Source organism: Indicator indicator, chromosome 1, assembly GCF_027791375.1.
Source record: "Indicator indicator isolate 239-I01 chromosome 1, UM_Iind_1.1, whole genome shotgun sequence".
NCBI classification, from domain to species: domain Eukaryota; kingdom Metazoa; phylum Chordata; class Aves; order Piciformes; family Indicatoridae; genus Indicator; species Indicator indicator.
Window position 1 is genome coordinate 32,416,135 of NC_072010.1, and position 144,179 is coordinate 32,560,313.

General features: G+C 40.9%; 1 protein-coding gene across 2 annotated transcripts; it reads left to right on the forward strand.

Moving 5' to 3' along the window:
• Positions 1–24,295: 24,295 nt before the first annotated feature.
• Positions 24,296–116,297, forward strand: TSC22D1 (TSC22 domain family member 1). 2 transcript variants are annotated; one of them, XM_054400499.1, is made up of 3 exons: positions 24,296–27,156; positions 113,569–113,620; positions 114,872–116,297. In XM_054400499.1, exons 1-3 carry the CDS (start codon positions 24,296–24,298, stop codon positions 115,127–115,129), a joined length of 3,171 nt encoding a protein of 1,056 aa, XP_054256474.1. In that variant the 3' UTR covers positions 115,130–116,297. The 2 variants fall into 2 exon arrangements, with proteins under 2 accessions (XP_054256474.1, XP_054256482.1); XM_054400507.1 differs by lacking the exon at positions 24,296–27,156 and adding an exon at positions 112,943–113,145.
• The last annotated feature ends 27,882 nt before the right edge of the window (positions 116,298–144,179 follow it).

Genomic DNA, 144,179 nt, shown 5'->3' on the forward strand with positions numbered 1-144,179 from the left:
TGTTGTTTTTTTGGCTTCCTCCTGAGAAGGAGCCTAGGGTAACTAGATACGGAGACAAAGGTGAAAAGGTCATTCCTGCTTTTGGCATCCCCAGGTCATAGCTCTTTCCACTGGTGCTAGGTCACGCTGTGCTTCACTGGGGAGCTGTGTGAAGCTGCCACACTTGCCCAGTGTCAATCAGGGATGGGGCAGGGAAAGGCCATGCACTCGCTCATGCTGTCCCCAAGGACAGGCTATCCTGCACATTGCCTTCAGTAGCACTTGGTCACTGCCTGAAGATTCAGGAAGAGTTTGAGGCAGCTGATATTTTGGAAATAGGGAGGTCTATTTAAAAAATGACAGCGTAGCTGGAACCTGGATGTGTAAAACCTGTGGAAATCACCAATTTGCAGTCTCTACTGCTTTCCAAATCCTGCAGCTAAAGACAGATGCAGTGCTAGTGGTGTAGATTACCTGACATTGGGTTGAGATAAATAAATAATTGGGAACTCATCACATAATTAATGAGCAAGACCATTTTATCAAAGTTTCTGGGAACCTAGATGCCTTCAGTGAATGTATCATCCCAAAATATGCCTGTATTGTTTCCTGTATAGATGAAGAACTTAAAAGAAAGGGGCACTGGAAAATGAAGTGACTTGCTGAAAGTCATACAGAAGACCCACTGCCTTACTTTTGGCATTCAAACCAAGCATGCACTTTGGGAGCAACCTGACCCCACATGCCTTTTGTTTTTCAAGATGAACAACCTTAAAGGCTGAGGGTACTTCTCTGGAGATGCTTATTTCTCCCCTTATATGGCAAAGGGAGCCTTATCTGGGTACATGGGAGGAACTGAAGACAACAGAACCTCTACTGAGACACTATCCAATACCCTTACAATAGGTACCCAAGCCAACCTCATGAGGTTCAACAACACCAAGTGCAGGGTCCTGCATCTGGATTGGGGCAATTCCAGGCACTGGTATAGGTTGGGCAGTGACTGGCTTGAGAGCAGCCCTGAAGAAAAGGACTTGGGGGGTGCTGGTGGATGAGAAGCTCAACATGAGGCACCAGTGCACTTGCAGCTCAGAAAGCCAATCACATGCTGGGCTGCATCTGATGAGACCCAACGTGAAGTACTGCATCCAGTTCTGGAGCCCCTATTACAAGAAGGATCTGGACCTGCTGGAACATGTCCAGAGAAGGGCCATGAGGATGATCAGAGGGCTGGAGCACCTCTCCTGTGAGCACAGACTGAGAGAGTTGGGATTGTTCAGTTTCGAGCAGAGAAGGCCCCGAGGAGACCTTCTTGTGGCCTTCCAGTATCTGAAGGGGGCCTACAAGAAAGCTGGGGAGGGACTTTTAAGGGTGTTAGGTAGTGATAGGACTAGGGGGAATGGATCCAAGCTAGAAGAGAGGAGATTTAGATTAGATGTTAGGAAGAAGTTCTTTACCACAAGAGTGGTGAGACACTGAAACACATTGCCCAATGAGGTGGTGGAAGCCTCATCTCTGGAAGTTTTAAAGGGCAGGCTGGATGTGGTTCTGGGCAACCTGATGTAGTGGAAAGTGTCCTGCCCATGGCAGAGGGGTTGGAACTAGATACTTGAGGTCCCTTCCAACCCTGACAATTCTGTGATTTTGTGATATTAATTTCCATTCCCAGCTGTACTACTCTGTTTAGGATCAGGATGTAACCTGTGATGGAGCATGTTTGTGTTTCACAATCTGTCTCTGAATTCTGACAATAATCCACCATAGCCACTGTAATAGACTCTTCAAATTAACACGCTGTTTAACAAGAAAATGAAGTTCGAGAAATGTATTGCAAAATTAGAATTACCCACAAAATAAAATGATTTTGACATGGCATATCTGGCTGTAAATTTGCCTTGCAACAGAAATATTCATAATTATAGTAATTTGCAGCTCAGCCTCTTACTGTAGTTATATGATCCCGTAATTGCTGAGTTGTCTGCAAAGCGCTGGTTGTGCTAGCTAAACCAGTTTGCTGCTTCAAAAGAACAGACTGTGAAAGCCAGCTCCAGTGCATCCTGAAGCCACAGAAAACCTCCCAGAGACTGCAGCAAGCACTGGGCTGGACCTTGAGTTGGAAGGGAGGATATTTAGCCTCCTGCAAAGCAGTGTTTCAGTAACATTTGTTCAGATGCTTAGAATGTTGAGATGGAGATAAATATTTGTTAAAACTGTGTAAGTCAGCCACTACTATAAATCACTGCATCTTAACTGAGTAGTTCTGGATTTATACCAACACAAATGGAAAATATTCTGGTCAACGTAATGGATAAATCTCTGGCCTGTAGTTTGGATACAGAGTTGTTGATTTCCTCAAAATTAGAATTGAATGTTCACTTATTAGGAGACAGAATTAGGAGAGATATAATTTTAAAAAATATTATTTCTGGCTTAAATGAACATATCCGAAAAAAGACACTGAATATTTGGGCAATACCATAATTAGTGACCTTGAGAAGACAGTCTGTTTCTGTTAATCATATATGAAATGGCATAACCCACAGAGGTATGCTCTTAATGACAACAGTGAGCAAAGAGCTTGCATAGAAAAGGACAGCCTGAGGTTCCCCAGGGCAGCATCTGCATTTAATGTTGGATAAAACACAAAATGAGTCTTAAGATCCTCTGTTTCTAGTCTCTGAGCCTTCAAAGTCATCCTCAGCCTGCCTTTCCATATTGCTTCCAGGAACTTGTTTTTGCAGTGATTTTTATTCAGCAAGAACAGAGACTGCACCACCTGTAGAGTTACGGTTGTCTCCTACGATGTGAACAGCATGGGTTTGAAATCCTTTAGATTGAGGTGCAAAGAGATTTTCCATCTTCTAAGAAAGTCCTCTTAAAACCACACTGTCAGAGACAGGTTGTGCTGCATGGTCAGATAATACCTAATGCTGGTGTGACCATAAATAAGAGGCTGTTTTGTTTTGTTTTGTTTTGTTTTGTTTTATATGAATGAGAATCAGTGGGTTTTAGAACAATGCATACTACTATTTAAGCTTTTTTATTATTATTATTTTCTAGTATGTAACATAACTGTACACTCCATCTCGTATTTTATGACATTATAGAGAAAAAAGAAACACTGGGAACAGACAGGTTTTTATATTTATTAAAATATTATGGCCATGCTTGTTCAGTTATCTTTACTGAGTACTTTTTTTTAACAAGAACTCTATTTTATAATGCATGTAGGTAATGATCACCCACTTATGAAGCACTTACTGCAGCCAACAGAATGAGATTCCATCAATAAAATTCTGTGACCAAGGCTGGCCAAGTACCAACCTAAGTGAGCTAAGAGACATATGCAGAAAGGAGTTTCTGCTGCGCCTGGAGAAGAAGCAGTAAGAAGTTACTTTATCAAACAGCTTAGGAGAGCAAAAAAGCCCAGTGTCATAATGCTTGTTAGCAGCCTGAATCCTGCTGCTCATGCAATGTCTGCTTGAAAATGCCCCCATCCATCCAGGCCCATAAGTTATAGCATTTCATTATGTTCACTGTAACTTAATACCTCCTGCAGTTAGCAGGCTCCTAGCACATAAAAACATAACCAGCTTGCCCAGACTCATTGCTATGAGTTCTTAGTAGTATGCCACAGTGTTTTATGCTACAGATTTTATGGCAGTTGGTTGCAATTAGAGAAATAAAATATGGCTATTGAGCTGTATTTTTTGTAAATCCTGTCAAAAGTACATGGCCTATGAAAGGAGAGTTCAGATGCACACACTGCACAGTCTCCCTTGGAGTGGGCCAAGAAGAGAAGCTGCTTCTCAGCCTTTGCTCAGTATGTTTTAGAAATTTGTTCTTCCTCCTGACCTTGTCCCACCAGGATTTTCTCATTACTTGTGTTTAACTCGGTTCTCTGTCACTGTAGTTTGAACAACACTCTACGTCGCTGACCTTCCTGCTAAGTAAGGAGGCCAACTTCAGAAGACAACACAGCTGGACTGGAGATTTGGGGTTGTTTATCCTCACTCTGCAATATACCATCTTCCTCTCTGATTCGCATTCAGAGCTTCCTGCTGTTCACCTACCTCATCCTTAGCAGACCTTCACCTCCATCTCACGAGTCCCAGGGGTCAGGTCTGGGATGCTGCAGGTGGGGAGGAGAAAGATCAAGTGAGATTGTGGTTGCTGCCGTGCAAGCAGAAACAGGAGCAGCAAGGACAGCTGCTCCTTCCGGGAGGGCCAGCTCCATCCGGGCTAGTCTGTCCTCTGCAACCTAGTAGCAGCTGCATCAGTTCAGCACGTTGTTAATCTCTGCCAGGCACTGTGCCAATTTCCTTTTAAGAAACAGGCTAGGGGGAAGGGACCTGCTAGCTTTCTTCAACCTGCAAGGCATCTTCAGTCTGCAAGATCATGGGTAAACGACTTTGAATAAGCACAAAGTATCTTCTGGAAGTAATGGATTCAGTACAGGAACGTGGAGACCCAGGGTGTTCCTGCAAGCTGCAGTAACACTGCCCCTTCCTCTTCCCTGCTTGCACACCATCCTTAACGAAATGGTTGATTAGAGCAGTGTGCAAGCCAAAGGACCAGCAGTAAGAGATGCATCACTATCACTTCAACAGAGAAACCTTTTGGAGTAGGACTTGATTCAGTTCTGTCTCTATTCCTCTATTCTCTCTTTTTTGTGTGTGTGTTTGCTTGCTTCTGTTGTTTGTTTGTTTTATTGTGTTTTTTTTTGTTTTTTTTCACTTTTTTGTGGTTTTGTTGGTTTTTGTTCATTGTGTTTCAGGTTGGTCTTTGGGGTGGCAGGAATTCAAATGCTTCTTCAGGATGTTTTGTCCATCCTCTGCCTCATCCCTTTTATTTTGTAACAACCATCATACCAGCAGTTTTTAATTGCAAGTACCTTCTCCCACCTGAAGGGCTGTCAGTACTGATTCCTGGGGTCTAACACAGTGGTTCCTCTTCATGAGACACTGGTTGCCTACAGAGATGGAGCCAGAGTCCACAGATAGGTTCTGCAATGGGTCCCACAGTAACCTGCAGCATATGATAACAGCTTCTCAGCAGCTTTCTTGGCTGTGTTCCAAATTCTGGGTCAAGTTTCTGCTTCTTCCGGGACAACCAGAATTCACTGAATCAAGTTATCATTTTGTATCACCTATTTTTTAACTCACCTTAAAAAAAAAAAAAAAGGTTAATAAATTACATGACAAGATAATCAATAAGAAAAGTAATAAAACCATGGAATTTATGGAGTCTCCTACCCTGGGCTGTATGTTTTGTAAAGCACTTTTTTAGCCAGTGCCAGGCTGGGATTACTAAATGTGACAACCAGATGCAGACAATCTGCATGTACAACAGGCTGAATAGCTGGGCCAGTGGAAATAGTTTGCTTTTTGTTATACTTAATCAAAATTATTATTCCAACCTTAGAGCTTCCTTAGCTTTCAGAGCAGTGGTGGTGTTCTAGCATGATGGCCTCCTGGCCCCGTATTGCTCCTGTTCAAGTCAACAGAGTTCCATCACTGATTTCAGAGGGAACAAGCTCAGACCCACAGCATCAATAGAGATTGCACCTTAAGTCTATTCTCTTGAGCTACCTTGTTGGGTTACATCTACCAGGAAGTATAACAGTATGTTTGGCAGCACCAAATATTTGCCATGGGATATCATGGCACATTTCCTGCTCTGCACATTTCCTCAGCATTTTCACAGCTAGCATGGTATAGATGCACAGCTGGCCTAGTTTTCAGGTGTCTGTTTCCTCTAGATTGAAGCCAAAGTCCAGATCTGTTGGCAGTGACTCTGCAAAACGTCAGTAGCACTTGTGCTTCTGTGGTCAAAGGTAAATTGAGTCATTCCTTTTAATGAAATGTTCCTTAATTGCCTTTATTCTTTTGAATAACACAGTAAACAGAATATGTATTGCATAAAGACATTATAGAAAAGGAGAGTTGCCAATGTAATTATATAATCTTGCAAACTCTCAGCCAGAAATTGCCTTACGTTTACTGTTTTACAGTGCATCTTTTCTTCCTGCCCTCTATAGTTGACAGAATAGTGTTTGCTGAAAAAAAAAATACGTGACAGAAAACACCATGGGAAAAAAATGTATTGTTAAATCTCAGCCAACCCGGGGGAAGGCTCAAGCCAGGACTGTCAACACATACAATCCCAATTCAATGTCTGCTCTTTGCAGCAAGAGAAGGCAGTGCAGAACTAAGCAGAAATTAATTAGAGGGCTGAAAGAAAAGAGCAGAGCAAATTTTATTTCTTTCTAATCCCACCCCAACCTCAGCTGGCAAATATCTGTCTACTGTACAGGGATATAGTTTCACTTTGTAGTCCCTACTAGTGAAAGCTATGCACTAGTTTACAGTGACAATTTTTTTTTTTAATATCCCAAACAAAACTCCTACTGATTTCAGGAGAGGTAGGCTTTCATTTGATAAACTCATTTTGTGCTATTTCAATACTCCAAGAAACCACTGGTAGCAATTTTTTTTTCAAAGTCAAGAAATTTGTGTTAGGTTTGTTTTGGGTTTTTTGTTGTTGTTTTTTTTTTTTCAAAATCATGCCCTTCCTGGTCTGTGCATTTCAAGTAGCTCATGATAACACTGTGAAAACACATGTGACGATATATATTTCTCAGAGCTGCAGGATGGAATACTACTGTGTGCCCCTCACCAGAGACACACTAGATAAACCAAGCAATAGACTTTTGCACCTCTCCTGGCATAAAGCAAGACCAGCTCGTAAGCTGACCTTTCTGATACGAGATGTGTCTTGGGATTGCCACACTGCTCAGATTTTCAAGGTATCCACAGGCTCTGCCTGCCAATGTCTCTTTGTTTGGCTCACTTCTATCAGAGAAAACCAAAATTGTACCATACTCCATCACAGTAATGAAAAGCAGCTAGTTTTGCTGTTGCTAAACAAAGGTTTCCACCTTTGACTTGGAACTGGAAACATTGCTATGGAAGTAAAGCATTAAAACACAAACCACCCAGGAATTTAAATGTTTGACAGCTTCCTATGCCTAAATAGTCATTTAAACTTTTGAGGCACGATAAACACAGAGGTCTAAGCCAGAACTGGTGAACAGCTGGTTCCTGTGGTGCTGTTCTGTTCAGTACCACAGTCTTCCTAGATTGCCATTGCAACCAGCAGTATCAGGGTTTCCATGTGTGCCAATGAACAGTGCACAGGATTCTTTCTTCTGTCAAGTTACTAAGGAATCCTGCAATATTTTTGCAAGCCTTTAACTATGCTTTAAAAGTGGTCTGGATGGGGGATATGCAGACAGAAATTACCTTCCTGCTCCAGAAATTACCTTCCTGCCCTTCCCAGATGGCATGACTTGCACAGAGAACTTCTGATAGCGTCATAGCAATGTACACATTGCTTATCACACAGAGAATTACATACAGAGTGCTTTGACAGCCTCTGTGTTTGTAGGAAGCTTGTGCTGGCTTTCCATAGAGACATTATGGAAGTACAGTAGGTATGGGGCTTGGTGTGTCATCTCCCCACCCACCTTACATCAGTATTATAAAGTCACCATCACATATGCCATTGTATTAGTAATGGCTATACAACCACCCTCCACAGCTGCTGGTTGCAAGCTGGGCTGTAGCAGGATTACAAGATCTTGGTTCCCTGTGACTCTGTGTCTGAGAAATTCAGGAGAGCTATGACTGTTGGGTTTTTTATGCAGTATTTTTACCTTCTCTTTTTCCTACACTCTCCTTTCCATCCTCATGCCATATCAAGAGTGAAAGTTGCACTATCACCTTTCTCCTTTACTTGCACCAAGCTTGTACTAACTAAAGGTGTTTGGGACATCTAGTTTTTTGTCAGCTATGCTAAAAAATGTATATTGTTCAGAAATTAGGGAGGAGTCTGGAGCACAAGCCCTATGAGGAACAGCTGGGGTTGTTTAGCCTGGAGAAGAGGAGGCTCAGGGGAGACCTTATTGCCGTCTACAACTACCTGAAGGGAGGTTGTAGCCAGGTGGGGGTTGGTCTCTTCTCCCAGGTACCCAGTGACAGAATGAGAGGACACAGTCTCAAGCTGTGCGAGGGAAGGTTGAGGATGAATATTAGGAAGAAATTCTTCACAGAAAGAGTGATTTGCCATTGGAATGGGCTGCCCAGGGAGATGGTGGAGTCACCATCCCTGGAAGTGTTTAAAAAAAGACTGGATGAGGCACTTAGTGCCATGGTTTAGTTGATTAGATGGTGTTGGGTTATAGGTTGGACTCGATGATCTCAAAGGTCTCTTCCAACCTGGTTAATTCTGTGATTCTGTGAAACTTATATAATTGCTGGGGTTTGGGGGGGAAAATGGGGGAAATGTGCACTCACAGAAGTTTCAAATCCTTTGGAAACTAGGTTAAAAAAGTAGTATGTTAGATGTGGGGCTTTGACTTTCTACCATGCTTCTGAACAAAAGGAGTAAAATGGTCACAGTATTTATAGACACAGTGCTAGGACAGTGCTGCTGGGCAACTCACTGGCAGGGGTACTTCTGCTCTGTAGAAAAAAAGACTTTCATCAGTAGGAAACTGATCTTCATCGTTTCCCTACAGTAAGGTTTCTAGCTACAGGCCACACTGAAAACAAGTGGCACAGGATTAAATGCTGTCTGTGGCATGTTGCCACTAAAATTTGGGTATTAACTCCCTGAAAGTATTCAAGTGCCTTTCTGAAAGATGGGTTTGTTTCACAAGACTGAATTGAGTACTGCTGGAACGTGATTTCTTTATACATGCTGAGGCAGAGGAGCTAAGATGTCTGGTATTCCCACAAAACTGAATATTCTGGGATTTGTTGCCCACACACTTTGTTTATGCTGTCTTTTCTACTAACTTCACAGGTAAGCAAGTAGTCTGCATAAAGTCTGCTGCCTTAGAACAAGCAGAATATCTCTCAGAGCACAAAATAGGGACCATTTGTTCGTTTGGTTGTTTTTTTATTTTTTAATAAATATGCACCTTTTTAAATTTTTGTCCACCAGCAATTTAACAACTGGTTATGTGGCTTTATAACAAATAACTGGCTTAGAGAACATGGAAAGAAGTAACAACAGAGCAGACAGACTGTAAGTCATGTAAGACTGTGGAGATCTCTGCCAAAGTAGGTCAATGTGTTTGCATATCAGTTTTAGCAGAACTGCTGGAAGATTCCTGAGAGTGGTAAAAATCTGAAATTGCTTTATTTGTTGCTGGCTTTGCAATCCATTTGGACTTACATAAAGAATTGGTTAAAAATATACTGAACCGATTATTATGGCAACTGATACAATAGCAGTCATGGTGAGATGAAAAGCAACGTGCTCATGTCACAGAATCACAGAATTACTGAGACTGGAATAGACCTCTGAGTTCATCAAGTCCAGCCTAAAACCTAACACCACCCCATCGGCAAGACCATGTCACTAAGCGCCACATCCGATCTTTCCTTAAACACCTCCAAGTACAGCGACTCCACCACCTCCCTGGGCAGCCCATTCCAGTGTCTAATTATCCTTTCCATGAGGAAACGCTTCCTAACATCCAACCTAAACCTCCCCTGGTGCAGCTTCAGACCATGCCCTCTAGTATTGTCACAAGCTGCCTGGGAAAAGCAAAATTCTAAATGATTCCTTCAGTAGGCTACAAATGTTTCTGATTTAATCCCAGAAGTTTCTCATACTTATTATCATTTTTAGCCTTAAGAATTAACAAATTATGAGAACTTTCAGAAGCCCACAGCATTCATCCTTTGGAAAAAAAAAACTAGCTTACATGGGATTCCCTCAAACAGTAGGAGAACAAACGAAAGATTTCTGGGAAGTTTAGTGAAAGATGTGCCAATCCAAATCCTAGTCTGTATCTATGAGCCACAGCATTTTCTGCATTCTAAATATGCATATGACTGAATGCACAGCTTTTGATAAAATATTATTGTACTTATATTAACATATTGTGAAAATTCTTTGGTACTCTAACATCTTTCTCTCAAACAAGTATGTTTTTCTACAAAGGCTCCAAAACGTACTTTTTTTATTTCCCAGTTTTCTGTAGCTAAATTTAATTCCTGGGGGTTTGTGGGGTTTTTTGTTTGGTTGGTTGGTTTGGTTTTTTTTTGTTTTTCAGCTTTACTAAACAGCAACAACTGATAGCCAATTATCATTTTTGAGCTGTGTTTTGAGCCAAAGAGCTGGATTTAGGGCTCTGGAATGTAAAAACTTAACCAGGGCATTTGTATCACATGCAGTTGCAAGCCTTTCCTATAAATAGCTGGGGCAGGAGAGCACCTGCACTTTTTCTTCCCAGTATTTTGATGGATAGCTTTGTTGGCATCTCTGCCACAGACACTATACCAAATTCAAAAAGGAGGCTGAGTCAGTCCTAAGTAATGGAAGGTATCCAAATTCTCCTTGGCTTTGATTCTAACAGAGAAAGACATAATTTTCTTGTCTCCTTCCAGATTAAACTCCATTCCATTTTCTGCTGCCCTCAATGCGCCCTCCTGAAAATCCCACAGATGCATTAACATTCAGTCAATGAGATATTTCTAGCAGCTAGATTACTACAATGTTTAGATTCTTCTGTAGTTGCAAGGCCTTGATTTTAGCCTGCCCTTAAAAGGCATAAATTGTCTTTAATTTTGACAGCCCTGAACAATACCATATTGACAGCTTGTAATGTCTTGTGCTCTTGCTAGCTCATCATGCTGTCTTTAAGGCTGCCACTTTGATCTTCTGTTGTTTCTTGGCAAAGAGGAAAAAAAAAAAAACATAGTGCCAATCAAATCATGAAGAACCTGGATTTTCATGAGTCCTCATGGAAATTCATCAAGAATCTTTTCCTTTTCAGTGCAGATTGTTTGGAAATTGCTCAGAATGAGGGCGAAAAACCAATGTTCACATGTTCTTTCTTCCTACTGTGCAGGATAAATAAACCACCTCCAGCTGGTAGCATATCAACAATTCCATGTTCAGGCATTAGGGGAGCAGGGAGAAGAGAGAGAGAGTATATCAAGGGAAGCATGAGAAGCAGGTTCAGGCTGTGAACACAAACTATGTCTACTGAAGAGACCATATGTGAACCAGCTAATGCTGTTGACCTCTTAAGCCCTCCACCTGAAGAGTTCATGATACAGAAAGTACAAATTCTTTTCTTGCCACTTGCAACCTTTGGTTGAGTTGCTTGCAGACTCAAGGAGATTTGCTGCCCAGGTTTACAAGCAGATTGTATTTTTAAGGTTTTCTTTGCAAATTCAAAGGGCAGGAGGGTACTTCAGTCTAGAAATGGGCAGCAACAACAGCACAAGCTGTGCAGAGTGCCGATGCTATTTGTGTGCAGCCATTCTGGCACATTGCAATATCCTTGTGCAGACCTTGTATAAGCCACCTTGCATATGCTGACATATGCATGGGCTCAGGACAAGCTCACCAACCAAGTGAGTTCTACCATCTGTGTCAAGCTTCAGATTAAAACACAGGTGAGAGTCCCCAGTGTGGTTTAATGGCAGCTTATGTGCACCTGTGCACACACAGTCACATGTTGCTTGCTACACAATGGAGTCAACCATGTTTAAAAAGCATGCACTAGTGGCCTTTTTTTCTACTTAAAATTCAGTTCAATTGAAGTAATTTGAGGGGCCTGAGCAAATGCAGAGCTCCAAAGGGCCAGGCCCCTCCAAGAAATGACAGCTCACCTTACTTAAACCTCATCAAAACAGCCAAGATTGGTTACAGAGCATACTATGCCAGATATGAACAGTTTGCACTTGTCCATCACATTTTGAGTCTGATTTCCTTAGGAAATGGTTGAGAGTACACACCAGTGCTTGTCTTTAAGTTCTCCTTCCCAGCACTGTATATTACCTACTAATAACTTCAAAGCTTTATCTCACTTCCATCTAAATCTGACAGTAGAGATTTCTGACATGTCTGTTTTCTATGGATTCATATAAACAGCTGGTTCATTAATGGGTAACTGCCCTCTATTAGTGTATCAATAGCCCTGAGGAAAAGGTGTAACTCCTATTAGACATCAGAGCCTAGACATTAAATTTTCCATGAACATTTTCTGCTGTTTTCTGCTGTTTTCTGCAGGCAGTGAACAGCCCATGCCATATATTACTAAATACTCTTGCCCTCCTAAGTAGAGTGGCCAAATGCAAACTACCTGCTGGAAATTACTTTGGCCAAAGCTCAAACCCAAACTGTGTTTAGGAGCCATGCAAGAAACTGCTATGGGCACAGGCTGACCCCGTGCCAAGCATCCTTCTGACAATTCGACAGTACAGAGGATTGAATTCAAGTGTCCAGAAATGTTCACAGGGATTGTTTGATTTAGTACATCCACTGGCAGAGAAATTGCATGGGAAAGGGCTCAGGAGTACCTTATACACAAGAAAAGCTTGTATCAAACTTGCTACCACATTAGACTATGGAGAATTCAAGTATGAAGTGTTAACCCCCCAGAAAACAGGTCTCATTAAATCTGTTGCTGACAAAATTACTTGTTTAGCTGATGGCACCTTATTTAGAATTCATTCCCACCAGCAATCCATTTCAGATATGATACAGTAACTCTCAGCTCTTGTTGCCAGATGCATAAGTTGTTTTTTTTAGCATTAATTTAGCTGTTCATATTTTATTGTCTTGTTTGTTTTATTAGCTGCCACCATGACTCTTGCTTTGAGAGACTGTAACTATGTACACCTTTATCACTTAACACATGAATAAGATGATTTAACTTATTTGCTATTAGGGGTCATGACTGAGAATTTGGACTACAACCTCCAGAGCGAGAGCACAAATATGTTAAAATCTTAGAATATGAAGTCTGTTAGCCAGCAGCTCCGAAGTCTCATCTTCCATAGCACAAAGAGAGGTAGAGGACAAATACTGAGTATTTGGAGATATCTGGAGATCTGCAAGAATAAACAGCTGGATATTATAGCAAAGCTGAGAAGATTAGGACTCTGAAGAGCTGGTTTGCACGGCCAGGAGGACTCTGAACATTGCAAGCAGTAGGTTCCATCTCTTGGGCACCAAAGAATGAAGTCTAAGATTCCTGCTTCAATGTTATTAAAATCTTCTGTTTGTATTTCAGTGGCACCTAGTGACCCAAATCCAAGACTGAACCACTCAACTGAAAGAAATCATAGACATGTACTGTGTCTGTGGTATGCATACACTCTTTCCAAGAAAAAAAAAAAGACTCCTGTGAAGAAAACTCTTTTTTTGCATGTTTCCTTCTTTGTCATAAATACACTTGTGCCACAAGCAATAGCAATAATGAAACTTGGTTGCTTATAAACTTTTGTACCCCTTACAAAGTAGGTCTCCTTCCTTTTTACTTCATCTACACTTTTCTTCTCACCAGTTTGATCTCCCTCTTCAAGTTCTTTGGCTGCAGGGAGGGATCTGAGGTGTGTGGCTAGAGCCCACAGGGTGGACTGAAAAGCCATGGCCACTGCCACCCTGACATGGCCATGGGAATGCCTGTTGTCCCATGAGAGTGGTACATTAGGACTTGGTCCTCTCTCAAGCTATAGAAATGCATGAACTTTAGGGACAGCATAACTTTGGGATCTCTATCCCAGCTTGAAATCAAAGTTCAAAGTTACTAAAGAGAGGCTGACAGGCCAGCAGACAGACAGCTGGGCAGAATAGTTGTATAAGCTTTGTATCCTTAGGAAAGCAGGCTAAAAAAAGAAACAAAATGCAGTATTCACTCATCATTGTCTACAAAAACACTGAAATCAGCTATTTAACACTTTGTAATAAGCATAATGGCTCAGCAGAGTTATTTATTCTGCTTGAAAAACCTGTTTCTAGGCCTCAGAGGATTAACTGAGAAGCAGCATAACCTCCCTGTAACCCTAGTGGAGAAGAACCTGGTCTAACTGGAAGTCTGAAAGCAGTATTTTGAAAGTGGTGGCAGCTATGCATAGATGTGCACCCAATCTAAACATAAAAAATGAAAAAGAATTAAAGAAAAGGAGAAGTGAAAAGCAGCACAGAAGATAAACGAAGAAAACAACCCAGAATCGACACAGCAACAAATGCACTTCTGTGTGGCACGTGATTTAAATGACAGGTATGCCAGGATAGTCAGTAGAAGACAAACAATGAATGAACTTGTAGAATATAGACTTGGTCTTCTTAATAACTTTTTAAATAAACATGAACCATCACCAACTCTAAATGCAGCGGACACCAGAGCAAAGAAGAGCAATGTCTGCAACATGAAGCCAGGGCTGAAGCCGCAAACCTGTCTTCATCTAGAAGCCACAAACCTGTCTTCATCTATCTGACAAGATTTGGTCAGGGAGGTTGTATTTATATGGACAGTAGTGAACTGTCCAGTTTTGTGAGAATTAAGGCAACAAACATGGGAAGCATCTATCAGCTGCCCAGGCCAGGCAGAACCCAGCTCACAGCACCTTAAGCAAATGGTATCTGACAGCAGGGGGATGAAGAAATGCCAATTAGCAGACCCTGAAAGCACTACCAAGCTTCAGTCAGGAAAAATTGAATAAATTCCATATATAAGCAATACAGTGTTATTCATGTATATATTTATATATTCACATATATACATATTTACATGTGCATGTTTATATACATATATTTATCTATATATATAAAGAATGTGATTTTATTCCTCAGCATAATGTTAAGGAATAGAATCACATCATTTCCTGCCCTGGATAATCACCTGCCACTTTAATCCTGGTACCAGGTAAGACCCTTAAATTACAGATTATTGTCTGTTGCCAGATAGGCATATTGTATATATTAACGGTATGAATAATCTTACAGACTGTGTGAGCTCTCTCTTCATCAGCATAGGATTACTCTCTACAGGCAATTATTTAGTATTTTATCCTGTCTGAATCTGAATGTTCCTGTAATTGGTTTTCTACCACTTTCTCATGAGTTGTATCGCACTGTTAGTGTCCAATATACCTTTGAAACTGTTTGTTCAGTCTAAAAACGCATTTTTATGCCATTGCCTCACACACTTTCCAGTCTACTCTAGGTCCCTAACAAGAGGCACACACTAGACATCTAATTACTTTGGGCTCCCTAGCAGTCAACGGAGAGAAATTAGCAGCTCCAGAAGCTGCAGAGGCTGCAGATGAAGACTCTTGGCCTCTATGTGAACATCAGGTTCCTCACGGGGGGTGAGCTGAATCTGGGTTTGAAACATCACCTCCCTCTGTTAAATCGTCAGAGGGGGTTTTTTGGTGATTTAATACCTCAACCTTCAGACACTTGCAAAACACACACATATTATGACTTAAACTCTAGCTTTTCCAAGATCACTTTTGTTGCATTTCTCTGGACTGTTTCCAGTTCTCCAAAATACTTCTACTACCACAGCAACATTATCTTTTTAAATGTCACCAAATACGAAAAATGTTACTTTGCAACCATTTAATATTCCAAAAGCGTATCCGATTTTCTGTTTACTAAGTGTGTGAACTAAGCTAATGTACTTTTTTCTGGAAATATTACATCCACATGCTTTTCCCTGGACTTGTTTGGTTTCCACACCACTTCTCATCTTCATGTCTGTGATTTTCATATGCATCCTATTAAGTTCTTTTTCTACACACAAAGTCAGAAAGTACTAGCTCCTACAACCCTCTCCAACAGGAAGTTGTTAGAAGTTCTCTCACCAAGGATTCCCCTTTGACCATCCTTGCTAGCTGCTGAGAATACACCTGCCAAATTGAGAGCGAGTGCTCTGGATGTTTCTAGCTAGATTTAGCATGTGTGTTGATCATGATGTGTCTCTTGCTTCCTACAGATGGTTTAGAAGAGATGACTGAGTCACTGGGGAAACACTGGGCAGTGGGTGTTAGGTGTGGGAAGCAGTTCCAGCACTTACCACAGAATCACAGAACGGTAGGGAAGGGACCTCTGGAGATCATTGAGTCCAACCCCCGCTGTCAGTGTGGGTTCACCTAGAGCATGTTGCACAGGATCATGTCCAGGTAGGCTTTGAACACCTCCAGAGAAGGATACTCCAAAACCTTTCTGAGCAGCCTGTTCCTGTGCTCTGTCATCCTTAAAGAAGTTTCTCCTTATGTTCAGATGGAATTTCCTGTGCTTCAGTTTGTGCTTGTTGCCCCTTGTCCTGTTGCTGGGCACCACTGAAAAGAGCTTGGCCTCATTCTCTTGATGCTGGCCCTTTAGATATTTATTAGCATTGATAAGATTCCCTCTCAGACTTCTCTCATGGGACAGGCACACTGACATACTGCCTCCTATTCAAGTAGGACACACTATCTGCACAGTCTGAGGTGTTTTGACACTATTTCTGTTTTTCCTCTTTTGTTATCTAAGAATTCACTTGACAGTGAAATATGGTAATTAACCCCAGTGGGTTTTAAACTCTCATGAGTGCTTCCGTGACAAACTACTAATAAAAGTATTAAGACTGATCAGAAACAAAGCACTTTATAATCAATAGAAACACACTTTTTAGTTTGATAGTCTATTTAAAGTAGGCAGTTTTCCAGTCTCACTAACATGCCTTAAGGAGTGGTAAAACTTGGAAAAGGAGAAATGTGGCTTGATCATAAAGTAGTGAAATATCACATGGCTATCCTTTAAGCTAAGATACATAGCTCCTATCAGATAAAAAGTCAGCATCTTTCAAAAAATACTGGAGAATCCCTGGTCTGGCAGCATATGGAGTAACTTTCTTCTTGATAAGGACTCAACATTGTTACCAACTAAAGGTCGACATTATCCTAAGGCTACATAAGACCACACCTTAGCACATACCTCATCTTTTTGTCTTCTGAGCCTACAAATATTTACACATTTAATGTTAAGCTTTTATGAGTTAGTGACCAAAAGTTAATAGTCAAAGGGACTATTCACATGACCGAAGTTAAGCCTCTGCCTCTGACCATGTGTTTGAACTGTCATGACTTTGCACATCTTTTGTTCTACTGAAACTGATAAAAACATTTTTTCTGTTGCTTGACTTGAAAATCCTAAACCTGTTTTCCCACTGAATTTTGTCACAAGGGTATTTAATTTGACTTTTCAAGGCTTGTCAGTGTATGTGTGCAGAAGTAAAAGTGTTGCATACAGTAAAATGCAGAAATAAAGTTAAGCTTCCTGAAAAACTGTAAAGTAGGGAAACAAACTGAAGACATCACAGAAGTGGAAGAATGACATTTACTATTACTGTGAATAAGTTTTTTTATTGTTTAGTAGAGAAATAACATAGTATAGGGTTTTTTTTATTATTTGAGTTAGGGGAAAACATATCATGTGACAACTCATAAAAACTGTGTTTACTTCTGCTGTGCTCATGACCAGTCTGTGCTTGCTTTCAGTAAGCAGTTCAGCTACACTATGACTAGTGCATATGAAAACCAAAGTTTGCTCAAGTACAGTCCAATAGAAAATTCTGGATTTGTGCAAAAAAATATTTGCTTCCACAGAATATGTTTTAGATGGGAAGAAATACTGCTGACACAGCCGCAAGGGAGATGAAAATTAGATACACAAGATTCAGAGAAGTAAATGAGTTCAAGAAGGATTTCTCTGTACACTTCACAACTAGGACAGCCTATGTGCCTCCTATATGCCTATGTGATAATATAATGACAAAACCTGTTTGGCTGTACTGAATACTAACCAGCTTCTGCTTTTCCAAAGAATTTTATATTGAACGTGTCTGGTGGTTCAGGGAAAAAAAACCCAAACAAACAAACAAACAAACAAAATCCCTACAAAACCAAAACGAACAACCAAAAAGCCCCATAAACAGCCTCCCCTCTATATTGCTAGCCTGAGATTTTAAAGATTTGTGCCTCATCACAACATTTATCCCTGATCATTCAAGAAAATCACACATAAATTGCAGAACTTTAGACATCTCAGAATTCCCAGTGTAGTCAGCACATTCTTAAAGCATTTTCTTAACTGCTTTCCTATATCAGGGTTAGGATCAGACAAAAGAAAACAATTTCACACAATCTTTGCGACTGAGAACTACAAAGTAAGTTCATGTTTCCGACACTATTAAATAATCTTGTGCAAATGTTTAGGATTAATTCATAAAAATGAAAAGTAATCTAAAAACCAGGTTGATCTACTATTTTGCTCATAGATTTTTTCAAAGGTAAAAGAGGGAGGGTCTATTTAACAACTGGACTGCTTTTCAGTGATTTGGTCATCAATCTTATTTGATGTTCAGCTTAATTATATGTACCACTTGGCTGACTAATCAAAGATCAGATAGTTAACAATGTAAGACTCTACAAACACTTAATTAAACAAATGATCTCAGACACAATTACATCCATTACAGTTGTAGGCTGAGGTATCCAAGAAATACTTTCCAGAACTTGGTGCTTCTCTACAATACAATTGCATCAGTTGACTGCAAATGCAGGTGAAAGTGAAGAAGTAAAGCAGAGCAACATAGCAACAGTGACAAAATACTTACGGTCTTTTGGCTGGTAATATATCAGTCATGGGCTGGTAGAGGATATACTTCCAATCCCAGCTCTTGCAAAACAGTGCACATAGTCTATACATCTATGGTCTACACAGTATAAAGTGATGCTTAAGTTTCTAGAAGTCTTGATAAAATCTGAATTTGAATGGAATCTCCATTGAAAACCAGAATGAAAGACCCCCCTCAAAAACCAAACCAAACCAAACCAAACCAAAAAAAACCCCACAAACCAAAACCCAAATGAAACTAGATACTTGGCCACATTTCCCAAAGGCAGGTATAACCAATATTTTAAAACAACTTTTCCAGATGATCTAGAAGATATGATTTTGGGTATATCGGCATTGGAGAAGAGCTGACTAGTATAAAGCAAGATGATTAAAAAATATTTGTGTTTTTTTTTTTTTTTAAAGATTGCTAGATTCACTGATTTCTGCAACATTTATTTAATAAAAACTTGTGAGAAAACTTCCCTTTCCAAAATCTTCAACAATATTTCATGAGAATTAAAATAAGGACTGAATGTCTCAGTAGGCATTTTGGAATCAGTCAGTAAACCAAATCAACCAGCCAACTAAAAATAAAACAAGAAAGGAAGATCAAGACTTGACTTTAACTCTCTAAAAAAATGCAGAAGCAGAATTACAGCTCTTTCAAAGCTGAAAGGTAAGAATTTTCTTAAGTACTTCTCGAAGAAGGAAAAAAAACCTGCATACATCTTTGCAAATCAACTTGGAGAGTACAGTCAGCAATATTAATGAACATAGAAAAGCCTCCTGTCTAAACAACGGCAGCTTTATATCATAAAAAAATCTTTTCATTAAAGTTTAAAAAAAATTATTTATGAAGCAATCACACAGGATTTAAGCACACATCATACTGATTTGCCATGATTCTGACTGTCTTGAGTAAAAAACCCATACTATGCCTGTTTTTTTGCTTTATAATTGCTCCATACAAAGACATAAACTACTTTGTGTGCTAAGATGAATGTATAAAACTGTTTCAAGTAGAAAAGGAGCCAAAGAAAGAAAATAGTAAAATACTGCTTCTTCTGGTATCCTTGGAGAATTTGTGGTAGCAACAAGGATTGTTGTTTCTTGTCTGAAGAAATATTACATATACGGGAGACAGACTCTAAATATTTACACTGTGAAGATCTTGTTCTCTTGCACTAAGACAAATAATAAGATTTTAAGGTTGAAATAAAAATTATTCCAGACACTGTCCCTACCTGGTAGCAAGGGCTGCATCAAACCCATCTGTGCGCACTTGTTTGGGAAATATTTATGTAGGAGGTGCAATCCAAGGGGATTCCTCTATACTGGCAATCCTTCAGCAGTCTTCAGTCTCCCACTAAGATAATGATGGGATTGCAGAGTTTCTGCCCTGTAGTGACGAGCAATGATCATGATGAACAAGGTGCTGGATCCATTCAGTGATGGCATAAACACCTCTGGTTCAGCTAGTTGATTGATGCAGTGGACTTGTTTGGAACAACTATTGGGTAATTTCACTTACTGTCCGTACCTGAAAGTGGTCAGTTGTGTTGTGGTTGAATTTTGAAATATTTGGTTTTTTGTAAATGAGGCATTCTTTTCCCACTTTGAGCAATAACACAATTCGTAACAATAAACTAACAGTGTCAATTGTTTTTCAATTTCATAAACCTTAATGGATATGAAAATGAATTAAAATCTTTGCAAATCCCATTTTCATGCTTAGACTAAGGCATTAAAAATTAAAAACATGCTAAGCATATACCTGATGAAAACTGATAAGCAAGGACAAAAAGATGCATTATGAAAGTGTCCATATTTATAAACAGTATTAAAAAATAATTTCAAATATGCCATTTTGGATATGCTCTGTCTAGTCTAGACCATCGTTTGGATTGCTAACTGAACAGTAACCACATTATGCAGGTAACAGTGCTATCCAAATGTCATTTTTTCTTCAGTTTCTCTTGTACAAAAAGACAATTATATGGACTTAATTTAAAGAACTGTTTCACATGCTGTACTAAGAAGTTTGTAGCCCAGAAGACTACCAACTATTCAACATTAATATGTTAGTGTGAGCAAAAGCAAACATTTATCCAAAGATAATAATAGCCCTTTAATTATTTTTCAGGCTTGCTGAGGGCTGTTGGGTGCATACAAACTTTATAGGTCAATCCTTTTTGAGTTCACAAAGTTTTAATGTTAGGAAAAAAATTCATCTGTATCCATAGCATATCTGCTTTAAAAGTAGTTGGAATTTGTTAAAACATGTAAAAAAATCATCCCTGAGCTGCAACTAATCACCAAAGACATAATTCCTCAATGAAATTGTTCTGGGAAAGTGATAAGCAGACAGAACAGGAATTTGTAATGCAAGGTGACTTGCAACCTCCATGTCTCATCTCAAAAATGTTTACACATGAGTATCTTGTTAAAGATACATCTAAGGCCTCAGTGTTGCATCAAGATGCAGACAGACTTTGTGCTGCTTTGTGATGGGCACCTTTGTGATGCTTGTGATGCTTTCCCAAAATCTGTAAGTTACACAAAGGCTCCTTACCATAAGGAGCTCATGTTCAGCTAATATGGACTTTAAGCCATACTATCTATCAGTTTAAAAACAAAAAAAAAATATTGCCTTGCTCTCAGAAAAAGCAGAATCTTATTTAATTGTGAGCCAATTGCTTTGTAGTGTCTGTATATAGGCAGTGTCCTAGAACCATGGAAGAGGGAAGGGTTGGTAAGGAGACCGGAGCTGAATGTCTGCATTTCAGACATAAAGGGAATTAGGGTGCAAAAGGTGGAATTTTCTCAAAGCCAACTCTGTCCTCAACACTGAGGTAGAGCTAGATAAGCTACATTACCAGGGAGAGACAAGATGGAAGGGTGAAACGCAGGAACAAGCAACAAAAGCTCCCACTATATGTGTGACCTTGAATCTTCACCCTTTTCACAAAATGGAGCTTTTTTAGTACCTCCGTGGTTAAATGCCACACACTGAACATGGGAGACTCAAACCTCCTCTTTGCCTGAAGGAACTAACATTTACATCTCCCACAAGAACGCTCCAACGACCCAGCTATATGATATAAATCCTTGGACTCACAACTGTTGTCAGGTTAAAGCTCTTATGATGTGCTTACATATTCATTGCAGCAAACACCAAGCTCCTCATGCACTCTGGACTGTCCTAACCAGTGGGCTTCATAGTTACAGGTTACAGAATTAGCCCGAGACAGTCAAGTCCTGCAAATATTTTATTATTCCATACAAATTGGACCAATTTCAAAGCAGCAATTTGAGACACCTCCATCAGCTCATGCATGCCTGTTTTTGGTGACAAGGATGTGCTGGCAGAAGAACATGAGCAGCTCTGCAGGCACTGGTGCATACCCTACCACCAGACTGCTGGAAAAACAAGGGAGTGAGTGTCAACCTGTCGCCTTTTCCATACACCCAATTAAGGCACGCTGAAGTGCTCCTGGAGGGCATCCTGCTGATAGAGCAACGCTGATGGTGCCAATCTGTCGGGCTCGCATGGCCATGAGACACCTGCCAATTCGCTGGGCAGCTCTCTTCACTTTAGCAGCTGCAAGGACACGAGGGAAAAATCTCACGTGCATCGAACATCTTCAGAAATCTCCTCCACAACGAGGAGAAGCTCAGTTTGGAGTGGGGGAGAGCCACGCGGTCTTCCTTCCCCGGCGGGATGCCGGCACGGAAACGGCGAGGAGAAGGCTGGTGGATTTCCTCTCAGTTCCCGTTCAGTAGCTCACACATACCATTGAACCGCATCAGTTTGGGAGCAGCGCTTCAGTGCGTTTCCTCTAGAGCTGTCACCAGAAGCTTCTCCACACACATACACACGCATCGCTGGTGAAGGCTGATGAAGATTTCAACTGAGCCCACTGCCCGTGGGCATAGTTGTCCCCTTCAGCACTGGCGGTGTCCTCCGCCTCACCACCTCCGTGCGCGCGTAGGCATCGGGCTCGCAGCCCTCGCCCTGCCAACGGTTGGTGCTGCAGGAGCAGCACCCGGGGCCTCCAGTCACCGCCCAGTGACATCTTTCTTCTGCCCCGAGGGCCTTCCCGCCCGGCGGGCTGAGCGGGGAGAGTGCCTGGGGGCCAGGGGAAAGCACGGGGGACATCGGCCATTTCGGGGCGTGAACTACCCGCGGCGACCCCCGCCGAGAAGATGGGCGGGGGGAGCCACCAGGGACACAAAGGGGAAGGCGGCCCCCCGAGCAAAGTATCGCCGCTTTCCCCATTCGCGGGGGAAGGAATGGGCAGGAATATTCTGGACCGAGGGAGGGGAGGAAGGAGCAGGTGATGAATAACTTGAATAGATCTGCAACGGAGCTGAGAAGAGGGGGAGGGAGGCGGCGGCGGGTCATGTGAGGCACAGTCATGCTGCGGGCCCGAAGAAGAGGCAGACAGGGACACCTGGGGGGACGAGGCGGCCGAGTACAGGGGTAGCTGCCCACTACAGCCACAGCCTTGCCGCTGCCCAACGCCCCCTCCCCAACTAGGAGCGCCGCCACGCGGAGACACCCCCCCCCACCCTTCCCCCCGCTCCCTGGGTTCGGCGCCGCTCGGCAATTTCCGCCACGCGAACCGGGGCTATTTCCGTCGGCCTCGGCCAGACGGGCTTTATGTCTGCCAGTAGGGCGCGCATGCGCGGCGGCCGCCATCTTACGTTGTCTCTCGCCTGCCCTCCCCTTTGGCGAGCTTTCCCCTCCCCCTGCAGCCTCGCGCAGTGCCCTCCTCCAGCGCTCTGTGAGGAGACGGGGCCGGGCGGGGGAGAGACCCGCGGCAGCGGGTAAGCCGGGAGAGACCCGGACGGAAGAAAGGACGCAGTGGACGCGCACGCGGAAGGTGGACTGATCCCAGGCGCGGTTCTGCTGCGGAGGAAGAGCGGGTGCCGCCTGTTATAAAGGGGGGAGGAGGCGGAGGGGGAAGGAAGAGCGTGCGGAGCAGAGCCTCCTCCAGAGACAGCCAGACACAGAGGGAGGAGAGAGAGGCTGCCTGGCTGGCTCCCCGCTTCCTCCCTCCCTCCTTTTTAGGGACTCTCTTGTTGGGCTGCTGCTGCTTTTCTTCCCTCCTTATTCCATCTCTTTAATACCCAAAATGATTCAGCTCCATGGCTGCCACTGACGGGGATGTCCCTGCCCGGCTCAGCCTGCCGCTGCCGCCCTGCTGTGCGCCAGTCCGGTACGTATCTGCGCTCTCCTACTACTACTACTACAGCTGTGATGGCGAGGGGCGCCGTCCGCCTCGCCGGGCTGCCCTGAGGGCCTGCCGGCTGCCCTCTCCCCGCCGAGGAGGCGGTGGCGGCCCGGCGGCAGTGGGCGTTGTGGGGAGGGCGGTTTTGCCGGTTGCCGGCGAGACGCGGGAAGGAAGGGGCTCGTCCCTGGGGTGGCTGGCTACCGCGGGCATTACCTCTGTGCGCTGCCCACCCCCCGGGAGAGGAGCGGGCGGAGGAGGGGGGGCGGCTGAGGAGGGTGGTGGTGGAAATCAAAAGGGGGTGGGTGGGAGAAAGAAAGTGAATGGCGGAGAATTGAAAGTGTCACATTCAGAGGCGCTAATCTAGAGGCGGCAGAGGACCGGTCCTCGCCCCCTCCCTGTCTCGGGAGGGGAGGAGGAGGGGGTTGGTTAGCGGCGGTGCCGAGGTGCCTCAGCCCATGCGCTGCGGGAGCCGGGGAGGTGGGGGGTTGTGCGGGGTGTTTCTCTGCGCTGCCGTGAGTTCGAAGCTAACTGTGTGTGTGTGTGTGTGTCTGTCTGTCTCTCTCTATGCCGGGGTATCGCCCTCTTAAAATACACCCGATACAATGCACCAGCCTGACTCAGCCGCAGACATTAGTGCTAGGAAGATGGCGCACCCGGCAATGTTTCCTAGAAGGGGCAGCAGCAGTAGCAGCAGCAGCTGCGTTACTGCTCCCACTGCACCAGGTACCGGTGTTGGGAGCACTGCCCTCTCCGCCGAGGATTATCAGCCGCCGTTGTTGGTCCAGCCACCGCCTGCATCTCCCGCAGCATCTTCTTCAGCGGGTCCACAGTCAACACCCCCTCCTCCACAAAGCCTGAACCTCCTCTCGCAGTCTCAGCTCCAGCCACAGCCTCTTGTACAGACTGGAGCTCAAATGAAAAAGAAAAGTGGCTTCCAAATAACCAGTGTGACCCCTGCTCAAATATCAGCTAGTATGAGCTCTAATAACAGCATAGCTGAGGATACAGAAAGCTATGATGATCTGGATGAGTCCCACACTGAAGACCTGTCATCTTCAGAAATCTTGGATGTTTCTTTATCCAGAGCCACTGACTTGGGAGAACCCGAGAGGAGCTCCTCTGAAGAGACTTTAAATAACTTCCAAGAGGCAGAGACTCCTGGGGCTGTTTCTCCAAACCAGCCTCACCTTCCTCAGCAGCATGCTCCTTTGCCTCATCACCCACAGCAGAGTGTTGTGATCAATGGAAGTGTTCACCCCCATCATGTTCATCACCACCACCATCTTCATCACCACCATCATGGACACCATCATCCATCCCATCCTGGGATGGGCAGTGCCCCAGTTTCTGGAGGACCACCACCCAGCCCATCATTTAGAAAACTATCAACAACTGGAAGCTCTGACAATGTAATATCAACTGCACCAGTTTCTGCTGCATCATCCAGTGGTTCCTCGGCATCTGTTGTGTCTAATATCCGCACTACAAGTACTCCTGGCAATTTAGGTATAAGTCCTGCTACCGGAACTAGTACCTTAAATAATATGGGTGGTGGTAGTTCTAGTGTGGCAGGCAGTGTGCTTGGTACTATAAATTTAAGCAACATCACAAGTACTGGTAGTGTAAATGCTTTGTCTGGAACTAGCAGCAATGTTAATGTGAATATCTTGAGTGGTGTTGGCAATGGTACGAGTGCTTCCTCTAGTGTCATTAACAATGTTACTAATCCAACTGCAGGAATGGCAGTAGGATCAAGCCAGCAGCAGCCTGCCTCTGGCACATCAAGGTTTAGGGTTGTAAAATTAGATTCTAGTTCTGAACCCTTCAAAAAAGGTAGATGGACTTGCACTGAATTCTATGATAAAGAAAACACTGTTGCAGCTTCAGAAGGAGTAGCAGTAAACAAAGCAGTAGAGACGATAAAACAAAACCCGCTTGAATTGACTTCTGAAAGGGAGAGCACCAGTGGGAGTTCTGTTAGCAGCAATGTAAGCACACTGAGTCACTATACAGAAAGTGTGGGAAGTGGAGAAATGGGAGCACCTACTGTGGTACAGCAGCAGGCGTTTCAAGGTGTGGGTCCACAGCAGATGGATTTTAGCAGCGCTGCTCCTCCGGCAATTCCAGCATCTAGTATACCACAGAGTGTTTCTCAATCACAGCTTGCACAAGTCCAGCTGCATTCTCAAGATGTAAACTATCCACAGCAGAAGCCAGGGGTCCAACCTCCTGCACAGGCCAGTCTAACCACTGTTACTGGGGTTCAGCCAGCCCCAGTTAATATACTAGGTGTATCCTCATCTCTGGGCCACCAGCAACCTGCCATTCAAAGTATGGCTCAACAGCAGCTACCATATTCTCAGCCAGCTCAGCCTGTGCAGACATTGCCAGTTGTACAGCCCCAGCAGTTGCAGTATGGACAACAGCAGCAACAGACGGTTCCTACGCAGATGGCCGCAAGTCACGTTAAGCCGGTGAACCAAAACTCTGTTACGGGGGCTATACCAGACTACATTCAACATCAGCAGATCCTTCAGACTCCAGCTCCTGCCATGCAGCCTAGTTCTGCAGGAGTGGGAGCAGGGCAACCAGTTCCTGTTGCCCAGGCACAGAGCATACAGCCTTCAGTACAAGCACATCCAGCTGCTGCCCCAACTCAGCCTGTTGCACATGCTCCAGCAGCAATACCGGGTGTAGGTACCAGTGGTCAAATGCTGAGTGTTGGGCAGCAAGGAAGTGTAGCTGCTGTGGTGCAACCACCATGTGCTGCAAACCAGATTCCACCTCCAGTTATGCCGTCAACGGCTGCTCCTCCATCTTCACAAGTAGTGCAGCCTGTGCAGACAGGAATAATGCAGCAGGGATTACAGGCCAGCACTTCAGGCCTTCCTCAGCAAATGGTCATTGCTCAGCAAAACACCTTGTTACCTGTACAGCCGCAGGCACAAGGAGTGGAATCTGTAGTTCAAGGGATGACTGGCCAGCAGCTGCCTGCGGTTAGCCCTATACCTTCTGCTAATACTGTTCCTGCACCAAGTCAAACTGGTTCAGCTGTGCCTCTTGGCATACCTTCTGCTTCTATAGGTTTGGGACAGCCACAGAATATAGCACAAGCTTCATCTGCGCAGAATGGGAATTTGTCTCAAAGTGCTAGTCAGCCTCCCTTGATATCAGCAAGCATAGGTATGCCAGTGGCACAGAGTGTGCCACAGCAGATACCGCTAAGCTCTACTCAGTTCCCCGCACAATCACTAGCTCAGTCAATTGTAAGCCAAATTGAAGATGGCAGACGCCCTACAGAACCTTCTTTAGTGGGTTTACCTCAAACTGCCAGTGGCGACAGTGGTGTTGGAACATCAGCTGTTTCAGATGGTGGTAGCAGCAACATGCCATCCTCTGCTTCACTCTTTCCACTGAAGGTGCTGCCATTGACAACGCCTCTCGTAGATGGTGAGGATGAGAGGTAAGACTGCCCGCAACTTTATTAAAAGAGTGTTTGGCGGTTCAATTTGCAGTAACTTGCAGGTCTTGTTACAGCCATTCTGTGAAATGAAGCCGTGTGATGTTTTGTCTAATTAGAAATACTGTTTCTGAGGTCCCAGCACATGCAGTACTATATTAATATTCATGTTTTTCTCTTGGTGAGGGGGGTGGGTTATATTGATTATGCTCTGAAACTGCTGCGTGGGCAAATTGTGTTTAACAACCTGACAGTGTGTATATTTCCATTGTATAGAGGAAGACAAAAGAATGCTGTGGAATGTGGGTATGCTAGTGGTGATTGTAGTTTAGATTTATTATGCTGAAATAATTAATATTTATTCTTAGGTAGATTTTTTTTTCACAAGCCTAGACTTCATCCTGTCTCAGCTTCTGTTTTTCAAGTATTTGCTTTACTCAGGTTGGACCAGTTGTGAGTCTGTGGGGTATGTAGAAGCCTTCTCTTTGACAGCCAAGAGACGCTTTAGGCAAATGAGTATGGTGGGAAAAGGGAGGTTCAGCAACACCATTGTGGCTCTTTAAATTGAACTTAGGACACTTCTAGTCTTGGTGGTTTTGCTTCAAAGCATTAATCCATTGTGAGAGCCATACAGGCATGCAGAGGCGTGGTGAGCCTTTGAATCTGCTGTGCTAATTCTCTGCAGTCAGACCAAGAAACTGCATGTGTTCTTCCACCTTCACCTTTTCAAATAACGGACAATTGGCTGGTCTTAATAGTACATGCATGCGAATATCCTCATTTCCTTGACAGGTGTGTGCAGAGAAGCTGTCAGTTGTGAAAGGCCCTTGAACGTGCCGGTTGAAGTGATCCAAACAGCAGTTTTAAAGCACAATTGCTTGATATTAAGTATGCGTGGAAATTCCTCACTGTATTGAGGACCTTTTGAGATACATGTTTACAAATGGACAGGAAGGCTCTGATGGCTCTCCCAAAGAGCTTGTTGCCTAAGAAGAAGCTACATTAGTGTGAGAAGTAACTTTAAGATAAATAGCTTGCCTTGAGAATGTGGGAGAGGACAGAAAACACTAGAAAAGAAAACCTGAAACTTGGATGAGTGACAAAATAAAGCACTACGCAAGGTGGGAAAAATGCTGTAGTGATGGGAGGTTAAGTCCTTCACAAATACCTGCTTGGTACCATAACTCAAATCAGGAATAGTATCAGTGGCCAAATTTAATAAAAAAAAAAATAAAAAATTAATAAAATAGGTTGCTGGGAGAGGCTGTTTTTTTTTTTTTCTTAACATTGAAAATACTAACTCTGTCACCAGTCACTGATTATGTTGATCATAAGGTGTTGACTCCCTTAGTGGCTTTCATCATGTGTTTCTAAGATGCCAGTAAGCTATAATGAGTAGCAGCTTGTCTTCCAGGAGCTCTAGAAGACAAGTTGCAACACTGTTCCATTATGATTATGTTTTTTAGTCAATAAGTATGCGAAGGTGGTAGAAGACAGATTTGAGGTGTTAAAGCCCACAGCATCGCCATTACACTACTTAAGCCGTCAATTTTCTCAGAAGCATTTTTTGTTTTGTTTTCCTTCTATCTTTCTAAACCTTCTCTTCACAGAACTTGTTGGTGTTTGGTGGTGTATTGGTAATTTTTTTTATTTTGTTTTTTGACTTAGTTGTGGTGGGTGTTTTTTGTTTGTTGTGTTGTTTTTTTTTTAATAACTAACCAAAACTTTCAGGGGATCCTAAGTAAGAATTATTACTGTATTGATACTCAGTGTTTTGGAAAATGATACCTGGCCATGTAACTGCACCCTGATTTTAAGAGCATATGTTAGCTGTTTGTCATGATTGGTAATTTTTCCAGAATATTTAAATCCCTCTGGGTAACAATAGCCAGAAATACCTTCTTCCTCTGTTATTTGGCTAGACAAAGATCATATCCTTTCTTCTTCCATGCACGTTGCGCCTTTGTTCAATCTGTCATCTCCAGGTAGACTACACTTTTGTTTAGCTGCAGTTGGAAAATCATTTAGATTCTTTAAACAGAGCAGGATATGACTCTATTTAATGGAGACCAAAAATAATTGTGTTTTTTTGCATGGTCGTAGTGGTCAGGTCACTTTTTGTGTACAATTAGATAATTTACAGCAGTGCTTCTCCCTGTATATCTGCCTGTAACATTAAAAACTTGGGGAATTTCCTTCTGTTTCCACTTCCAGAGGGTCTCAGGGCAAGGTGTTACTTTTATTGTCATCTTGACTGGAATTTTTTGGTCTAGAGCTTAGATCTCATCACTCACTATAGGTAGTACAAGATATGCTGTTACTCTGCTTGGCTCCTCACTCCTCTGGCCATCCTGAAAGTTTTTTGTCTGTTAGATTATTCCCTCTTTTACAGAGGATACAGTGTATTATAAAGGTACACCAACATTTAAGAAGCAGATATACCATAAATATGTGTGTATAAAATCTTCATTTCTCTCTCTCATGTGCAGACATATATTAATGAAGGTTTATATCAATACATCCCAAGTGATTTTAGTCCTGGCAAGGGAAAAGGTAGGAGAAAGAAGTAGATGATGACATAATTGGGCCAGCGAAGAAGCTGTAAAATTCCATTTAGTGTGCCTTTGAAAAAACATCTGACCCATGTAATACCTGGTTTAGATTAACTCCCAGCTTTCGTTAAACCTGTGTATAATTGTTTAAAGACATGCCAGTATGTTTAAGTCTTTAGCCGTGTTCAATTTTTAGAACACCATTTGCAGCTCTTTCTATGCCTGTGATCAGGGCATGGCCTTTTAAATACAGACAGTGTTGGAGTGTATCTGCCTTGAAATCTAACCTCTACCCCATATGAATTATTTTTTAATCTTTACTATGACTTGAAATAAGGGATATTAAAAATGAAGAGAATTTATTTTATTTTTATGCTTTTGAAACTTAAGTATGAGAAAAAAATCATTATCTGTAGTGCAGTGGATTCTTTTTTGTGTGTTTATACTTTATGTTGCAAAATCAGTTTTACATCTTCCTAGACAGTGCTTTATTATGATATAGATGCTCGTGATAAGATTTTGTACAGACTTATATAATTCTTAAATTCCGTCAAGTGAACTGAAAAAAAAGCAATGTATTTCAGTGCTGTAAGTGAATTGAAAAGGAACTTAACCTGAAACTTTGTTTACTGTTATTCCAAAGCAGATTTTTTTGAATTAAGGATAAGAGAACTAGTGACTATCTCCCTGTCCTTGACAGGCTTTCCTGTAGAGTTGCTTTTATTCTTTAGTGTGATGCAAGTTTTATGTGTATTTCATCCACCAGTGAAGCAAAAAAGGAGGATAAACACACAAAAATGACAGATAGTTGAAGTATTCTTTATCTGGGACCCTCTTATACATGTATTTTCTAAGAGAAATTTTTATTTAAAGATCCCTTTACAGCTGGACGGAGGATTAAAAAAAAGAAGAGGAAATGTTTTCCCTCTAGGAGGTATGTTTTGGGTTGTTAAGTCTGTGGAGAGGCTGGAAGATTAAAGCTGAAAGAATTGAAAGACTTGGGAACAGCCTTTGAGAATCTCTAGTAGTAGTAACTAGTACTAGCTTGTAAATCAAGAAGACAGAAAATTGAACGAGTGGAAGGTTGATCATGTACAAATTGAATTTTTACAGATACAATTGTATACCTTGTGAAAATGCTAATAAGCAGGAACTGGAAGTTTCAATTAAGCTTTTTTTTGTGAATAACTTTTTCATACTTTATTTTGGAGTTGACACAGGCTTTTTTGTATTCTGTAAGTTTTACTTCTGCGAATTTGATGCAAAAGAGAAGATACTTTTAGAAGATATGTCACAACAAAGGGTTGATGATGGCTCAGTGTAGATTCGTGGTGGGGATTTTGTTTGTTTTCTAGTTGCATCCTAGGGGCAGTGTTGCTATTTTCTGTTTTTCAGATTTTAAACTTGCTTCAAAGTCTTACCACCAATTTGAAACTTGCATAACTGGAGTTCCAGGAGATTGACTTTTAAAAAAAGGTCTCTTCATATCTTCAGTTTGTCTATTTCTGGAACTTGAAATAATAATTACCGTTAGTAATGGCAAGTCACATGAGTAAAAAGAGTGCTTTGGTGAAGAAAATGTGGTTGCTGTTGTGTCATGCTGACAAGTTCACTGTTTCATCTGGTGAAATAAAATACCTACTGTTGGCGGAATTGACTTTGTTAGCTCTCTGCTCTAACTAAAGAACAATGAGGGATTTTTGAGTCTGCATCTTGTATGTCTGCTGGCCAGCTGTAGGTGGCAATACTCATTTGGATGGACTTTTTTCTGTTGTCTTTTATAGATGCATTTTCTGCCTGCCATGGAGTGCTTTGAACTGCAGTATTTGGTATTGCTTTGTCTTCCTGTCTTTAAAGACTCAACACTTAGCACTTAGGGCACGTTGTTGGAGACCCTGAGAAATGTATCTCCAACTGATTTCCAGAAAATGCTCCTTAGCCACTGTACTGTTGACGGCTCTTTGGAAATTGTCAGTGGATAAGGAGACTAAATCATCTGTATACATATGTTAAAGCAAACAAAGTTCTAAAAATATGTAATGTTGAGAAGCAATCTTTGCTGTCTCAGGATTTGCATTCTTTATGTTACAGGCTAATGTGGAATTTGGAATTTTCCTTTTGTCATCTATGTATTGCTCGTGTTGTGTTTCAGCCTTTACCTGTTACTGTTACCTGGATAATGCTGGAACAGAGTAACGAGTCTAACAGTCAGTGGTAAGCTAGCAAAGTTCTGAGGATGGGAGGGGAAAATGATTAAAAAATATTACCCCCCCAAAACATAAACCAACCAAAAAAGGAAAAAAAAAAATCAGAAAACAAACTCCCTCTCCAAAACCCAGCCTCCTCCCAAAATGTTAATGTATCTTGCTTAAGTGTAAGTCAAGACATACGGGTAGCACACCTACACTACAAAAAACCCTGCTATAATAATGATGTTCACTCTGCAGAGGGTAATTAAGTAAGCTTTTTCAGACATGTCTGTAGCAACTTAACTAGTAGATAAAATTGTAAACAGTAGTATTGCTAATGTAGTTTTTCAGAAGAAGAAACCATGCATGCCTGAACACCAGTGTAACAATAGCAAGTGTATTCTTGATATGACCTTTTTGGGACTAACTTGTGATCTGGGTTTGTGTTTTGGTGGAGGTATAATGTAAAAAAAGAATAGAAAATAATAATGTGTCTGAGTTTACACTGATTTAATGAACTAGTTATTTTCTTAATTCATGAGACTAAAGTGTGCAATATGCATTATACAACAAATAACTGAAAACTTCAAAGAAGTGAGCCTATACCTTTCATTTACTGCACTTAGGCCACCAAAGGCAATGGTATTAAACCAAAGCATGCTGTAACAGTATACTAAGCAGGGACTAAGGGTAAGATTATTCAGTAAATTATTTCATGGTAATGATCACCATAAATAAGGAACTAGTTTATTCTCAATGTGATTGTATAGGAAACCATAGCCTAAAGCTAAGATGGAAAGAGCTCTTGAGTGACTGGAGATACCGCTTTATTTTAGCTTGTTCTGAAGCATTCACAGAGTTAGGAGTTGTGTGATGGAAGTGCAGCATGATTATGGTATGGAGTTGGAGCACCTGATCATCCTTCTGGCTTTATTGTCTTGCAACACTTTAACTTCTGATCTGCCTTTGGAATTTGCTAATAAAGTTAATAATTGTGTTACGTTCAGTTGTGGTGTAGAAACCCTTATCAGCTCATTTTGTGCAAGCCTCCAAACACCCATTATGCATTATCAGTGTTTAAAGCAGGATTTGGTTTGTGGTTGCAGTTATATGCAAAAGTCTCCATCTTCCACTGAAGCTGGGTAGTCTGTGCTGGAGAGATTTAGAGGTTATAAATGTTTGGCAAGCAAATGATATGCAAATGCTAAAATAGTGCCTCTGATAGTTCAGATATTTTATCATTGTCATCAGTTACGTTGTAGCCTGACTGACTTGCCAGTGCCTACTAAATGAGGACTTCTGACTTTGGTACCACACAGAGATTAAGAAGGATACTTACAGCTCAGGTACAACATTAAGCTTGAATAACTGAACTCATTCAATTTTATTAAATTTTTTTTTACACTTGGAATATAAAATCTTTAAATACTTGTTTTGGTAGAGTAGAAGAGTCACAGTAAACTGGATAACTTTATGTTGAGAAAGCAATTAATTTGTTGCTGCACTTTTTTTTTTTTTTGGTCTCTTATCCTCAGCCTTAACTTAAGGGTATTAACTTTGTCTAAGTTGTTTCAACTGTTTTGCGTTTTTTTTTTTTTTAATTGTTAGTAATTTTCTAGAATTTCCCTAGTCTTTTTAAAATTAGTGGACATTGAGCCTGGAAATTAGTACTATTACTTTAAAATAATGAAATATGAATTATTTAAAAAAAAAGCTAATTTAAACTGGGCTGTACAAATGTAGGAATATGCTAGTCTATATGTAGCTCAACATGTACCTCAAAAGGAAGTCCAGCTTTCACCACTGTGCCATGTGGGCACAGTCTCTAATTGGTCACTTAGACCTGTGTGTTGTCATGTGAATTTAAAATATTTTTCCTCATGTTTAAGTGTTTATTATGCTGTTTTCAAGGTACTTAGTGTTGGTGAAGCTTCATATATTTAATACCTTCAACAATTAGGATGTATATTTAAGTATGTAAATGTTATTGATGGTTAAAACAGCTAGCAGATGATCTGCTGTAAGTTTAGGCTTAGCAGAATGATATGGATGGGCCAACAGTTTGTAGACAGTATTTCTAGTAAGGTACAGATTTGATAGCAACAGGTAGTTGTAGAGTGTTCTATAACGTACTGCTTAGGTGTGCTAAACCACTTGTCCAGGCAAGTTGTTTGAGCTTGTGTGACTTAAGTACTTGTCTAACCTTCTGTTTGTATATCTGCCTTTTTTTTTTTTTTTTTTTTAATTAGCATGGATACCCCACAGGAACATTTCAGGGCTCTAATTTCTCCGTGTGTAATCAAGATTTGGGCTTCTCCAGCAGTTGCTTAAGCAACAGTATCAAAGCGTTGTGCTAAATACTTGGGACTACTGAAAACTGCTGAAAATGTGGATACAGTTTCAGCAATAGTCTGAGTGTCTGAATGCATTTAATAACAGCTTTTATTACTAGTATACTGCAGTGTAGTTGTTAATATGGGTTATGCACATAAGATAATTGCAGCACACAGTGCTATTAGTGTATGCTTATTTCTGTATCCTCAGTGTTACTCTTGCCTAATTCCTGTAAGATCACAGAATCAGCAGGTGCAAATCAAATGTAAGATACACAGTGTTTTGTCAGATATTGTTGATCTTTTATTTGTAATCCATTGTTTCGTAGGTCAGTAAACAGTCCTACTTATTGGTAACTCAGTGTTAATCTTCTTTGGTGCTTACATATCTAGTCAGCAGTCCTTTTAATTGCATGAAGTGTTAAGTTTCTGAATTTAGTATCTGTTGTGAGTTGCTTCTGCTTAGTTTGGAAATGGTATTTTCCTTTCAAGAGTAATCAGACGAAGGGTACAGAAATAAATTACAATTTTTCCAGTAACTTTGAACTTTCTGTGCAATGTAGGTGGATAAAATCCTTTTCAAGAGCAGGGAAAACTTAAATGCCTTTTAAGCTTCCTCTGACCTTCACTTCACTCAGCTGTTACAACTGTGTGTAGATGAGAGACGCGATGATCGGCAGTTATAACTTACATGTGAAACTGTAGAAATCAAATAATTCGAAACATAAATATACAAATTTTGTCTCTATGTATTTAGTGCTGTTATAGTTAGCAAGGAAGTGTGCAATTAAAAATTAGCTTAGTAACTAACTCCTGTGTGAATACAGATTTCTACTGTCATTGGAATTTAAAAATATTTTTCTTTTTAAAGAAGAACAAGCTAAAACTTCTCAGGTAGAATCTGAATGAGTTACTCATTTGGCATATATTGGTACTGAGTTGGGATAAGCATATAGTAAAAAACTTAACTTCAGTAGATTTCCTGGAAGGTTATTTTCACTTGATAATTTTACTGGATGTACATGTCAGAGTATCATAATGTGATTTTTTGTGCCATGTGAAAAGATTCCATATTTCTCTGAAGAAGTCTCTGTGGACTATAAACATGATTTTAATTCTTACTTCCAGGTTGAGCCTGAGAGAAGTGGAATGTTACCATTTTCTCTAGGATTTCAAGAGAGATCATGCAGCAGTGCCCTATAGAAAGGCGCATAAGGGGAAGGAGAACAACTCAAGACACTTACTGATGTAAACTTATGCACAGTATTGTCATTTTCCCTTGATGTCACTTGCGGTACAGAATTGTCAAACTCTGAGCATCTCTGAAATCTGGCAAGGATGGAATTTTTATTAATAATTAGCTTATATTCAGCATTGTGGTTTATGCTAGAAGCTGTTTTGTGAAAACCTTGACCTGGCCTTAACTTGAAATGCCCTACTAAATATCTTGATTAAATTTTGTTGTTTTAATTTTTTGGTCTAAAATTTTGAATGCTGCCTATCTGTATACATGTATAAGATAACATATAAAGCTTAATTATTAAAAAAAAACAAACCAAAACAAAAAACCCAAGATCACCCTACACATGTGCTGGTGAGAAAAGTAATCACTGCTCTTCCTTGCATTCTTATTAAATCAAGTGAAAATATAAGGAACTGTGAATTAATGGCTGCATATTTTAAATACTTAAGTAATTTATTGTAGCACTCAAGTGAATTCAAGGTATAAATGTATCTCTAATCTGTTGGGTGAGGTTATTATGTTAAGAATGGATCAGCATATGGCACTGCCAAGTGTTTCTTTAGTAGGCCTAATATCCCAAATTGGGTGAAATGGCAAGTTACTCATAAATGCTCAGGGATTGGTGCAGAATGTGCATGTCTCTCCATGTTCCTTTCTTTCCTTCCAAGTCTCTGAGACTCCTTCCAATTCTGTAATTGCTTGTGAGAGAGGAGTTCCTGAGCATGTATCTGATTGGAGAAAGAGGAGGGAGGAAAGGAGGTGTGAAATGTTGGATGGTGGTTTTGGTTTTCTTTGTTCTTTTTCTGGTTGAGAAAGAAATTTTAATTTTTGAAATGGTGTCAGGTGTGTGTATGTTAGATCTGGGTATATGCAGTTGTTGGTAATACAGCCTTTTATTAATGAAATAATAGCTAAAAGGCCTAGTTATGAATTTGGGCTCCACTTTGCTGGCTACTTTGTGACAAAAGAGCAAAAAAGATGAACTTTCTATCTGATGTTGATACGATTTCTGAATTGCTTTTAAAATGATGCTTTACAGTGGGCAAATTATTAAATATTTTTAGTAGCTTATGAAAAAATAGCATAGCAGGATATTTGTGTCTTTGTTTAGAGGTGTACTTTGTTAATAATGAAATATGCCATCTCTGGAATACTACTGCATTGAGAATTGAGGCACTGTTTTGTCAGGAGAGCATGGCTTAGCCTCGTTTGTGAGGTTTCACTGACTATTCTTGGGATGTTCAGAATCTTAATGCTTGCTTATGTTGGAGCATGGCAAAATAATTGAGCCGTCTTTGTATTTCATTGGAAAACAATGTGTAAATGAAAGATGGTGATTTGCATGAAGATATTTTCAGATTCTAGACAGTACTGTGATAGTGGGAGGGGAAAAATATAAATACTAACATGTTACAACAGATAGTTGTGGCTAGCAGTAGTTACTGCATTTTCCTGACTGCCAGAATCTAATATCTGGGAATTATTTACTGTCCAAATACTCAAAATATTTAGGATATGTTTTTTTAGTGCCTGTGAAGTTATTAAATTGTTTTTTCTAAAAGTACCACAAACAGTCCTCCAAAAATTCTATGAAGGACATTGAAATAGTGTGAAGTATTCATAGATATTTTCAAATAAAGGATTGTCTTGATGATTACTGACCTATAAAGTGTTTAAGAAAGCTATGCAACCCTCCCTCTTAACAGTCTTTAATTGAAAAGAGATTTAAGGAAGCTCACTTTTTAAAAAAAGTTTTATTTTTAAGGAGTTCCTTCCTACAGTCTGACCTCTGAATATGATAGCCTAAAGCATTGCTAATATTTCAGGAACTGGTACATTCTATAAATATAAGAAATGCTTTAGTCATTTTTATGTTGCAATAACTACAACAAATTAAAAATCCCCCAAACACCAAGTATTGGGATACCTTTTTGTTAAATGATGGATTTGCATTTTGTTAGTTTGAAGATAAGTTAGATCAGTGTAACATCTATGCATTTATCCAAAATTGCAAACAGTCTTTCTTTGGCTTTTAAAAATCCTATAATTCAGTGAATTTATAGGTAGTCTTTAGAATTTCTCTGAGTTGTTCAGATAGCTCTGGAACAAAAGTGCTTTATAACAGGCTTGCTGTCTGTGACTAAAGAGGAAGTTGATATTTTTCTGGATTCAGTGTATAGCCTTTGTGAATGCAGACACGTTCCCATGTTTTTGTTACGGTGACCACTAGAACAGTCATGCAGATTGCATTCATTGACCAATATTGCGGTGTAGCTTTGCACAATTTGGAATAGGCAAGGTGACACTCTAAATTTAGTCTGTATTCAGTAATGTTCAAGCACAAGTGGTAGTTTTCTATAGCAAATTGTACTATGCACATGTACAGCGTCTGTAAATTATATGCTAGAACTTCTTAATGCTTGTTTTCATAAAACCAGCACCTGTCTTGGGCACTATTAAAAATGTGGCTATCATGAAAAATCTTATAAGAAATTAATCATCTTCTTTAGAACTTTATATACTAAATATATACTCTATTCCAAGCAGTGCATTCATAATGAAGTTATTAGAGTGACTTGTCCCTGTACAAAGTAACTTGAGTATGAAGGGTGAACACTAAATGGCTTAGTTTTGGCTTGTTGGTTACATATTTTCAACTACTGATTTATGTTGTCTGCTTCTAATGAAGATGCATGTTTTAGAAACAAAGCCATTTCAGAAATCATGAAGTTACTGGAAAGCTCTGCACTTTGCTTTAGAAATAAGTTAAAAGTAACTACCATTGGTAGTCTAATTGGTCTAAAGTGACCACAAAAAAACATGTCAAGCATAATTTCTAGGAAAAAGTAGGATTTTTTTTCTTTATTGAAGAAGATCCAGCCATGTCTGAATACAATTTAACTATACTGTCTGTTTCTGAGATTGTCTTTGTGAGCCAAACAAAGGTGGTTTGTAATCTCAGACTGGTAAAATATGGTTTGAAATGCAGTATCTGAGATGAGATTTGCATTTTTTTTTTCTGCTCAAGTAAGTATATTGAATTAAGATTGCATAGACACAAGTCATGAAAATTAAGACAATGGCTTTGCTTCTGACTTCTGAAAATGAAATAAAAAGAAAGCTTGAAACATGGCACTGAGCACCTACAATGCCTGCATGGCTGCTGTTGACTTAGCAGCTTGATCTTCTTGAGCATATTTGTGTTACATCGTCTAGTAATGTAACTGATAACAGTAACAGAAGAAAGAGCTATTAAAGAAGGAATAATAGAGCCCTGTGGAGAACTTGAAAATCCTGAAGTTTGTGTTTTGGAGCAGTTTGAATTGGAGATTCAGAACCTTTAGCTTTCTATGAGAAAGGTGTCTGTTACCTTCAGTATAATTTCTTGGGAAGGGAAGGAAAAGTTTCTCTATTCTATATTGATGGTTTATGGCCAGAGGCCCACTGCCAGAAGTGACTAGTGGAGAAGCTGTTGGCCTGCTAGAGTGGGTTTTGTAGTCTAGCTGGTGTGACCAAGCGTTGTGGGGATGCCATGTATCCTTGGAAGTGACTGTTTTAATTGATACTTTGTTCTTGAGGCCAGCACATTCTGGAATTATAAATAACAGAAGCAGCTGGTTGATGTTAATTGTAGATTTACCAGGTTAATATACTTTACGTGCATGTAAATTGCATTTTAAGATTTCTTAGTGTATTTGCTTTGTGTGATGTGAACTGTTTGCATTGTACCTTTGCTGCATTGCTCTGCTTGCATACCTAAGTACTGGCTTCAAACCTTTGTTCTGTTCTTTTCCTGGTAACTGGCAAAATGCAACATTTGCAGAGCTAGGTGTCCAAGCCTGGAATGGTGTGTTAAGAGTTCTGCTTCAGTGCTGTGCCTGTGCTTTTATCCATGTGTCCAGTTTGGTTCAGCATCTGTTCTTTGCTTGAGAGCTCTTGATGAATGGTAAATACTTCAGGAAAATTGAACTCTGATGAGTCTTTACAGCAGAAGCAATGAAAGGTGGTAAGAAAAAGGATGGTGTGGGTGGTTAAGTAAAGAACAACTTTGCCTATTGCTAATTCCTCTTGTCAGACTGTGGGAAGACCTCTGTTTGTATTATTTTCCCTTCTTTGTTTTCCTAGAGTCATTCTTACTTAACCAGAAGCCCTCTGTATTGTCCCTGTAGGCTAGGTTTACTTGCTTCAGACTTTTGGTGCCAGCAGGAAGCGGAGCCCGTGTTAGGGCTGGTGGCTTTCCTTTTCTCTTACTTCATGCACATGTTCTCCAAGTACAATGGAGTGTATTATCTGGTCACTCTTTGCCTTCATAGGGATTTTCCATTCTTACCCACCATGAGTGTGGTGAATTAATATCTTTAAGAGTTCCAAATGTGTTGTCAAATGTGCCAAAACGGTAATTTGGTTTTGGTGCAGGACAGATACAAAACTCAGAAGATCATTGTGGAAATTAAGCCTTTGAAAATGAAAAACTAACAAGTTAAGACCTCCTGTAGTACTGGAGCCTGCCCTACAACACCTCAAAATTAAATTCTAGCATTGCATTCTTTTTAAATGCAGATGATCTCCAGGGATTAGAAGGAATTGAAAAATGAAAGGATAAAGTGATACCTAAACCAAGAAACAAATCTTTAAAGCTGAATGGTAAACTTCAGACTTCTGATTGAGACAGCGACTCATAAGGAGCCTAAATCTGTGATAACGTATTGTGTTGGTGTGAGCTGAAATTCGCCCCCCGCCACCAAGTACCCAGGCTAGCCCAGTCTGGAAGCAAATGAAAGCTGTATTTACAAGCAGAGTCTAAAATCTACGATGAAACGCAATGAATGTGTACGAATACACAAAATTCACAACATTTTACAAATATGTACAATCAACAGAAAAGCACAACCGATCTCCCTTTGTTTCCCCCCAAGGGGACCCTCCCAAAGGGGCCTCTCTCTCTCCCAGGAGCTTCCCCCCAGACCCCACTGGACAGAGAAGCAGAGTTAGTTAAGCAGAAAGTTGTTAACTTAGCTGCCAAGGTCAGTGTGTTATCTTCAGCCAGAAGAGAAGAAGAAAACAGCAGCCAGACAGCCCAGCAACTGCCCCCACTGCAGAACGCAGAATGTGCAGAGTGCCCACTTTGTTTTGGGTAATAGTTCTTAAACATTTCTATCTATCCAATGGAAGTGTTTAGAACAATCAGTATTTTGATTTCTTACACCCAATAGTGACTTATTTACACTCTTTCACTTTCTCTGTTCTGAACTTTGCAAGGAAAAATTAAAAAGTTTAAAACCATCACACATATCTACTTTTTTTGTACTTTAAATTATAAATGAGAACTACTTTAGAACAAGACCCGATGTACCTTCCAGTAATTTGGGAACAAGAGGACATGGGTAAAATTGCCTTATCTAATTTTAAGAAAGGTTCTATATGTGGAGCTCATTGCCACAAGATCTTGTAGAGATCTAGAAATTAGCAGCACTTAAAGGAAAAAAGAAGTGCATATGTGTATGTATATGTAGGAAATGATACAGAATTATTATAATACATTAAAAATTAAATGACTTTTGGCTTCAGCTTCTAGGGCTACTTCAAGGCAATTCAGAGGAAACTACTACATCTTTGAGATAGTCCAGCTGTAGCTGCTGCTTTCACCTCTCAGTGACTTCTGGAGTATGTGATGCTAACAACTATTGAAGACATGATACTGCTCCATACCTTCTTATTTCAAACGAAATAAACTAAAATGAAAAATTCTTCTTATTTAAATTGTATTTAAAGTAGTATTGAAGTATGCCTCACCACCCTCAGGGTGAAGAATTTCTTCCTAATGTGTAATATAGATATAGCTTCTTCCAGTTTGAAGTTATTACTTCTCATCCTGTTACTATAAGCTTTTGTAAAAATTTCCTCTCCATCTATCCTGCAAGCCCTCTTCAAATACTGGAAGGCTGGTAAAAGCTATCTGGCATACAATGATGTGTTACTGACTACAGAGTAGCAAAAATTGGGTGGTTGTTGCACCTTTAAAGTAGGGAAAGATGTAACAGCTGCCCTACTCTATCAAGTGTGGGTGACAAATTCAGATGCCATGTAAGCAGAATTAAGGCATTACGGTTTGGTTAACAAGACCACTTATTCACAATCATTATTTTTCAGTAAGCTGTTCTTGTGCTTCAAAAATGTAATGGTCAGCACAGCAATGGCTTAAAATAGCGTTTCGGATGTTATAGCACTGGCATTAGAGCCCCGCTGGCACACATCCAGGAGGCCTGTAAAAATAAAAAATTCTTTAAAAATGCAGCTTCTGATTTTAAATTTCCTAAATTTTTAAAATTTTAAACCTCTTTAACAAAATAGAGAGCAAAATCCTGCAAAGACACAGCTAGATAGGAACAACTCATATTTGCAAAACAAAATACTTAAATTGAGTATAGAAGTGCATGTAGGGTAGGTAGTTGTGAAGAATTACTAAAGCTGTACTGAGAAAACTGATAGCTGCACTGCTGCGGTGTAAATAAATAAACTTCAGCAGTTGGATTTTCCTGTTTTGCCTGCTTGTGTATTTTTCAAATTCTTGGTTGTACTTCAAGGTACACTGTCGACCTTCATGGGCTAGTTCTTCTTTATAAACATATAAATATGGTTATTGGTTACGTTATGAAATGAAAATAATTTGTCTTTTCTTAGGAGGCTGTGCAGGTACCAGGATGGCCTTTAGGAGCCTCCTTTCCTGCTCTTCCCAGAGACAGCCTTGGTAGTTATATCCTGCCTCAGGGGAGGAAGGATGCCATCTGTTGTGATAACCCCTCTTAGAGTGTCTGTGGATAACTCCATTAGCTGTTGCTAATGAATAAATAGGCAAGTAGCAAGCATTTAAAATTGCCAGGTTCTCAAATTTACTGCTGCCTTCAAAGGAATGAATGAAAGATGTGATATGCTTCCTGTGCTTCCCTTTCCAATTCTGTCAGGAAGTGCTCTTGCTGGAGGTGCTCTGAACAGTCTTCAGAATGATGGTTGCTGTGTGTTTGAGTTTGCAGTCGGAGCACTAGCAGTCATTTTTAAAGCAGTTACTGGGACTCTCAGGTCTGACCTAACTTTTTTCAAAACACTCCCTCATTACAGTGCTGCTCTTTCAGATGCTTTAAGTAACACTGAGGAGGGATTTTTACTTCATGCTACTACTAAATTCTGGAGTATGTTTTTTCAGGACATACAGATTTCTAGAGATTGCTGGCCTATCAGATGCTCTACAGATCAAGAACGTCAGAGGTTATTAAACTCTAAAGAACACAAGTAATCTACTTAGGTTTTTTTTTCTTCTCCCCCCCTGACTTTATTTAGAACTTTCAGTTTGCAATATATTCAAAATAGCTTTCTTTTCATTGTATTGTATTTCTGTTTTAATTTATTCAACATCAGAATACTTACAGTGGCATGTATGTATCTTGCCCAGTCTGTGGAATTGAATGTTTTGCTTAATGTGTTTGTGCTTGGACAAGACCTGAATATGATCCCCAAATGAGTCCCATTATGGGAAAGACTGAAGTCAAAACCTCTGGGTTAAGACAAGCCCCAGGTTCTGTTTCTCCTTACGCAGTTACTGGCTAAATATTAGTATTTTGTTTGATCTATAGCAGCCATTCCAAGAATGCTACTGAAGAAGGTGGAGGAGTCTGCAGGCTTTTCTGGGGTTGTACTTGGTGTTTGGAGAGGATGTTTAGTTAGATTTTAAATGTAAATGTGATGTGGCTTATGCACAATGCAGTTGTGTTGCAGGTTACCAGTAAGATGAGTAATAAACTTAGAAATGCAGGAAGACTTTCGATCTTGTTTTAAATATGAAAAGCTTGGCAAAACTTACTTGAAAAATAAATTTATCACAGTTGCTAAAGCAAATAAGTTATCTGAATATTTTCTACATATCAAATGCAATCAATCTCAAATGTTCCCTGTTGGTTGTAACATCAGGTAGTATTGGAGGGATTTGCTGTTTGGCTTAAAAGGCAAACTCAAAAAAAACCCTAGGCAATATACTCCATATCATTGCATGGCATGTAACTAATGAATAGGACCATTGAGCAAATGTGGTTTTTCTTAATGTTAGTGTATTGGCATAAATTTCTATACTTAATCCATTTTTTTTCCTGTCTGCAATCTATTTAATAAATTCATCTAACTATCTTTGCCTTCAGCATTTTTAGTATGAGATTAGAAAGTGCTATCTAACACCAAGTAAAATAGGAATAGCCAAGTGTTGTAATTATATGTTGACTACTGTTCAGGAGGTTTGTTCTTTCCTTATGCTTACTTTGTCTAGGTAGTATTGTAAAATGGAACTATTTAAGGTGATAAATTAATTGCTCTGTTTAGAATATTTTGTTTCTCAGGACATGGGAACAGAGTTGTTCGAAGTAGAATAATACTCAAAGCAATAACAATCATAACTCTTATTATATCAGTGCTTATTGTGTGCCACATCTTGCTCGTGTCTACTGTAAGAGGGACAAACATGAGCATCTAACATTCTTGGAAGATAAACTGTGTACTAAATGTTGAAGGTGCACACAACCACATGTATAAACTACTGCGGTGTAGCTTTACTCTTTAAAAAAATGTATCTGACCCTCTTTAATATGACTTTGATACCTCTGTACAGCATCCTTGAAGATAAGAGTCTGAAGAAATTGGTGACTTCTTTAATCTGTTGGGTTTTTTGGCCTTGTTCTGTATCATGAAAAAGACAAAAAATTGTACATTGCTGAGCAATGCAGGACATTTGAAGATCAGGAGTAGAATCCTTGGCTGCAGGGGAAAATTATACTCTTGAAGGTGGTTAAGTAGCTAAAATACAGGACAGTTGATGCAAAATACAGTGCTGATAACAAAGACTGAAAGCAGTATGTTCTTGGGCAAGAAATCTGGTGGAGAATGTGAAGACTACTGGGTGAGGAGGGGCACGTAGGAAGCTAAAGCCAAGTCCGCTGACTGGGAATATGTCCGCTGTATGTAGTATATGTTATTTTAGCCCTTTATTTTAAGCTTCTGTTGTTACTCAGCATATTTCGGTGCATCTAATTAGACTGCTATCTCCTTTTCAAGAAGTATTTTCCACATAGCCAATGACTAGGGCTTTTTCTTTAATCTCAAGTGTTAATCTTTTTATCTTCCATATTTATGGTACAGTGGAAAGATATTTTCAGTTTTTATTATTTCTCTTAAGACATGCATGTAAGAATTTTATGTATATGTGCTGCTACTTGCATACAACACGATGTGCCTGCAATGAGTTGCTCAACATTGAGGGCCTAGCTAATTTGAACCAGCCAAGTAATTCTGTAGAACACTGGTTGCTGGCTTGAGTAAGTTTGTAAATCTAATTAGTGCTAGTAATTTTAATAGATGCCTTTTGCAAAAACTTCTATTATACAACCAGTCAGGATTTCAGCAGAAGTGTTTGAAGTATGTGCTATTGGTTAGCAGGCTGTAGGGATGGATGGAATGTTATTTCTGCTGGATGAGAATGTAAAGTAAGGTGCTCCTGATACACTTCTTACTTCTAATTAAAAAAGAGAATAACTATTGACTCTTTTGCCTTTAAAAATAATTGTCACTGGCGTTTGTGTTTTGGAAATGACTGTGCTTCTGTAATTGGAGGTTTGAGATTAGTGGAAGAAAATTCTGAAAGAGATTGATGAGGTTCTAGTATTGGCAGGTATTCAGATACTTTGGTCAATTGATGTGGCAGTTTTATATCTGCTCAATTTTCAAGCAAAATTATTTTAAAATTTAAAAAAAGGCAAAAAACTGCCTCCAACCAAATAATAAAAAAAAAAAGCTCATGTAAGTAGAGTGAGGATGAAGAGAAAGCTCAGAGGAAAAAGGAAGCCAGAACAGCTCAGCGCATAAATTTGTGCTGTGTAAACCGCTTTGAAATCAGTGACACCTGATGTCAGTGCCCTTAAAAATGCGAAAGGAAATTTAAATGCTTGTTATGTAGATCTCTACTGCCAAGCTTGTTACTCTTGTTAGTATGTGATTTGTTCTAAAATATCAACTTCTAAAATCCTGAAGCTTTAAGAGACAGCACTTGGTAAAGAATTATAGTGATTGCATTTATTAATAAATTTATTATTAATTAGAATGAGACTGAAATGCAAATATTTTTGCATAGTTTGAAATTCATACAGAACGCAGACACTGGGCCTAAGGACTGTGGAACCTGATTCAGATACTCGTGTAATGCTGTTTTTCTATTTTGGTTCGGATGACCTGATCCCCCATGTTATTTTAGCTTTTCAGTTGCCGCATGAGAACTTTACCTCACGTTTCAGCATCAAAACAAGCTGTTAAATTATTTTGTTTGTACTAATAATTTTAGTCATCTAAAGGTTAATGTAATCAGTTCAAATAATTAGTTGTGTAATAGAAAGCTTACCTGATTATTAAAAAAAAATCTCAACACCTTTTAATGCATAGAAGTCCCAGCAGTGAAGGGAGATGGACAAACAAATCTCTTCCTTAACTTTTTAATTGATACTTGCGCATGCTTACAATCCTGCACAGATGTAGGAAAAGGATTGTTAAGCATTTGTGGTGTGGTAGTTTATTTCTGTGCAGTATCTAGGCAGGATTAATTTCAAAGCCTTTGACAAATGCTTATTATTTCTAGATACTTGGAATTTATTTTTCCCTGGAGGAAAAAGAAGTGTGATGTAGCCAGGGAAGAATTTTCTATTGGAATTTACTCATAGCTGTCTAAAAATTCATTGAGATGTACTGCAACTGCTTATTTATGTTCATATATTTTTGTCTGAATTGCCCTCTAAAAGAATGTTAGCAAGGCTGGGAGAAGGAATGTGAATTGCCGTGGTTTGACACAGAGTTGATTTATATTAGTTCTTTGAACTTCTTATCTATCTCATGCACCAGCAACACCAAAAATCCAGGTACCTTCCCATAAGGATTTTGATTTTTTTTTTTTTCACAACTTTTGACTTCTGTTTGTATAGTTTCTAAAACTTTTTGTATCCTTAAGGTTTTTTAAATTTTGAGCTAAAGCTACATTATTAGAGTTTTTATTGAAGGCAGTGGGGTCATCCCTGAGTCGTGTTACCTCTCTTTTCTCTTTGTAGTATAGTGCGCTATCATTTAATGTGGCTGTTGTTTAGAACAGATGTCATAGCTTTAACAATCTCCACATATTTCTGGTTTAAAATCTTATTTTATGAAATGCCCACAGAAATTTCAAAGTCTTTGTCCTGACTTAAATAAATTGCTGTCTTTAAAGGGTCCCAAGTGGTGGTATTTACTTGACAACTAGTGGAAGGGCCAATACACTCTAATTAGTTCTGCTTATGGATTTGAATTAACATAACACAACACTTAAACCCAAACAAATCCCAACCAAAATACTAATAAAAAAATCCTCATCCTTATAGTTACGCTTCAGGAGGGGTTACATTATTTGCTATCTTGCTTTTTTGGTTTATTTAGTAGTCTTGGCTTGAACTCTCTTCAAAGGCATGTATCCCAAAGCATCCTGATGAGAATCTCTTGAAGTCAATAAGTGTCCATGAATATTGCGTACTATCTTTGCTCTTTCAGAAACTGGCTCTTTGAAGCTTCTGTTTCTGTTCAGACTTTCTTTTTTTCATGTCATTCGGTGTTTCCTGGTTAAGTCATGCAGATAAAAGAAAATTAATGCATATTCTGTAGCTGTCTCTTGGCTCTTCAGTGTCAAAACAAGTAGCTGTAAATTAAAAAATGCAATTATTGCACAGATTCAGAATTGTATTAGTTGCAGAAGAACTTGCCATTTTCACTGAACATTTTATGCTTTTGAAACTAGAACTTCAAGGGGGAAACTTTTCATGTGATGCCCTAGATTTGTTGTATATGGATTTTTCATTATGAATCAGTAATACACTGCTCATATGAGAGAAGGTATGGTAAATTGCCTGGAAGAGATTCTTAACAAATAGAGGAAGGCTTCCCCTAAATTGGGAAATACTGTATCATAACGTGTAAACAAGAAAATTTACCCATTTGACAATGAGATGTCAGAATGATATGTTAAATATAGTCACTTAACCTTGTGGCATATTGTGCTTCTTTGAATGCACTATAGTTCCTGTACAGAAAAAGGCTACTTTTCCAGAAATTATAGGTCTCTTGAATGCTGCTTCTGTTTTCTGTGCTGGAGTGCAAGTACCATTGCACCTTTTAAAAAACAGGGCAGGGGAGATGGGGGAAAGTTGGACTACAAGTTACTAACTATGCTTGCTTCTTTCTAAATGTCAGAAATTAGTACAATGGAACACTGTGCAGCTTACTATTTGTAGCTTGTTACTCCTTTCTCTTAGCTGACCCTGCTTTGAGCAGTAGCATTAAACTTGGTGGTTTCCAGAGATGCCTCCCAACCTCAATTAATTGGTGATGCTGTGGGAATTCAGTAAGTTTTGTAATTTCTTAAGCTATATTATGTAGGCAGCAAGGAAGTAACATTATTTGTTTGGTGATTCTATTTTATTCTATTTTTTAAAGAAATGAACATAGAACTTTGGACTTATGATGCTGAAACAGGAACAGAAGGCAGTGCTTCACTAAAACCAATAGCATTCTTCCTCCATCACCGAGCTGACAACCTTAAGTATCATAAGTTGATGTGTAAACTGTAAGCCTGACTTGTATTGGTCCTCTTAAGCTTGCAGTTAATTTCAGTTGTTCTAGAACACCTTTAACTTATTTCTGACATACATCTGCATTTTAATTTTTTTTTTCCCCTTCCTGGAAACATTTGTCAAGAAACGTGTTGTAGGTACTCCTGCCAATTCCAATGGCTGGCTTGTTTCAAACAGCTTACTTCCTAAGGTCTTTTTACCTTTCCTTGTTTGCTGTCTTGATCCTTGCATTCCTCTTTGACCTGTTACGTTGCTTTATTTGAAGGCTTTGGATGGGGTATTTTGGAAAGGGGAATGGAAAGAAGGTGTGCCTAACATGGTATTTTAACTCCATTAAGCCCACAAATCTGGTACTGTTTGTCCATATTTAGTTTAATATATTATGATTGTCAGTTTGACTTGAAAGTAGCAAGTTTTAGGAAGCTGTAGAATTTGTGTACAATTTTATATTTTAAGTGTTACTATGGTGAATATTTATTTTTAATGAAGGCAACTTGCTACAATGTAGTTTGGGAGAGAGAACATTTAGTTTTCTGTAAAGTAGATTTCCTAGAAGGATCATAAGGGAACATACTGCTTTTTCTGTGATCTAAGACTAGTAATTCCCTGTCTAATCCTTTTGTTGTCTTAAAGCCATATCATGTCCTCTGTCCTGGTTCCTTCAATTTTGGAATCTCAATCCACAGTGCAATCAAGCAAAGTCTCCTTGAGTTAAACCCTTTGTAACCGAGGAATTAATTTGCTTTGTGTAGTTTTGGGGAGACCCCCAAGGAAAGAAAAAGTACTGGTTTTGTATTCTGAAGTCCTTTTCACTGGTGCTTGTAGAGGAGAACAGAAGTTTGAAGTAAAGAACTATAAAATTTAATAGGGTATTGCAGGAGAACCTGCTGACCTGCTGTTATCTGTTTGCCAAGTCTTCCAGTTTTTGTAGTATGCTGTTACCCTGTTGCTTTGGGCAGCAGCCTGTAACCTTCTGGATAGCTGTCAACCCGTGCAGGGTCTGGAACTCCTTCCAGAGGAAGCAACAGCTAGGTAGGTGTAGATCATCACAGAAGTGGAAAGGCATATCCATTGGATTTGCTGTATGCATCTTGCTTTAGACTTACTGTTTCCAGATAGTTTCTGTTCGTCACTTTCCTCATTTTGTGTCTTCTGAGATAGTGTAGTATGTCCCACAAAAGCATGACATAGTGAAAATAAGATGCTCAGACTTTGGCTATCCTAGTAATTCAGCATTTGTTATGGGGTTTTGTGGTTTTACTTTGACCAGTGAGAAGGCCAGGGTGAGTGTGCTGGAGCCAAGAAAATGGAATATGCTTTTGAATCTTTGTTCAGATTTATTAAAAAAGATAAAGTAATTGTTTGTTGAATTGCTAACTGGTTTTGGGAGATAACTCAAGGCTAACCAGGGATAGAGGAATTTCCAACTGCATGTTCTTCTTCAGACACTGTCTTGAGCCTGATGATTACCCTTTCATAAACTTCAGTGAAAGTTTTTGAAAAAGCTAGGATGTTAAGTATTAGAGGAGGGAACAGATACGTGTAAGTCTGCCTTTCCCTTGCTGGCCCCCACGTTTTGGGATCTGATTACATCACCATGACAACAGAGGTTTCATAGATGATAAGCCTGGTTTTCCATGATACATTTTTAAGATATATCAGTGGTGTGGCTGAGAAATTGCCAATATTTCAAATATCATCCTGACTATACCTTGATGAAAATGAAAGTCTAAGGATTAAGTCAGCATGAGAAACAAGCCAGTGATTGTATCCTCTGTAGTGAGTTAAACTACCTGACAGTTCAGACTCTGCAATTTTTTTTTCCCTGAGGTTTTAAACTATTTCAAAACTGTAGGCTTCCTACAGTACTTCGTTAGGTACAGTTTAGGAACTGGGGAAAGCTCATAGAAACTGTTTAAAGAATTCTGTTGCATTTTTTGCTGCAGTCTTAGGTTGAGAACTCCCAAATTCTTCTTTTCGCCTCAGCTTTTTAGCTGAGCTTTTTTTCTTTCTTTCTTTCTTTTGGTCAAATTCAAATAGAATACTCACTACCTTGCATAAATGGCCATAAATGGTTTCTTTGTATGGAAATATTTTGAATATTGGTTTGCATTAGATAACCCAAAAATAAGGTAACATGTAGTGAAGGGCATTTGTTCTTTCCAAACCCCAGAAGATTGGGGAGAAGCTTCCTCCCCTTCCCCCCCCAAGTGTAGTTCTTTTGTACTTTAGACTGAACTGTTGCATTCCATTTTATTGCAGCTTCACACAGACCTTCAGTTTTAGTTGATTCTGTATTTCATGCTGTCTCTTGGATAGCATTCATTCTATCCCAGACTAAGTCTCACTTCATATTTTTTCTAAAACACACTTGTATTGGTGGTCTCAAAGGAAGGGTGCTGCTGAAATTGAGCCAAAGATACTTCAGACTGTGCACTGAAAACCATTTGCAGTTGGAGAGCACTTTCAAAACCATTTGTCCGTGCTTTGGTTCTTTAAAGAAAAGGGAATTTCTAAAATGTTGGGTACTTAAAAACTGAGAACTTAATGTTCTTCTCCCCCAGTACAGGCAATTAAAAGAAATGTGGGGAAGAACAATTAGTGATTGCAAAATATCCTTGACAGGGCCTAATTTCTTCTAAATACTTGATTGCCAGCACTGGTAAGTGCTAATATGTGCACTGGTCATCCAAAAAAAAAGTGCATGCACAAATTTCAAGGTAAAATTGCATTGAAATTTGGAGCTGTGCTTTCAGGTGATCACTCTCTTTAAAATGCATTACAAATGTGTATTGGTTTTGAAGACTGAAAGTTGCCTTTCTGAGAATGTCCCAACTTTGATTTTTTTTTTTTTTAAAATTGATAATACGATTTTTCAAAATTTACACTGAGTTGTGCTTTTTAGTGTTTAGTTTAGTGTGTACCTCTGTTAGAGGAGATTACCTGTGGTGCATTTTAACTCTTTTTTCCATAGTGATGCCAAACATTTTGAAACTGTCCTTCACACAGCCCAAAGTAGTAAAATGGAAATAATTTACAAAACAAAAAAAAAAAATCTTTTGTCCACTTTACTCATTATTTTAAAGGCTAAGTTTTAATATAGCAGTTCTCTTGTCAAGCACAGCAATCAAGCATTGTTACCAGTAGATGTTGTGTGATGTTAGAATGGCTCTTAAATATTTGGCCAATAAGGTTGTGTTGAACAAACTGCATTTGAACAGTGCTTAAAAACAAACCCAAACTGTATAGGTTTGCATCAGATCATGAAAGAAAAGCTGAATTGTACTTAAGAGGAGCACAGCTGATGCAATAGTCAGGCTAATGTTAAATCCTAAGTTTCATGCCCATATGTTGTTTCCAGTCCAGCCAGTGGCTTCATAAATGAAGTTAGTGCTGCAAGTGCATTCAAGTCAGTAGAGTTTGCTTCAGTCAGTGGCTCTTCTACAGGGGGAGTGTAGGATGTAGAAAGCAGACTTAAAGATATGATTTTTAGGTATGTCTCTGTATCTGGGTATTTTTGACTATTTGAGACACAAGGAAAAAGTTTCGTGAGTACTGCAGTTTAAAAGAAAATAAATGAGGGAGGAAGCTGTCTGTGGGGCTTCTAGGGATTTCTGTCAGAAGTTTCTTTGACTGTAGCGATGCCATTCTTCTCCTATTTTCATGCTTTTCCCAGTGTGCCCAGTAAGTTTTCTTCTGGTATCTCTTTCTTCTGCCTTTCCCACTGTAGTTTCCCTTTCAGTCAGCCTGAAAAAAAAACGAGGCTGGGCTGCTTACTGCCTCAGTTTAAGATGTGCTACTGGGATAGCTGGTCATTGTGCATCGCAATGAGTAATGTTTGAGGTGCTTCTTGCTGTCCCTTGCTCTGTGCTTATGAAGGCAGAAATAGAGTTGTGCTCATGTACACCATTGCTTTCATGACATTCCTCTATTCTTTACAGTGTCAAACTGGATTTAGGTCGAAACAGTGGATTCAAAAACTTCTTTGTAAGGAAAGCAACACAGACATTGGTTTGCCATGTTATTTTGGTTTCTTTGTTTTGAAAAGCCAATCAAAATTGAGACAGAGCCCAGGTGTAGCAAGCACTAATCTTGTGGAGAATCAGTGGCTTATCATTGCAAACCATTTAAATGTAATAACTGGAGATTTACAAGCTTACAGAGTTTTAAACTGTACATAAACTAAATGTCTAGTAACTTTTAGTCGCTAAAAAAGTAATTCTAATAAAATATGGAGATGAGTTTACTGTTAATAATATTTGTGAGCTCTCTTCCTACAGCTTTCCTTTAGCTTTTTGTGTTTAATGTTAGCTGTAATTCTGAAATGGATTGCTAAGCTTGGGTGAATTTGGCTTCCTCGTAGTAACTTTGTCACCTCTCATTGAATTGTGTTCTTATGTGGAGATGGATTACTGACAGCCTTGTCCATAGTGTCACGTTTTTACCTCATTAACTTTGTTTACAATATATAATCATGCTGCAACTGAACATGTAGTAGTAATTTAAATTTGCCTTGCCATAGATGGAAAAGAGGGTAGTCAGATGATACTGACTTCTCTGATTCCTAGCTGCTACGTACATGTTTTTTCCCTTTAATATTTAGGACACTGCTGAGAAGCTTTTGCTCTAATTCAAGTGATAAAGAAGGAAGTAATATGTGTTGTGTTAATGAATGCTGGGGAATGGGTTGGGGAAAAAGGCATAACGTAGTTGTCATTAAGAAGAAAGTTAAATCTTAAGTGTTTTTTCTTTTCACTTTCCTTTTAAAATACTTACACCTTCTTAGTAGTGTCTTTTACCACGGTCAGTGGTAATTCATCATGTGTGATTCATCGTATGTTGGTGTACTTTTTTAGCCTATTTTGCTACAGTTAGAGTTCTGTGAAGCTCAAATCTGCACAGTCCAGTTAATGACTTATTTCCTTAAAGACCAAGGTTCTTGTGGTTAAGTTATGGGCTGTCTGTGAATGGTCTGCCAGTGTATATGTTGCTAGCAGGTGTTCAAGTAATTCCATTGGAGCTGTGGGATATACCCTTCCTTTTGTCACGTCTTCCCTTGCCAGTGCTCTCTGCTCCTACTTAGGAGCTTACGTATAGCTTTGTTGAATGAAGAATATGTCTCAGCACACTTTTGTAATGGTCTGCAGCAGGAATGAGAACAAAACACTATTATTTTATTGGTGCTTTTAGTTTATCTACTCTATTTCTTTTTTCTTTCTACATATTTAAAGTGTATGAGAGGAAAAAATACAACAAATGAAAATACTGAGTCATTATATCAAGAACATTGTTGGAAAAGCAAACTTATAGCTTGAATATGCCACGTTTCTGAAAGCTGCATTTGATTCCTGTAAAAACTAAAAAAGTTTTATTGTTGTCTCGCAATGTGTCATTTAGTGCTCACTCAAATGCTTACCATAGCTTCTCTCCAAGAAAACAATGCCGTTGCCTATGCAAGTACCATTAGAATGCATTTTATTGGATACTGTATACGATTCTTCTGTCATGCAGGCTGTGTAGAACTTGACTGGTAAATGGCAATTCCTTGATAACTCGAAAAATGGATGTTAAAAGATTGCCTGGGCTAGGACGTAGCAGGCTGTTACAGCAGGTTGCATCTCAAGTATGAAGTTGGTTTTTTTTTTTTCTTTTTTTTTTTAAGAATTTTTCTGTTGGACTGAAGTCTACAATAAAAATAGTTAAATAAATGAATAGAAAATAACTTGATGTTCACATGTGAAATGATATGCAGTATATAATACTAGTCCAGCAAAAAGGGGGAGGAAAACAAGCAGTGACACAAGGTTAGACTCCTGTCAAGTTTGTGAAATGCTTATGGGGATTTCGATTATGTTGATACTAAACTATGAATTAATCATTTAAAATTTTGGGAAATAGCTATTTGGAGGAGTAACTACACTAAAAAAGCAGAGGTTCATTCTCAGTTGAATTCTGTATAATGTAATGCTTAACTCTACAGTCTCTATAGAGAGCCGATTTTGAATGTGTGCCAAGAAAGGACTTTATTAGGTCTGTGTTGCAGTTTTCTTTGTTGGCTATGTCAAATTGTCACATGCACTGTGCCTTCCTTTTGGTATGTTTCAGTAAACTAGAAAAGGAAGTTTGACTTAGGAGTTCTCTAATAACTTTCTTCCATGTGTAAATAACAGCGGTGTGGAATGCTTGTGAGTTTTCTATTTTTGTTTTTTACTTTTCCATAGAAAGCCATTAAATAGAAAGTGCTTATAATATACAGCTAAAACCTGAGAACTGTAATGCAGATCTCTCTTGGTCCTGTTGCAAACTAATTTTAGAAGCTTGCCTTAAAAAGAAAATGTGATGAAAGGAAAAGCCTTTATAGTCTTTTATAGGAGAACTGATCTTAAAGGCAGAAGCATTGTATTAAATACACCGAGTGTTTTGAGAAAGCATCAGCCATTGCATTTTGGCTCAGAAATTGGAGACTAGGCAACAAATTAAATGAGAATCATGTCAAGAATATCTCTGGTGTATGTTTTTGTCAAACTTGCTTCAAAATAAAATAGGCATGTTGTAGATACACAGAAATGTTCAGTAATAATTCAAATGGTGGTTTTTTTTCAAGAGGGTTTGTAGTGTCTTGCATGTTTGCCTGAGTGTGTGGGAAGTTCTTTTTTATCTGCCCTGGATTGTGTTTATTTTTGTCAATGAAGTTTTTACTTGAAGGAAAGAGAGTCCTGTGAGATTCAGTGTATGGTTAAACGCACTCCGACCCAGATCAGTCAGTGGGGTAAGTTTCTATTTTGGTATAGATGTTTGGTGTCTGTCTTTCCCTGTTCTGAATAATTTTGTGAAAACAGTAAGCCTAGGATAGAAATAGATCTTCATGTGTTTTTGTATGTATTGTTTTATGTATGACTTTATTTTTTTCTTCTTGCATGGAACCTAAACCAAGTGCTAATATTTCAACAGATACAGAGTGACAGTCTCACACTGCACACTGGTATGCCTGTGAAGAGGCACTGCCAAAGTTAATTGTCTAGTGCAAAAGCTGGGAGTTCTGGCTGATCAAAGCAGGTAGGTGTGTAGGTACCTGCATGGAGAGAAGATAGAGAGACAACTCAATGCAAACAGGTTTTACTTAAACAGAGCCAGATGATAGATTTCAAATGGCCTTTTACCTCAGCTGACTTATGAATGTTTTTATTTGAAAACTTGGTGGTCTTATTCCAAGTTGTATTTGAGAGAATGGCACAATTTTAACTTGATGCTAAAATATGGGTGAGTTTGCAACACTAATCCCATATAGAAAGTAATTAAATCTTCAGAAAACTTATAATTAGCTAATTTAAAGACAGCATCCTTTGTCAGGTGGTAGCAGCACAAGATAATCTAGAAAGTTTGTCATATACTGCTAACACCTACTAGGTAAAAATAAAAGATATAATTTTAATCTAAACATAACTGCATATGAGACTTTTTAAATGTGAGTCTTGAACCCAAGAGTCAAACTATATATTACAGATGTGTCATGGTGTACTTGCATGTCATTTGCAAGTCACAACTCTAAATTGGTTTCTGTCTCCACTGTCACCAGCTCATGTTTGACAAAAAAAAGTCTTAGTTACATCACACGCTTCTTAGTGCCGGAGAACTAATGCAGTTTACAATAGCATTTGACACCAGTTTGTGTCTCAGCAGTAACAGTTCGTAGAAAACTTGGTCAAGTTTTGCCTGTGGAGTTCTTATTGCTATTGAAAATGAGGAAAGGATCAATCCTGTTGGTCAGATTTCATATTAATTTCTACATCTTTTAAGTTAAAATAGCTTCCTGACTCTAGAGCGTACAAATTTAGTATGCAGAGTTCTCAGTTCTGAAATGCATGTTTCCAAAGTAAAACTTCATAAAACTGGTACTTTTAAAAAAGCAACTAATTTGCTCAGTTTTTCGAGTGCATCCAATGTTGTTCTTTAGGTGCACTAATCTATTAAATATACATGAGTAAATATTTCATGAAAGGGGTGTTTTTGAGTTCTCCAGAGATGTAGGGCACCAGAGGAAAGTCATGAGGGAGATGATCAAGGGTGAAAACATACAGAGAAAAGCCTTGAGATATTCTCACATGAACATTCAGTTTGGATCTCACCTCACCCTCAAAAACAAACTCATGGACATTCCTGTAGCTATTGAACAGTACTGGAATCACTCCTCTTAACATTGCTTATGTGTAGTATTTCAGCTGCCAGGTTCTGCAGCTGAAAGACCCTGAGTAGAGAAGTGTAGGAATTATATGAATATTGAGAACTCAGTAATAAAAACTATGCTTTAAACAACAGCAAGAACAACCAACCAACAACAACAAAAAAAAAAAAGACAAAAAGCACAACCTCCCCAAAAACCCCCAACCAACCAAATCCCCAACAAATCCAAACCAAAACTGTTAAGAAGTTTGTGAGCTAATTGAATGTAAAGAGAAGCAAAACAAAACAAGCTATGTATTAAGAGCTAAAAAGGAAAGTATTAAGGTACTGCTGATGTTAAGAAACTACAGCTTTTATGTAATTTATTCAAATAAATTCAAGGGAAATAATGTAACCTTTGTTGCTTTCATTGGCTTTCTCTTGCAGAGCAAAAGAGTGAACAATCTGGCAGCACACGTCTTACCACCGGTTTTTATTTTTGTTTTAATACTTTTTTTAATATCAGCTCATGCACTCTACCCAGAAGTATAGAATTTCCCTAAAGCTGAATGAAGGTCTGTCTTTGACAGAAATGTATATTACTGCCAGTAAAGTCTGTTAATCTGATATAAAAATGTAATTTAATTAGGCCAAAAAAAGATTTGTGCTCAACTGTACTTGCATACAAAGTTGACAGGAAGCAAAACTCATGGTAATAAAGACATTAGAAAATATTCTTACAATGTAAACATTATAAAAATGGAAAAATTACAGTATTGCTTAGTAAATACCTGTTTCCCTAATTTTACAACATCGATTCATCTGTTTATGGGAATTATTTTTTCACATTAGTGTTTTCCTGTAATCAACTCATTATATATCTCTAGTGTTTCCTTGCTGTTATGGATGTGCCAAGAAATACTGGCTGTTTTTTTTTCAAAGGTGTGTTACTGTGATAGCTATACAGAATTTTAAAGCTCTCGTGTCATGCTGGGTTCAGAGAAGCCATTGCTTTATATCACTCCAACACTGGCATTAGGAAGGGATTGGCACCTATGACAACCTCAAGTAGGTATTGTCTGACATCTTATCTGATAATATTGACAGAGCTGTGGCCCTCTCTAGTTTTTAGTAGATCATTAAAGAAGTTGAACACAAACCAGTTCTAGAGAGAGGCCAAATGCTTTAAAACATTCAAAATGCAGAAAGTCAAGATTACTACCTTTTACTATTTGTCTGCAAGCTTAGCTTTTAATGAAAGGTTGTGTGATACAATCTTTTAAAATCAATACATTGATGGTTTTGCTGCCTTTTCTCCCTCTTGGGACCTGATACCAGATAACATTAAAGCTTTTGCAATGCTCAAAGACTTCTTATCAAATCCCTTCTTCCTCACCACCCCCACCCCACCCAGAAAAACCCCCAAGGAAAACAGGAAACCCAAACATAGACCAAAAAACCCCGAAACCAAACAAAACCAGCCAACAAACAAATCCTAAACAAACTAATAAAACATCAGGAAGCTTGGGAAAACAGTTTTTTTCGTAATGTTAGTTGCTTGGAATTTAAACAGCCTTCCTTCATTCCTGTTGATCCTTCAATATGCATGTCATGTTGGTGCTAGTTTCCAGGAGAAAGATACTTTACTAAACTTTATTGTTCTTGTAATGTTTATTTTGAATAACAGTTCCACTGGATGCTGGTGCGTAGATCCTGCAGCGAGTTTGCAGCCTGTACATGGTTCTAGAGGTATGATTAATGGCAGCAGAGTAACAATTACTTAACCTAGAACAAGAGTCATTTTAGGACCTGCAAATACTTCGTATGTCTAGTTGCAGTTTAAATCTAAAATAATTGCATGATGTTTTAAAATTTCAGTTAGAGGGCTGAGAATTAGTTGATCTAGCAGCAGGTAACTTGATGTAAATGTGGCAGTTTGCATTTTGTTCCATGTTCTTTCACTTGGATCCTGCTGTTGTTGGAACTGCAGTATTAGAAATAAAAGTACTTATATTATAAGTGTTGCTTATATTCCATACCACTTACCAAGTACACAGAATGATTAATTTTTCTTATTTCACAGATGGTATTCTGTAGTCTTTACTCAGAGTTGTCTAACTTTTACTGGCTATTGAGCCTCTGATGCTCACTGATACAGAGAAGTAGGAATCTCTCTTTCCTGGCTCTTTGAATTAGCAAGTGGCAGTGAAAGGGGGAAGGAAGCACTAAAGGGAGTTCTCCTCCCAGAATAGCTATCAACAGTCAGATCGCTATGGCAAGATGTTGCAGGGATTCTTTTCTTTGCCTAAAGGAGATGAGGACATTGATTATAGGATCCTTGCCATCTTCTGTATGCTCACAAACAGAACTACCAGAGCCTTTCCTGACTTCATCTGTATCATATCAGCAGCATATGTTCTTGTGTCATCATTTCATTCTGCTCCAAACTAGAAGGATCCTACCACAGCCTATACGTGAGGTAAATCAACAAACTGGGATACAGTGACTGAAGAGGTGTTGCATATTCAGCTTCCTAAGCTGGCTTAACCTCCCATCTCAGTAGCATAAATCACTTCTGATGATTGAGCAGGTACAAGAAAAACCTCTCAATTTTCATGATAAGGATTCAAGTACTTTGGATGGTCTATTGTGGACCTCCTTCCATTCTTTTAAATCTTCAGAAGAGCAAAAAGGTGTTTATTAGCATTTTTCATCTCAAAATGCAGAAAGGTGTAGTTGTTTCAGCCTGAAATACATCTCTGTATCTAGGAATCAATGCGACTATTAGTTTCAGTAGGCAGAACACAAAAATTACCAACCGCATTTATTCTTTAGAGTTCAAGACAAATCTGTTCAGGGGAAGAAAGATGTATGAAAGGATAAAAATTGGAAGTAAAGGGTTCTCCCTTTCTTGGAAAAGGAGAGATGCTGTAACCTTCATCTAAGGAAAGGACTTTAAAAGCAAGGTATTCTTAACAGACTGTTTCAGAGTGATCTTCCAGAAACTTTTTTGTTGCTCAGTTGTTTCCATGAGGAAAACACGGTTGAACAAAGTCCTCATAAATGCTTTTATTTTTCTTAAGGTTTTCATCCAATCTTTGTCTCTTTTGCTGAACTGCTACATGAATAGAGTAAGACCAAGTGATCCTGTCTTCTACACCCTTGAAACTTCAATAGTTGATTTTGTACTGTGCAGTGTACTGAAGGTCATCTGGAGTCTTTTTCCAGTGAATATGATCTTTCCCTGGTGAAAGACTTTCTCAAAGGCAGTCTTATCTTGATGTTACAGAGGCTTCAGGCAAAGATTCCTTTTTGAAAGGAACTTATATCAGGCTGGATCATGCTGTTTCATCTGGATAATTTTGCTGTGATACCTTCTGTTGCTTTCAGCTGGAAAAGAATATTGGCTTCACCAGTGTTAGCAGTGTTCGCAGGCTTCAACACATCACCTGAAACGAAGCCTACAGTGTTGTATATGGCACTGTAGTTAATGAATTGTAAGGAACAAGTATTGCCAACATGAAAAGTTCCTGAGATTCAATATTGCAAGTTACCTGGTTAAAAAGAGCCTCTGAGTTTCAAGAGAATCTTAAGAAGAAGTAAGCTTTTAATTTTCCTGGCCTTTTATGATAGTTTCTTAGCCAGAAAGTACCGAGCAGTGGAAGTTTTCATGGATCATGTTCTGCTTGTAATTTTCTCTTTTATCTTGTATTCTCTGCCTTACTGGAAGAGTAAAAATGTCATCTTGAAGACATCTGTTGACCAGGCATATTCATGTGCATTGGCCAGTTTTTCTTTCCAGTCAGAAAGACCTTTCACAAAAACATTCATGCGGGATGAGAAGACTGAACTGGACTCTCTAGCATTTGAAAACTGATCTGAAATAATAAAGATAATGTTTTGTCAAATGGAAAGATACAAGAACACATCTCAGTCTCACGTCATTGAAACATCATGAAATTCTACTGGAAGCCAACTAATCCTGTTGTATATGTGAAATAGTCTTGCTATTTAGAGCAAAACCTCCTACCTTAGACTGAGATACCATCAACATATTCAGTGTTCTCAGAGGAACAAAGCAGCAGAGTATCTTTCTGCATGTCCAAGCAGTTTCTGTGGAAGAAACTTGCTGATCATTGTAATTACTGTAAGATATCAGGTTCTGTCCATGATGGCTTTATCTGTCACTTGTTAGGAGGAAAAAAAAAAAGGAGGAAATTTGTCCTAACTACAAAAATTAAAGATGCTTCATGAAGTATACTACTGCTGTGGTTTTTATGACAAAACCTAGGTTTTCCCCTCAATTTCTCTTTGTATTATTTGGACCACAATGAAGGAAAGTTTCTTTGAGGAGAGGAAAGCTTATAATTGTAGAACACATGAGATACCTAACCATATAAAGCTATTTTTGTGTGCTCTAAAGGAGACAGTGAAGAAATACCACTGAAATTGCCCTGAAATTAAGTGAAATGACATCAGACATGAGTAGCATACCTTCTTGGTTAAATTTTGGGTTATACTCTACCTGGTGTCTTGAGAGCAAAGAGGAGCACTGCAGGTGAAACGGTAGTGCCTCACCTGAGGCATGCTGCTCAACAGCTGTCCTACATGCAAATACACGACATTGTTGCTGTTGTGCAAAAGGTATGGAAGTGCATAAGAACTGTAAATGCATACATGAGCAGTTGCACATGTAATTGTGTTTTGAGTCCAGTGACTTCTAGTTCTTTTTTCTTGCATGTTGACTCCATGCTACTGAAAATTTCACAGCTTTCAGGATTTGTGAGGAAACTTCAGCTGTCATATACATTATATTTTTGTTGTTCAAGTAATGACAATTAAATCCTAGCACATCTAGGTTTTCAGGAGAAAACAGGAATATTCTAGAAATCCAGAAACCTGAACCAGAACTTGGGTAGGTTCTTCGCTACCACAGCAATTGTAATTTACTTAGGTTAAACCAGAGGTGGTCACAAGAGCATCGAAGTGCTGTCAGTGTTTGATAGATTTGATTTTGTGAATAGAGTAGAAGATTTGAGATTGGAGTATGTCCTTTACAGAGGAGTTGGCAGTGGGGTTAGGAAGTCATTGGTGAGGGAAACATTCAGGTAAGTATGGTTGTTTCCTCTGAAAGAGCTTGTGGGGAGATGTTCACTGCATTGCAACAGATGCCATTTTTAATTCACTTCAGAGAAAGCGAACAGAAGAGATTTGGAATTTTTTTCCAAGAAATGAGTACTTAATTTGCCCCCTCCACCCTCACCCTACATCCACAATCTGAGAGAACTTTCTGGACAAAACATCTTATGATTGATCTCATCTATTGGTAGATGTCTTAAAAGTCTTGAAAGTTCACAGTTCAACTCTTGGGTTGTTGGTTTTTTTTTTGGCATCGGAGCATGAAAAAACTGCATGTCTAGTATTCATCTCTTGTCATCCTCCCCTATTGCAGTGACTATGTGTATGTCTCTGTGTGGCAGGAAATGAGGGAATGCAGATCATTATTCAAGAAGTTACCAACTAGCACTTTTCCTTCCCCTCCAGTCTTTCTGCCTCCCTATCCTGGAAGTATGGAGTCCCTGCCTCAGCCTACGGCTTCATTCTTTTTCCAGCTGCCCACAAAAGTAAAGAACCATTGTGAGAATTTGAAGAAAGAATCCGCTCAGAGGACTGAGTCTCAAGCAAAAGCTCCAGGTTGCAGACTCAGAAAGAAACTTCCTTTGGGGAAGGATCTGCTTCCAGGATTTGCTCGTCTCTTTTTCCTTGGGCAAACAGAGTTCTTGAAGCAAACAACAGGGTTGCAGGTAGGTAGGGCCCCTTTGAACTGCCATCCACTCAGATGTGAAGGATGGACTTTATGCTGTTTCTCTATGCTTTTTTTGTTGATGTTGTCTTCTGCTTCTCTAGGCTGAGAGAGGGAAAGAATATGAGCAGTTTAAAGAAAAGAAAAATGTGAAGGAGAGAGAGAGGAGAGAAATATCCTGGGCACTTGTAAATAATATTTTTTTTAATGTCTCTGCATAAGCTTCCTGTCCAAGGGTCATTTTTGTACTTGAGTTCTTTGAAGCATTAATGACATTCTTCGTCTGACCCTTTTCTAGACAGGAAACTAAGTCAAGAGCAGAAACTGGTGGCTGGGGCTGAGGTAAGGCCAGCGATTGCATATGGCCCATAGCCACACAATTTTCATCTCCTCCCTGTCTCTTTACACCAGTGCTAGGTTTAAATGTGCAGTTAAGGTGAAGACCACGAAATAGGTTTGAAATCTGACTTGATTCCCAGCCCTGAAAAAGTTCCCCAGTTCTAATCATGTAAAAGATTCTTCCTTCAGACGAGCCTGTGGCTTCTGGGTTTGTTAAATCCTGTTTCTTTGTCAATGTGAAGGAAATAGACTGGAACACTGATGAGGGGGATGAGCTACTCACCCACACGATCAGCCCAGAGAAGGGGAATCAGTAGAATCAGCTCAGGTAAATTCTGGCTTTCTCGCTTCACACTGTGCGGAGCAGCAGCCTCTTCCTTGCAAACATCGGTAGCCCAGAGTCAGACCTTTCTTTCTCCAGCTATGCCATTGCTGGCACAGGAAGTATATCCTAAATTTCCCTCCGATTTTTAGCAAAAGGAATCACTTGAAAACTGGCAATGAAATTCTAAGGAGGTATTACCAGTTCCTCTTTCATGCTGAGTTGAAGTCATTTGGAACTATGTTACGTGCATTATTTACTTTGGTGCATCTTGTGACTCTTCTCTCCCTCTTCATTCCCTCCAAATTGCTTCAGGACACCTTCTAACCTTTATACTGCATCACAAGCCTTCAGCAGAAGATCTTGAGAGCCATTTATGTTGCTGGAAGATGACTGGGTTTGGATCTTGGCCTTCCTTAAGCAGGATCTCCTGACAAAATGGGATTGGGAAAGACATGACTTCTTTTTCCGTCACACAGAGCCATCCTAGAAATGGAGGCCTAGGTAGAAAAGTACTTCTAATGCATCAGTCCTTAGGAAATTTGTTTGGCCTTCCATGGTCCTTTTGTTACAATGTCATAAAGATGTCTTTTAAAAACCTAAACCTGGCATCTTCCTGTCTGAAAATCAAGTCAGTAAGTCCAAGTTTTAAGAGTTCACAGGTCTAATAATATGACTGGATCTTGCTGTCCCATGCATAGGACATGCCATGTGAATCTGTGAAACAGGGTTCTGCTGTGGTTCAGACTGCAATGTTTGTAAAGCCTTTTCTACTTACAGTCCATTTAAATGAGTAGAAATAATAAAACTTCTTCTGAAGATGGTGTTTAATTAGGTTTCTAACTCTCCAAGTTTACTTAAAAATAAATTTGAGCCAAAAATGTCAAAATAGCAATTTAGGAAACACTGCATCTTTTGAGGTTTCCTGTGATTGTGTTGAGAAAAGGTACTTTGCAAGTTTTGAGAGTTATCAAAGTGAAAAAAATGAGATTTTTTTTTTTTTTTTTTTAGTGAAAAGTTACTTGTTAGAAAGCAGAAAACTTTTAATCGTTTTCCCCCTAAGGGATTCTATAGTCATTTAAATGTCTTGTGAGATCTCAAAACCTTTCGTTTGGTAGTAGTGAACAACACACGCTTATGCCCATGTACTCTTGTTCTTTTTGCTATAGGAAATTAGTTCTGAAGAGTAGGGCTTGCTTTTAAAGTTCAGATTAGGAAAGGGGAAAGCTTTGTTCTGAAGCTGAGTACAAGAAGGGGTGGCAGGGGGGTGAACTGAACCCTCTGGCAGCAGGTAAAGAGCACTTCTATTTTCCTGTTCTCTGCTTCTGGCAGTTGGGTAAACTAGTCAGATGCTTGTGTTTGAATCCAATTAATTTCTTAAATCAGTTACCACAAAACATTGTTTTTTAACTAATGCCTAGATCTCTCATTAAATTCTCCAGCATATTTAATTTGAACAGTCTTAACGTAGCCCTGAGGCTACTGCTTCATGGCACTTGTGACTTCTTACTATGCTGGAATGTGTTGCAGTCTTACATTCTAAAAATAATTGTTCAGATGGTGCTGTTTAAGTACATACTTATGTAGTGAGCCATTTTCACTGGATTTTCTGAAATTTGGCTCTGTGGATAGCTTTTTAATACCTTTTCAATGGCAGTGAATATCAAACTTCTTTGTCTTGCTGCTTCTGTGGTTATCAAGTGAAATGCTAAATTTATAAGCTGGTATTTTTAGAAAACTGGTATCAGTCAGATGCATGTGTTAAGCTATGCAGTCACAGTAACACTTGGGAACTTTGAAGTTTAAAGAGAAATGAGTTTAATGTATCACATTCCATCCTATTTTTAAAAAAAAATACGTGGAAATATGAATGTGGTGACCTTATAACAGAGGTACGACTGTTAGAGGTTTAGACTTTAACTGCCTGCTGAACAGGAGCAATCTAGAAGTTACAAGAGGAATATTCATGAGCCTCAGAAATAAATACTCATGTCTGTGGCTAGAGATCGGTGCCAGCAGTGCTTTTAGCTGAAAATACCTGTGTGGTTGTGTTGTTTTCTTTTTCTTTTTTTAATTTTTTTCTCTCTAATTTCTAGTCCATTTAAGGTTTGATATCATTTGTGCCTTAATAGGTGTACTTGCCTCAGCCACAGTTTTTGGTCATTTTGTTCTGTAGTAAAAGGTAAATTTAAGACTATCAAATACTTATGAATACTAAATAGTTACTGTAAAGTAACAGGGACACTGAGAGCTGTTTCTAATGTTATTGTCTCAGTTGCTAAAATGACTTTACGCTGTGCCAGTCACAATTAGGGAAAAAAAAGGGGCGAAACAAAACCAAAATAGCCAAAAAAACCACAACCAACCAACAAAACTGTTGCTATTCTACAGTCAGTATTTTGATACTTGTCTGTCAGCATTGTATAAGCATATTAATATTATGCTCTTGAGTTTTGCAGCTGGAATCCTGGGTTTTTGATATATCTTTAGAGCAATAACTGCTGCGTTTGTGTTATTAAATAAAGATGTCTAAAACCATTTTCTTGTTTATATTGTACTTAACATAATTGTGTAAGTATTGAGTGACTCTTCTGACTGACTCCAGAATGCCAGGAAACATGGAAAAACACTGCACAATTTTAGAGATTTTTTTTTTCAATCCCCAGTACTAGCAGAATTTCACAAGATAGACTTGCAGTGTTCCTATTTTCCTTTTTCTGTTACCTTTAAGATTCCTTGTAGCATTTAAGCCTGCCTAACTTGCTTCATGTAATCCCTTACATCATCTTGACCAGATGCCAGCTGCTCCTATTTGTTTCATAGCCAGTCAATAAAATCCTGGCTGTTGACAGCTCCTTTTTCCCTGTCCCAGAAGAGCTGTCTTGTTTAACCTGAAAGATTTGCGTTCTTCTTTCCACCTTTTATCTACCCTCTGTTGCAACTCTTTATCTGTTACAGGATGCTTTGAGAGTGAGGGAGTAAAGATCAGGACATTGATGGGAAAAATCTTGCTAGTGTTGCTACTTCAACGAGAGCTAAACCTGTCACTTGTGTGTTGAGAGATGCTTTGTTGCTTTGTCAGTTTAGAGTAGTTTAAGGAAGGGAGATGTAAAAAAAAAGAAAGAGGCGTTCCTTTTGTAAACCAGAAAATGTTGCTTTTATGACAGAGAAAAATAACATAGGTTCTAGGCTATTTATATTGCCTCACTTTACATCAAGTGAGATGGGAAACAAAACAAATTTTCAATGAACTTCTGAAAGCCAGACTGATTCCATCAGCAGTGGTATGCTGTAACTTAGATTTTAATCTCTCCAGTCCAGTTTTCAGGGCATTGGGATTTAAGCAGGTAGCAATGCCAAAAATCCTTTTTCAGCTTTTTTTTTGAGGAAAGTAGATTGATACATTGAATTGCCAAACCTGTTAACTGATCCCTGAAAAAATGAATATGAATTAGGTGTTAGTTTAGAAGTGTTCTTAATTGAAAACTGGAAAAAGGCATTCTCTGAAAGCAATGGTAACAAATGGTTGAACCATCCCAGTTTTATTTCTTGCATGGAGTTTATGAAGAATTGCCGGCTGTGCAGCTCCTAAGCCAGGTCCATAAATTGGTGTCAGCAACATGAGGTGAGTTGGGTTGTTTAAGGAATGTTTGGATTTTGCTGCTCAAGCTGGATTGTCTAAATGGCATGGAAAGCAACATGAATTAACTGTTGAAAAAATTATTTAGAAGACCATGTTAAGCTCATGTGTCTTTTACTGATGACGGTGATGCTTCCCTGGTCACTTGCTAACGTTTTAAAGAGTATGAAATCAGTGTTCTGATAAGCTGTCCTATATTGTTTCACTTCCTTGATTCACTTTCACACATGGGTGGCTTTCCTTTTCTCTCTCCCTGGTAGGAACTGATGTTTCTTGCTTTTTTCTATGTACTGATTAAATGAAGGTCAGGAAAATGTGGGGTTTGGGGTTTCTGTTATGGACCAGTAACAGAGGAAATCTGTCTTGCACAAGTAGGTATTACTTTTATAGGGGCAAAATAGTTTTATTTGTCCTGATGTAAGAGATTGCACAAACAGAGGTGGCTTGGAGTGCCAGTTTCAACCTTACAGATATCTGACCTCTTCTTGCCCAATTCAGATAAAGGTAACATCTGTAATTCTGAAGTGGCATTTGAATGAACAACAGAAATTTTATAAATATATTTAATGCTATCATAATTGACTTTAAAAGATTTAAATGTAATTTAGATCTGTTTCCCAAAAATCTATCCTGGTGCTGACTTGAGCCTCATTTAGAACCCATGCTAAAGTGGTAGTAATACTAATGCAGAAAGCTTGCCAGCAAATGTAAACTGCTGTTCAGGAAAAGAAAACTTCTTTAGAAGTTAATACATTTTTAAGAAATCTGCAGAATTGTTGGCATAGCATATAGGGAAATTAACTGTCTCTTGAAGTTTAGCCTTTTTGGTGGAAAATGAAAATGCTTGTCAGACAATGTGAAGAGAAGCTGTAGGTTAAGGGGTAGATCATATTTTTTAAGTTTAATACTAGTAAAACTATGATTGAATTTTCTGCAGCTTATGTTTTGCTTAAAATGGTTTAACTGTACAGGCAGTCTGAGCTTGCAAACTTTCTGCTTCTTGTTCGTAGGAAACCTTTGTTAAAAGCACAAGGTAAAAACACACTGTTCTGTGCTCTTTGTGTAAGGCTACAGGAAGAATGGAAATTATTGACATGTAACAGATTCTTACCAGTTTTTCCAAAGCTTCGTTTGCTATGGCTAGGGGAAGGCTTATAGCATAAAATTGGGAAATCTCAGTTCCTTAGGATAGAAGCACATAGTATTAGGTGTTGGAAGTGACCTCTGGAGATACTAGTCCAGCCCCCCGGTATAAAAGCAGGTTTGCCTAGATCAGGTTACATAAGATGGCATCCAGGTGGGTTTTGAATGTCTCCAAAGAAGACTCCACAACCTCTCTGGGCAGCCTGTTCCAGGTGCTCTGTCACCCTCGAAGTGAAGAAGTCTTTCCTTAAGTTCGATTCTGTTCCTATTTATTGTATTGTCCCTCAGTTGTGTATCATGGCACTTAGTGGTGAGGGGTGGGAAGGGTATTATGGAAGGCTAGGAAATGCTGTTCAATGTGGAGTTTAGTGAAACAGAAATCTCTGAGAAATGGTGGAAATTACCTTGAACACACATAAGCTGTGGCTTGGGACAGCATCCCTATCCATTGAAGTGCTTCAGGGGAATTTTTACACACCTGCTACTGGTGTGTGACATTTTTAGAAGTATTTCAAATTTTGCTCACCTTTCCAGATGAGTAAAATTTGAAATACTTTAAAAAATGTCTTCCTGAACTCTGGTACTACTTCGCATTCAATGAGGAAGCCTGAAAAATGAATTTGCAAAATCTTTGAGTATGTGTGTGAACAGTGAGATGAAATCAGACTGAAGCATGTAAGAGTAAATGCAGAACAGCTGACTTCAGCACAGTTTTGTGAAACTTTATTATGCCTTGGGCACTGGTTATGTTTATCACCTAATGGTGTCTAAACCAAGTTGAGTTAATGCTGAAGCTTTTTTAAAGGGAAAGCAGGGTCAAGTTAGAAGGGCTCTGGACTTAACCATTTATTTTTATGCAACTTTTCAAAAATCTTGTCTCTTTGGAAGCTGTAAGCCTCCATTGGATCCATTGGATATGCTTGAAATTAGAAACAGATTTTAAGAACTGATAGGAACATTTACAGAATTTGCTAGTTGCATTCTGAATTAAGAGTAGTTGTAAAAATGTGAATGTGCATAACAAACTTTTTAGCTCTTCATGTGTTAATCCCTTCTCAGATCCTAGAATGCAACTAATTTTTCATACATCACCTAATTGATCTGTGAACTTTTAAAACAGCATTTACAAAGCACCCAGTGAAATTATTTTATTTGAGTGTTTTAGGGAACAATAATCCTTTGTTCTGTTATGGATTATGCTGAGGAGTGTTCAGAAGTTATTTTTGTTCCCTTTATACTTTTACAGGTGCTACCTAGTAAGTATCTGCTTCCTTGTATTAATACTAATTTTTACTGATTTTTTTTTTTTTAAAGCTATTCTTTCTTACGATTGCGTCTGCTTTGGAGACTTTTCCCACCTATCCCTGCTGAAAGAGTACACAAGTCAGATCCCTGTAAATACTTCCTTTTTAACTAGTTCAGAACTATTTTTGATCAAGCAGTTTTGCAAATAGGAAAGATGAGCAGTAATACTAGATGTCTTCAGAGAATAAATGTTTAAGAAAAATAAAGGAAACTTTAGTCCCTGTATCAGTCCTCACATTATTCTCCAAAAATCTACCCAAGTCTTCCAAGTAACACACATCTCCACAGCTAGCAGTCAAACCAGTGCTTCCAGTGTGGCAGTATTTCAGCTGCAGGGTATTTAGCTTGTCTCTCCAGGTAATCTTTACACCCAAATTCCTGCTTGTAGTTGAACTTAAGTAATTGTTTCAGATGAATTTTCTGCTGCCTCTAAAGGACTTTTTTTTTTTTTATGGTATTCTTGGTGGCAGTATAGCAATGATACAAAGGGCTTTGCTCCATTCCTTATGACTTTGCAAGTTGAAAATTTTTCTTAGTGTTTTAATTCCATGAATGGATGACATACCTCTAGGATCTTCAGTTGCCTTTACAGTTAAGCAGTTAGTGATTTATATTGCCACATTTTGTCACCCTGAACTACCATCTGGTTTGTGTCCCTCTTGGAGCACTCACGGTTTCAAATTCTGTCTTGCTGTGTAATTCTGTGCAGTTGATAGAGAAATTCTCCTTTCTGCCTTTATGGAAATAATGAAGTATATGCAAGATGTTATGACTTGACTAGGTGTTTGTATTGGTTTCTTTGTAGAGAGTGCAGAAGTACAGACTAGAGATATTTGATAACCACATTGTGTAAGGCCTTGGTTCAGTGAATAGTCTCATCAGTTTGATTGGCATGTGATACTCAGTTATTCTCAGGACACTCCTTCTTGAAACACTTTTAATGTAGACTGCACTGGAGTAAATCACATAGTGACTGGCTTTCTGCAAGGTAGGTGTTCTTGTTGCTTGAAGGAACTTGGGTTTGGGTTTTTTTGGCCCTTTTTTTTCTGATCTAGCTAAAAAAAACCCCAAACAAACAAAAACCTGTCAGGAGTCCCATTTTTTTCTTTCCTCCTTTTTCACTCTTGTGGTTATTTTAAAATTTTTGGCACGATGAAGAGATCCTACATATTTAGCAATCTCCCCTTCCCCACTGGAAAGTCCTTGCAGACTAGACAAGCCTGAAAAACACATTGCTTTCAATATGATCCATATCCTCTTTTAAGAAATACATTAATTGGGATACTTAAAATAAAGCCTCAGCTTATATCAAAATTTACCTTTTAACCTAGAATTACCATGAATGTAATGTGTTATGGATGCTGTTTTCACCTCCCCCCTCAAATCTAAACTTCAGTTTAGTCTATATAAGCTAATTCAGGATGTCATGGTTTTGCTGGTGTGAGGTTTTTTTTTGGTTGGTTCTTTTCTTTGTTTATTGTTTTGTTGCTACATTTGTTCCCTTTTTTGCTCAATGCCAAGAAAGAGACTTTTGCTTATTAAATGAGATCTATGGGGTGGTATTTTAGTACAATCATTAGTATTTTCTGTGGAGGTGTGCATATAATCACACTCACGATTTATATATATAAAGATGCATATAAAAAATATATATAAAGTAACAAAGTTATTTGTAGTTGAATAACACTATATTGTTTATTTTTTTTCACTGAAGAGTTTTGGAGGTGGTACTGTATATTAATGTGACATTTATGTTGTGGTAAATTAAGTGATAATGTCTTAAAGCTATTTAAAGTGCTGCTTCATAGTGCTAGGCACTCATACTGACCTTTAAAATGAAAGCTTAAACCCAAAATAAGGTTAAACTAAAGCAACTAACGATTGCCTGCAGAAAGCAGACTAATGTAATGAGTTCTTCTAGGGTACCAGGGGAAGCTACTCCTCTGGTTGTGGGAAGATCAGGTTAAAGATGCAGATGACTATTTTTATAATGAGGAAATTCAATGAGTGATTTTCAGTTTTCTACTTTTTTTTTTCTTTCAAAATCATTACTCCTGGTATCTTTTTAAATGCACAGTAAGTTAAATGCAGGAATTTTTATCAGCTCCAAACTCCTGCAGCCTGTAATAGCACGTTGGAGTATCAAGTATATTCTTCTAACTGCAATGATATATCTGTATCTGTCTCTATATAAATAGATACATAGATATGTCTCTATACTCCTATAGATAGATAGAGTGTGTTGGTGCAGAATATGTATATTTTTTTCAGCAGCTTTGGGAACTCAGAACTTCCAATTTCTTTGAGTTTAAACTCCATCAAACTGAGCATCTAATCATTAAATAACTTTTAAATACCTTTTCCTCAGCCTTTCAAAGCAATATTATCATGCTACAGTTATCTAAATATTGATGATTGTGCCCTGATGTGTAATTGAATGGTTTTGTCCCCACAAGGAGCATCAGTGGTGCTCCTCTGTCACTAGATAGGGCTGTAGGAAGCTGGGGTTTTTTGCCATCTGTTTACTCCTGTGTGCTGATTTTCTTTGGCTTGACCTGAATGCTCTTGCCCTGTAAGGGTGGTGGGGCTTAAATGCTGAGCACAGACTGATTAACAAGGCATTAAGTCAGGTAATTCTTTAATTTTTAAATAAAATATTAGCATGGTTTTTGTGATCACTGATTGGTATTTTAAGAAACATGGCTTATGTAAACAGTATGGATTTTTAAGCCATTTGGGTATTTGGTGGCTTTCCTTCTTGATCTTAAATTGTGAAGTTTAAATAAGTTGCTGAATCTGCTTGTTCATGGTAGCTACTGCAGTGATGAAGAACAGATATGTTACTAACTTGGTTAAAGATGTGGGTTGCAAATGAATATCAAGAGTGTAAATGTGTTTGTTTTGTGGTGTGGGTTTTTTTTTTTTCCATGTGTGTGGTTAGTAGTGATTTCCTTAGAAAACAGCACTAGATTTATTTATCAAGAGTGGCTTTGCCACTCCTGTGTCTTAATACCTGAGTGCTAACTCAGTGAAACTTGGAATAAAGTGATGTAGGGCTTGAAGATGGAAATGATGTAATCTAGAAATGATAATGAAATAACATGGCAAGCAACTGAATTTTTCAGTACTTGCTAAATTTCAAATAGGGTGGACTTGAGTATTTCTCAGTCATGGTTGTAGCAGTATATATCCACTGGAGGGGATAAAAATTAGTGAAATCATTTGCTTTAGAAGTAGATTTGAATGCTGAAGTAGCCCTCCTATATTTGTGTTGTATTTACAAAAGCATCGTCTCAAGATTTTGAGGAGATTCTTTTCAGTCCTGAGGCCATCTACAAAAAGACTTTTTTATGAAAAGATCTTTCTTCTAAGAACTCAAGAGGATTCATTACTACCACTTTTATTTCCCATTTGTGGGGAAGGCATTAGAATTCTGTATGGCATTAACAGAGGATCTGTTACTGCAGTGCAGACTTCCTGAGAGGTGGCTGCTGAATTTTCAGAGACGTTTTGGTCTAAGAGTTATCAGCTTGTGGTATCTTACCTTTAAGGAATCTTCATCTCCATGTATGCTCTGTGAGTTGAGGTGCCCTTGAAGGGCATGTTGGCATTTCCTGGTATGCATAGTCACCTGTTGTATTTGTCTTGCAAATTATGGGGTATCTTCTGACTCTAAACATAGACGTATTTGACATTACTGTTTCGTGGAAGGATGACAAGGGCATAATGCAGTCCTCTTAGGGATGTTAAAGGGGGTCTGTTCTAACATCTCACTTGGGTTGTAGTAAAGCCTATTTCTTACAGCATGTCATAGAATCATAGAATCAAGAAGGCTGGAAGAGACCTCAAAGATCGAGTCCAACCTGTCATCCTAAACCTCATGACTATCTAAACCATGGCACCAAGTGCCACGATGTCAGAAGACGTGATGTAGTTTAGGGCATATGTAGGGAGAAGTGAGACACAGGCTTCCAGTAGAGGTGTTCCTGGGAACTCCTAATGATTGTATAGGCCTTGGTACAGTAAATAGAAGTACTCTAGGTTGGCATCCCCTCTAGCTGAGTTTTCTTTTGGATGAAAGACCATTATTATTCATGTTCCAGGATGGCAGAATAAGATAGAAATGTTTACTGCTTGCAGTTAGTGCTTCTCATGTAGAAATAGGTGCTTTCAGCTTGTATAGATACATCACTTAACATCTTACACCACTTGATTAGAACTTCTTAGCTGTGCTAACACAAACTGAGGCTGGAGTTCTTATTTTCTACCAATCCTCCTTCTATATCTTATTTTGGTGCTGCATAGACTAAATAGAAGTACTTCATAGCAAATTAGTTGCTACAAAGAAGGAAGCACAATTTACTGAAGTAATTTTGTGGAGTCTTGCTGACTGCCTTTTAAAACAGGACTGGAACTGCAGGTGAGAATAGGAAATGGTCTCTGCTGAACCATTTTGAGTTAGTTTTGCTTCTGTTGTACATATACTTAGAATGAAGTATGATTTTACATGGAAGGAGACTGCACAAAGAGTACTTAAAATAATAATGATGCAAGGTATAACAGATACGGTGGTGGTAAGTTAGTAATTTCCTCCGTAACCTGAGTGGTGAAGCTTAAAGAGTTTGGCTAGGGATTTTTAAACATGTTTTTCTGATCAACAGCATCGAAATCGATTAAATTAGTTTAATTCTTTCTGTAATATTTCCTTCTGAGAATTTTAGGCTATGTGTGTTAACATGTATCTGAAGGTACCTTCTTGAAAGGCCTCTTTTCATGCCTAAAACTACCACAGTTGCTATTACTGTGATATTGAAGTTCTAGCATAATAGATGTGCCAGGACTTGGTGTTAAATTTGGTCCAACTTGTTAACTTTGGTAGTGGAATTAAACCACTACAAATTTTACACTGTTGAATTCTAATAGTAAAATTATCCAGATGTATCAGCATGAAGTAATTGTATATAGTGTCTGTCCTATACTACTTCCTCCTGTATTCCTTCACTTTCCCTGGAAAAATTTAGACGTGTAGTTTCTGGAATACCTTATATTTTACCATGAAGACAGAGCTGATGTTGTCCATCATCCACAGAGACTTGAGGCCTATATGATGTCAGGTACTGTATAAATATTAAATGTGTATTGTTTCATAAAAGTATTTAACCTGAGGAAGCAGTTTGGGAGTGTTGGGAGTGGGAAGTTGCATGGAGCTTTTTTTTTTTTTTTGGTTGGAGAGGAGCAATACTGTTATGTTTTAGCTACCTACTTCCACTTAGTGGGTATGACATTGTTCTTGCCACTTCTTCCTCCCTCTACCCCAGCTGTTTTTAATGTTGACTTTACTAATAAACTGAAACTTCCTCTCATGCTTAATGCAGAAAACATATTCTTTGTCCTAGAAACTTCACTAACTATGCTAATAGATGACTGTTTGTGCAAGAGCAGCTTAAATATGTTGCGAGTTCTCCTGTGTCTGATTCTTTGCACGTAGGTCCTTGTTGAGCTGTAGGCTGCTGACAGCAATGCCACAGCTTCCATTATAATAGTACAGGTGAGAAATCAATAATGATGAGGGAAGAATCAACTCTGAAGATAAGGCAATTTGTTTGGAATGTCTGGTGTAACCAAAGCATATGGCTGTGTGGGTGGCCATAAACTTTCTGAAGCTTCATGCTTAGAAAATTTGCCTAACTAATATTTGGGTTAATCTGCAGCTAGTAGAGCATTCGATTCTAGACACTTGGTAATCAGAATTTTTGTAGTCTCACCCACCACTGCAAATTCCTATCATTCATCTGTTTTAAATGTCTCCCATGGAGTAGTTCTAAAATCACTGGCTATTTCAGCCTAACAGTAACAGGAATATTCGAGTTCCTCCTGCTGCTGTTCAGCCTGTGTATAGCAGCTTACACTATTCAACTGAGATGATGCTTCTGCATGGAAGAATGGGGCATTTAAAATGATATACTGACTCTATATTTGACTTTTCCATAGCAGAGACTGACTGGCTTTCAGTTCATCATGGCAGTGCTGAAAGCACAATTAAGTACAGCAGATCTTTCCAAGCTCCTCACTGAAATTGAGTTGTTTAAGTCTTGTATAGATCCAGCAAGGGCCTGCTTTGCTTGCCCTGAGTGGAGTTGCCAAGCCATGTGTCCTCACTCAGCTCCTCTGGCCAGTTTCACCGCTCCCTGGAAATACAAATTTGTATAGAATTGTTTGTCCAAGAGAATGCAGCATTTAACAGCGAATCTCTGGGAGAAGGCGTTAAGAGTATAATCTAATGATAGTAGATGTTTTTTTTCAGATTCTAAATTATGCCATTGCAATCAAATAATTTGGAAGGACAGATTTTAATTCAAATAAAAACAAACCTCTGCTTTTCAGAGAATATGGAAATGAACAGGGATGTGAAAAAGCTATCAAGCCACGTATTGTTAAAGGAGGACACAATTAGGGTTACTGGAGAAGGTAATATGTGAGGCAGTGGAAGAGGGCAGCTTTTCAGTTGTAGCATAAGAAGCTCAGCTGCAGTTCCTCTTTGTTCCTCTTCTGTTTGCTGACTGTCCAATGCCTTTTTCTTCTCTGCGTGAACAGATCTGCAACTATGCAGCTGCTGTAACACCTAGTAAGGTACCTCACAAATTCCAGATCATGTCTTTAGTTTTGCTTCCTTGCAGAGCTGCTGTACAATTAAAACTTCACTTTCTTGTCATCTCCTGTACAGCCCAAACCTTCCATATTTTTGATCTCTTTACAGTTCAAATCTTCTAAATACTAGTGGTGAATGAATTTTTTTTGGTCATCTAATGATTTGGATAATTTATTAAATGTTTAAAAAAGCCCATTCAGTGTTAAAGTGTGTAATTCTGTGAACTAACAGTTCAGAATCATTTGTTTGCTAATAGACAGTGCAATGCAAATACTGAGTGGTAGATAGTCCAGTTGCTTAGCAATTACACTAAGAGTCATGAGTGTTTATAAAGCAAATATAATATGATATGGTCAACAAGGTATGTGGTGCTTTTTGTATTACTTAAGTGTTCTGATAACTCCTGGAAAAGGTTTATTAGGATTACCCATGAGCAAGCACCTGACACTTAAGAGCAACAACTTGAGTACGTAAATCTGATAAATAATGTGCTTGTGTTTTTTAATCTCAAGCCTCACAACTTAAAGCAAGTGGTGAACATGATGATTTTCCAAACACATTAGCTTTGAACTTTGAAATGTTATTTTCACGGCTTTGATAAATACTCTTGGAATGGCTTAAGCTGTTGAGTCTGGAAATAGTAAGGGTGATGGGTTACGTGATTAAAAGCCATGTCTCTCTGCACACAGCGAAGCCCTGAGGCACAGTGTCAGGCAGGGGAACCCCAGTACCCTTGTCAGAGAAACAAGCCCCCTGACCTGGCTCCTGCCAGAGCTGTCACTGGAGATTATCAGCCCTGGGGACCTGGCTGACATGTGGTGAGTAAATGTTGACACTGTGCAGGATCAGTGTGCAGTTTAGGAAAGGGTGTTAGAATCACCATGGGACCTACGGGGTGCAGGGAAGGATGTTTAGGGGTTGTGTGCAGCTTGGCGTAAGATGATTAGAGGAGGGACCAAGGTTAGGGAAAGGTGGAATCAGAGTGAATCAGAGTGGAAAGAATATGCATAGGGAAAATAGAAGGGCAAAGGGGTAAAGTTGGTCTGGTTGTGTGTAAGCAGGTGACTGGCCAGTATATTTGTGTGGTCATGTCCTGTCAGTGCAGTCTGACCTGTCTCTTCATTAAACTCTAATTATTTTCTTGGGTAAGGGTCTAACCACTCTGTGTCTCCCTATGGGGGGGTCTCAGTGGCAGCAGCTAGTGTCAGACCATGGGTGACAAGTGTGCGTGTGGCTGTGTGAGGGCACACGCATCAGTGTGTGATCACCAGGGACTAGGAAGCAGGACTAGTCAGGGAGTAGAGGAGAGACTTGCAAGTTGCCCTGAAATCTGGGCAAGCATGCATGCATCTGCATGAAACAGCTGGAGGAGTTGGATACTGGAGGAACTGGGAGTCTAGGCCAACTGCTGGAGAGACTGGATTCTGGCCAAGACCCCTGTTTGTGTGTGTGTCTGTGCATGAAGTAACCAGAGGCAAGAAGCTCTGAGGAGCAGCTGCTGAGTACGCAGAGTCCAAGGCCAGATCCAAGAGGACTCATGAGTGTGTCTCTGTGAGACGGTCTGAGTTCCAGCAACTGGAGTGGGGCCATGGGGGCTTGTATGCCCTGTGCTGGCAGCTGGGGAGACTGAGGGTCTGGGGACAGCTGCTAGGGGTACTGAAAGGAAGCCCAAGCCCAGTTACAGAGGTATCTCTAGTCTCTCTATGTGCACATATGTACATACTCTCCTAATGGACTTCAGTCTTGATGAGAGAGGAGCAAGAGGACACTGTTGGTGCTGCTTGTGTTTACCGAAGTGCTGAGTTTGCACTGACCTGTGTGACCAGCTGTGTATGCACGTGCTGTCCACGTGTTTGTGTCTGTGTGCCCATGGGGAACCTGTGCTCAGCCTTGCTGCCGCCCTGGACCTTGGGGCAGGGAGTTGGGGCTGCATCGCCTCTGGGCTACTGGGTTCAGGAGTGATAGTGAAAGGATGTAGATCTAAGAAGAGATGCTCTGACTCTTTGAAAAAACTCTCCTGATTAAAGCTCAAGCTGAACATCTCAGATAATTTACATCAGGAGATAGTGACTCTGGTTTTCAAATGTGCTGTGCTGATAAAAGCATGGAATAATGGAAAATTATTTTAACGTGGAGATTTACACATGCTGGTGGATTATGGAAAGTCAAGTCTGAAATGGCGTTGTTTAGCTTTGAATGCACATAATTTGGAAAATAAAATTTGGTTTAAAATACAACTTCAAATGGGCGTTCAGTGTCTGACAGCATTTCCTGTGCTAGATGTTCTAAGTCAATTTTCAGACTGTTAATGAAGTCTTTCTGGTAGCATATTGTATTTTTTATTGTTACACTTTCATTTTAGACAGCTTAGGCAAAATTTAGGGTCCTAAATCTGACCTTGAAGCCTTCTTCCTGCACGTATCCCCTAAAGAAAAACCCAGACAAGCAGCATGTAACTAAATGTCATCTATTTTGATTTAGTAGAGGTTGCAAATCATACTAATAAATTTCTCTGTAATGACATAAAAAACCTTCATCTCAACAAAAGCCATCATTCATAAAGCATCGTAGATACTTAAACTGTTCTTTAGTAATACTGTCTAATCTTACGGAAGTCAACAGCTTTTGAAAAAATATCTTGCTTTGGTGAATTCTCTCAGCCACTGACTTGGCTAGAGGAAATACCTATTAAACAAAACAAAAAATCCCATGAAAAATGGAAAGCTATTTGCAGGATTTGAATAAATGTTTGATGCTGTTGTGTTCCATTGAGCTGCAGATAGTTGCTGAAAGGCTGTTTCAAAATGTCGCAGGCAGTGTGTAAATACGTTGCTATTGTATTCAGCCATATTGTTGTACCCAGTACAGACACACTTGTCACCTTTTTTAATTTATATATATTTTTATTTTATTTTTAAACTATGGTCAGACCTCTGGAGTAGCTCATATTAGACACTCATCATTCTAAGGACTCATCTATTTTAAAGCAGTTTATGCAGGGGGAAGAATGGTGTGCTTCATCTGTACATACTGCTAAAAAAATCTGAATGGTTTCAGTTATTTGAGGAATGGTATGCAGCCCAGTAGCTCAAAGACTGATGTAACAGACTAGAAAAGAGACTAAAGGTCTCTGGTATCTTAATGTGCAATGTGGAAAAAATAAGTCCATACAATATATAAAAACCAAGGGGCTTACTGAATCTGGAAAGGATTTCAGTTAAAAACTGAATGCCTTCCTCATGAAAATGGAAGGAAGTGTCCTCTACTGAATTTAAGACGGGGGGGAAAGAAAAAGGAGGTTTAGAAACTGGAAGACAACTACTTCATCTTTACTAAAAAGAAAAAAAGCAGATATTAAGTTTAGCAGGGGAGTCTTTCCAAAAGACTGTGTTATGCAAACCAAGTTTCCAAGGAGTCTGTAGACAAAACAGACTTTAAGATTTGATAGGCAAAATGACTTGTGTTCTAGTGTAATTATTGGGGTGTGCAGATATTATCAACAAACTACTGTAAAGGATTATATGAATCTTTAGAAAAATATTTTTGTGTTTAGAAAAGCGGGCTGACAATCTTGTGTGGCAGCAAGGTATTAGAAATAAGATTTTGATGTTCAGATGACCTGTGAAGTTCTGGAGCTGGCCTTTGAATATGGGTTGGATCTTAGAGCTGTGGGAAGGTCTCAATTCTGGACGATAGTAAGCTGATTAAATAATTCTCATACCTGCTTCTGTTATTTGTTTGTTTGCTGAAGGTCTTAGTGGGCACATGTCCTTCTAAGTCTTTATTCATTCTTCCACTGTGGATACACGGTGTTTTTTTTGTATTATTTCCTGGCTTGCATAGCAGGTGACTTGCTGAGATGATTCCTGCTCATCACTGACAACTCAGCACTGGGGGTCCGTTGTTATAGGATTAAATTTTTGATTCAGAAGTCACTAGCTTCATCCTCTTTGATCACTAAGTACTGAAATAAATGTTTTTCATTTTATATTGTTAGCTTCTACAAGATACAACTTAGCTTTTAGAGCATGTTAGTATTTAATCATTGTTGAAAAAGGGTAGGTCCCTTACTGGAATGCTTAGATAAGGACTTTTTTCTTTTTTGTCTAGGTAGTGATTGCTTACTGATTACTCACTTCAAAATGCAAAACACTGGAGTATGGGAACAATTGCCTGCAATGATTCTGGATTCAGTTTCGTGATAATATTTTCTCATTTACTTGTTAACATAGTTGCATGCCTATTCCTGCCTTCCCTGATCTTATAAAAGCTATCAGTTCTTTTCTATTCTCACTTGCCAAGAAGTCTTAAGCTAAATTAGTTGATGAAAATGTCTCTATTCTGCTGATGCTGAGTCAGAAGTGTTTATTAAAGATGATGAGTGTAGTAATCATCAAACCATGTTTAAATCATCAGGAGACCTAATTATAGATAGGCTAACCTACATTTCTAAAATACTTAAGGACTTGAAACCCAAATCCTTCTTGCTTAAGTTAATAAATACATTTATTTCGGTTGGAAAGGGGTGACACACTAATTCACAAAAGACAAAAGTAGTCATTGTCTAGATGAAAACATGAAACTTGTATCATATGATATGACGGGAGGAGAGAGAAAATGAATGAGATTTTCACTCTCTTCTGTGCTCTTCAGGGTAGGAAAGGGATACAAATCTTTTGTGGTTCTTTGTGTTGAAGATACCTTCCTGTGTTTTGGTATATGTTGAATATTTATAGCTCTGCCTTTTCAACTCTGATAATTTTTTTCTTAATTCTCATGTTTTCTGTTGGCATTTTTATTAGCTAATATTTGGGGGTCATACTGTTGATTATTATGGCTATTGTGTTTTAGTGTCAGTCTGAGGAAGGAACCAAGCCTTCCATTTAGCTTAAAAATTTATTCAATGCTTTATTTCCAGTATTTCTTTATAGTAGTAGTATCCATCACTAGTGAGAAAAAGTTCAGATTGAAAGCTAATTCAGAGATGAAGCTATCTCAGAAGAATTAAAAGTTTTCTTCAGTGCGCAGTAAGGGAGATGGTTAATGAGGTAAAGCTTGAATCTAAATGATGATAATTTTAATTTTTGTTCATTACATGTGGTTGTGTCTAACCTTTGTTAATCTGTAAGTTCCCTGTTCTTAATGCCTGAAACGTAATGACAGTGTAATGATCTTGGATGCAGATGGGAAGCAGTACTGTTTGACTGCACTTAGAACCCTCTTGTATTTTCAGAGACCAAAATGCCATCAGTTCTGGTTTTGTTTTTTAAATGAATGGAAACGTGGCTTGTTCTTCGTAAAGAATTTTGATGTCAGACTAATTTAGGTGAAGAATATGTCCCATTGTGCATGATTTGCTTTCAGAAACTGATCAACAATTCTAAGGAAAAGTCCTATTTAATTACAATCAATTGAAAACCAGTTCAGTGCAGCTTTCAAATATGGAAGCATTTGAACTTAATGGACCCTTACGTGTTATGCTAACTGGTGATAAAGAAGATTAATACAGAACAGGCAGGTACAATTACTCTTACTTAAGCAAGTGTCTGTATTTGGGGTGTTTATGAATGCTCTTATGTCAAATTTTAAACGGAAGTAATAAATCTGGTAGGCTCTACTGGTACATACAAGGCCTTAAGTAGATTTTATTTTTGCATGTGGAATATGCTTAAGAAATAGTTTCACTGTAAGCAAAATGCATGTGTTTTATCAGCGGAGGGAATTCTTTAATTGCTGACATGACTTTAATCCTAAATTACTGAGGAAATAATTTACAGTGGCTTGAGGGGAAATGTTATAGATGGCATATGGAATCAAATAATGCTAAATTTGAAAAATTGGTGTTAATGAAGATAGATTCAATATGCCACTCCTGCTCATGAAAGGCACAATTGATTGTAATGGATGATGCTACATGCATTTTTAACCTTCACCTTTCTCTGCTAACCTAACTCCCCAAGTTTAGTTTAATATGGATGCATATAAAGAAGACTGACTTAAAATGCTTTGGAAAATAAATGATTGAAAATGGTGGTTCTCCTGAAAAAGAACAAGTTTATCAGAGGTTTTCTTTAAATCCTCCCCAAGATTCAAGGGTCAAATATATACAGATTTTTTTTTTTTCTAATACCAAGTGTCATCCTTATGTTTTAATGTTTGGGAGTGGGGGGCAAATAGGATTTTTTTGTTGATGATGGGAAAAACCCAACTCCCAGCACCTATTATCTAATTCTCTTCAATGAATTCCTGTTGTGTCAAATTACCCATGGGTGATTATTTTTTATTTTCCTTCCCCCCCCCCCTTTTTTTTCCCCATGACCTGAATCTCTCAAAACTTTGTGACAGCAGGGATTGTCACATCATTAAACTTTTGTATGGCTTTGGAGCCAGGACATTCAGTGTTGGAGAACAAATGAGTCTGAGCATCAGAAGAATGTTTTGTGCCTGTTTAGAGTCCCAGTTCATAACTGCCAAGTTTAGGCAACTGCTTATCTTTGGGCTATTCTTAACCTCTGCAAACATGTATTGCTAACATTTCTAGCATGTCTCTAACTGTGCTGTTAGAGCTCAGGCTGGTGTACATAATCTAGAATAAAAAAAAAAAAAAAAGAAAAACCTGCATCACAAGTTTGTGACCAAGTTACAGAAACAATACAAAACATGAGTCTTTCACTGGAAGCTATAGAAACACATTCAGTTATGCCTGTGGTTACTAATGGCAGTCAGTGCAGGCAGAGTGCTTGGGCTTCAAAAACTGTCCCTTTAAAAATACTTAGTCATAGCTGTGTGATGTGGGCATTTTAAGAACAGTGTTAAATGGGCTGATAGAAGGTAGTTCATTTATGTAGTCTTGACACCTCATATACCTTGCTTCTGTATTTTTTTCCCCTGAACTAGAGACATTGACAACATTGATTTCTGCATCTTAATGTTTCTGATCTCCTTTTCTGTTTTATGTTACTTTTGAAAAGTGACTGTAGGGAGCAGTACCCACTAAGTTACTGATAAAATACGTATCTTTTCACTTCAACAAACTGTTAATGGATGCTGCCAGGATTAAATCACCATGTGAATATTTGGACTCAAACAGTGATTCAGAGAGATTATGAAGGAAAAGTCCCAAGATATGCAGATGTTGGACTTTTTAGAAGTAGTCATTTTAGTGTAACACCGAAGTGTATAAAACTTGTGCAGATTCATAGTCAGGGTTTTAACAAAGTTACCAGCAAAGTATTCTAGACTTTACGTGCCTCATTTCAGTATTACCTATAGCTGCCTGTTAAACAGACTTGGCATTTTAAAAATGGTTTCTACTTAGCCTTAAGCCTGCAGTCTTCAGAGCATGAATGTTTTGGGGTTGTTGGGGTATCTTGGGGTTGTTGGGGTATCTTGGGGTTGTTTCTCGGGTAGAATCTCTCCTGCCAGTTTGAATATAGTCATCTTTCAGTGCTGTCTGCACCCCAGATTGTGACATCATACCTAATTACAACATAATTATTTGTGACCGTTGTTTTTAAATACATAATTAGATTTTATTAGCATGATCTGTCAGTATAAAACTGTCCTGAGTTCCTGAGGTTTCCAAGTGCTTCAGAGCTAGAATCTAGTTGTATTTTTGGTTAGAAGACAAGAAAGCAGGGTTTCCTCAGTGACCTTCTGCATGACTGATGTATTTGCTCTTCTTTAAACTGTCACTTTTCACTTTGATACTCACACCTCTCCACAGTTCTAATTTAATTTGGGCATTTCTGGAAAGCTTTCATGTACTGAGTTTCTTGCTTTTTTCAGCTGCTGCCATGCTTACCCTCTCCAGTGTAACATGGGAGTGTGACTTTCCTCATTAAAAACATCCAAGAGGGAGAGGATTGAGTTATACTTTTTCATTTTTAGGCTAGTGTGATCTCTTAGGTTAAACTCTTGTGTGAAGATGTGTACGACATACTAAAGGCTACTGCTGTTGGAGAGCTGAAATTCTGGTTTGGCCTCCAACCAGGAGTGCAAAAGCCAAATAGCTGAAGTAATTTTCAAAATATAGATGAAGTAATTTTTAAAATATAGCTTAATGTGTGTTATGATGAGTTCCCTGCTGTACTTCTGTAGTTTTTTGTTATGCCATACAGTTTTCCCTCGTGCTCATATCCTCAGCTGTAACATTTGGGGAGCTGATTGCTAGTTCTAATGCTCTGGTCTTTAACTGTTTTAGAAAACAGTTTTATTTCAGGGTTGGGGGATCACAAACACGTGGCCTTTGATCTAAATGGTAAGGTTCATATGAAGCCTACACTATTTTTGTTTGCTTCTCTCCAGCATTCCTGAGTCTTTCAGATGGTACTGTCCAACCTGTGGTGGTCTGTCAGGATAGTAGTGCTTAGGAATTTTGAACAGTCTGTTCTTGTTCAATTGCTTCAGAAGGCATCCGGATGTAACTTTGAATTCTACCCTCATTTGAGCAGGTGTTTGGTCTAGGTGAAAGTCAAAGAACCTTTCCAAACAAATTTTTACTATTATTCTGTGGTTGGTAGCCCCTGTATTATACTTTACTAAATAGTTTCTAAGGCTTCCATTTTAGCTACTTCATCTTTTTTTTTTTTTTTCTTTTTATTGGATCTGCTGTGTCATTACTTGTGTTACTTGAAGTTATACATTTCAACTCTCTTAACTTGTAGAACCTAGAGCATAAGACACTTGGTCAGTTAAGAATACTTGCCTTTTGGTAGCATTGTTGTGTGTCACAGTCAAGATCCATTTTCAGAGTTTTATCGTAATTTCATGCGAAGTAGACAGGAGAAAGGATTCAGCTACTAAGGATCTAGGAAAACTAAGTCAGCTCAATGAAATAATTGAATCATTGCATTGATAATTATAAGTACATGTAGCGTTTGATCAGATAACTCATGGAGTCCATGTGCAGCACTGAAACTACAGTACTAGACAAAACTCTAGATTGGCTCAATAACAAAAGATTTAGACTTGTGTTAAATCCTGTTATGACAGTTTATTCATTACTCAATTTGGAAGGGCAGACTGCATAAAATGCCTGGGTTTAATGTAAGTTTACACTCTTGTGCAGACATCTTTTTCTGCAAAATACTGTGTTCAGTGTGTGTGTAGGTAAGTCTGCAAGGGGAAAGGTGAGGTGGAAGAGTACAAAAGTCAAGGCTTAATTATTTTTCTGATTACCCCTGCTATGCCTTCAGTTGCTTTGATTTCTGAGTGTATGGATCTACAGAAGTAGTGAGCTGGCGATCTTTTTTGATGTCTTTCCTTGTGAGCTCTCTCACGCTGCTGGGCTAAATAAACTAACAATAGTTTCCATTAATGCCTGACCTGGCAATGTGTATGTTTTGCCTCTTCAGAGGGAAAGCCAATGTTACTAACAAAACAGTGCTGACATCACTTTTATACTAGTGATGCTTTTGGCAGTTGAAGGACAAGTCTTTGCCATGTTGGCTGATGCTCTGTTAAAACAAACAGATAGAAAAAACAAGGAAGGAAAAAAACCCAAAACAAAACCCCAACAAAAAACCCAGTACCTCCAAGTGTCTGGGTGCTCATTAAAAGGAAAAACACTGAACTGCATATTCACAGGTACTGAAAAGAGTTGCATGATGGATTATTTAAAAGAAGTTTTTCATTTTTTTGTAAAGGAACATGTTCAAAGAAAAAAGTAATCATGGAATTTTGAAAGTATATGCTGATTTTAGGAATGAAAAAGCTTGGAAATCAACACATTTTAAATTGTGTGTTCTGACTTACCAGCCTCACTTGTGTGCCGACGTACACAGACACACAGATCTTAAGACAGGTTCAGCAAGGGCTTGCTTCCTTCTCTTAGTATCCCTGGGAATGGTGGCAGGATTCGAGTGCATAGCATTTTGGTGCTTCAGTATTTGCTGAAGTATTTGTGAGCAAAGTTGGACTGGGTTGAGGGGGAGCGAGAGCATGATGACCCTTTGGCATCTTCGGCTAAAACAACTTTGGATGATTTTTTAAAAAAATTATTTATTTTTTCCCTGCCATAAGCTGCAAGGCTGACACAAAGGATAAGGGTCATCTCTCAATGTGGCTGCTGTGCTGTGGGGTATGTTTGTTGTGGGTAAGCTAATGATGTCCTAGCAATGGAAAACAGTAAATTCCAGGGGACTTCTCAGGAAGACACCAGAAGGAATGTAGTAATCCAACTGATACACAAAGATTATACACATATATAAAGATTAATTTGAGAAGTGATGTTGGTTTTTGCAGTGGGGAAAGGAGAAGGATATTTAAATATGTTGTCAATTTAGTGTTTTGAAAGGGGGGGGAAGTCTGTCTTGTACACTATGCCTCCATAAAATGATTTTTTTTCCCCCCTTTCTCATTGTGTGGATGTTCTGGTGTGACAATAACCTGCTAGTCTTGTCTGTGGCTTTGTCGCTGGTGAGGACTGAGGGGAGAGCATTGTTTTAGCTTGACGTGAGTTGGCAAGGGTGGTGTGCTGCAGCCTGTCTGCCATGGCATATTGGAGGTTAACTCTCCCAAGAAAAACATGGTGTGGTCTGTGTCTGATTGAGATCACTGTCATCTTCTGCCCCCAATTCAAAAAGCAGGCTCCTGCAGTCAAAGTTGGGCAGGCTTCCCACATGTGGAGCACAGGGGAGATTTATCAGGCTTCTCCTGCATGCACACAGCCTTAAATATTTACTCAGTGGGAAAACTAACACACGTTTTGGCCCTGTGCTCTTTTCAGACCTGACAGTGTAGTGAGTGACTCTGAATGCCCTGGGGAAGGGAACGGCTTGCAGGGTTGGTACTCCAGCCTGGAAGGGAGTCCCTTCATGAGGAAGAATCTCTAGAGGAGATGCTGATGGTAACGTGACTCAGAACAAAGATTTGCTTCTTCAGGTTTCGTTTTTTTTTTTTTTTTTTCTGGGACTGTCCCTAGGCATATTATTCATGCATTGACTTGCAATGAAAGACAACTACGAGGGGAGAATCTAAAACCAGATAGGAGGTGCAGGGCCCAGGAATGGAGGGATGCACAGCAGCTGAGAAGTGTCCGCCAGGTCCCAGTTTCTCATCTCTAGGCTGCGTTCCACAGTCATCCGGGAACCTGAATTTTGCTTTAATTTGGATTTAGGCTGCAGCACCTCCAGAGGTGCTGTCACTGGGGTCTGATGCTCTTCTATATACATTCAGTCTTTGTAAAAACTGTGATACTTATGCGTGTTTACTCCTAGTGTAAACACAGGCAAACTTGCCCTCTTGTGTCTCACTTTTGAGGGAGATAAAATGGTTTTCTGGAGCAAAGAGGGAAAGCTAAAACTGCTGCAGCCTCTTTTATTTGGGGTACCTTATGATTAATTTTTTTCCCCCCGGCAGCTTTTTAGTGGCGCGCGCAATTCCGAACCCGGACGTCCCCGAAAAGGGACTCTCCGCAGAAGTGGTGTGTTGCGGTACAATAGGAGCGCCGGTGCGGGGACGGCGGGGCCCGCCGTAGCCGCGGGGGGGACGGCAGCCGCTGCAGCCGCTCCAGCCGCACGCGGGGCCGTGCCCGCAGCGCCCCCTAGCGTCCACAGTGGGTCCACCTTCTCCGCGGCCGGCCGGGCTCTCGCAGCAGTTCGGCGCCTTCGGGAAGGGCATTTCCCCCCCTAAAACCCGCAGCTGTGCAGAGTGTGGGTGGGGGGCACCGTACGGAGGGGTGAGGCGGCGCGGGTGGTCAATACCCGCCCGCTGCGCAAACTGCGAGCGGCGGCGCGGAGCGCTGCTTCCCTCTGGCAGCGGCCACGAGGTGGCGGGGTTGGGTTATCGCTGCCTTTCTCTCTCCTTGACGTCAGCGGCCGGGATGCTGGGTTTGCGCGGCGAAGGCACGTTTTTTGCCTTAAGACTTGGCTTTTTTAAGTGTTGCCGAGTTAAGATGAGCAGGGTAAATAGCCTGTTTAACAGGAGCGGTGCTAATGTGGAAGTATCATCCTCAGGAATCGTGAGGAACTGTCCATAAAGAGGTTTTCTTAGTGTAAACTCAGTCTCAGGAGTGCAGTGATGCTGGCTGCAGTATTAGAGGAAGGGCTTTCCAGGGAGGACGAAAGTCAAGTCCTCATTTCTTTGAAAACGACGGTGATGAAGTTTAATATTGACAGTGCAGAGCAAACAAAGTATCAGAATATGAGGCAATTGCACAATTTGGGATCTTGATTTCTTCCACGAGATGCTAATATTCTGAACTATCGTTTTGGATTTTACTCTTAAGTTGCTTGCTTCACTGGATGCAGGATTAAGACTGACCATAATTTGACAGGCACTAAAAACTGAAACAGCTTTAGTTAGGCACAGTTTGCATCTGCATGCACTGATAGTTGGAAACAGCTGTGTCTGCATCTGACCAAACTAACAGCAGCTGGATTTTTAGTGGCTAGTGGGTTGGGGGAAGGAATGGTGACACTCTGCTGGCTTCTGACAGTCATGAAATGGTATTCAGTGAGACAAACCTTTCTACTGACCCCATGTATGGGCTTCTGTGGAGGAGTTGGTGGAAGTAGCTAATAGCATTATGGTTGTTTTTTCCAACACCACATCTGACTACTTGCATTTATGTATTATGGTGATTGGTTTCACCTTTTTATAGACTTATTCTGAAGAGTCCTGGCTTGGGGTTGCTTACTTAAATACCATTTTTGTTCAACTTTTAACTTAAAACATATTTAGAGCTAGATTTCTGAGGAAAAGTCACTATTGAGGACTCACCTGACTTCTGCAAGCCAGCTGTCTCTCTGACTAGAGGAGCAGCCTATTCTCCAAGTCCACAGACCCCAAAGGGAGGGAAGCATCAAAAGAAGGAAAGACAGAAAAAGCTTCAGCAGTGCCAGGTCTGGGTTGTGTTTAGCTGAGGCTGTTCTGTCAGTGATGTAGTGTATTGGAACAGTTTGCTCAGGTATGGCACTCTCAAGGCATCCTTAATTATTGTTGTGGTTGAATAGACTTGTTAATCATAGCATCCTATGATGCTTGGCCAAAAATAGTGAGTGGTCTATAACTGTACTTTACCTTTCTTTAACATTAAAGTTTCCAGCTGTAAATGGGGAAGCTTTCCTTTCTTAGTGTGACTGTAAAGGTTAATCCCACCTATAAAGAACTCTGCAGGGACTGGATTGATGTGGATAATGTTGAGCCTTCCTGCAATGACACTGAGGACTTGTGGTTACACAAGCATTGTGCACTTCTGATTCCTATTTTTGTGTGCAGTGTGCTCTGTGGGAAGTTTAAAAATAGGTATGACCTCTCAGGTTTTCCTCATACTTGTACATGCTCAAAAGGATAGGTTTTTGGTGGGTTTTGTTTCTCGTTTGGGGTTGTTTATTGTTTTGTGGGTTCTGCCCATCATTCATTTCTGCCTTCACTTAGATATTGTTTGCATAGTGTAGCAGGTGGTAATTTTTGGTTTTCCATCAGAACCAATGCAAAGGAGAAGGCAAGAATACGTGGGCTGAATGAGAAGTAGGCAATTAGTTTGAACTTATTGTGAAATACAATAGTAGAATATGTGTAATGGAGTGAGAGGGAAAGAATGTTATTTAACTTGTCTTGTTAGCTCCATTTGTGCCTTTTATTAAAACATGGAAAGTTCAGCCTTTGTCAATAGAAAGCCTGTTGCCATGAATGCCTGAGCAGACTACTTACATCTTTGGACTTAGATTGGTATGTATGTACCAATAGGCATCACTGCAAGTGTTTAATAGGATACTGAACTGTTCACTGAAAGAGAAAATAAACTTTGGTGTTTGTTTGTTCTTTTGGGTTGGTTTGTTTTTGTTGGTTTTTTGTTTCGTTTTTTTACCCCAAGCACCTTGGAAAGAAGAACTCCTAGTTCTTACAACTTGGTAAATGGATATTCAGAAGCCAGAACTACAGAGACTTCTTAGCATACACTTATAACCCATCATCCTTGCCAGTTCTGGTGCATTTTTCAATGCACAAGATGAAGTGGTAACCATTATTAAATACAGCTGAAATGTAGATAGGTAAATAATTTTATATGTGTGTTGTCTCCAATAAAATGCCTGCTTGCTCTCTTCTTCCCTGTGCTCTGAAGAGGAGGGAAAACAGTACTGTACTGTTTAGAACTCCCACAGAGTGCCACTCTTAAAAATCCTTTTGCTTGTGGTGACCAGATCAGCTGTGATTGTGGAAAGACACATGCAGGCTGGCTTTTTGCTTTAAATTGCTGCATTCTTTAACCCACCTCTGCCACAAGGCTGCTGCTCTAGTGGTTAAACCGAGGGCTACTGGTGCAATACTGAACTGCAGTGCTTCTTGCAGCAGAATCTGCATGGTGAGAGGCTTTTGTGCATGGCTGCAAAATGCAGTACAGTTCACTTCAGAGCTGTTAGATTTAAGGAGTACGCTAGCCTAGCATTGTCACCTTAGCCCTTTCCAGTGGGGTAAACTTAGCCACATAAAGATTTTGACTAATGTGACTGTTTTACTTCTGGTGCCTTAGACATGGTAAAGAATTTCTCTAGTACGTTGTATTTGGAGCATGAACTAAGGAGAGAGAGTCATCATACACTGGAGGTTTTTGTTTCTGTATGCAAAGAAAAGAGATTGAGTGATGCTTCTGAGATTTTTGTGGTGGTTTTTGGTGTGTTTTTCCTCCTCTTTTCCAAAAGCTGTCATTATAAGACAGTGATGTAATGGCACTGGGTTATGAATCGCAATGTTGGTATACCAAAGGTAATCACAGGATATTCACAGCTGCTTGCTGTATATTTGGTTTCTTAATCCTTCCCTTCCAAAATTTTTCTTTTCCCAAAAAAGTCTGTCATTTCCATAAATGCTCTTTCTATTACTCAGACATTGTATTAAATGTACAACCCACTCCTCCCCATCTGCTGTTACCTTTCTTTTGGGTATTTTTAGCCTGTAATTCCTTTATCCTCTTCACTCCCTCATGCTGTTCCTGATCCGTTTCTGCTGTTGTTTGACTGCTTTTTCTCCCTGTTTCTTTCCCTGCTTCCACTTACTTTTTATTTCTATTCTCTTCTTCTCATTGTTACATATTTCTTTAGTTCAATGGTTTTTTTTTTTGTTCAGTTTCTAACTCTATACTTATTTTATTAGCATATATAAAAATATACTCTCTTCCTCTGAGACGCAGTAATACTCTTCCAGACCTCTATTTTGGTCTCCCAAATAACATCCGTAGCTTTTACTTAATTTGATTAGAGCAATTAATTTCAAGAAAATTGCTGATAATTACTGGTTATGAAACTGAAATCCCAGTATCTGTTTTAAGAGGGGCATTTCAGCACATCTGTAATGTTGTCACATTCTGTGCTCTTTACTGATAAGGGAAGAAACAAAAATACAGTCAGAAGGTCTCTGAAGAAAATGCTTTGTCAGAAGCAGCTAATTTCAGATTTTTCTGTTGTTACATAGCCAGATAAGGAAATTTGAAATTGTGACTTTCAGGGGCTTTTTAAATAAGCATTGCCAAATGTGATCAATTTAGAAGAATACTAAAATAGATGCAGGGCAAGAACTGTTTGAGTTAAATGTTCATGGTAAAAGTACATATAAAGTATAGGATTAGTACTGTCTTCCAATGCCTGCTAAGGAACTAATGCTTAACATTAGGGTCTTCTTGACACTTGAACTAATGTGACTTAATCATTTGTGGTGGGCCACTGATAGGATTCGTAACTGGGAAAGAACCTTACAGTATCAGAGGCTTAAAATAGCAGTACATTTGGTTTGCTACCTGCAATGTTATTTATTGCTGCTGTGTTCGTGCCAACCTCTTCAAGCACTTGTGTGTGTTCCCAAAAGTCAGCATATCTGAGTAGGCTTCACAGCATTGTGACAGTTATTTGTATGAGAATGGATTATGCCCAGAATACTTATCAGACCCTGAAGCTTCAGTTTCATCAGGAAGTTAACACCCTTCTTCCTACTGGACACACAGCTTCTGCATTGTGCTGCTTGTGATTGGTATCTGTTACAGTACCTCTGGTCCTGGTGCTCTAGGAGCCGAATGCGTGAGCCTAGCAAAGTGACCTTGCTGTTGGTAGCAATGGATTCTTGGAGGGCTTTATTCTGGTTTAGACATCAGAGAATTGTCTTTTAGCTAGATCGTGTCTTGCAGAATGTCTGGCCTAAAAGCAGAGAATCAGGATGGCAGAGTGTTGCTCCCTCCATGAAAATGCTGGACACAGCAGAGAATCCCCATCTCTCTCATATCTGCAGCTTGCTTTAGAGCATTGAAGATCACGTACAACTGCTGTGCTTGTGATAACGAAAGGCACTCGTTACTCCTGTATGAAAGCATTTTGGGCCTGAACTGCTGCTTGAGTGTAAGTTGCTCTGTGGAATCTAAAAGGGAAGAAAAAACTAGGGGAAGAGAGATGTGAATTTAAAAACTCGTCCTATCTTCGTAATGGTTAGAGTTATATTATAATTGAATTTATTCCTTTAACATGAATGTCTCCAAATGACCAAGGAAAGTCAGCTGTAATTTATTCTCATAAAATTTCCATATGACTGAGGAGTTTCTGGTAGCCAGGAATAGCTGTAACTGGTTGCTGTTAGCCCACACCTAGTGGTGAATCTGTTTGGAGGTTTGGCTGGAATTGCTTTGTGAAAGTTGTTCAATAGGAAGACTTAGGGGCCCTGCTTTGTGCTGCATTGTCTGTTGAAATTAATTTACCCTGAACTCCATTTCATGAGTTGTAGGACTAGCAACTTCATAATTCTCTAGAAGTTTTTTTTTTTCTTACATGCAGAGGTTAAAAAACCAAACCAATCAAACGTATTTGTGTTGGGGGTTCCTTGCTATGCAGTTTAGCAGAAATCCTTCGTTATTAATTTTGTATTCAGCTGACTTAACATGCAAAATAAATTGACAATCCCTTGCAGGAAAAACTTGAGCTGCTGTTACTGTGCTGCATCATTCCATGCCAATCAGAGATTTTGCTGGTTCAGATACCACAGGTGCTATGGCAAAGGAGAGGAGCACTCACTTCAGGCTAAGATATAACATAACATAGCCAGGGTAAAGAGATGGCTTACCTGTAGAAGTACAGACACTAGACTTGTCTCCTGTAGGCTTAATCAGATTTTAGTGATGTCCGCGATACAAAAAGCAGTAATTAGTAAATATTGTAACTGGCAATACATACTCAGTGCCAATGCTTGTAATTACTTCTTCTCCTCAAGGTGTTTTACTGTTTGTTTGTTTTTAAACTTGTTTATTTTCTCAGTACTAACATAGTTCCTCAGCTTGAATACCCTTTAAGGATATTTGTTCTTCTGTATGTTTAAATGCTAGAAGTTCTGTGACTTCCAGTTAGTGGAATGTAAAGCACTCACTTGGATATGGTTCACTGTGGTTCTTGGAGAAGACTGACTCCCCATAGCTGCTCCTTCATGGTTGTGGTGGCTTCCAGACGTTCCTAAATCAGGTCTGTCTTAGAGATTCAGATTCATATCTCTTTGGTAGTCAGGACGATTGACACTTCATACTTGGTAGTTTGAAAACTCTCTCTCTCTGGGGTAATTATCTCAGAATTAACCAACCAGAGTTCTACAAAGTCTCAGAACTTCATGATGTAATGTCTTTGAAAGAAAACAACTGGGCCAGTTCTAGGAAGAAATTCTTGAGTTCAGTACTACGGTCTTTCTTCTTGTGCAGGAATTCCTTGAGCTGCTGTTTGCTGACAGGCAGGAGGATAACGTAGGAAAGTTGCTTGCCTCTTTGGGTTTTCCTCCAGGCCCCTGCCTCTAGCCTGGTCTGGGCTAGATGAGTGTTTCCCGCTCAGATCTTTCCTGTACGTTTCTTCACCTTTCACACAGGGAAGGGAGGCTTTGCTTTTGCGCAGTATGTGTAGCGTTACCAAGATGAACATAAAAAATTTAGGCTGATTCTCTGTCAGTGTAATGCTTATTTTTGTGTAACTGAAAGCTTTACCTTATGTATCACTTGGTGGTGACTGTGAAGGATGTATAAGAACATTCCTCAGATGATCGATTAGGATGCTAATAGCTGAAGACAAATTTTTTTTCAGTTAGTTAATGATAGCCAGAAACAAAGCTATACTCTCTAACTGCACTTCATTACATCTGTTCAAGATAAAAAGTTAGCCAAGGTAGAGCAGCAATTTCTGCTGCTAGCATTTGGAAATGAGATACTTCCCAACTTGTCATCCAGGTACTTGTCCTTCACTTCAGTATAGTTTTCATTATGGTGCATGTGCCTTTGTACAGCCTTTTGTGCTTTTTACCTTTTTCTCATTGTCAGTTTTGTTTCTTTTGGTAGTCTTGCAGGCATTGCTTTACTGATGAGTTCTAATGAATGTTTTCTACAGTCAGATTTGGTTTTGGTGTGCACTGACTAGCAGCCTTGCAAAACACTTTGCGCCGAAGTACTCCATAAAGATTGACTTGGGAAGTTGGGGAGAACAAAGCATTAAAACCCCCCCCCCCCACTATGATGCATGGGGTGTCTCCTATAACAAGTACTGCCACATCACTTCAATGTTTGCTTGCTCTTTTTGAACCCCTAAAGTAGTACTCTTGAATTCATGAAAGAAACTTTGGAAATCCTGAATATGTAGTGGCTAATATCAATCTCAGATCATCAATTCAGTAATTCTTATATTTAAAGGTTAAAAAAAAAAATCTTAAGGATTGCATGCTTGTAACTTGAAAGCTTTCAAAAGGCCTTGAATGTTTTTCTGGTGTGCTTACTGCTTTGTCAAGCACTTGCATGCACATCAGAATTTTAAATTTATTTTTAGTTTGTTGCTTTGCATCAAAATTGACATTGTTACCGTAGGGCTTTTTATTTCTGTAGTCTGAAGGTTGGCTTGTGCTTTGTTTTCTGCTTTTTCCTATGGTAGTCTGATTCAAGCTGTCTCTGTAGCCCTCCATAGTATGTGGAAAATGAAGCCAGATGTTGACCCATGAAGGTATGACAGCTAACTCAGTGAATTCATGCTGAAGTGCTGCACTTCATTCAGGCTGACAAACAGCAAATTCTGCTGGCTGAATGCCAGATGCATTCACTGACCAGGTTAAATCTAAACTCAGACTGATGTATTATTTTTTAAAAATCAGAACTGTCAAGGAGTCAAAATACAAGCTCAGTATTTTGAAACATGCTCCCTCTTTCCCTTTGGGCATAAGAACTGTGGGTGGGGTAGGGGGGAACCTAGGTACCCTGATGCTGTCATGCGTGAAATCTTGTTGTTTTTTGTTTCATTAAATGTTAAAACTTACTCGTATCTGACATCCTAGTGTACCCACAGTGATAATTCATCTGTGCGCAATCTGTCACTTTATATAACAGCCAGAATGGTTCAGGACAAAGGAAGGAAAGCATAGCTTGGTGCTGAATTCTGAAATGTGACAGGAGAAGAAAGAAGATCCTTGTACTTCAGGCATTTTTCAGTTGCAGCTAGGGGCTATTTTTCAAAGCAGCCAAAATGTTCTCTTAGTTAATGCAGTTGACTTACGATTTCTTTGTGGTTTATTTTACCTGTAAGTTATTGACCTACATGTACCTGAACAATACTCTTAATTACTTGAACGTATTGTAACCAGAACTGTCGAATTTTTGGGAATGCCTATGAGAAGAATAATGTAGTTGGTGAAATTCTGCTTCTGAGGTGGTTATGTTTTCATTTGGTTTCAATCTAGTAACTGATAAAGCAAATCCTTTGTTTTCCACAATGGTGCTAAATGGAACTGATGAGACTCCTCTGGGGCACAAAACCCCCAAATAAAAAGATGATGACTTGAAATTAGGTGCATTTAGATCAGTGGCACAGGGGCAATTTTTCTTGGTGTAACTGAAGAATTGGCATCAAATGAAACCTGAGAGTGTTACCTTACCATAAGTCATCGCTAGAACTGGACTTGAAGCATGCAGAAAGGTGATTAGTGTTACCAGAGAAGGAGTTACCTATGGATTCTCTTCATGGGCCCAGCAGTGTACTTCCTTCTCTGTAGGATGAAGCAGCTGAATATATTCAGTAGTCCTGCACTGTGTGCGTTTTATGTATGTACTTGCATATACACACACACACACGCATGCACTTATATATGCATGTATATATTATTTGCTTTTCATTTTCAAACTGCCTCGTGACATAACTTCTTTTAATAAGCAGAGAAAATTACAAGTATTTTAGTGTCATCTCATGAGGAAGATGCTGGAAATACAGCTTAAAAGTATCTTTTTATTTGTGTGTGGGCATGAGTTGATGGTACAGTTGGTTATTTATCTTTCATAAATTATATTTGGTGCTTAGATTCATGTCTCTAAAAAAATTTTTTTTTCCTATGTAATCTAACATTTAATGATCATTCTATAAAGAAAATCCAGATCTGAGTCAGAGTAACATTGGAGCTGAGTGATGTATTGGTCAGATGTGCTTACTGGGCCATATTTTTAACTATGTTAACACAGCCTCTAGTGTAACGAAGCTCTTGTTCAGAGGGTATCTTGGAACAGGAGAGGAGAAAGTAAACTCTTAGCAAGGGTTAACTTTCATCACTGCTTTCATCCCTTTCCTTGTTTTAGGCATCCTTTGACCAGTGCACATACTGTAATGCACAGCAATTACAGAGGAAGATTGTCTTCCTAGCTGATGTCAACCATGCAGCTTTACAGAGGGAATGCAGACAACAGAGATGACAAGCCTGCTAAAGAACAATCTGCTCCCAACAGCTCTTGTGCAGCTCTGTGGTACAGAGACTCGTTTGAGCCCGACTGCCATGGCATGTAGTTTATAGAATGGCAAAGGCAGGTCCTAGGATATGTAATATATAAGGTGATGTAACCAGTAGGATTCATTAGGGATTAGTATTGTAATAAGTCCATGACTATGTTTTTGCCTTAGTTCAGCTTTCTGGAATTGGTTTTGAGCATTTCTGTAGTCAGCTTGATGCTTTTATTATTTTTTTTTCCCCTCCTTGCTCCAAGTAATAATTAATTTTTAATCTTAATGTTATACAATAATACTAGGTCAAACCTTCTCATCTTAGTAGTGTGGATTGCAATAATTGTTGATTCCTTTGTTCCTAGCTCTTTTATATGTGGTTGTACCACATTAGTCTCCACTTCAAGCTTTCAAGGATAGCACTGCTTTTGGAGCAAGAATCCCTCTCATAGGGCTATTACACCTGTCTGCCTTTTCTCCAAGGACCAAGAACATGGAGTACAACCACTCCATCACCTGAGTGATCCCATCTCCATGGCTTTTTGGTGACAGTTGAGAAGAGAACTTGCAAAAGAACCATGGCCATTATCTGTTTCCATGTTGTGTTTAGGGAGGGTGGACTTTATGTAACGAGAGAAATATTTATTGCTAAGTATAATATGTTCACATAATTCTTCTTGATGTGCTGTGAAAGGAACATGATGCTCAGTCTTTACAAGCGAGGTGTAACAGGCTCTGGAAAGAACATCTAGAAATATTCTGCACTGCTTCACTGTTAGTAGCTCTGACGTCCAGTTTAAATTATCTGAGTTCCCTCTTGGCTCTGGGAATGGGGGAGTAATACCACTGTGCATCTCACACACATGAACACCCCCTCTCTTCTGAGAGGGGAAAAAAAAAAAATCACATTTTTTTCCTGTTTGCTTCCTTTCTGCTTCCCAACCAAATATTCCCTTTTTGTGATGGTAGCCTTGTTGGTTCTAATACATAGGGTTGGTTTTACCCATCCCTCCTCCATTCCAGGCCATTTTACTGCCTCTTCAGTGCCTTGGCAAGGTACAGCAGAAATGCAATGTAATAGTAGATGGCCATGCTCTGAGCCAACTTGTTTGGCCCTTCCATTTGGTTTCTTTCCTATATGTAGTCTTACAAGGCCAATCCACATTGCAAAACACATTTGACAAGGCTTAAGCAGTCAGCAGTAAGCACAAGTAACATTTGCTAGGTTTGATTTCTGGTTTTGTCTCTGTCATAGGAAGAGTGTAATATCAACAGGCATGCTTACTTGTGTGGTGGGGGTTCCTGTATACATGCTGCAAGTAGCCAGCCGTTTCCCTGGTAAGGGGTTATCTCCAGCTCATGTGTGGACTAGGAAAAGGAGTCTTGTTACTTCTCTGCAATGTACTGTGGGCAGTCAACTTTCATTTGCACTGAAAAGTGATTACTGATACAAGAAGGAAAACGTTCATGTTGAAGCCATGTTGGTATGTATGCAAGTAGGCTTGTAGTTACATGGTATGGATGTACTACAATGCACAGAATTCCTTCTAGTGAGGAATAATTAGCAGTATTCGATAAAGTTTTTGGTTTGATATATGATGAGTTATTTTTATCTTGCCTGTAGAAGACTGACCGGATGCATATCTGTAACTCTCCTCACTGCCTCATGTTACAATAGCAGTTAGGGATAGGATTTGCCTCTGTAAAGTATCTTTTGGAAAACCTGGATACTTTTGATTCGGTGCCTAATTTTCTTTGCCATTAACCACTAAGATTTTTGCTTTGAGAAATAGTAAAACTCAGCTGCCTCTCTAAACACAATTAGCTACCTGTAGTAATTAACATGTGCATTACAGCAAGAGGGAACAGGCTGAGTCAGCTTGAGAGTTGGTGAATTTGGCACTGCTGAAAGAAGATGCATTTGTTTGAGATTTGAAAACCTAATCATGAAGATTTTAATCTCTCTTGATGCTTTATGTAACAACATCATGTGATCTCAGGATCTATAGTGTCGTCACTGTTCGCCCTTCTTGTTTTTGTTGATCATGACTAACCACTATGAAACTCAGCAAACTTTGAATAGAAGGGAGTAGATAATCTTTAACGGACAAGGCTTTGTGATTCTTGAAAGTGCTGTAGAGCTCAGGACCCGTGGTTAATAGTGGAATGCTAATGCTAATCTTACGACTGCCAAGGACTGAGAGGTATTTCTTCCGACCCTCCATCTGGGGGAAGCTAATCAGCAGGTACTAAATAGATATATCAATGAAAGTGACATTCCTCCAGAAACAAGGCTCTGACCAAATAACCATGCAAGTGTTATTCTTGGAACTGGAACAGCACCTAAAGAGGTATGTATGAAGTTTTTGATTTTTTTAGATGCTTACGTTTTTTTTTTTATGGTTTCTTAAAATATTTTGTTTGAGCAAGTACTTAAAAATGCTTCTAAACCGAAGTGCTTGGCACTTGTTAAAACTACTCCAAACTCTTTCAAGCTAGGAAAGCACTGTGATTTAGTACTGCATTGCACAGAATGGTTTACTTATTCACTAAAAATCTGTACGTCTTAGAGAAAAATCTTTACTGCAATATTTAGTCCATATTATAAGATGTTTGCCATTCCTTTTCTTTCCTCATTGAAAAATGTTGCTCAAATTATTCCAAATCTTAACTGATGTACTACTAAAAAAAAGAAATTTAACATGATTTGAAAGTTAGTGTCCAAGTTTGTATTCATTCAAATATTTTTTTGTTTGTAATATGCTATTTTCTGTCTTGTTGCACGTTCAAAGAAAAATGCAGTTAATCAGTCTTCTTAAATGTTTGGAGAGGCATTGAAATGCAGCTTAGTCTTCTGAAAGTTCCAGTTATTTATCTCCTTTAACATATAAACAGTGAAATATAAAATGCATGAGTTTAATCTAGTTAACTTCTAGTGCTGAAAAGAAATACCAAGGAACTTGGTGAATGGGAAGAATTATTTTACCAAGTTAAAGATATATAACGGGGTGGAGGAGGGGGGTGCAAAAAAGCACCCTGAGTTTTCATGTTGCATAGTTGTTCTATGTACAGAAGGTAAATACCTTCAGTGGGAGAGAGCACAGAATGTGTTCTTCATAATTTCTGATCTCTGAAGTGGCGCTTCTGTTATACCACACCCTTAAAATCCAAAACTCTTGTACTTTTCTTATGGGTTTTGACAAATACCAATGAATACGTTTCATCTGATATTCTTGTCATGTTATATTTGTGGTATTGCCTGTGGAGAATACTTTCCCCTTGTGAATGGAGCTTCTTTAAAAGAATATAAAGGTGTACACACTGGACAATTTTAAAGCTAGTTTTTAATTTCTTCAGTATTTGACAGTTTCTGAAAACTTGCTTGAACTTTCAAAGAAATCTTAAAAATGTTAAAATTCATTTGAATGCCTAAGGAACCAGCATAATGGAAATATTTTATAATAGCATTTGAAATATAATGACAGCAGGTACATTGTTTGAGTCCTGTGCATGTACAGCAGTGACCTGTGTCGCTACATATTGCTAAACAAGATAGGTAGCATTGAGAAGATTGTGGAATAGATTGGTTTTCGCTAGGAAGCAAAGTGTATAGTGAAAAATTGTGATGGAGAGGACATGTGATTTTTTTTTTTTTAACTTAATTTTTAAGAGGTTTTGCTGTAACTGATTTTTACTGATACACATAGCAAAATGAAATCATAAACCAAAACCTGCATCTGTTAACACAGTAGAGAAAACATGAATGATTTCTTCTGTGTTCTTCAGCAGGCTACTTCCTGTTTATTTCTCATTTGCTGTTTCCTTTAGTTCCTCTTGCAGAGATGCTGGGTTTGCTCCAGTTGTTTTTCTGTGAATGAAGACTGACAGACTGTCATGTCACTGTAGATTGCAAATAAAGGAGAAATATTAACCTCTCTTGCAGCTGTTTTTAGATAATACTCATACGGTTTCATCTTTCTTTCCAAACCTGACCCTACTGAGTACAGGGACCAAATCCAAAGAACCGTTTGGCTTTCTTTGGGTTGGGCACAGGTTCATTTCTGAGTAAGTGTGAAGTTGTGTGCAGCTTTCTGGAGGAAGGTGGAACAACCCCCAAGTCAAGCATCTCATTTAAAACTTCCAGGATTCTGACACAGTTGGTGGATCTTTTCCCACTTGCAGTTGTTGGTCAAGTGCAGTTTACAGCATACTAAGAAGGGCTTTTACTCTGAAGATACCTTTTCATTTTAAGTTCAGCTGCCACAATGAAGTCCAAGATGTAGATTTAGGCTCTGGAATTTGCCAAAGTGATTTGGAAAAGTGATCTTTATTGTCTACATGCTACTGGGGAGCTGTCTGGGACTAGGCAGCAGGCAAAGGTGATTGTGTGGATGTGCAGGAAATACTACTTCTGTTTTAGTGCAGACCACAAACAGGTGTCTGTGTCCACTTGAGATCGTGTATATCATCAGCACCTCTCCATGCTCATAGTGAACAAAGGGTGGTGTGGCATCCTTCATAGTTATTTTTGAAACTTGGTCGGAAATGCAGATGATCTCAGCCTGTCAGAAAATGCTTCAGTCTCTGGTTATGGCATCAGCTGGAAGAAGGGAGTGCTGGATGCACCAGCTAACTCTTGGGATGGTTAAGGTGGGCTGTAGTTAGTTAAAATGCATGAATAATACTAAAGGCACTTGCACTATTATATTTAGATCATCCCTATCCAAACTTCAAGAACTTCAGTGTGTTTAAAGTATAAGTTAGTGAAGGGTATCTAGTCTGTATATGATTATATCAGAAGATAGAAAACCTACTATAGGTATGACCTAGTAGTCCCTCTTGCTGGTTTTAAAAGGCAGGCTTTAATTCATCATTAGGCAAATATTAGATGCACTATAACATGAAAAATTAAAGCATAAGTCTGACAGCCCCCCGAAACCTAATGTTTTCTCCATGTAAAGGTATTCGTCCCCTCCAGTGAAGTCACATCTTGGTCCTTCCAAAGATTTCGAGAATTCTTTCAAGTGTTTTCACATCTTTTGATCTACTGGTTTAAGTAAATCCCCTCAATCTCTGAATCAGTTCACTGGTTCTTTTCTACCTGTTCCAGTTTATCAACAGCTTGTTTTAAAGTGCAGAGCTCTTCAGAAGTGGAGCTGAAAAACAGGTTTGGGCAAACTTATTTCAAGGCAGGAACCTCAGTTGCACCAGTGCTACTCAGTGACTCAGACATTCACTTAAATATTTTTGTTTATAGCTGTCATGACTACTTGAACTGCTGCTGATTGATGGTTACTGTCTGCTTGCCAAAGGTCTCTAGCAATTAGTAGTAGCTGGGAAGAGTCAGAGAGGGATTCCCCTGTTCTGTACCTTGTGTGGGAGCAGGCAGTGCCTTCCTGGATTCGAGGCTGCCGAGGGCAGTTTTTGGAAGAGGAGATGTGTGCTCTGAGCTTGGTTAGACATTGCATCAGTGGTTCCCTGGCTCCACCAATGAAGCCAGGCTTTAAATCATGTGTCACAGCAGGGGTTTTCTCTCCTTCCTGTAACTTGGCAGCTGTGTGGCACCTCACCACACTGATGCTGTACAAGAGTGGCCACTGGGCATCTGGGCTAACACCCTGCATGAGAATGAGGAAATGTACCAGGGAGCTGATTTGCACTTCCAAGCATTACTTGTGCAAGTCTTCTGATGCTGGAGCTGGTTGGGGTTTGTTTTTTGTAGGAGTTTTGTCTTGAGGTGGGGCTTAAGCCACAAAGGGTCAGGATGTCATCTTACTGATAGTGGTTTCTGGAGGCTGAGGTAATTGTTTTTGAGAAGAGATAGGTGCTTGACAGAGGATGTACATGAGCACCTTGTTTTATACAGAAGACTCTTGGAACAGCTAATGAAACCTTTTTTTTTAGGTGGATATCCACCAAAAATGGACATCAGCAGTCTTCAAGAGGACTGCTCTTAGTACTGGACACGAATGCATCATAAACAGGATGCCAGTCATAAATTTCATAGAATCAGTCAAGGTTGGAAGGGACCACAAGGATCATCTACTTCCAACCCCCCTGTCATAGGCAGGGACACCTCACACTACATCAGGCTGGCCAGAGCCTCATCCAGCCTGGCCTTAAACACCTCCAGGGATGGGGCCTCAACCACCTCCCTGGACAACCCATTCCAGGCTCTCACCACTCTCATGGGGAAGAACTTCTTCCTCACGTCCAGCCTGAATCTCTCCACTTCCAGCTTTATTCCATTCCCCCTAGTCCTGTCACTCCCTGATAGCCTAAAAAGTCCCTCCCCAGCTTTCTTGTAGGCCCCCTTCAGATACTGGAAGGCCACAAGAAGGTTACCTCGGAGCCTTCTCTTCTCCAGACTGAACAGCCCCAACTCTTTCAGTCTGTGCTCATAGGAGAGGTGCTCCAGCCCTCTGATCATCCTGGTGGCCCTTCTCTGGACACCTTCCAGCATGTCCATATCCCTCTCATCCAACTCTGCATAAAGACAGTTACTTAGACATTGAGTAGATATGAAATAACATGCTGTAATCTTTCCTTTGAAAATTGTATACTAAAAGATTAAGAGCACATTCTCTGTTGTTCTCACAATGTCTGGCTCAGGAGTGGCTAAATGTCAGCGTGGTGTCTGCCCCACATGGCCACCACGGATCAGACAGTCTGTAGGTGCTTATTGTTCATAAGCTAGAAGATGTGGTCCTGGGGGAAAGGGGAGCTTTCTGTTGCCTGTGGTTCCTTTAAAGGACCAGTAAGGTACTGAAGAAGGTTGAATCCTACTTGAAAAAGAACCAGTACCTCAGGGTATATGGGCCTTCTGTAGATAACATGGACCTATGCCAGCCATATGCAGGCTCTGGCCTAGAAGGTGCTCTGGGACATTGTTCAAAATATGCTAAGCTGGCACATCTGTTTTCTGACTGTTCTCTTTGGTTTGCAGTGTGGCAGCAATACAGGAAAGGAATGTTGTGCTGAAGTACTTCTTTAGAGCCGTAAGGCATGGTCAGGTCAGATTAAAATATCCATTTATTTGCCTTTAGGTAATTTCCAAAGTGCCATTTATGCACGTCTCATTTCATAGTCTTATGTACTTCCCAAGGTATCTTGCTTTCAGACCGGTGATGTTTTAGAATTTCTTCCTTCAGTGAGGAAAGCTTGAATGTGTTTTATGTGGAGATACCCTTTGGGATTTCTGCAGTCATGAGTCAGCAGGATTTGTCTCTTAAATCGCTGAAGCTATGCCTGGATTAAGAAGCCTGGGAGTACTTTCCCACTCCAGGGTATAGCTGTACCTGTTTCACAATGCTGTGCTGAGTTGAAGCACAGGCATACATCAGATTCCTCTCATTTCCACAGGAAGGGGGGTGAGGAGGGGGAAGGCAGAGGCTGGGCAGGAAATCTTCCAGCAAATGCCTGATTTAGTTGTTGATAAAGGGAGAGCAAGGCTTTAGGATATACCACAGTGTACAGTAAATCTGGTAAATCAGTTCGCATTCTGTTTCTGGAAATTCCCCCCACACTTCCTGAATAGATGAAGATAGATAGGGTTTGATTTCTATAAAGTTTCCATACATGGGGTTTGAGTTCTATAAATAAAAGTTTCCACTTGGATATAAGAATACTTTTAAACATGATAGAGTAAATTCAGCATGTTTAAATGCACCCTGGATGGAACAGTAGGTCTGGAATTTTTTCTAAATTTTAGGATAAACTGTGGACTTGGGCACAAGTGAAGTAGAGCTTTTTGGCTGCTCAGAAATTAGAAAATAGGATATTACAAATTTATGTAACACATGCACATTAGAGCTAGGGGAGTTAATCCAGGAGCCATTCACCTGCTTGTTCATTGCTTTCGCTAATACCTTAGAAGCCATTTGCCAGTGATTGCAAAGAGACTGAAATGGTAGGAGCGTAAATAAGCAACTGGATAGAGGTCTATTGTGAAGATAGTGGCATAGGACTCTAATGTACTCTAGTACACATGTTACAGAGTTGTGGTGTTGGGCGTTTATTATTCAACAGAATGGCCTTAAAAATGGTCCCACACAACAAGGTGGTAACCAGTGAACTGCCCCATCAAAGGGTGAGTAGTGGCAGATCTTCATCCTCATTCATGGCAGATGGGATTTCCCATCCTGGGTGCTCAATTCCCAGCTGCAGTTTTACCTTATGTTTTGTTTCTTTTTTTCTTTGATAATAATTGGCTGTTTTTAACAATTTCTGTAGAAGCTGGAGTAGAGAACTTCATTCCAAATTTCCTGAAGACTACAGGATAATGTTGCTTAAATGGCAGGGAGTTTGGCTTTTTCTGTCAGCTCTCGAGTTGGCTTCTAGGGTGATAAACTTCTGTGGGAAATACAGGCTTAATGTCAAGTTGGAGTCTCTTTAACCTTCTTTTCCTAGGAATGAAGAAATTCTTTACAGAGAGGGTGGTGGAACAGGTTGCCCAGGGAGGCTGTGGATCTCCCCTCCCTGGAGGTGTTCAAGGCCAGGCTGGATGAGACCTTGAGCAACCTGGGCTAGTGGGAGGTGTCCCTGCCCATGGCAGGGGGGTTGGACCTAGCTGATCTTTAAGGTCCCTTCTAACCCAAACCATTCTATGATTCTAAGTGTTGAATCAAAAAGCGGCCATCGAAAGGAAAACAATATTCAGTGAGAAGTGCAGACCTGCTGCTCTGCTGTATCAATAACTTCTTAATCAAGCATGACTAAATTATGAACCGATTCAAGATTTTCCACTATAGTTTCATGGGGGACGATTGAAAAAAGGGGAGAAAGTGGAAAAAGAGGAAGGAAGGAATTAAGTGGTTTAAAGGGGGGGTGGGGGGAAATAATAATAATAAAAAAGGCATGTAGGCTTTACAGGGGGCTGGGGACAGAGAAAGTGAAGAGACTTTTAAATTCTCTGTTCTTCTCCCGCTTCCACAATTAGCACCAGACAGTAAAATGTAGTCCTCCCATTTCATGTGACTTGGTGTGACTTTCCACAGCCTTAAGGAAATAGAGGATACTATGAGTTTAAAAAATAATAAAAGATGATCCCTGTCAGTTACAGGTTAAATTTGCTGTTTTGATTACTAAATCCCACTCTATGCTATCAAGATAGGGTGGGATGGGTGGATGTCAACCACTGGCCCAGAGCCCCTCCTAGGCTGTCAGCCACTGACCCAGGTGCTGTTTAATATAGAAACCTTCAGATTTCCAAATGCTTGTTGTGTCACCATGGCAAACCACTTCCTACACCTGCAGTATTTCTTTTATTGTGTTAGATGTGACTTGAAATGCTCCAGTGACTCTTTCTTCCCCTCTTCATTTAATTTTGGAGGACATGATTGAAAAATCTGTTGCCGTACAGCTAGAAGCAGTAGGATTAAATGTTAGTGTGAGTGGTTACTGTCTGATATGTTCTCCTTGGCTTGAAGAAAAGCATTGCATGTGGAAGTTATGCATAAGCCCAGGGAATTGAACACTCCTTTAAGATTTAAATCTAAAATCACTTAAACCAAATTTTGTGTAGAGGAAAAATGAATTTCAGTGCCATATAACGTTGTAATGTTTTATCACTTTTCAACATATGCTGCTTTATGACACCAAATTTCCGCCCCACCCCCCCACTTCTTCCATGCTGGGGACGGTGACCGCATGCAGAGTGACGTGTGCAGCTTTGTGGAGGAAAGAAAATCAATTCCTGGCTCAGATGTCTCACGTAAAACTTTCAGGATTCTAATACAGTTGGTAGAGCTTTTTCAAATTGCAGTCTTTGGTCAAGGGCATTTTGTGGGATTCTGAGACTTTCAATTTTAATGATGTTAAATATTTTATACTAATTTTAAGCTTGGGTATGAAATTAGGGAAATATTATTCCCAAAGTAGATATTATTGCAAATGTATGACTTTAGATATAGGTGGTGTAGTGTCTGGATAAAGTTTCAGGTTCTGAGTTATGACGGGCTTCACAATGGATGTGCAGAAAACACAATCCTTCATCCACAATCTTTCCCTTATCCAATAGTTATGTCGTTCTGTGACAGGATGACCTGACTATTGGATGAGAGAAAGGCTGTGGATATTGTCTACACAGACTTTCGAAAAGCCTTTGATGCCATTTCCCACAGAACTCTCGTGGACAAACTGGCTGCTCGTGGCCTGGATGAGCGCACACTCAGCTGGATAAAGCACTGGCTGGGGGAACAGGCCCAAAGAATGGTGATCAACAGAGTTACATCCAGCTGGTGGCTGGTCACAAGTGGTGCTCCTCAGGGCTCAGTGTTGGGACCACTTCTCTTTTCCATCTTTATTGATGACCTTGTTGAAGACAGAGTATGCAGATGACACCAAGTTGGGTGGGAGTGTTGATCTGCACCAGGGTAGGGAGGTTCTACAGAGGGACTTGGATAGCTTGGCTCAATGGGCCAATGTTAATGGGATGAGCTTCAACGAGGCCAAATGCCAGGTCCTGTAATTGAGTCATAACAACCCCAAGCAACACTACAGGCTTGGGGAAGTGTGGCTGGTGAGCTGTCTGGCAGAAAGGACCTGGGGGTTCTAATCAACAAGCAACTGAATATGAGCAAGCAGTGTGCCTGGATGGCCAAGAAAGCCAATGGCATCCTGGCTTGTGTCAGAAATGCTGTGTCCAGCAGGAGTAGGGAGGTGATTGTCCCCTTACTCTGCTCTGGTGAGGCCACACCTTGAGTATTGTGTCCAGTTTTGGGCACCTCATACAAGAGAGATGTGGAGGTGCTGGAGCGAGTGCAGAGGAGGGCAATGAAGCTGGGGAAGGGCCTGGAGAATAAATCTTATGAAGAGAGACTGAAGGAGCTGAGGCTCTTTAGTTTGGAAAAGAGGAGGCTGAGGGAGACCTCATTGCTCTCTATAACGGCCTGAAAGGATGTTGTGGAGAGGCTGGTGCTGGTCTTCCAGGTAATTAGCCATAGAACAAGAGGGAATGGCCTCAAGCTACAGCTGGGTAGGTTTAGACTGGACATTAGTAACAAATTTTTTCACAGCAAGAGTCGTCAGGGATTGGAATGCGCTGTCCAGGGAGGTGGTTGAGTCACCAACCCGGATGTGTTTAAAGGTGGTTTGGATGTGGTGCTTGGGGATATGGTTTAGGGGTGAACTCTGTAGATAGGGTTGTCGGTTGGACTTGGTGATCCCAAGGGTCTTTTCCAATCTGAATGCTTCTGTGATTCATCTCTACCGCAACGTTAGGTGGTTATCTATGGTTGATCTCAGGAAAGAGGATGGCATAAGCCCTTCTCCAAGCATCAAAATGGTTTCAGATGGCTTGTACTTCCTTGTAGAGTTCTCTGACAAGTGGATTATCTGTGTTCATCTATATCCGAGATACTTGACATAGGCTTTTTGGTTTATTGGCATTCAAATTGGTAGAATCATTATAATCCTCATTAAATTAGTTGCCTGTAAAAGAGAATATCCTCTTGGATATTCTCAGAAGACCCAGTGAGAACCATTCCTTGTTCGTCTTTTGATCTTACATGGTTATGTTCTTGCTTTAAAATGCAGCCTTCTTTCTCCTGTGCAGAGAACACAGCATGATATTTTTGTATGTGTATTATGATTAAAGATGCTGTCAGGTTATTTTCAAAATCCCAGTAGGGTGTATGTATTCTTTCTGCTGAATATTTATTTAGTTACGCTTGCACATCTGGGGGGAAAAAGTTTACAAATACAGCACTTTATTTCACTAGCATTTTGCATAGCTTTACCTTTGGGCTGTTTTTCATGGAACTAAAAACCCAGTTCTTAGCAAGCCAAATTATAGGTGCAAATAACTGTACAAAGGAAGAAAAGGATGCATTTAGGAAAACTGATGGAGTAATATCTGGTAGCAAGAGGTTCTTCAGTGTAGCAGAGGTATGTCAATTGAAATCAGTGGGCTTCAATCCAGAAATAAAGTATTTGTTAGCCTGTGAAGCTGAGCAGGAAGATCTCAATAGCTTGGTTTCTTTAAATCAAATTTGGGGTTGGAAAAGGAAGTTGACTGAGATGCTGTGATCTTTATTTAGACTATCTGAAAGGGACTTTTTAGGGCCTTTTTTGTTTGATATTTTGTTCGGTATTTTTTTTCTTAATGGAAAAAAATATTGGGACCTACTGCAGGAAAGAGGGAAAAAAAACCCCACACAACTCAGGCAGCTTCTTCAGCCTGTATTGTGCCTTTATTAAGATGAACAAAAAAAATATAATGGCTTCTTGAAATGAATAATGCTTTAGTCCTCGACATCAGCAATTTTGTGTAAGTTTCATAGTGGAAGGGTTGTTTGCAATATAGTTTTGCAAAATAGTTTTGAATTTATGAATTTTAAGGCAGAATAGTACTTCACCACTTACCATTTTTAGATGCCAAGAGAAATGTGAAGTCAGACGTAGATTCTAATCACTGTAGGGTTTTTTGAGTAATTAACAGATTATTTTTTCCCTAACTGCTTCAGTACTTTTGTAGTTAAAAACTGCACTTGAAATCTGCAGGATCTGAGCCTGCCTATAGCATAAGATCAAAGTGTGCTGTGACAGGCTGCTGTTTGCTAGTACCATTTCTGGTGTGGTCTCTCATGTGCAACATAGTCAAAAGATGACATTTAAACTGAGGAGATGCTTGTCTAGGACTTTCAAAGTTGGCATCTAAAAGGAGCATACATCGACAAGGTACTTGAAAAATACGTTTTTAAATGAAAGAATTCTTTTAACATGCACACAGAAATATGCTAAACCAGACTCGAATAGAGACTAAACAATTCTGTGGTGCAGCATACCTCATTATGTACTTAAGATGAAAAGCACTTTTTTCAAGTGCTTAGCATGATTAAATTGAGACAAGAGGAAATTACTTAGTGGGAGAAACAGTGTTTAAGAACTGAAACACTACAAAAGGTAAGGCATGCTAAAAATTCTTTGACTGTGGTATATGTTTCACACAGAATGGGAGAAACATCCAGGCTGGAAAGGGCCTCTGAGATCATTAAGTCCAGCCATTTGGCCTGCTGCACCGTGTTCCCAAGCACCAGACACATCTAGGGATGGCAATTCAACCACCTCCCTGGGCAGCCTGTTCCAGTGCCTGACAACCCTTTCCATGAAAAAATTTTTCCTAATGTCCAGCTTAAACCTCTCCTGGCACAGCTTGATGCCATTCCCTCTTCTATCATTAGTTACTTCTGAGAAGAGACCAGTGCCTATCTTTCTACAACCTCCTTTCAGGTACTTGTAGAGAGCAATGAGGTCTCAATTTAATCAGTTAATTTTTTTGAAGATCAAAGATTCTGGTGAGCTACTTGTTTAGGAGCATATGATATCCTGCCCTGCTGATGTCTCAGTGACCTATCTCAAGGTGTTTTTTTTAGGTTGGTGGGTTGCTTTTTTTTTCCTGTTACTTTATGCAGTTTGTGAACACTTGGGGTGCTCCACAACATACAGACTTCCAAAGCCTATCATCCTCCCTGTAAGGGGATTCTTAACAAATGTCATTGTTGTATATCCAGGGCTAAACAGAGGCATGAATTGGTCCAGACCAGCACATACACAGACTGGCTTTACAGGAATGAGAAAATCCATAGCCTTTCTCACCTCTGCTCCCAGGCATGTGAAATTGTAAGCTTTTGCAGAAGTTTATGTTGCATAGTATCTGTTAATGTGCTGTTAAAAGAGATGGTTAGGTTTTTCAGTAATACAGTAGTCATTTTGACTCCCTTCTAGCGCTGTGGGGGATGGTGAGTGAGTCAAAACAATAATCTGAATGAAGTGCATGTTGAATGTTGTACTGGAGAAGACTGGAGTTGGGGGAGAGACGAAGCAATGAGAAGCAAGAGGAAAGGGTGTTTGGAGGATTATTTTCCTTAGATCTTCTGTAGCTTGTCTTATTTCATAAATTATATATATATATATATATATATATTTTAAAGCAACAGCAAAACACCAACCTTTAAATATGGAATTTAATCTCTTGTCCTTGTCAGGCAGATGACAGGTTGTTGAGGCAAGAACATTAGAGATTAGTAGTGTTCTCCCCTTCCTCTTCCACACCCCACCCCCATCCTAGATGATCTGAGAGCTCAAAGCTTTCTCAACCATAAAGGGACACTAAACAGTTTGCCTTTTTTATAGAGTGGGCAAAGCAGAAGATGCATATTAATATGCAGTCCTACTTACGCAGCTGACAGTGTTCTGTTGAATCACAACTCTGCTTGTAGGCATCTAAAAATAAATGAAGGAACTTGCTAAGAGCCCACTGAAGTTAATGGAAGATGGCTGATGAGTTCAGTTGGGATTGGGTTTAGGATCATATCTCACTCTCTTCTTTGTGAAGTTATATTAATATAAATTAGAAGAGAGCAATGTTATTGTCAATTTAGTCTGAGAATTGTATCATTTTTCTGTTGTAAGTGAAATTACGGCAGGTAATTATCAATCGTTGTGGCAGCACCAACAATTGCCTTGGGAATGCTTCTATGCTTTTATTTTTACATGTGCAAATGACAATACATACAAATGTCTGCTGTCTGTCCTTGTAACAGCAAAGCAAGCCTTTCTGTTCAGGCATGTGAGTTTGCTATCTTCAAAGGAGTTAGTGTGTAAGAACCTAATTAGCAGAGATAGGACTCCTGTGTTTTAACACCTACTCTGCCCGTTTCTAATTAAGATTTTCAGGATGCAGAGATTGCCCCTGAGCTTTGGGCTCAACTGCATTTTTGTCAATTCCAGCATCCCCAGTAATTGCCATGACAAGGGGCCATTTCTGCTGTTTTGAAGTCCAATCCTTGATAAAGCATTAATTTAGATCATCTAGGGCAGGAGTTGATAGAAGATTCTGGTACAGATAGTGTGCTTTTAGAGCTCTTTATTATATGACATGCTTGATCTCTGAATATGATGAGTATGGTTGCGTGCAGTGTGTAACCTCTGCCAAGAAAGTTGAAGCGTACATACAATGTGTGGTTACTGGTGTTTGTCCATTGGGAAGCAGGAAACTGGAACCTGATTCATATGTTCTAGTGTGCTGCTTCTAATTGTTGTTAAATGTGCAAATCGGTACAAGCAAGGGTTTGGGGTTTTAAGCTTCCTTTAATTGTAACCCTGTTAGGTGCTATCCTGTGCCACTTCCCCAGGTACTTGAAGGGTGATAGGGGTGCTGTGCCCTTGTGGGATGCATTGTATGCAGCAAGGGGGAAAGTGACTATGAGGAGCTCTTGTTCTTAAATGTGACCTCTGGTGAACAGGATTAGTTTGTACTACTCTGCTGGCATTACTGAATGAAAGAATAGTAGCCTAGCACAACATAAACTAAGAAGGATGATGCAGATACGCAAATGCTAAATTTAGCTTTAAGATGATTATTCTGTGCCTCCTGGCTTGCCTGCTTCTCTGGGAGCAACACCTGTGAAATACATGCAATTTCTAGTTCTTGGATAAGTTTGTTATGGAGAATTTGAGAGATTTTTAACTTTAGTTTTGTGCCTTTAAGTAAGATAATACCTGGTGAACATGGAGATATGGAAAATTAGTGTGTTTGGAGGCTGGCTCTTTCTTATGGCAGTATTTTGTGATGGTGTGTTTCAGACTTGGGTCTCTTTCACAACTTACTGGTAAAGGGGATCACTTGGACTGTCTGTGGCTGCAGTGGCCATGTTCCATGAATGTGGGAGAACGTAACGTTTCTTGAGAAACAGACCAGTCAGGTGGGAGAAGATTTTTTTTTTTTGTAAATTATTAATGCATATGCTGCAACTTTTTTAAGACCGTAAGTGCTGTATGGTATGATCTAACAGTGAGTGAGTAGGCCTTTTCTCTGATACTGTAGAATAGTGTCAGATGGCTTGGTGGATGGAGATCGGCAGGTGAGTGCGCTTTCTGGGAATGATCTGGAAGCGTTTTTGGGGGCTGAGGCCCACGTAACGGTTGAAAAGGGATCGTGGTCGCTCTGACAGATCCAGTTTTACCTGCGGCATGCCCCGGTGTGCGTGTATGACGCTTTTACCGCCGGTCACTGGAGGAGCGGGCAGCGCTGTCGGGTTCGGCTTTCACTCTGCCGGGCTAAAATCTGCCGAGACGGTGGGCAGCGCGCCGATCCCCGGGCAGCCGCGGGTCGGTAGCGGCGACCCGGCGGGGCTCGGCGCGGGCGGCGCTGCCGTGCGCCGATAGGTGGCAGTGTTGGCGCGGCGACGGGCAGCCCCTCGGTAGCGCGTCCGCGCTCCCGCCGTCGGCAGCGGCTGGCAGCCCGCCGTGCCGTGCCGGGGTTCCCCGCCGCTCCCCGGATCCTTCATTTATTATCACTGTGTTTAATTCCCCCTCCATTCGTGCGGGCGGACATCGGCACGGTGAGCCGCACTCCGACGATCCGCGCGTCAGGGCATCAAGGGGCGGGGGTGGTGGGCACAGTCCCGTCCGGGCCACAGTCCAGTCCCTGCCGTGGGCGTGGGGTGCGTGCAGGGCACAGGCGTGGGGTGCGAGCAGGGGTGGGGGTATGTATCGCGGGATGGGGGATTGGGGGGGGCGCGCGTTGAAGCGCGCCTAATGAGATGCGGCGAAGCAGGGGGCGGGGTCTGAGCGGCGGCACAGCCAATAGACGGAGGCGGCGGCGCATAAATTATGGGGGGGGCCGGGATGGCCAGGTTTTGTGCGGCGCGGCGGAGCTCTGACCTCGGAGCTGGCCGAGCGCAGCCCCGCGCCGTGAAGGGTGCCGCCGACACAGCCCCGCTGCCCGGCAGAGCTGCCCCGCCGCCCGGTGCCTCACGCACACGGCCGGAGAGAAGTGATACTGATTTCTGTGGGGAGCGTCTGTGGCCGCGATTGCATGAATGCCCAATGTTGTAGACCAGTGGCAATGGATCTAGGAGTTTATCAACTAAGACACTTCTCAATTTCTTTCTTATCGTCCTTGCTGGGTACCGACAACTCATCCCTGAGGCTCGACAGTAGGTAAATAAGTGTTGTGTCCGAGGGGTTCTGTCGGCGCAGCGGTAGCGGGGCAGGTGAACGCAGGGCTGGCTCCTTTGTCCGGGAGAGCCGCAGCGGCAGCTCCGGGCACCCGCGTCGCCTCACCGGAGAGGCTGCCCGCACCAGCGCCGAGCGCTTCTGCCGCATCCTGCAGTTAAGCTCCATCACTGTGGTCTGTTCGGGAGCAAAATGTCGGGATATCTGATCCGGCTGCAGGCGCGGGGTTCGGGGCGGTTTCATAGGTTGCTCTGCTGCATTGGAGCATCCCGGTGAGGCGGCGGCGGGTGGGCAGCGTGAGGATGACTTTCTCGGCCAACTGGCTACCAATGCCCGCGTCTCTTGTCTCTTAAATAATTCATCTGCAGCTAATGTATTTTTTCCCCCTCTTTCTTTTATCTCTTGCAGCTCTTCTGGTGCAAGCGTGGTAGCTATCGACAACAAAATCGAGCAAGCGATGGTACGTACTGTGATTGGGGCAGAAAACCTTGTTCGTGTTTAAAGCGGTAAACAATATGGGGATGTAGCGGTTGATGGTTAACCCCTTCGCGGATGCACGTTCATAGCAGGGCTGAGGAAGGAGGCGCGAGTTTGATTTTGAGGGGCTTTTAATTTCTTCTTTTTGGTGTTTTATTGATGAGTAGCTTCCCGCGGAGGAATGCGCACGTTTTGTGTTATCGATGCCGTGGAGTGAATGACGGCATCGCTTTTGGCTCCTGCCTTCCCTAACGATTGATCACGGCTCCGTGCGGCGGAGGAGGGGCGCTGCTAGGGCAGAAAGCGCCATTTGTTTGGGAGGTTTTTACCCCGCTTCCCAGAGGGGGACTATTTTGGGGTGCTTTGTTTTCATGACTGCCCTTTTTAGCGCATCTTGCTCAGGGCCACCCCTGCCCAACGGGCCCTTCCGCTGCGGGTTGCAGACGACTGGGGCATACTCGGCCGTGGCGCCTTTTTGCCGGCGCGGGCGTTGCAGTGTACGGAGCCGGCAGCTCTCTCTCGGGGGCAGCCGGTGCGGCCCCCGCCCTGGCCCCGGCACGGTCCCGCTGTGCTGCGCCTGAGGCCCGGCCACCCTTTGTTACTGGAGCGGTGCCTGAAGCCGTTCTCACGGGAGCCTCTGCCGGCTGTTGCTAGGCAAACTGCGAGCCTTTAACTCCCAGCTATAAATAACTCGGCCGCTCATTGGCTTGTAAGCGCTCTGACGTCACGGCGGTCGCGCAGGGCCGGCAGGAGGGAGGGAACTGCGGCAGCCTGCGCCGAGAACTGGCTGTAGCCGGCGCGCGGGGGGTGGGGCCAGGTGCTGGGGGGGCGGGGCTCGCTGCTCGCCCCGGTCCGCACGTGTGCGGCGGCGCCGCCGCCGGCAGGTTCTGACAGACCCCCACGCCCCCGTTCCCCCGACAGTATTCTTTTTCTCCCGCGTCCCCATCGGGTGGCCGATCCACGGTGTTCTGACGTGGCTCGGCCGCTGCGATGGAAAGCTCTTCCCGGCCCTACTCCCTCTGCCGAAGAGCTGCTGGCTGTGGGTCCGGCCCTGCGGGTATGAGCAGGGCGCTGGTGGCCCTCGCTGGAGTGTTCCTCTTGCGTTTGAGCAGGGATAGGTTCACACTGTCTCGCTGAAAAGACGATCTGCTGCACCTCCAGCTGAGTTGGGTGGGAGCCCGGGCCTGACAGTGGACTGCTTTCCCTAATGCACATGGTCTCTTCTGCATTTCAGGATCTGGTAAAGAGTCACTTGATGTATGCGGTAAGGGAGGAAGTGGAGGTTCTTAAAGAGCAAATCAAAGAGCTGATAGAGAAGAACTCCCAGCTGGAGCAAGAAAACACTCTGCTAAAAACACTTGCCAGCCCGGAGCAGCTTGCCCAGTTCCAAGCACAGCTGCAGACTGGTTCCCCGCCTTCCTCTTCCCAGTCACAAGGGACAACACAGCAGCCTGCTCAGCCGGCATCACAGGGGTCAGGGCCTTCAGCATAGTTCAAGATGTTGTTGCCATCGTGAGTGTTGGCCTCTGAACTGCCCAGAGCAAGAAGGACTAGGGGGAATCCACCTCAGCCACTCTGCATCCATTTCAGTGTGCATCGCAACCCAGACTGAGGACTCCATGCCCTGCACGCATCAGGAGAGGCTTCTCCCCGCCCTATATTACGCACTCATCTATCTCTCTCTTTCCTCCCTTCCCCCTTTGGCTTGAAGGAGTCTTTGTTCATAGGCTGATTGAACAAAACAAACTCCTTCCAGAAAATTAGCACAAGTACACTGGGGACTTGAGCAGCTTCTGCAAATGGCTGAGAAGCGAAGCTGCATGCCTGAATTGTTTTGGTTTGTTGTTAAAGCTCTCATTCATCCAGTGATATAACTGACACAAGTGCATTTCAAGCTTGGAAATATGAAGAAATAGACTGGAGTAGAAATTGATGGCTCAATCCCCCATAGTGCATGGGGGTTCCAAAGTGAGGACTGGTGCATAGGATCTAAGAGGAAGAGAGAGAAAGGTAAATTCAGTGTTTAACACTTAATTGTCACCTGAAACCTTAAGTGCAAATATTTGCACCGTTTTCTGAAGCAATGGACAGGTGCATAAAGCTGTATTATACAGAACACAGGTAGATGACGTACTGTTGGGTCATAGGATAATTACAATGAAGGTTATATGCCTACTGTATATTTGTGTATTTAGTGTAATTACTTTGTAAAATAGAAAACTGTAACTATTTAGGTTGTACAGATTGAAGTTTAGTTGTTTTCATTGGCTGATCTGAAGAAGTTTGGAAAGTTGTTTTTTTTTTTTTTTTTGGTGTGTTTTTTTTTTATGCTACATAAATAAGAATGCACCTACGCAACTGGTCAGAATTTGGCAGATTTATGCTGTTTGTGTAACTTCTGAAGTTCCCTGGCTGCTGATTATCTTGAAGTAAATCTTTGTCCATTGTAGTTTGGTTCAAGACAGGAAAAACCACTCCAAAAATTACCAAACCCTGCTAGTGAAGAGTTTAAAAAAAAAAAAAAAACATAAAAAATTGGGTTTCCTGGTATGGATTTTTTGCATATGATCTGTATAGTAGTATGCATATGTTTTTGTGCATGTTCTCTAAACAGTTGTAACACGTCAATGTATTTAACTGTTGCACTTGTCAACTTTCAATAAAGCATACGATGTTGATAAATCACTGTTTGTATATTGTGCTAATGTTGACTGCAATCCCTTTCAGCATGTTGCAGTGCAGTTTTACGTGAGCAGTGAGGTCAGGAAGCATAGGTCTGGGCGTGAGATCCTGCCTGTTGGCTGAATTCAGAGCTTTAAGCTAAAAATGCCGCAGAGTTTCTTAAAACCGCAGGGGGCATGAAGCCAAAGGCAGGAGTGGAAAGTAGGAAGCCTAACTAAGCCTGACTCCTTGTTTTGGTCCAATCCTGTACAGGACTGTTGGATGCTTTCTATAGTAGTAATTAAACTGGAGCACAGGCGTCTGCTGTATGATCAGTCATGAACGTATAAATCTCATGCAACAGTTGTTACATAGCAGCAAACTGCCATTGCCTGGGACTGGTGGAAAGCAGCTCTGAACCCCTTAATTTGTGGTGGCAAAGGCAGCAGGCATTACAGCTTCCTTAGCAGGCCAGCTGTAGCATCATCTTCTCAAGAACTTCCTGCAATGAGACCAGGCTGAGATCCTCCGTGTCCAAGAATGTCTTTCACCATCCTTTTGCCATCGTAGCTCTTACCTTGATTATTTCATGCTTGAGAGTTGAAATTGTGCGAACTCAATGTGCTGTGTTAATTCTGCCTTCTGAAACTGATGAGAATAATTTCCAGTTCTGTGTGAAGATAAAATTTCCTCTTCAGTTTGAAGAAGAATACTTATTTTCTCTTTAGTAACGATGGCTAAATTATGAGTGAATTTAAATCTACAAATTTCTAGGTGAATGGATGTGATGATTGATAACCTGAAATCAGGAGAGCAAAGGAATTTGTATTTGCTGGCGTTCAGGATGCAAGTCTTGGATGCTTAATAGTATTCACAGTTAATGAGATAAAATGGTCAGTTCTTTGAGTAGCAAGACAGTACTTTGACCTTGAAAGCAGTGTCCTGAAATAAGAATACAAGGAATAAATTTGGCTTAAAATTGTAAGGGTTAATGACAGAGTGTTTTAATTGGGTCTGACATGATTGCTTACTCATACAACAAAAATCCAAGAGCTACCATTCTTGTGGAGCTTCATGTTATTTAGAGTAGTAAGATGCAGCAGAGGAAGCAAGGCCAAGGGTTCAAAGGAAGAACAGATTTTTGTGATATCTGAATTGTTGCTTCTTGGTACTCCTTATGCAGCGGTTCAGACAGTGCTTAGCTGTATCACAGCACAAGTAGCTCTATCACCATTACTGGGATTAGTATATCAAGTTGTCTCATGCGTGTGTCTCTGTGAGTGTGTGAACTTTATCTCATAGTTTGTGTTCTCAAGATTTCAATATGTATAATTTAAGAGCGTTCTTAATGAAGAAATGCCAGAGAGAAATGCAAGATATTTTTTTTTTTGGTGGATTAAGCGAAAATTAGGAATTGATGATAACCTTTGTGGCAGTACTGCACTTGAATTATTGGGATCTGACAAAAGGAATGCTAATTTTGGTGCTTTTTAAATGGTTTCATTGTTTCCAGTTGACTTTATATTCTACTTTATATTCTGAATGTGTTTTTAGCACTTCCAGGCCATAACATTAAGTATATAAGAAAGTCAATCATAACATGAGGAGAGGCTTTTTTACCCATCTTGCTGATCAAAATTTGCACATTATTTTTTGTTTCAAAAAGAAATTTGCCTTGGTTTGGTTTGGGAGTCTTTTTGTGGTTGGTTTGGTTGTTTTGTTTTGTTTCGTGGTGTGTTGGATGGTTGTTTTGGGTTTGTTTTTTTGGGGGGTGCGTAGGTAGTTTTGGGGGTTTGTTTATTGGTTTTGTTTGGTTTTGGTTTTCTTTTGAAGAACAGCCTGAGTATATTCTAAAGCCAAGATTTATTTTCTTTCTTTATTTATTTTAAACTGTCCTTTGATGCAATATCTGGAAGGCTGAACGTTTTTGGTGAGATAATGCATCAATACTTTCAATACACTGTGTTCAGTGTTGGCCATTTTGATCATTGAGTCATAGGTACTGAATAGTTTTAAAACTATGGAACCAGTTTTTGGAGCTGTTCATTAGATGCCAACATTAGGCAGAGCAACGTTTTGCTGCTGAGATTAATTTGGCAATAGCTTTGGCAAAACTGCAGCCTCTCTCTGTGAAACTGATTCAAGTTGACTAAGATTGCACTTGAGACCCAAACAAAGAGTAGCCGTTTTGGTTGGTTGCATTGTAATACTTCTGAAATTAATTGTTTTGATTTTTGCTTTTGTTCTAGAACAAATAATTTTTCAGAGCACTTTACATCAGATGTTATCAATAGTTAAAAAGTGTTGTCTTTGTACAGGCTAGGAAGTCCTTAGGTTTTCATCTACAGTGAGAAACAAATGTAATGTCTTTTATATGTCAGGCTTTTTATTGTCTGTGTGCCTCCAATTCAGTAACTCTTGAGGCTATATTCAAGCTGTTTGTCATTTAACTTCTCATTGACAATTAGCTGCACACTTCCTTTATTTCTAACTGCAATATGATAAACTAATCTAAAGCAAATTATCACAGAGACCAAGTCTTTAAGTCTTTCTTTTTTAACTTCTGTGGCTGCTTTTTTTTTTTAACCAATTATTTCTGGCAAATAATTCTAAAGTAAATCCAGATTGTCCAAATTATGATGGCTCTGTAAATATTTGGGGAAGAGAAATATCCTTCCATTACATGCCTGAAAACTGTCCAGAGAACAGCCAGACAAAGCCTCCCAGCAGCAGCAGCAGAGTAAATGCAGTGCTTTAGAGATGCCTCTCCCTGATTCTTACGGAATAAATCAATGCCTGTGAGGCACCTTCCCATCTTTCAACTGGAGAAAGAACCCTATTTGGAAACCACCACCCTTGACTTCTGTAGCTACAGTGAATGTATTTATCTCAATACAAAGAATTTTAATGTTTATTTTTTCCTATTAGAGTGAAATAGCAGTATTTCATCTCTCTGACTGAAGGCATACTTGTTTAGCTTAATACATGCCATTTGTAAAACCTGTTGTTGAATGTCTTGAGTACTTTATTAATAATTTACATCTCACAAACCTTGTTTTTTTTCTTCTCTTTTTGGGATTATGCATTTTAACTTGCTGGAGAGTTTTCTGCAGGGGTAAACTTTAAACAAGCCCAAGGCTTTTCCTAAAAGGGAAATTAGCCCAATTCCAACCACTGCTGGTCAGTGTAACTTCAGATGTAGGAAACTAAATGAAGAATCGTTGCTGCAGTGAGCTTCTGGGAAGTCTGGAATGAGCTTAGGCATTTGAAATGCATGTTTAAAGATATTCTGAAAAACACCTGCCACTGGCACAATCCTTTTCCTGCGATGAGTAAGCAGGCTCTGCTGCCTGCCTTCAGTATGTGCTGAGCTAGGCCAACAAACAGCGTACTTGAAAATCCCATGGCAAGGAGTTTCCAGCAGGCACTGGCAACTGCTCTCCTGAATCAGGGTCCAGTTTTCCAGCAGGAGCAAAGCCAAGCTCAACAATGAAGTTAAAAGCCAAACCATGCATAAACTAACTTCCTTATGTTGTAAATACATCGGAAGGAGCAGCAGCTCAAAAGGGAAAACGAGCAAAACTGAAACGATGTCCCAGGTGGTGGTTGTTCAGTGAGGTGCCCCCAGGAGAGTTGTACTGGAATAAGAGCAACAGAGTTTGGGCAGGACATGGTCAAGAGGCCCCCAAAATGTAGCACAACAGGAATTTGGGTATGGTGTGATGGCCAGCTGGGGAAAGGAAAAACAGTTCTTGAAAATCACATTCTTGAGCTAAGCCAGGTTGTTAGATCATCTTGAAGCTTAACCTTGATTCTTCAGCTGTGTTGGGTGGGGGTGGTTTTTCAATGATGTGTATGGGGTAACACATACTGGATGCACTTCAAATCATCGTGAGAAAGTGGCTACAGAAAAGGTCATGACATTCCAATTTGCAGTCTTCTTGTTTGGGTGGACTGAGAGCTCATGTTAACGTTCTCCCTCTTTAGAGTTCTAAAGGCAGTGTAAACCAGTGAGAGGTTGAGATCTAGCAAGTGCAAGTTCAGGGCAGATCCACCTGAATCTTGGAAATAAGAAAAGGGCAGCAAATAAAACTTTTCAGTCTTCCCAAAACAAAGTCAAGAAGAACAAACTTCTATGGCCTTTGTAAAGGAAAGTGGTTCTGTGGTTCATCAGGGAGTATGAGAAGGGAAGGAGATGAACTGATTCGGAGATTATTTAAATTACTGTCATCTGCTTTCCAGTCCAACATGTATTCAGGATGTCTTGGAGCTGGAATCTGGCTGCTGACCTCTCAGATCTCCCCCAGAAATCATGTTTAAAGTATCTGCCTGCATTGTGCTCCCTGTGGAGGCTGTACTAAATGGCCATTCTTCCTTCCATTAGTTTTATTACTGAGAACCAGCCTGTTCTGCTGCTCTGCTGCTGCTTTAATCAAAGCTTTGCTACCAGATAGCCATCAGAAAAGACATCTGCAATTCAATTACATATGTGCTTAAACTCATGATCTCTGTGAAACTGGCTGCTGCCAGAACAGCATGCCCTCCACACTGTGGGCTCTCTGGGGCAGCAGCTGGCAGGGCTCTGCTCCAGCACATTTGCCTCCTGCCCTGCTGGCACTGCTTATAGATGCAAGGGGTCATTCCTTATACGGATCATAGAATGGTCTGGGTTGGAAGGGACCTCCAAATTTCAGCTAGTCCAACGCCCACTGCAGCAAGAAGGGGCATCCTCAACCAGATCAGGCTGCCCAGAGCCCTGTCGAGCCTCACTTTGAGTATCTCCAGGGATGGGGCCCCAACCACCTCCCTGGACAACCTGTTCAAGTGTTCCACCACCCTCATGGTAAAGAACCTGCTCCTAACATCCAATCTAGAACCTAGTAGTAGTTTATTCTTTCTTTGCAAAGTGGGAGAGAAGCTAGAAATTTGGCATCACTCAGAAACCCTGGAATCTACTTTATAACTTATCAAAAGTGGTTGCTGCAGAGCAGTGTGTCTCTGCCTTGGGAGGCAGGATGAAAAAACCCCAAAGGTGCTTAGGAGGGTAAATTGCTTCATCTTTTGCATGAGCATGAAAGCATGATGAATTGATAGGCACATCTGTACCAAAGGAAGGCAGATTTCTTTATTTGTCACTGAGTTACTTCAATCTCCACTGCTGTAAGTGCATATTCCCTGGTGCTGGCTGCTCCAAGACCACCATTCTTGCTTACAGTGAGTCTATGAGATGACCAAGGTCTAAAAAGCTTCTGGGCAAGCCAGGAGCTTCTGTGAGGAATAGCTCCTCTGGAAATATTTCCATGACCTTAGAAGTTGAGGTGACCTTCAAGTGATGTCAGGCTGGTCCCTGACATGTACAACTTTGTTTAAAAATGTTCCAGAATGATGACTGAGAGCTTTAGTAGTCTTGCTTAAAGCATTTCTAAGAACCAATTATAGAGGCTCACAAAACCACAACTGAAAGCAGTCAGGATGGAGCTTTGTGTGGGCTTCTTTGTAGAAAAGAAGCAGAGCAGCTGACAAACCTCAAACTCAAAGAGAAGGTGAGTGCAAGGAATGGATGGATGTGGCTCACAGCAAGTTTCCTGCCTTCAGGAAGCAGCAATCTCTGGTTGATACAGAGGCAGAACTAATGCTTACTTGGGGTGGGAAAAAAGCAATCAGGGAACAGAACAATGCAGCTGAATATAGCCCTGACAGGACTGAGATTCTGTACCTTCTGAGTGTAAGATTTAACAAAGCCTTAGAAAGTACCTTGCAGCCGTAGGTGTTCTCCAACTACTATTCATGAGGGATCCACCTCATCAACGACAATGAAAGCACTTCGGGTCTGTCAAGGGGAGGTGAGGACAGAGCATAAGTACTTGTAGGTGGTGCAGGAAAAAGCCCTCTAGCCCATCTCTTTGTCTCCATCAGCTTTACATCCAGTGAGCAATAGTGGTGGATCAAGTTCAGTCATGCTCTTAATGAACACACCTCCCCACTCAGTGGGTTCATGTAAAGGATCTGAGCCAGGATAGGCTGTTTGATCAGAAGACAGTTACTCCTGCTTCCTGCTTGTGTGTCATAAATGCACCTGAACTGTTTAAGAAATGGCAGTAGCTGTAGTGCCAGGTCCTGCCGAGGAAACTGAAGCAGCTCCAACTGGTGAAAGGATATAACTAAGTCAGGGCTGGAGATGCTCAGGTAGATCTAGGATAGAGGGAGAGAATGGGAGAGGCTGTCATCTGATGTGACCTGTTGGATGCTGTTATCTGCATTGGAAATGTCAGTGCTAGGCAGTGATTTCACTCTAGCCCTGGACTGCTTTGGTGGCCTTGGTACTCAGCAAGGTCTGGAAGGAGATGCTCAGGCCAAGCTGCTGAACCACACATAGAGCAGGGGAAAGGTGAAAAGGCTTGAAGAAAGACACCTACACACACACCCTTCTTCTTTTTTTTTTTTTTTTCCCCTGCTCTCACACTATTGATGTTTTTAATAAATGAAGTGAAATCTTAAAGGGGAAGGAAGGTCTAGCATGGGCCCCTACCTGTTTTAAAGAGTTGCCAGCAAGGAAATTTGGGGCAGTTTTTCCTTTGGAGTGTCCTCAACACCTGCAGTGCTTAGATTTGCTCCTGGACACTCTGGGTTTTGGCAGAGCAGATTTATGTGCACAAACACCTCCCCTCCTCATCTTCACCATCGTCAGTTGCCCACTTGGATACTTAAGTAATTGCCCACTTTCAGAAAAAGGAGAAGACTTTGAGTATTGGCACACCAATTAGCATTAATTTTATTTGCTCTTTGTTAGACACAACATTGTTAAATGTGTTGCTTTTATTTCTGTGCAGTTTTGCTTTCTCTTAGGAGGATGTTGTCCTGGCAGGACAGAGGTCAGTCCAGCTGATATGTTGCTTATGAAAACTCACAGGAATCAATTCCCTTTTTCTTTTTTTTTTTTTAAAAAGAGAGTAAAGAAAATGAACCTTTACTTTTGGTCTAAATGTTCACAAAATTCTGTTTCTATCTATGCCTAACTACAAAGTTTGCCAACGAAGCTACTTGGCAACATCAGTACAGATATTTTTATGTATCAGCTATGATCTGTGTTAGAAGCAAGCCTAAGGATACACCTTCAGTATTGCTAATTTCTGGTGAGCTTATCATAAAGCCAGATAGATTTGATGTTCCTGTTAAAATATGAGCTCCTGAAATCATGCTGCTCCTTTGAGACTCGTAACTTCTATTCAGAATGAGTCAGCTTCGAGCCTTAAGTTTCTGAGGAAAAGAGCTGAAAATATCAACAAGCTGCGATACACTGAGATAGGAAACAGAAAAAAACCAAAAATGACACACACTAAAATGATTTCTTAATATTCAATGGCACATTTTGGCCTGACTTAGGAGATATTTTTTGGACAGTTTCACAGCTCTGAAATCACATTGGAGTGAACTTCTTCTTGTGTTCTGGCAGTGGCACAAGCTGCCTTTGTGTTTCAGTGTCCTGATCCTACAAGAACTTAATTAACGTTTTGGGGTTGAACAGAAATGCAGGATTGAACTTCCTTGTTCACAAAGTGAGGCTGAAATTGTTTTCTTGATGTGTGGCAGCTTCATGATAGTTAAGCATATGTTGGATCTTTACTCTTGAATGTGTCTTATCGATTTCTCAAAAAAGAGCATTTTTGTGCCCTAAGTATTTTCTTTGGTGACTCATATGCAAATAATTACTTTTGGAGAGGGAGTAACAGCTGACATTGTTCGGAATCATCCAAAGCAATTCAATCTTGTTCCTTAAGGCAGGAATAAAGGCTGCAACCTCGTCTTCAGAAATGGAGAAGACAAACGGCTGCTCGCTTTTTGCTGTGCAAACAGGTGAGGAGAAGGGGCATTCAAACCGGGTGGCACAATGCTGCATCTCTACTGAGCCTTTCAAAATCAAGTATTGTCTCACAGGTAGTGATGTTTGCTCATTTACCTCCAAGAATTGTCTGGAGTGCTTTTATTATAGGATGCACAACCTGAGCACTGTGTAGCACCAACTGCTCTTTAGTAGGGAGCCTTAGAGAAGGAGCTTTCCCAGCCCATTCCCAAGCTATTCAGGGCTGGTGTCCTTCAGTGCCTGGTGAGATGGCCACATAGGCATTTATCAGTGTTTTCTCATAGTGGCCCAAATGTTGAGAGCAGGTCTGAGGAGGGAAGTTTTAGACTGGATATTAGAAAGAAATTCTTCACAGTAATGGTGGTAAGACACAGGACCAGGTTGCCTAGGGAGGTTGTGGATATCCTCTCCCTGGGGATGTTGAGCAGCCTTGTCTTGTTGAAGGTGTCCCCAGTAATGGCAGGGAGTTTGGAACTAGATGATCTTTAAGGTCCCTTAAAACCCAAACCATCCTATGAATCTATGGATGGAAATCCTCCTGCAGTGTTTCCTAAAGCTCAGGTTGCATTTGCAATGAAGGCTCAAAAGAAAGCCCAGAAAGTTCTCTGCAGACCACTGCCTGAATCAACCAGATTGGAAAAGAACAAAGGGCTATTTCCAACAAAAATAAACATCCACAGTAATGATCCCACAGAATCATAGAATGGTCTGGGTTGGAAAGGACCTCCAAGGTCATCCAGTCCAGCCCCCTCTACAGTAAGCAGGGGCATCCTCAACTAGATCAGGTTGTCTGGAGCCCTGTCAAGCCTCACTTGAATATCTCCAGGAATGGGGCCTGAACCACCTCCCTGGGCAACCTGTTCCAGTGTTCCACTACCCTCATGGTAAAGAACTTGTTCCTATCTGCAGTCTCCAATGTGTGCAGTTGTCTTTGCAGAGCAATATCAGCAGTGTAGCAAAGATGAAGAGAGGCAATCTTTCAAGAAATATAAGTTCAACCCTTTTATCCCCCAGCCCCCACGAAATTGTACCCAGCAGGAGCCTGTTAGGAGGTTTAGTTTGCATTGCTCATCTTAAAAACTGTGGACAGGGAGGTTTCTGAGGGGGCCATTCCCTGGACAGATGCATTCTACTGTCAGCCAAGCAGTTCAGCAGCCCTGTAGTGGCACACAGGGCATTTCTCACCTACCACGGAAGTCTGGCAACTGCTAACAAAGTTCTGTATGCATATGGGACTGCTCCATCTGGAAGATGGTTGTGTAGGCAGCCTGTTTCCCTGACCCATGCAAACAGAAACACAGAGCATACATACATCGCTGCTTTGGCAGACGTGTCCTGACAAGGTTACACCAAAGGGCTTTGCTGGAGCGGGTAAATATGAAAGATTTCCTGCACTGTTTACTTAACGGGTGGCAAGGCACTTCAAAGAGAGACACCAGCATAGTAGGTCAGTCCTTCTGGAGATAGCTTTGGTGCTTATGAAAACGTGTTTAAATGACACATTTGGGGCCTGGGCTGCTAGTGTATAGTACACCTTGGCATGGTAGCCTGGCAGTCTTCAAATTCTTCCTGCTAGCAAAGGGTTGCTTCCTGTACAGGCAGCACTGACATTGTGGTAGCTGCCAAGCACAGCCAAGTCAGCAGTCAAATGCTATGGCTGAAATCTATGCTGTGCTTCTGCAGTGGTCTCTGCTGTGGCCCATGATCAAAGAATCACAGAATGTGTTGGATTGCAATGGACCTTCCACAGTCATCTTGTCCAGCCCTGCTGTAATAAGCAGGGGCATCTCCAGCTAGATCAGGTTATTCAGGGCCCCATCAGGACTGACCTTAAATGTCTTGAAGGATGGGGCCTCAACCACATCTCTGGGCAATCTGTTCCAGTATTTCACCACACTCATTGTAAAGAACTTCCTCCTTATGCCTAACCTAAATCTGCCTTGCTCTAGTTTAAAACCACTACCTGCACTGGACTGGAATGAACCTTAAAGATCATCCAGTTGTAGCCCCCTCCACTATGGGAGGTTATTAATCTCGTATGCATCACCCTTACCCCTTTTCCAGTCTAAATCAGAAGTCCTTATAAACTGAAATGAATGGCATGGCTAATGGAACCTTGTGCAACAGGACAGGTATGCAGTGCCACATGGTGTTCATCAGTTCCTGGACTGTAGGCATTTCCAACTTGTCAGGAAAACACTGTTATATTTAGACCACACTCCATGATATTTTTATTTGGGAAGAGATGGACTCCTTGGGAGTTGTGGTTGTACTTCCTGGTGCTTTCCTTCACTTGCTGAAGAGGGAAGCCCTTGGGCATGCTGGGCTCTGTGGTTGGCTGGATTATCCATTGCAGGGGAACAGACAAGACAATCGCTGACCCTGTAGGGTACTAAAGCATCACAGGTGGTAGGAAAGGCTTTTATTTTTGCCTTGAAAGAGCAAGAAAGTGGAAGAAATGCTAACAGAAAACCAGTAATAATAAACAGTAAACCCCCTGTGGAATGCAGGCCCTCTTCTTGTAGGGGAGACCATACTGAATTCACAGCTTTCCATGACAGCCTGATTTTGCCTTGTGCTCACACACCCCAAATGCAGTCCCTCAGGAAGGAAAGCATGAAAGTTGTGAATTTTGGGGGAACTCTGGAGAATGAAACACCTGTTTTGCATTCCTGTCAGTTAGTTTGCAACACCCAATGCACCCCTCTGGCCTCCCAAGCTCCAGTTTTCTGCCTTTTTCTCTCATAATGATTTATTGCCCATTAAAATGCTTACTGCTGGGTTCCAACAACAAACATACACCATCCTACAGCTTTTGTTTATAACCAGCCTGCAGTTAAGAGTGGAAAAGATGAGCTAAAGCTCAGTTGTTTCTTGAGCAACACTTGCTCCGCCAGTGCTGTAAAGTCATTCTTGGGACAGCGGCGCTCGTTGACCCAAAGCATCAGGGAAGGAGAGCAGATCTAAATGCAAAGTGACCTGTGCTTGCTGTCTGTTTGTACTGTGCATATAAACAGACACCTGGTGTGCAGTGGCCTGGGCTGAGCTCGGATGTGCTGTGTCTGTTGACGCCACGCCAGCATGTGGCTCTGCTGCTACAAACAACTCCCTGTGCCGAAATGCCCGCAGACCGACATGGCCTGGGGTCTCCTCCTGACCTTGGGCAATGTGATACAAGTCCTGCAGCCCGAGACTGGTTTGAACACGTTTTGAAATGAAGTTATCTGGGAAGTCAAGGACTTTCACTTGGAAGGGTTGAGTGCTGTGCCTTCAATGGCACATCTGAGGCATGGGAGGTGCCGTCATTGCTGTGGTGGCTTGTAGGTAAGGATGCGAGACCAGGTCCAGGCAAACCTGAGACTTATGTCCTGAGCTAGAATTCATCCCATATAATTGTAGGGATGTCAATAACGTGCATATAGAATGACTGAACCCTTAAGGGATCTGTGGATGTCATATGATCCAACTGGCTACTCAAAGCAGGGTTAGCCTTAGCATTGGAGCAGGTCAGTCAAGATAGTGTACAGCTGAATTTTGGAAACCTAAGGAAAAAGATTCCAAGAAGCCATTTGCCTGGTTTCTTCAATACAGACATCTCTGATTCTTTTATAATCGTTGTAGAGGACCAAATTTTGGGCCCTTGAAATTGCTCACTTCCTTTAGGGTGAGATAAATTGCAAGTTTCAAATAAAGAATGCCCATCTTTACCTGCTGCTGAGACAGCTCCCCTTGTGCATACTGCTGCCCCTCTGCTATTAGTTGTTCTGGGCTACAGACATCCCTTCTGGCTGCCATGTCTGTTGGAGACAACTAACTCTTTTTTGGCTGTAGTTGTCCATCTGGAAAACTAGAATACCTTTGCTCAACAAAGCAGGACTAGACCCACTTTTATGGGGAGGAAGAGGGGCTGGTTACCTTCACCTGCTCAGCCTGCAGCTCCTGTGTTCAGGGGCTGCACACTCAAGCCCAGCCTCTGTTTGGTGCCCAAGTGCTTGGCAGAGATGGCTATGGAAGAGCCCTTTTCCTCTTCAGCATGCAAATGAAGACAGAAATGACAATGTCTACTTTTTAATTTTTTTTTTTCCCCCAGCATGTAGCTGAAGTGTTTGTGTTATTGGAAAGCTGGGAGCTCCTCGTGGAGGCATCCTACATCCCAGGATAAAAGGCAAATGCGTACAGGGGGCTGACAGGAGTGGTGGGGAGAAACACGGGTGAAATAATCCTCAAGCAATTAATTTATTTAGGAATGACAAAAAAGCCAGCAGGTGATTCTTTTGTTCTCTGACAGAGACAATAATAGTTTGTGTACAAAAAAAGACTTTCAAGAAAAGCTTTTCAAGTTGATTCTATCTAAATTTTTTTCAATGGAATGTTTTTGACAGAAGATATTGATTCGTTGAAATGAGAAAGATTGCAAAAAGTATTCAAAAAAATGCTACAAAGAGGTCACAATCTTGTGGAGAAAAATATAAAAGGAACACTTTTGATTCATAAATTGTTAATTTAAAAAAAAAGATCTTCACACTGTTCTTTTGAATGTTCTATGTTATGTGGTGTGCTATTTTAATATTATGGCTGATATGTCATGAAATCATCATGGTGCATAATCACATCTTATCATTTTTAGCTCACAGTGTTGCCTCTTTGTTGTAGTGAAACAGTTTGGCATCTGATCAAAGTGTCTCCTGCCTGTCTCGTAAAAAAAATATAAATTAAAAAAAAGTCAAACTTCCATTACAACATAGACAGGAGACACTTTGATCTAGAAAAGAAAATATGTTAGTGTTTACTAAGTGGCAGATGGTTTTAATAGTTTTTAAATGAAACAGAATTTTAAAAAAGTAAGATATTCTTACATAATATGCAGCACTAATGAAATGCCATGAAATGATATGAAAAAGAAACAACATCAAGAAGTGAGGCAAAACTATTAAAGAGCATTTCTGGAGAGTGACTTCTTTTTCTTTTGGTGGAGGTCTTACCTTTGCCATTCACTTTTGACCAGGCTGGGTTTGCCAGGTCCTGAGCTTCTCCCACATGGTGGCACTGGGATGGGGGATGTGAAGTCAGCAGAGTTGGGAGCTGGGAACACCTGGCTTGTTTAAAAAGAGATAAGGATGATCAGTCCAACAAAGATGACTCTTGTGTTGTTGCTGTTGTCTTGTCTAATGTGCAAAACAAAATTCCAGATAACTAGGACTGTCCTTTTGGTGAACACATTTCTTAAGCAAGAACAAAACTCAAAAGAGCTGACCAGTCTGGAGCATAAACTTGAGAAGTTTTGCTGTAGTACCAGGAATCAATGTGCTGCGTGCTGTCTGACTCAAACGATCAGGCACTGGTTGTCTGGGAAGTGGATGCCAAAATCACACTATTGTGCATTTTTAATAACACTAATAATGTTTTTTAAAGTTACAGTGTCCAACAGGAACAACTGGAGCGAGTGCAGAGGAGGGCAATGAAGCTGAGGAAGGGCCTGGAGAATGAATCTTATGAAGAGTGACTGAAGGAGCTGGGGCTGTTTAGTTTGGAAAAGAGGAGGCTGAGGGAGACCTCATTGCTCTCTACAACTACCTGAAAGGATGCTGTGGAGAGGCTGGTGCTGGTTTCTTCTCACAGGTGATAGAATGAGAAGGAATGGCCTCAAGCTACGACTGGGTAGGCTTAGACAGGACATTAGGAAAAAACAAATTCACAGAAAGAGTGGTCAGGCATTGGAATGTGCTGCCCAGGGAAGCTGAGTCACCAACCCTGGATGTGTTTAAAGGTCATTTGGATGTGGTGCTTGGGGATACGGTTTAGGGGTGAACCTTGTAGAGTAGGGTTATCGGTTGGACTTGGTGATCTGAGAGTCTTTTCCAACCTGAATGTTTCTGTGATTCTGTGATTCTGTGTGATAGTACACACGCAGCATACGGTGCCCAGAAACAAACACAGACATGGGCTTCACACGAATACACCCTGGCGAGAGTGGAGGGAAATCAGCACATTAGCGCCACGCCAGATTACCAACATGGTTAAAATCTGTATAAAAGCAAAACTGTTCTTTTCTGATGCAGCTCCTTGGCAGTGGGTAGGTCAGTAAAAGCCCAGGGAGGGTTTCCATTCCCCTCCAATAACTCATCTTGCCCTGTTTTAACTATTACCTGAAAATGTTAATCCATCAGTGCTGATGGCTTACAACAACAGCGGAGATGGTGGCTGTGCCCTGTAGGCTCTGGATGTGTACAGGCAGCTGTTGGCACTATGACTGGCTGCTGGAGGGGAATCATACTGGTGTCCCAGTACAGACTCCCAGCTGCAAAGGCATCTGCCAAGTGCAAAAGCAACTGCCTGCTGGCCTTACTGGATCTGACTATGGTGAGTCCTCAAAAGACATGAGAGAGCCAGAAATGTGTTTGCATTTATGCCATCAAAACTTGGGATATCCAAGCCTGAGGCACAGCTGCTGTATCAGAAGCAGCAGCTGCACCATGGACTGACTGTGTTTCCTGACTATCTCTAAGAGCCTGATCCTGAAGTCCTTGTGTGTGCCAAGATACTGGCCATCTACCTGCCTTTTCCATCTGCAGGATGGAGCTAGTACAGCTTGCAGCGCACCCTTAAAACTTTTTTTGCCACAGGATTGCTCAAATGCAGCTTTGTTGGGTATTGTCTGCAATATTAGGAAAAAGCCAAAGAGAGTAGAGTGGGACAGCAGGGCATTGACAGGGAAAGATGTTCAGCCAGTGCATCTGTCTTGTTTTTTCACTAGTGGCTTCAGAAACTTACCATCAGTCAGAGCAGGTGCCAGTAACTTTCGCAATAAATCCGATGAACACAAGAAGGGTTGGGGGAAGCAGACCTCATGTCCCAGCAGCTCCAACATGGGAATCACAATCACTTTTTCCTGGGAAAGCCCATGGGAGGGTGAGGAGCTGCATAAAGGATGTAGGCACAGCACCCCAGTGCTCTTCCATTGTGTGTCTTCATCTGCAGAGCAAAGCAGACAATGTCCCCACTGCCTTTGGGAGATTAAGGGGATAATTTGGGAATGGTGGGAGCCATTCTACTGAAAAGGCAGCAACTTTTCACTGTGCTCTTCATAACACACCTCCATGTGCTTTTGGAAAGCAAGCCCATGGCACATGAAGGGTTACTCCAGAAGGAAGAACCGGGGAAGAGAAATGGCAGATTTCAAGCTCGAGCCAGCCAAAAAGCTGAAATTATAGGAAGCTCCAGTGAAAAGAATTAAATAAGAAAGGAAGATTTGAATAGATCCAAGGCTGCTGAAGGGCATAAAGAAGGAGAAAAACGCTGCAGGCATGAACCTTTCCATCTACTTTCCAAAGACCCAGCACAGCAAATTTGTCACAGGAAATAAAATGAAGAAAGGGAGTGAGACCAGCCAAGGCAGAGAGGGTGCAGAGAGGGATGCTTTCAGCCTCCAGTCAGGCCTGAGGCCACTCTGTATGTGGGCCTGTGGCCAGTGCTGGACTTTGGACGTGCACAGAGTCACACATTGGGGATGTGGATGGGGTGAGATGGGGAAAACATCCTCTGAAGATTGGCAAAAGCAAAAGCACCAGCAATGCTCCCCCCCCCCCCCCCCCCCCCCCCAGGCCTCAACTCATTAAGGGTGAAGTGGGGAAAAACTGTAAGAGTGAGCACTGTCTGCTTGGTCTGTCTCCTCCTCGGTCCGTCTCCTGCTTGGTTTGTCTTCTGTGGGACCCAAATGTGCTTCACCCTCTGCAAGCATCTAGAGGATGGATACTCTCAGCCTATGATTTGGAACATGCTGCAAGACATGTCAATCCATCCCTTCATGCAACAGGGGAATTTGCAAAACAAACCAAACCAAAACAAAAAACCCAAACAAAAAAATCAAGCCCAAAAGACCATAAATTAGCCACTAGGTTCCTTAATCAGCTCCAGTGCATGGGAATGTCCTTCAGTCTCCCACCACTGTGCAGGCAGACGAGGATGTTTTTAGCAACCTGACAGTGTGCATCTACAGGATGCCATTCACTCCTGGGCACCTTAATTTAACCCTGAATAGGATATATAGGATTTAGTTGTAGATATCTAACACTTAGGTAGTGCTGAACGGGTCAATCAACTTCCTCTTAATCAAATGGGAGGGAGGAGACACCTCCCTCCAGACCTGGACTATGTTGCCTCTGGAAGGGACATGTTGCCCTCATGCTGATCCACAGCTGCGTCTGGGTTGGAATTCAAGCAGGGATACTGCACGTCAGAATGCTTCAGAGGAAGAACACCTCCAGTCCACTCATAATATCACCACAAGGCACTGTTTGGTCTCCCATCTGCTCTGCAGCTCCAGCAACCAGGTCACCCCCAGTCAAGCAGCTCCCATCCTGGGTGCCAGTGGCTTCTACTGGCTGTAGGAACAAATCAATGAAGAAAGAGAAGAATAATGACAATGCATCCTCATTTCCAAGAGATATCAGGCCTTGCCCTGTCTGGGAGATAAGGTAGCTCTCAAGAAGATGCTCTTTCCAATGTGACTGTATGTCAGAAGTCTCAGTTTGGGAAGGTTATCAGCCACACATGGTAGGACAGCAATGCTCTTGCATCCTAAAATCACCTCTCTGGGTGGGACCCTGGAACTGTGAACTCAAACCCCTGCCAAACTCCTGAGGATAGGATGCGGAGCAGTTACCAGCCAGGCAAGTGTTAGATTAAGTACCACAGTATTACACAAAAAAAACCCAAAACAAACAAACCACTGGGAAGTGAAATGGTGGCTGGTCCCATAGGAAAGAGGGTTTATAGGTAAAAGCTATGAGGTAAAATGAAGCTGTGGAGGCCAACCTGAGATACCATTTGTGGTTTTGACCTTTGTTTTGTAGGAAAGGCATATAAACTCCATCTCAAATGCACAGAAGGCAGACATAGAGCTGAACATGTAACTCCTGGGATTGCTAAGGGTCCTCCATGGGAATAAGTGATCTGGGTGAGGATGGGGACAGCTTTAGTGCAGATACCAACAGAAAAGAAAGCAGATAGTTGCTTCAAGGGGCAATGGCCTGAAGCCAATGGAGGAGCAAGGTTCAGGTTAGACTTTGAGATAAGGGCTGAGCAATGGAGAGAAGTCACCCGCTGAGGTGAAGCTGTCTGGGCTCACATGGAGCTTGACAAGCTCTTTGGAAACAGCCTCTGCAGTCAGGAAGTGTTTGCCTAAACACAGTCCCCGGTCTGTCTTATTCAAGAACAAAGCTGAAGTTTCTGAGAGCCAGCACCAAATGCAGGTCATTATCAGCACTGTGTTTTCAAGATGGGTCTCCAGATAATGGCTAATTGTGTGTCTCAGGTGAAGTTTCCATGTAATTTGCTGATGGCCAAGTGCAAATAATGAGCGTCACTAGGGGTTCAGTACTACAAATGCTTGCACTCAGAAATCAGTCCCTCAATCGAGGTGATCATTTACCACTAGAAAATTTGTGTTGTCTGGAATCCAGACATGAGATTTAGAAGATGAGGCTACCCACTCAGTTGTGTGCTGTTGACTTGCTCTCAGTCACAACATGCTTCAGCTCCCACTCTCCTCACCTCCTCCTTCTCCTCAGCCTCCTGCTTCTCCAGGGCAGATTTTGGCCATGATTCAATGTGGGGAATATGTGGGGAGGGAGTGCAGGAGGCAGGGTTTGCACTGTCTGTCTGAGGATGGTTGACATGGCTGGGTACCTTGTCACAGCAAGCAACAACTGTACGGAGATAATTGTAACATATCAGATATGTCTGAGAAGCTGTTTATTTCTGGTTTTAATTTTTTCTTTCTCAATCTTTTCCCTCTTGGATAAAAGTCAGAGTCAAAAGCCTAAGTACAGCTGTTGTTAAAGATCAGGGCTATGCACCAAACTCAGCTTGGCCAGACATTGTGGAAGCCATGCAGCTCTGGAAGGATGCAAGGAGATGGCCTTACAAAATTATTTGTACCAGCACATGTGTCCTGGTGTCAGAGCATCGTCTTGGGGTGTATTGAGTATGACCACAGGAGCATGTGAAAAAACAAATGCAATTCAGAGCTTCTGAAAGCTTGAGCGAGTTTGAAAGGCCTCTAGGTACCCACAGAGCACTGTGCATCACAAGGATTTGGCATACACAGCCACTCCAGGAACCCCATCCCTGCCTGGGAAGGTGGCCCAGTTCATCCCAGTAAGAACTCTCTAATAAGCCTGTAACATGAATCAAACCACAAGAGCAGATTTTGTCTTCTGAGCTTATGCAAGGTAGGTAACCTTGGTTACCAAGAGGTAACCCTCTTCTCTTGAAGGTCACTAAAAGTGTTTTGGATGGCAGCAGTGGCAGTTGTTACCCTCCTACACCAGATGTCAGCTTGCAGCCCATTAGAAAAGACCCCAACCAGCACCTCCACTCTGCCCAGGTGCACTTGGGCATCTGTGCTCCAAGTAGAGAGCAAGGCTCCCACCAGCATCAGTGTCCAGACACATTTGTTAGCAAGTCTCAGCAGCAGTTAAATAATGAACACTGAAAGTTTGGGAAGGAAAAGCAGCAAAATGAACTTTTTTTGTGTTTTCCAGGGCTTTTTTCTATCCCCCAAAGACAGGTTTCAGGGGGATCCATTCCAGGCTGGTGACTGCTTTCCACCTTCCAGCTCAGCTGCCTGAGTCCCCTTCTTCCCCACCCTTTGGAAGCATGTTCGTACCTGGTCCATGGATAAGAAAACCAACAAGAGCCAGCAGCTAGGTCTTACAGGGAACTTCTCCTCCTGTGGCCTAGAAAATATGGGCGGGGAGAGGGGAAAAAGAAGATTTCAGTTGTTAGCACTTTGCTGTTTTGCCCTGGTAGCTCATGTAAAAACACTCACAGAAAGACAAGATAAGGAACTTTGTGGTTTCAACTTCTAACCTCAAACAGCAAACACTCCTCAAAAACATCTTACTATGTGGTCATGTTTCTTCAAAGAAAGGGTAAGGAGCCCAACTGAAAAAGAAAAAAAAAAAGACAATATAGTAATTGGAAAATAGTATTTAGTCGCAGAGGAGCTGTAAATAAGTTCGAGGATGCTCTGAGATCTAAAAGCTTCAACAGCCCCACAGCATTTCTTTCCCAGGAGGTTTCTTGTTCTTTTTCTCTTGTTGAGATGCCTCCATCACTATTGGTGCAGGCACCTCCTCCCAGCAACCAGCTAAATTGTTACCCCCTGAAAAATCCTCCCAAATCTCACTAAAATAGATGCTTTTCAGCCTGTGCCAGGAATATCATTATGTGAAATGTGCTAAGATATCGCAGCTTCTATTCAGTTTGTTTCACGTCAGTACAATGAAGCAGCAAGAGGCAGGGCTCTGGGGCTGGGGAAGAACATGGAAAGGAGAATTTAATCAATTTATTGTAATTTGGGACTGCTGAGTTTCATTTTCCTGTGTACTGCTAGCATGGCACTCATGGAACAGGTTGAAGTTTTTTTGGTTGGTTGCTTTTGGTGGGTTTTGTTTGTTTTTATTTTGTTCTCTGTTTTTTTTTTTTTCCCGAAAGAAAAAAAAAATGCCAATATGTTAACTATAGCACTTATGGCTTCACAGAAAAAAAAAACAAACAGATGCTCTCTAATGCAGATGTTACCAGGACCAAAATAACAGCTGACGTACCCTGATAATAACTCATTAGCCTTGTTCAATGGGGAGAGTTCAGCAGTGGCAAAGTGAAACTGTTGGCTGACTCCTTCCCCTCAGCTCCATAGAGTAACTGAATTTCTGCTTTGGCTTCCCTTTTTACTTCCTTTTCCTTTTCCATTTTTAATTCCAGGGCCGTTAATGTCTTCCAACAGCCCTTTGTTCATCCCCCTAACCTAGGTACCAGCCCTGTTTGGCTGCACCCCATCCTCCAGGCTGCTGCTGAGCAACGGGAGACGTTCAGAACAATCTACTTAGAGGGGTCTCATCCAAATCAGTTCCCATCCCACACAGAGCAATGCCCCAGCTCAGGACCAAGAACGGCAACTGAGTTTCAGACACTATTTTGGGACAAAAAGTGCAAAATCCTGCTAAACAGCACAACACAGCTCGGCAGGAATGTCCCCTTGACCTGAGGGCTGGGACCTGGAGCCGCGTGGGGCTGCAGGGAGAGGCGGCCCGGGAGCAGCAAGTGAGAATCCCAGGCTGCTTATTCTGCGAGCGGTAACTCCTGCTGTTAGTCACGGGCGGGGCCAGCACAAGTGCTGCTTCACACATCAACAAGTGGCAAGAGTGAAAAACAGATTGACTTGATTTAAGGTAAACGTGAAAACAAAATCTAACCAAATCCTCCTGCCTTGTTATCAGAGAGCACTGAGCTGTGTTTTAAATTAGCTTGTAAGAGCTGACTTTGAGTTGTGGGATTTTTTTCCTTAACGGAAGCAAATTTACCAGTTTTCCCTAAGGACTGGGAAACATCAAGATCCATAAGGTTTTATTTTAAAGTTCATCTTCAGAGACATGAAGGTGATTCAACAGTAAAGCTGGATCGTGGCAAATGTAGCTGAAAAGAGATCCCACTCCCAAGGCAGAGTGGGTCACTCAGCTCCTGGCCACCCAAAAATCTCAGCTATGGGACTCCTCTCTCCCCCTTGGGGCACCAGGAAATCACCCCCTCCCTTCCTGGGGAAGCTGTACCACTTGGATGGAGGGAAGAGAAAGGAGGACATCCAAGCTTCACTTTCCACCTCTCTCCTTTTGCTGGTGGATTTAGACAAAGCAAGAGCTTTAATAAGTTTAAACAAAGGCAGGCCAGGCTTAAATTGAAAGCTTTCATAAGTCAGCTTTTGGCTGTTGTCAGCTCCAACAGCCCAAACACTGGTGGGTGGTGTTGGTGGCTGGGTGGACCCCTTGCTGGTGGGGTGGTGCCAGATTTTGGCTCCCTTTGGCCACAAAGCCACCACTCCCCAGAGCCATCTGTATGTGGAGATATATGTGCACTCTTGCACATCTGGGCTTTTTTGCAGGGTGGGGTCTGACACTTCCTCTACTGGTTTCACTGGGGCAGATGCTCACTTTGCAATGAGCAGGTGGGATTTTGTCCTTCCTTTTGAAAAGAATGCCAGGAAAAAAAGAAGCCTTGCCTGCTCCAGGCCCCAGAGGAGCTACCTGAGGTGTCCCCTGAAAGCCCCACTAATGCACACCTCCCCCCGAGCCTTGCACCACCCCAGCATTGCTTTATCAGGGCTGGGCTACCTTTTCTATCTGGTGGGTGGAGGTTTCACTGTGCTTTTTGCTTACTACCCAGATCCAATATTTGTCCCTCATGACTTTCTTATTTCATATATATGTTAATTAATTGTAAGTATATTTACACATATCATTATAGAGATAAATAGATTATATATGCTTTGTTGAGCATAATTCTGTCACACACACTTTTTTAATGGGGAGGTGGTGCAGCTGGGACTGCTGTTGCCCAGAGCATATGCATCCCCCTGGGTACCCTTGCCCACTGCAGGCTGTGGCAGACTTACCCAGAGAAGCCTCATGTGTCCTCCCCTCTATTTCCAGTGCATCCCCACTATGCAACCCCCATGTATCCCACTACCTGTATCACACCATGCCCCACCATACCTGGGCCTCACACCTGCTATCTCCCCCACATGCTCTCCCCATGTGTCCTACCATGCTCCCACATCTCACTGCTTCCCCATGTGTCCCGCTGTCCTTTCACACCTGCCTCTCCATGCTTTTCTATCCTGCCATACTCCTATGTGTCCCACCACATCCTCTCATGTCCCTCTTCATCCTCATGTGTCTCCTGTGTGTCCACGTGCAACCCCACTGTCCCACATGTTCCTCTGCACCTTCATGAGTATCCCCATGTGCCATCTATGTGCTTCACACCCTCCATGTGTCTCGCCAAACCCTCTGCATGTCTGCAGTGGTGCACAATGCCTGTCCTACTATGCCTCCATGCCTGGCCCCTGCAACTCTCCTTGTGTGTCCTCCACCATTCCTCCCTGCTGCCCCCATCTCTTGCTCTCTGTGGGACAGTGGAGGCTGCTGACAATGCAATGTCCTGCCAAACCAAATGGTGCCTCTTTGTGATTTTGGAAGGAGCAGCTCCTGCAGCATCAAAGATGTCACCTGAGATAAAAGCAAAGACCCCTTTCCTCTATTGATGCATGCTATCACCTTCTGATAAGCACCACTTATTTCAAGCCCGTATGAGTATAGCCTTTCCTTTTTGAGGAGAAATTCAGGACTGGAAATGTGAGTGCTTTGGGGTAACTTGCCTACTTGCAGCGCACAGACCAGCTCCAAAAATGAGAGTGTGGACACCTCTCCAGCTCCTTTGGCCCAGGACTGTCTCAGTTTTCAGAATATAACAGGTCCCCAGGAATTATTTCAAGCTGTAGTAAGGAAAACACATGGCAAAATGTGTAGCTCTACAACAAGACCTGCATTGTAAAAGTATGACTAGATGTGTCAAAACGGTGAGGGACTTTTTAGGCTGTTAGGTAGTGATAGAACCAGGGGGAATGGATCCGAGCTAGAGGAGGGGAGATTTAGACCAGATGTCAGGAAGTTCTCCACCATGAGGGTGGTGAGACATGGAACAGGTTGCCCAGAGAGGTGGTGAAAGCCCCATCCCTGGATGTTAAGGCCAGGTTGGATGTGGCTCTAGGAAACCTGATCTGGTGGAGGGTGTCCCTGCCCATGGCAGGGGGGTTGGGACTAGATGATCCTTGGGGTCCCTTCCACCCCTGACAATTCTGTGAAAATAAAGAGGGTGTCCCACAGCATAGCTGCATGGCCTGGTGACTCCTGCCATACCCAACACAGTTTGTCATTAACCAACAGAAAGCACTAACCCCATTGCTACACATCTGACAAACAAACCTCCTGATGGACCTTCCCAAGGTTGGCATTCCAGTGTTTGCTTTGGGTACTGATATTTCAAATATCATTGTTAAATGCTGGGAAGAAATCCAATAACTGCTTGGGACTGTGCTATCTTTGTAGAAAGGTGCAGGGGCCTCATTTTCATACTGTTTGCATATATTCTGATTTTACTGATCATGGAGAGAGGAAGGCTGTGTCCATGACACTGCATGATGCAGAGACCTCCCATCCAAGATGCACACCGAGGTGACACCATGGCTGACAGAGAAGACTTAGTTGCATGGGTTAGACTGGTTTTGCACCCAGCCCAGTGTCTATCTCCTGCTGTGGCCAGATGTTTTAGGAAGAAGTACAGGGCTTGTGATGGTTCCCTTGCCAGCCTTTAAGACTTCTGTTCCCTTCCTGCAGATTCCTAGTTCTTGACTTGCTTTCTTATCTGCTCCTGAGGGCTGAGACCGTGCTTTGGTGGGTGGACACTAAGCACTGGACCTGGCTCTTGACCAGCAGTGGCCTATAGAGAGTCCATATTAATCTAGGACTCCTTCCCTTCTTGAAATACCTTATTTTGCAGTTATGTGTGTTGAATTTCATCTGCCCTTTGCCCACTCACTCTGCAGTTCTCATAGTGTGTTCTTACACTCAGATTACTTCTTATTGGCAGCAAACTCTCTCACCTCCCTTCTCACTCTTTTTCCAGGCCATTTACGAAGATACTGAGCAACTGAGGTCACTGTGCAGGCTGCTGTGGAGGTCACTGCTATCCTGCTGCCATTGTGGAACTAGCTCTCTATTCCTGACCTTCATTTCCTGTTTCTCAGATAGCTGGACTCACTTTCCGAATGATTGCGCTTCCTGAGGAGCTTGCTCTGCAGCATCCCTTCACCCTGGGCTGATGGAGCTGCTGTGTCCACAGGAACACTTGCCTAAGCCTTGTGATGACAGTACATGTGTCTGCAGGTACAGGGCCACCTCACCACTCTGGTGGCTTTGGTAGGAGCAGGGCTGGTTTGGATCACCTCTGCAGTCAGGGGGAGATCTGAGCAGCTCTGCACCATGCAAGGGGCCAAACTTTGATCCTTGGTTCTAGAGCAGATGCCCATCTTCTAGGGGTCCTGCAGCCACTGAGCTGCCAACACAGGGTTGAATAGCAGTAGTCCCTGTGCAGCAGAATTCTGTAAGCATGGGTGGCATATTTGGTGAATATACACGTGCTACTGGGGCCAGTATGGTTTCCTAAGAATCCCAGCTGGTTTTGCAGCTGGGATGGAGATCAGAGCGTTACTGTTTTGCTCATGTGGTGCCCAAGCCCTATACTGACTCTGCTCTTCCTCCTGGTTGCCATTCAATACTCTGGTCATAGAAGCAGTGACTGTATGAAGCTGGCCTTCAGTAGCAGCACCTGAGAAGTCTATACAGGACCTATAATAGCATCATGGTACCAGGTACTAGATGGGGATGACTCATTTCTCTTCACTCAGCTCTGGATGACAAAAATAACATGAAATGGTAACAATTCTCTTACTGTTTTATTTAACAATCATTTTCTTCTCCCTCCTCTCTCTGCCCCACTGAGGGACGTTTTGGCAGTTTGCAAACATCCTCCTGTTCACATTCACTGAGTGTTACTGCAGGCATTTCTTTCATGTGACAGCTTTGAAAAAGGGATGTGAAAGCTTTCCTTCTTGTCTTCCTGGCCTTTCCCTCCATCATCTGACCCTCATGAATGCTCTCCAGCAAACAGTTTGCCTTTCTTGCATGGTAAGATCTGGAAATAATTGCCTGCCACAGCACTTATTTCCATCAGTGAATAGGCTTGTGTAATCATGCTGTGGTCTTTGCTCCACAGTTCATTTTCTTAACTCAGAAATGTGATTTTATTTTTTTGCACCATTGCATATATTCTGTTTATCCTCACGGTTCACTGTTGCCAATAAAGTAGGAAAATAAGGGGTAATCACCACTTAACTACCTTCAAACCAGTGCCATGTGTGGGGTGAAAAAAATAATCCCAAAGTATAGAAAAAGTCCTAGCGGCCTTGAAAGAATGTGCAGCGAATGTGCAGCAAATATGCCCTAGACAAAGTACTCTCTCCTTCTGATGGATCATATGAAAATTCAAGGTCCTCACAATCTGAGAAACCACCTTTTGATTCCTTGAATCCCAAGTCACAGGTCAAAGGTTGGATCAGACCAGCAGCTCTGTTATTATGATTCTTGCTGCTAATTTGTTTGTATTTTGCATAGCAAGCTCTGGGAGCAGTGAATGTCATAATCTTTTGTCATTGTGTAGCTCCAAGCTGATAACTGATAAACAGCAGTAATACACACACACACACACATGCTGGATAGAGGCAGCAGCCAGAGAGGAGAATAATTGCTGTCTCAGTGGAGCTTACTAAGTTAAATTAAGCAGAAGGAGTTTTGGGGGTGGACTCCACCTTTTAAATTTCCTGGGAAAAAGATAATTCAATGTACATCTTTCAAAATATGTGCCCTGAGAGACGTGCTTCCTATGGCAGGTAAGGAGCTATGGATGTGTGTGTGTGTGTGTGTGCATCGTCTAGTATTTGCCCTGGGACCAGCCACAGAAAAGTAAAGTGGCCCCATTTGGTTTGGACATCACTGTGACCTGGCCCCCATCATAGCATCTGTTTCCTCACTGAGCCTCAATCCTGTGTATCCACCTCCATGAAGTGACCCCAAATTGGGTGATTTGAATGTCCTCCCTAAATACAGGTAACATTTCAGTGTCTTTCAGGGTCCCAGCATATACCATGAAGAGGTTGTTCTTACTTCTCCCCATATTCAAAGCCACATCTTTACCTTGGAGGCCTTGGGGCAGCCACCCCTCTTTCACATCTCCAAGTAGAGCTTTTCTAGGTTTCGTTAAAACCAAAGGAGCTCCAACTGAGTGCCCAAACTATTTCTCTAGCTCCAGCACTATCTGAAATCCAACCCATAATGACTACTTGATTGCCTCGTCATGGTCTTTCTATAAAGAAAATTAGTACAACAGAAAAATCTGTGCAAGCTTTGTCCAGTTTCAACTAGACATAAACTGCTTTTTGCCATCCACTTATGCAAAAAAGTGGTAAACCCAGGCTCAGTAGCTACTTGTTTAACAGATTTAACTCTATTTCACATCTTGGGAGTGATCTAAAGCAATAGGATAGTAAAATTATCCTGAATAAATACATGCTTTAGAGATAAAGGTGAAATCTTGATTACACTGAAATCTATGAGACATTTCCTAGGATTTCTCTTCCACTGCCTTGGTGTGGCCATTTAAGTTATAACAGAGCCAAAAACTCAAAGGAAACAGAATTTAGGTTGCCTTCTCTTTCCCCTCTCCCTTTTCCCAGTAGGGAGAAAAAAAATGAACTAGGCAGGAAAGGGGAACAGGTAAACAAGAAGAATAGATTTGCATCGACTTTGGAAGTAAAAATGTAATTTTTTAACAAAGATAAACAGTAATTGAGGGAAAGGAAAGTTACAGAGGTTTAGGAGAAAGGATAAATTAAAAAATATATATACAAAACCAGACACAGCTGGCAATGGATTCTCTTGGCTGTAAGTCCCACCACATGGAGCAGACCCAAAGGTAAAAAGAAAAAGGTAATGTTAACAAAAAATAAGAGGTATTTAAGTAAAAGGAAGATTACAGAGATATAAGGGAAATGGGTAGATACAGGTATATACAGAAGCAGATTGCAGATGGAAATGGATTTCCTCGATGGCAGTGGATACTCTTGGATGCAGGTCCCAAACATGTGGAGGTAGGCTGGACCATGTGGTTAGCAGCTCACAGCAGCAGCGGTAGCAAGAGGTGTCCACAAGACAAAGGCAGGAGAAAGAGGAGAGTCAGGAAGTTGACTCTGTCTTAAACACGGTTGTGAACAGGAAGTGGGGGTGGAATAAACTTTGACCTGGGGGCCCTCTCCCTGGGAGGGCACAGGTCTCCCTGCCCACCTGGCCTCAGGTTTCCAGCCCACCCTCTTCCTGGGCTGGATTCAACCCAGCACACTTGGAAATCCTGTCTAGGCTTCAACATCAAGCTGCCATCTTTAGGTTCTTCTTTACATGTCCTAGAGTTCAGTTAGTCTCAAATGCAGTTCATCAAATTGACAACTGCTAGGAAGAAGATACGGCGAGGCAGATTTTCATCCCTGATGGCTGGCATTAATGTGAAGTCAGAAGAGTTAGTCTCAGTACGTACGGGTTTAATTAAATTTAGTTAGATCCTCAGGTAGTGGAAATTAGCAAAGAGGGAAATGTTGGGGAATTCCTTGCTGCTGAACTGTGGAGGAATGTATGCAGTGACAGGATTCCCAGGTCCCTCGCTTGGCTAATGAGGTGTGCCACATAGCCTGGGTCCCCTGGGTGCAAGTGTGGGATAATCAGCATGGTCTGGAATTGCACTCCCAAGAAAACCAGTTCATGGTGCTCCTGTGCCGCAGCTCAAGACTTTTCCCTTTCCAAGTTAGTAATAAACACAACCCAGCTAAGTGATATACGTGACACGTTTATTACCGTGTCCTTTAGAAGCAATTTCCTTTCTGCTCTGTTTTCTCACAGACAGTGTAATTACTGAGTTAAAGAGAACAGAAATTAAAAAAAAAAGAAAAAAAAAAGGTTTCCAGATTTGATAGTTCCCAGATGAAAGGGCAAAATTAATGAACCAGTGTATTCTCTTCAGAGATATAAGGACTTATACCTTAGAGCTAACAACTGCATTTCAGCAAGTCTTCAAGTGAAGGGACATGGTGAAATCATCTCTGTATAGGTAGGAGATTTTTAAATGTCTACACCCAAGTGCCTTCATGGAAGGCAGGCATCACGACATTTCCAGCTATGCTGTGCAAAACAAACCCAGCCACTGTTCCTCACATAACATATGCTCAGTTCCATACAGGAAGAAATAATTTGAGTCAAAATATACAATGGAATACATGGAATGTATACAAAAAATATATGGAATGACAGAATGTTTTGGGTTGAAAGAGACCTTTAAGGATCCAACCTCCCTGCAATGAGGAGGGACTCATCCAACCCTACTTTGAATGTTTTCAGGGGTGGGGCATCCACCATCTCTCTGGGAGAAAAAAGTTCCAGTGTTTCTCTAACCTCATTGTAAACAAATTTCTTCCTTATATCTGGTTCAAATCTACCTTCTTCTGGTTTAAAACCATTAC

What these genes read in the sequence shown, in the direction of transcription:
- TSC22D1 (XM_054400499.1), top strand. Translation starts at nt 24,296, where the DNA reads ATGCACCAGCCTGACTCAGCCGCAGACATTAGTGCTAGGAAGATGGCG. An exon ending in GTAGATGGTGAGGATGAGAG is followed by an intron (nt 27,157 to 113,568) that starts GTAAGACTGCCC and finishes TATCTCTTGCAG; the next exon opens with CTCTTCTGGTGCAAGCGTGG. An exon ending in ACAAAATCGAGCAAGCGATG is followed by an intron (nt 113,621 to 114,871) that starts GTACGTACTGTG and finishes TCTGCATTTCAG; the next exon opens with GATCTGGTAAAGAGTCACTT.